The sequence below is a fragment of the Schistocerca serialis genome, chromosome 4, assembly GCF_023864345.2.
Source record: "Schistocerca serialis cubense isolate TAMUIC-IGC-003099 chromosome 4, iqSchSeri2.2, whole genome shotgun sequence".
Taxonomy (NCBI): domain Eukaryota; kingdom Metazoa; phylum Arthropoda; class Insecta; order Orthoptera; family Acrididae; genus Schistocerca; species Schistocerca serialis.
The window spans coordinates 874,671,217-874,815,395 of NC_064641.1; the positions used below are offsets into that span (position 1 = coordinate 874,671,217).

Below are 144,179 nucleotides of genomic sequence, written 5' to 3' on the forward strand. Positions count from 1 at the left end.
GTCTTCATGATCCCAATGGGAGTTATACATATGAGGCTGTGGTATACTTATAGTTCCCTCACTTAAATGCCAGTGCTTGGAACTTCATAAGAAGGCTTTTGCATGATCGTTAGAGCCCAACTTCAGCTGTCTGTCATTCAGATTTTTCAGCATTTACGTGAAACTCTCCCATTCCTCAGTAGATTGGGAGGACATTTTATAAACCAATGACTTAATGTAGCCTTATAGAAAAAAATTCCAAAGGAATGAAATCTGACAATCATGCTGCCCTTTGGACAGGACCCCATTCCGGGAAATGACTGTTCAAGACACTTACAGACGTTAGTATCGAAGTGAGATGATGCTTTGCTGTGTGGAAACCATCCCCTCTCATGGACAATGAGAGGAGGAGGAGATTGGTGTTTGATGCCCTGTCAACAGTGAGGTCATTCGAGGCGGAGCAGAAACTTGGATAAGGAAGGATGGGGAAGGAAACCGACCATGTCCTTTCATATGAACAATCCCGGCATTTGCCAGAAACGATTTAGGGAAATCACGGAAAACCTAAATTAGGATGGCTGGATGCGGGTTCGAAGCATCGTCCTCCTGAATGCAAGTCCAGTGTGCTAAGCACTGCGCTGCCTTGCTTGGTAGACAACAAGAAGTAAATAAAGTCTGTAAGATCACTTACTTGGTTGTAGAAATTTTCTTCCTTGACAGCACCTTTAAACTAGTAGTCTCTTGCCAAAAGTTGGCTTGGCTATTTAACTATTTCGAGAAATAACACTGCAGCTTTTAAGTTCATTACTTGGTATATTTAATTCAGTTTAAATTACCACTGAGTGACGATCAGTTCTTTATATAGTCCCTCATACAGTTATCAGTTTGTTGTTTTATCCCTGAGTCATGCACCTTCACTCATGATGCACGCGGTTTCAGAGATTGCGCGTCCATACAGTTCTCAGGCCTGCATATAGAGGCCAACTGGGTCAGCCACCTGGCGTGCTCTGGTGAGCCATCAAAGAAACAGTATGTTTAGCGTTAAGCACGACCTGTATCTTAACGTGTTGCTGTATAAAGTACTGTGTTCCATAAATCGTGTTTGTTCTCGCTATGGCAAACTCGGCAGCAAATGAGGGTTACATTTTCCCTGCGTGTTGCTATCAATGTCAAATTACCCAACAAACATCTTGATGGAAGAAATGTCTCGTTGCCCAGTAGCAAGCTTTCGCAGAACAACAGCACACTCTTGCCACTGCTCTCAGTCAAGTGGCGTCTACGTGTTCTTGGCAGGTTACTCACCCGTCAGTGCAACCATTGCCATTTCCGGCATACGATGAATCAGCTGCAGATTGGGGCTCCTACAAGGTGTGGTTACATCAATATTTCCAGATTTTGCATATGGATGATGCAAACCTGTGTAGGCCTTTCTTTCTTACCAGGAATTCAATGGATGTTTAACAGTTGTGCCAACTGGCACCTTTACAAGAGCCAGCCAGTTAATCATTTGATGAAATGTGCAAGCTTCTCTCACCCTATTACTTTGAATAATGCATGTCATTGTGATGCATGTAGAATTTTACCATTGGCAGAAATGCCCAAACCAATCTTACAAAACCTGGGCTGCAGAATTATATAGGTTGAGCCGTTTAAATTTGTCAATAGCAGCCATCATGAATCCTTTGCTGATCACAATGGCGCATGATGTTGTTATTTCTCTGGCCCTGGATAGGGAAATCCATGAAAAAGTGCATCAATGTGAGAATCCAATGTTTACAGATGTGTTCAATATATAATAGTGCTTTGAAGTGTCACAGACCGCAGGCAATCAGATTACTGCATTTGGGGGGGGGGGGGGGAGGGGGGGGGGAAGTACTGGAAGTTGCTCAGTCATCCCCTGTTAGGCACGCTGTAAGTGTTCACGAGAATGGGGGAGTCATTGCAGCGGTACAATTGTGATTCAGCATTGCAGCAGGCAGCATCAGTTACAGCCATAGCACTAACAGGTCGCGTCACAGCAGTATCTGTGTGTATCTGTCTGTCCTCTTTCCGTCTTGCTCATACTGCTTTGTCCAACACGGCCAGCCGCTGTGGCTTAGCAGTTCTAGGCGCTTCAGTCCGGAACTGCGCGACCGCTACAGTCGCAGGTTCGAATCCTGCCTCGGGCATGGATGTGTGTGATGTCTTTAGGTTAGTTAGATTTAAGTAGTTCTAAGTTCCAGGGGATTGATGACCTCAGATGTTAAGTCTCATAGTGCTCCGAGACATTTGAACCATTTTGTTCAACACGAGTGTGCTGCGTGCCCTAAACATTGGGCTGTTTGCAACAATTGAAAGAAGTGCCACATTGCATTGGTGTGAAACTCCTCTTCAAAATGTGGCGAACACAGTAGTACTGATGCACATAAACTGTATCTTTACAATGACTGTCCCCCAAACAAATTATTTATTACTTGCTTGTGTTTAATAAACCACTGCAGTGACTTTATTAAATACATGGACATACCTGGACTTGGACTCAACTCTTCCCATGCAGGTTTCGTGGAAGTTGGTTAGCTACAATAAACAGCAGATTACAAACTTAGGTCAGTTCTCCACTCCTGTCTCTTGCAAATCTGTTGTTCTCCCTCCCACCTTCCTTGTTGTGGATCATTCACATACTGCAAACCTGTTCACATTACATGCATTGACATTTAAGATTCCTCCATTGCCAATGAGGTAAGTTTAGTGTCAGATCAATTACCGTATCAACACTGGAGACTCTCTGCTCTGAGTTTTCGTCTCTGTTTTCCTCTGGGCACAGTTGTGCTATCAGTTTTCACGCACCCATTAACATGAAAGAGTCCGCCCACCCCCATGTTTTTTTTTTCTTTCTTTCTTTCTTTTTTTTTCTTTTTTTGGCAGGTGCCTGTCGCATTGCATGACTCTGCCATCGCTCGATGTCATTCAGCCTATTTCTTCCAGTGCCCCACCCTGATGAATTGCTCGCAAAATTATGAGGCAGCCACTAATTTTCAAGACTGATTTATCAGAAGCGTACCTCCAGCTCCCTTTGGATGAGGCTACTTGGCACCTTCTCATTGTCAATACATCTTTCAGGCTATACCAATGACAATGCTTGCCTTTTGGTGTTACCAGTGCACCCGCAATTTTTCACCATTTTTTAGAACAGCTGACAGCCTCTGTGCCTGGGTGCAACAATTATGTTGACGATATTGTTTCAGAATCTTCTATCAAAGACCACATTAGAAATCTCCGATTATTGTTTTCAGTTTTGCAGTCTGTGGATCTCAAGTGCAGTCTTGCCAGATCACAGTTTCTTCAGCTGTCAATTAATTACCTTGATTTAGAGGTTTCTCGCTTATGGGTCAAGCCACTGTAGCACCATGTTGACACAGCTGACCTTTGCCACAGCTGACCTCTGTTGACTAGGTAAAGTTGAATACTACCATAAGTTTTTAGTGGACACATCCACTATTGCCAGCTGTTTTTTGCATAAAAATATGCCTTTTTTTCTCGTCCCCAGATTGTAATCAAGCATTTGCTTTTCTAAAATCTAAGCTTCAATCTGTCCAGTGTGTGGCAACTTTTCAGCCATGTCAGCATCTCGTGTTGGCTACAGATGCCTCTCAGCACGGTCCTGGTGCAGTGTTGGTGCACAAGTGCATGGACAGGTCTGAACAACCCATTGCTTAAGCTTCTAAGACTTAAATCCCGCTCAGCATTGGTGTTCTCAGATTGAGAAGAAGCCTTTAGTGATTGTGTTCACCCTCAAGACATTTCTCATCTTCTTGTATGGTTGTAAGTTCCATTTAATCACAGATCACAAGTCAATGGTTGCTCTTTTCAACCCTTTGGCTTCCTTGCTGGACAAGGCAGCACATTGTTTACAGCTGTGGGCATTCTTTCTGTCGTGTTATCGTTATGGAACCGGCCGACAGTGCAACACGCCAATGCCAATGCCTTATCTCACTTTTCAGTCGGGCCAGAATTGGCATTTGATCAGGACAAGTTGCTTTGTTTCTATTTATGTACTGAGAACCAGAATGCGGTCGATGGTTTTCTCATCGCTAGTGCACAATAGCATTGGCCATTGCCACGGATCCTGTACTCAGTCGAGTAATAATTATTTCACCCTCCAGCACCGCCTTTCTGTGTTTGGCGAGTTTCTTTTGTTAGCTACAGAGGACACTGCTCCCTAGGTTGTGATTCCCTCTTCTTTACACCGTAATGTCCTGTGGTTTCTGCAAGTCAGTCGTTGGGAACCTCTCACAACAAAGTTTTGGCATGCCGGCATGTGTATTGGTGGGGCATAGGTGGGGACATTATGTGGCTAACCACTACTTGTATTCAGCAACAGGTGACTCTGCAGACGTCTCTTTCCCCCTGGCCAATGTCGCAGCACCTGTGAGAGGTCTACATGTCGATTTTGCGGGGCCCTTTCTAAATCATTATTGGCTCATTGTAGTGGATGTCAAGTCCAAATTTCCATAGGTGGCACATTATCCAACCACGTCCGCGGCGGCCATTATTTCAGCCCTGTCTAAGATTTTTGCAATTGAGGGACTTCCGTGTACTGTGGTTACCAATACTGGCCACCAGTTTGTTTCTTGAGAATTTGCATCTTTTCGTCAAGCTAGTTGTGTTCATCTCACAGCTCCCCTGCTTCATCCACAGTCTAATGGTGAGGCCGAATGCACTGTCCAGACATATAAACCTCAGATATGGAAGTATGTATCTGGCAGATTTCCTCAAGCGGATCAGACCATTTTTTAAATTCATACTGTTTGACTCTGGTGGAGGACAAGAGCCTCACAGAACTGCTACATGGATGCCAACCATGGACCCTCCTTCACCTGCTGCATCCGCCATCTGAGCTCATGATTTCAGCCTCCAGCTGAACTGGGTTCTTGCCGTCATTGAGCATTACCGGGGCCAGTGCCTGAGTGTAACCCACACTCTTGATGGGCGGACATCCCATCACTTCCGACTAGCTGCAGCTGCATACAGCAGAGTCTGTTCCATCCCACACCTCCCCCACCCCTGCCGCTGTTGATAACTGCCCCGTGTCTTAGACAGTCTGGTTCGCTCTGCAGCAGGGCTCACAGTCTGGCAAATCAGTCAGGGGTTCCTGCCCCTGCCCACACTTCTCGACTGCCATTGCCGGTGCAGCCCACGCCACAACTGATGCTGCAGTTGCTGCCATTTCTGTTGGTGGATCCTGTGCGGCCGTCATCTCCAACGTCCCCACTGATACCTCTGGTGCCAACCACTGACCTTGTGGTTTTCCACTCCCTCATGATGCACGCAATTTCATGGATCATGCGCCAATACAGTTCTCAGGCCCACTTATAGAGATCACCTGGGCTGGTCCTCTGGCACACTCTGATGGACCGCCAAAGAAACAGTATTATTTATGTGATCACAAACGAGTGCTTGGCCCTGTATTGATGTTGACCAGTCAATGCGTTCAGTGCCATGCTTAACCTGTGTAATACATGTTGCTTTATAAAGTGCTGTGTTCCATAATTCGTGTTCAGACAGCATCACAATAATTCATTGGTAGCTTTTGTACAAGTTCATTTCTAATGCCTCTCTTCATATCACTTTCATGTAACACGGATAGCATGTTTGTAGAGTTCACACATAACAGTATCTATGTAAATATCCAATCATTGAAGTTCATAAGCTAACAGCTGTATACACAAGTATGTTCTCAAACAACAGTCCACATGGAAGACACACTACAATAAGAAATCCTTGCACCTAGGTGTCCAATTATTCACACTGGAGATGTCAACTGTATTGCAGTTCAGACTTTTATGTAGATAAGTGCAAACACTAACTTGGAAAGGTTACTTGAGTGGATCTAGCTGTGAACTCTCATATAGTGACGTTAACAGTGTGACTGCCAAGCACAGACTGAAGTTTTGCTGGCTGGGGTGGTATATAAAAACTGACATAATGATATTTTGTAAACTGGGTGATTACATTATGATTTATACACTGGTGTGCAAAACTTAAGAATGAAAGTAGCGTTAACATCATGTTTCACTGCCAAGTAACATAGCTCAATAAGACTTGGACTCAATGTAGAAAAAACTGCTACAGTATACAGAAGGTAACTAAAAAAAATACACAATGAGACGAACAGAAATGGAACTTTTATTCAAAGACAATAATTACCCTTGAAGTTGCCATGATTTATTATGGTCCTCTAAACATTACAAAAAGCAGGACATGGTTCTTAATAGAATGTGTAATCAATGCAGATGGCATTGCATGCTTTGTGATGTGCTCCCACATTGGCCACAAGGTTGCAAGGAGTTCTTGTGATAGGGCATTCCGTCCCTCTACTAGCATGGTTGGCAACTGTTGGATCGTCTTTGGTGCATTTGGATATGCTGCAATATGTCTCCCTAATGCATCTTTTATGTACTCAATGGGATTTAAGTCATCCACCAAATATCCTCTCATACCTATGCGGTTTACTGTAGTCCCACAGTGTCGTCCATAAAAATGAAGTCAGTGCCAGTTGTACCCCTCAAAAGATGTGCATGAGGAAGGAATACAGTGTCACAATAACAATGACTGGAGTTTATACTCGTACTGTGTTCAAAGATTCGGAGTTCAGTCCCTATGCTGTTTGTACCATCACAAACACTGCTGCTGATGTGCGGGAGTCAACAGAACACAACGTACTGGACATTGGGCAAAGAGACCACCCCCGTGCAGTTGTCATGCCATTGTGGAGCATGAGATTGCATGCCTTCCTGTCATGTTAAATGGACTGCAATTGCACCCAATGTTTAATGTGTACCCCTTCTAGCCTGCTGACAATGTGGTGGTCATCTGCTGCTGCAGTTGACCTTGGTGGATCATCTCCTTTCTCTGATTTGGAATGCTACTTATGCATGTGAATCAACGTTGCGAGCAATACCAAACTCTGGGCTATGGTCATCATACTCTCTCCGTCTTCAAGTTTTCCATAGACTTCCCAGTGTGAAGTCATCCAGATGCTGTCTCTGAACCATGTTATAACAAAGAACAGCTCCACATTGCAACATAACGGCTTCCTGATTGACACACACTGTCTATTTCCATTCCTTCAATTGCCTAGTGTTGTGGGGCAAGCCTCATTTAGCACTGTAGTCATGCTGTCCTCATGCCATACGGCATCCAGCTTTCTGTGCATGATTGGGAGACATCTGGCAACATGGCCAAGATGTTAATACATAATGTTACTTTATCTGTCTCTTATTTAAGTTTAGCAGAGCATTGTAATACTGCAAGGTGAATATTTAATAGTGTTGTCAATTTCTTGGATCCAACAGTAATTTTGTTTAACTAAATGATATTTGGTTAGAAAAGTATTAGTTCAAGCTACCATTTGAATAAAGTATTGTATATCTACGTGGTGGATTCCCTATTTTCACATAAAATTTCCATGTTTAGACTGTGGCCAATCTTTCATTATGGACATCTTATTAATTAGTGAATTTTTGAAAAGACTGAAGCAATTGCTGTGAAACATGATTAGGGCTACCCATGTAGTTAAGTTTTTTGAGAAGTAACTGTTATTATCTCAAGTACATAATATTTCATCAATGATTACCTAAACAAGAATTTAGCATTTCTGTATACACTTGCTATATACATTACATGCATAATTGGAACTATTTGAAAGAAAAGGAGAAACTAATTATTTAAAGAAGTAGAATGGTAGCAGGTGAATGAAATCCACATTCTATGTTTCAAGTCGGAGACAATTATTGCAGCATGTCTCAAATGAACACCAGGTAATGTGAACCATTCAAATGAGGTTGCAGAAAATAGGGTCCTGTTAGTTGATCTTGTATATTTCAACTCACACACTAATAAGGGAATCATTATTGGTGATGGGAGATAAGTGTACCATATCTCTCCAAACAAGGCTGTCATAGCAATTGAAAACTCTATCTCAGTTGAAAGAAATGTGGTATCTCAGTTGAAAGAAACGTCGTCCTTCAAACCATAGGAATTCTGGCATTGAAGGACTGTGTTGGGGTAACCTATTGACAGACCTTAGTTCTGGATTCAAAATAATTTAATCATCGTATCTGACACGCATTGTTTATGATATGAGTGTAATTGCTGCTCCACCAGGACAATTCACACTACATTTTTTCAAGTGTGTTGTTTCCAGGAAAGTCAATAGGCATGTATTGATTAATCTTCTCCACTGTATCCAAAACCATCTCTTCGATTTCAACTGAGGGAATAATCCTGCATTGAGAACCTTGACTAGTTCTTTGCAGCTTGTATAAACTAGTTCCTTATAAGTTCCTATCCACAGAGATAAATTTCTTCCAATTATGATGATGTCTGTTGAAAAATTTTTCTCTGTACACTCGTTCATCTTTCCTGGCACTAAATCCTGCTGCTCCATAGATTAAATGCATGTCTGCAATTCCGTATAATAATACTCCACTTGTACTCCACTTATCATGAACTGTAAATAGTGGAAAACTCTACTGTGGAAACATCACAGATGGTTGTGGGTTGTGCTCAAGTTAGCTCAGCCAGTGTTGATGTGGCACTCATGTTATGTTATGAAACATAAGCAGTAGGCAATAATGTGCCTCACACATATTGCTCATTAAAGACATCATAGTGCCTGAAATATTCATTTTTGACCATTGGTTCCTTATCTCAAAAATACTTGGTTTTGAATCCTCTTACCATGTTTATAATTTTGACCCTAAAGTTTTGGGAGATCATGTATATGTACTTCCAGATATTTTATACAACTCTTTTCCACCATCCCCCTCCATGATAATCTGATGCTTCTTTGATAAATAAATATTAGATTTTGTTGTTGTTTTGGTGAAAGGTTTTCCTTAAATCGATAAAAACTATCAATACACTTTGAATCACCAGCAGTAGCAGAATTAGACTAATGAGAACTTCATCACAGCAATTTTTTGAAGCTCTCATTTGTGATACATGGAAAGCTTAGTCTGGAACACTATGGTCTAAATGGTTTGCATCTCATTGCTGACATTCTGCTTGTACTGTGCCAGGCATCTGCAGAGATCTTGTATTCTCCAGATAATTCAGTCTTATGTGTGTGAGGGGAAAGGAGCAGACCTGTTGAATGATAACCTATAATTCACTAAACTCTTTAGACACCATTGACACCAACTGCAAAAGCCTTAGCACACATATTTGTCAGTAATTACCTCCATTGTTTATACTCATGTATTAATTATACATTCAAGTAATTATGTACTGTTTATACTTGCATATTAATTTTACATTCAAGTAACTTATGTACTGTAAACAATTGCTGACTATGATCAATCAGTTTACTACATGACGTGTGTTACACCACATTTGCCATACCTGATATTTAAGTTGTACAATAGTTGCAAGAAAATTACATTAAAATTCTGAAATGTGATAGTTCGTGTAGTTCACTTATGACATGAGATATTGCCATACTATAGTGTTACATTACCCACAAACATCTTAAGTTTGTATTGTTTTTATTTGGAACCTGAAAGTACTATTATCAAGAGTTATGGATTAAACAGTAGTAGTACAAATCTGTGCTTTTCCTGGTTGACGACCTCAACAGTTTTGTATGTCACTGTGAGTGGTGCCTCCCCCCCCCCCCCCCCCCTTAGTAATAAACTGATTAATCTTTTTCTTAGTTAGAGTATCATTTATGTTCTAGTTTCAGTCCTGGCTGTGTGTCCGCGGATAGCAAATGCAGGATTCATCAGCTTGGAACTGGTCACTGCCTTTAGCCGCCTATAATCATAAATGCTGTGTGTTATTTAGCCATTAGCACTAGACCCTGTGATGGACTGTAGCACATTAAGACTCGTGGAAATCTTGTCTTAAGCAGTTGGATTGTACAAGGTGGTACAAGACTATATATATCAACATTATCTTCATTACCAAAACGGTAGATGACTGTCGAGGCAAAACAGTTCCTGGTAACCAACCTCTACATATGCTGCAAGAGTTTGTATTAGGCTTGCTCAATTGCATAGAGCTAGGTTGGGTCAACTATCTTCTCCATAGTTCCTTGTGGCATAAAAGTGTGTCATACACTACTGGCCATTAAAATTGCTACACCACAAAGATGACGTGCTACTGACACGAAATTTAACTGACAGGAAGAAGATGCTGTGATGTGCAAATGATTAGTTTTTCAGAGCATTCACACGAGGTTGACACCTACAACATGCTGACATGAGGAAAGTTTCCAACCGATTTCTCATACACAAACAGCAGTTGAGCAGCGTTGCCTGGTGAAACGTTGTTGTGATGCCTCATGTAAGGAGGAGAAATGTGTACCATCACGTTTCCGACTTTGATAAGGTCGGATTGTAGCCTATCGCGATTGCGGTTTATTGTATCGTGACACTGCCGCTCGTGTTGGTCGAGATCCAATGACTGTTAGCAAAATATGGAATCGGTGGGTTCAGGAGGGTAATATGGAATGCCGTGCTGGATCCCAACGGCCTCGTATGACTAGCAGTCGAGATGACAGCCATCATATCTGCATGGCTGTAACGGATCGTGCAGCCACGTCTTGATCCCTGAGTCAGCAGATGGGGACATTTGCAAGACAACAATCATCTGCACGAACAGTTCGATGACGTTCGCAGCATCATGGACTATCAGCTTGGAGACCATGGCTGCGGTTACCCTTGACACTGCATCACAGACAGGAGCGCCTGCGATGGTGTACTCAATGACGAACCTGGGTGCACGAATGGCAAAACGTCATTTCTTCAGATGAATCCAGGTTCTGTTTACAGCATCATGATAGTCGCATCCTTGTTTGGCGACATTGCGGTGAACGCACATCGGAAGTGTGTATTCGTCAACGCCATACTGGCGTATCACCCGGTGTGATGGTATGGGGTGCCATTGGTTACACGTCTCGGTCACCTCTTGTTCGCATTGACGGCACTTTGAACAGTGGATGTTACATTTCAAATGTGTTATGCCCTTTGGCTCTACCCTTCATTCGATCCCTGCGAAACCCTACATTTCAGCAGGGTAATGCACGACCGCATGTTGCAGGTACTGCACGGGCCTTTCTGGATACAGAAAATGTTCATCTGCTGCTCTGGCCAGCACATTCTCCAGATCTCTCACCAACTGAAAACGTGGTCAATGGTGGCCGAGCAACTAGCTCGTATACACCAGTCACTACTCTTGATGAACTGTGGTATCTTGTTAAAGGTGCATGGGCAGCTGTACCTGTACACGGCATACGAGCTCTGTTTGACTCAATGCCTAGGGGTATCAAGGCCATTATCGTATACTGATTTCTATGCACCCAAATTGCGTGAAAATGTAATCACATGTCAGTTCTAGTATAATATATTTGACCAATGAATACCCATTTATCATCTGCATCTCTTCTTGGTGTAGCAATTTTTAATGGCCAGTAGTGTACTAATTATGCCAGAAACAATCCCAGCAGTGCAGCTTTGAGCGAGTGAATAGTGACAACATCTAAATTATCAAGACATCCAAGAACGGTAGTCCTGATCATATATTTAGTAAGAGAAATTATGAAGAGGAGATGTATGAGAAGCTGTATCCATTCATAAGCCATTCTGTATTCATAGGGGCTTGGAAGTGATATAAGCAATACTTAAATCAATGAAAAAGATTCACAGCTGTACCTGTGTGTTGCATATAGCCTTGGAACGTCAGCCATCTGCCCTTATTAATAGAAAAATCCTAGAGAAGCACCCTGCCCTAATTGAAGAGTACAGTAGTCTAAATTTTAGTAAGTGTGCAAGTTCATGTACATAAATTAAATTTATCAATGGTGAAAAACTTGACAGAGAATGATAGGTAAAGTACTTAGGGTGAGTTAGTGACGTACCATATATATATCTCTGTTTTAACTGACAGGCACTGATACTTCATGAATGAATTAACTCTTTTTAACATCAGTTGTATAGCACCAAGTAGTGACCTACCATAATGTGGAATTGCTCAGAGAAGTGAGCTCTGCTGTACATGTAAATTATGTCTCAGCATGTGGACAAATGGCATGAGACTAAATATGACAAACTTAAGTATATATTTCCCATTCTTCCCGTGGATTCAGGTTGTGGATCAGCACTGAAGAGTACATTTTTCTGATGGTTGTTATTGTTTTTCACATGACATACTCAGTTAATTTTATGTAACAAAAGCGGGCACATATTACATCATTTTTGTTTTGAAAAGGAATGCCCAGTTGTGCTCAACAATAAAAAATGATTTTCCATATTGTGGTATTTGACGAGTGGTTGAACTACTACTTTTTCTGTGTTGTTGGTATTCAGTTTTATGTTTTTATATGTCATTTTGTTATTGTTTGATATATTCTAACTTCAATTTCATTTTATTATTAATTGGCAAGCTAAAAATGGAAGAAAAATTAACAGATTGACTGAAATTTATCATCCACATAAATAAAAATGTGGATGTTTGTTTGTTCAAAATTGTAATCTCCAAAAGTTCTACACCTGTTCCGAAAGGAAGAGAGGGGAAGAAAGGTGGGGCAGTGGAAGATGGAGAGGGGAGGGGGGAAGAAGATGGGCGTAGAAAAAGGGACGGACGTGACAAACAGAGAGGGGTAGAGTGATTGGGCAGGAGGAGATAGAGAATGAGAAGGGAGGAGAAGATGGACAGAGAGAGAGAGAGAGAGAGAGAGAGAGAGAGAGAGAGAGAGAGAGAGAGAGAGAGAGGGAGGAAGAGAAGGTGGACAAAGAGAGGGGGAAGAGAAGATGGCCAGTGACAGGGGAGACGAGAAGATAGGACTTATATTCAATTCCCACACATATTTGAAACACATGCTTTCTCTTTTCTTTCTTTTCCATTCAGCCGGACTGAGCCGCAGCAAAGCATTGTCAGGAATAGCAAGTTTCAAATTTATATCTTACTTTACTCAAAACATATTTCCAAAATGGAAGTAAAAGAGGGAATGAATTGAAACTGTGATTCTCTGGATAACACTGAATAGCTTTTAAAAAAAGGTTTTATGTGGTCTATTTTGAAGCAGGATTCAGTGCACAATCCCACATCATTTATGTTGAACATTATTTTGTTATTTTTGCTGTCTTTTAGCATTGTAAATTGAACTTGGAAAGTGACATTGTGTTAGCTAAAGGGGTGGTGCATCTACTGATTTTTTTTAAATGATGTAATTTTTTTTCTTTGCTACGCAACTCCAAAATTACACTTACTTCCTCAATTGATCCATTGTAACCTTTGATTCAGTGCAGTCAAGAACACATCTGCAATTTCTGGACCTTCTTGACAGTGTTGCAGTCAGATTTTTTTTCCACCCACTAACTCTGCTATGCTGAAAGTTATTATATTCCAACTTTATTGTATCTTTTGACTGTTAGTAACATATTAGACGGCATGAACTGAACTTCTCCTTTCTTCAGATATTCTTTCATTGGCAGCATATTATGCTTGTTATTGCGGACAGTGTCACACGCATTTGTAACTCTGCTGTGTGACCAAATAAATAGTGCTGGGCTGGAGCAACAATTGTACACATCAACAGCACTCCTTTTTGGATTGTCGACGAACACGTGCTATCGGTGGCCATCATATCAAGGAACTTGCAGTGAAGGCACACTTCGATTGGTCTGTCATTAGTGGTAGAAGAAGAGAAGAAGGGAGAGTGTGAAACTTGGTGCTAGCAGTAGAAGGGAGAGGGTGAGCTCGGTTCTGGCAAACAGTGTACTCCTCTCAAATCGTATCAAGAAGGCCATTGAAATATATACTATAATGCAGTGGACAGACCCACTATCAATAGTGACACAAATCCCCTTTCTATGAGATATCATGAAGACAATTGGAATTTTGTCCACGATTTTATTGTGAATCTGGTGAACAAGAAGTTTATGCCATTATCTCTCCCCACCCTGCTGTGAAATATGTGCCTCCTCATGCGACAATGTTTTAGTGGACCAGAACAAGAGAAATAAATAAAAGTGAAATCTTTGTGCTGTTGTATCTGCAGCAAATATCTTTCTTTGATTTGAATGTAATTGGCCACTATATTACTTTATTTTATCCAAATAGTGGACATTCAGTAGTTGCTCTATATGACTACCATAGCAAAAGTTCTTGTTTGTTCTGTGTTGCACTAGTAGAGAAAGTAGCTACACTTCATCTGCAAACACAGATTAAGAAAATGTTTATTTTAACACACCATTATCTACACAAATATTTGTTCCTGCAGAAGAATAAGTTTGAATAGCAACATTGAAACATGCTAGTAGTATTACTTCTTAAACATGCAACTGAGTTCTGTGGCGCAAACAATGTTTTCTTCGCAGTCCACATACACTGCTTTTTGGGAAAGTCCTGTAGGAATGGCTATATGGAGATTAAATGTTTATGTAACTCACCCGACAGCATGCAAGACCAAACTATAAGAGGTAAACATGGCAGGAACATCAGGATTTAAATTCTTGTAGTCAGAGAGGAGAAGGAGAAGAAAATCTGCAGAAGGAGAAGAAAATCTGCCCTCTCCTTTCGAAAGGAACCATCTTGGCATTTGTCTTAAATGATTCAGGGAAACAACAGAAAATGTAAATCTGGATGGCCAGATAGGGAAGTGAACCCTGTCCCAAATGAACAGGTAAGGAGTCACATTATGATTAATGAAATTGGGATACAATTAGCTTCATGAGTCTGAAACTTTTAATCTGCAGTAACCTGCGTAGCAAGTTAAAAAAATGTTGCAACAGCCATGTGGTTAACATATTTTTGCACAATCAGTGACTTTTAGTGTATCAAATGGCAATATTGCAATCTTAAAAGAACAGTGCTGTTGCTCCGATTACTGCTGTCAATCAGGTTATGATAAACATAGCTGTTGTCACTAACAAAAAACTGATCAGGGTTTATTTAATATTTTTATTACTATTTATTAAGTATTTAGAACATAGTGCATCAGACAACTTGAAGTGCTGAGACTGCATATGTTTGCAGCAGAGCATCACAAGCTTCATCACTGCTGATTTTATCATTATGGCTACAGAAACCATTTTGCGACCAACAGAGAATTTATGTTAAATGACGATCATGAAGGCTCTCTCTGCCAATCCACTCTGGTTATCGGAACATATTACTTATTACTTTTGAAGGCTCTAGCAGAACACATGTTTGGTATTTAAAAAGGAATACACAACATTATTTACCGGCCTTGTTACTAATTAATAACTTAAATGAGTTAGTAAGTTACCAGCCCCCAATAGAGTTGCTATAGTTAGGGAACTAAGTTGGCCTCTGGCACCAAGTACTAATCTTCTGATTGTTTTGTGTTTCCGATTGCCGCTACCCTAACAACCACAAAGTTTTGACATATAATTGCCTGTATTTTTGTCTTGTCTTTGTGAGTGGATGATTAATAAAAGTAATTATTGTACTTATATTTTCATGCATTATGATATACAATCACAAATTTTTATTGAATGTTTTGAATTTAATTTTTGTTCTGTTCATTGCATTCTACTGCAACAGCCTTAATTTAGTTCCTTATTCCTTGCTATGAATACTTTTACATCAAAATCACAAGCATTGCCAGATAATCCAAAAGGCAGGGCAGTCAATCAAATATACAACACTTAGCACTGATGCGAAAATATTGTTCTTGTTAAACCCAAATAACTCTTTATTCGCACAAAGTAATAAGTGCTATAGACGGGGGACCTCAAACTGATTCCATATTTCTATACTTCCAAAGGGTTTATGATACTGCTCCTCACAAGCAGCTTATAATCAAATTGCATGCCTATGGAGTATTGTTTCAGTTGTGCGACTGGATTTGTGATTTCCTGCTGGGAAGATTACAGTTTGCAGTAATTGATGGAAAGACATCGAGTAAAACAGAAGTGCTATCTGGCGTTCACCAAAAAAGCGTTATATGAACTCTGCTATTCCTAATCTATACAAACAATTTAGGAGACAATGTGAGCAGCCCTCTGAGATTGTTTGCAAATAATGCTGTCATTTACCATATAGAAAAATCATCAGAAATTAAAACCAATTGCAAAATGATTTAGACAGGATACTGCATGGTGTGAAAAATGAAAACTGACCTTAAATTTCAAGTGTGAGGTCCTCCACATGAGTACTAAATAATCTGTTAAATTTTGATTACCCAACAAATCTCACAAACCTAAAGGCTGTCAGTTCAACTAAATAGCTAGTAATTACTGTTACAGAAAACTTAAATTGGAATGATCATATAGATAATGTTGTGAGGAAGGCAAAAAAAAGACTTGTGTTTTATTGACAGAACACATCAACGGTCTACTAAAAATACTGCCTACACTATGCTTGTCTGTCCTCCACAACAGGCCTACCACAGAGATTGCCTGCACTACGCTTATCTGTCCTCTGCTAGAGTATTGCGCTTAGTATGGGATCTTTACCAGATTGGGTGGACAGAGGAAATTAAAAGTGTTCAAAGAAGGGCAGCTCATTTTGTATTATCGCAAAATTGGGGAGAGAGTGTCACAGATGCGATACGTGAGTTGGAGTGGAATCATTAAAACGAGTATTTTTCATTGCAGCAGGTCTTTTCACAAAATTTCAGTCACCAACATTCTCCTCCAAATGTAAAAAATATTTTGTTGGCGCACACCTACAAAAGGGAAAAATGATCATTGTCATAAAATAAGAGAAATCACAGCTCGCACAGAATGATTTAAGTATTTATACGAAGACAGTAACTTGTTCTCGAAAGAACAGTTACTGTTTATGACCGTGCAGCTTTTCCCTGGAATAAATGATGACTAACTGACAACCTCAGTTGCCAGCAGGTGTTGTTGATACACCTCGATGTGGACAGCTGAAAATGTGTGCCCCGACCTGGACTCGAACCCGGGATCTCCTGCTTACATGACAGACGCTCTATCCATCTGAGCCACTGAGGACACAAATGAATAGCATGACTGCAGGGACTTATCCCTTGCACGCTTCCCGTGAGACTCACATTCTCAACTGTCCACCATTCTACAAGCTGCACGGTCATCAACAGTAACTGTTCTTTCGAGAACAAGTTACTGTTTTCGTATATGTAGTTAAAGGCTACCCAGCCATTGACCTTCGTCTGTGCGAATGCGCGCAGGTTGCCCAAACTCTTACGGGAATCGCCAAAGCATGCGCAAGTAATGAGTGGATGGGCAAATGTCTATAAGGTACGATACATATGTAGAATTGTGGACAGTTGGGAATGAGAGTCTCACAGAAAGCGTGCAAGGGACAAGTCCCTGCAGACGCGCTATTCATCTGTGTCCTCGGTGGCTCAGATGGATAGAGCGTCTGCCATGTAAGCAGGAGATCCCGGGTTCGAGTCCCGGTCGGGGCACTGATTTTCAGCTTTCCACATCGAGGTGTATCAACACCACCTGTCGGCACCTGAGGTTGTCAGTTAGTCATCATTTAAGAATTTGTTTTTGTCACACACTGTTAAGAGTGTGGACCCTGTTTCTATGCATTTTGGCACTGATGACCATACTGTTTAGCACCCGAAAACCTCAGACCACACACACACACACACACACACACACACACACACACAAATAGTGTGAAAGTGGTAGAAGTGGTTCAGTGAACCCTCTGCCAGTAACATACATGTCAACTGCAGAGTAGTCAAGTAGCTATAGATGAAAGCATGTTTATTACTAACACCAGCGTACATCCAAACAGAACTGACTTCCCGGATGGAGAGTGCAACTGTTTATACAAACATTGAATATCCAGAAAATCAAACATATGATACTTCAAGAGCATTCCAGAAATGATAAATGCTAAACAACAAGCATTTGCCGGTAGTCAGATTAGAACTGGCAACTCACAGCATGCGAGCACTGACGCTAACCACTATGCCACACTGCACTCATTGCAGTTTGTCACAGTAAGTACCACATTTGAAGATGTGTCTCTCTATTGTGCAGTTTTTCTGACTCCATATTAATTCCATTTGAAATTTACACCACAGCAGTTTATCACTACAAGTAACTCGTGTCACTGAGCAGTCTGTACTTCTAATCCTGCAGTGCCCATGCTATTTATACATCAGAGGTAAGCAGCCAGTTTTATTTAGCCGACATCCAGTTGCACCAGTGTCAATTAAAATTAAGCACATATTAAAATATTACGGTCTCTAAGCATTTGTGTGTGTTATTGAGCAGAAAAATTACACTCAACCCTTTCAGACTGGAAATTTTCTCTGGAGGAAAGAAAATTTTTTTGTTATGCTTGTTCTTAGGTGATTTTTTAAAATGACTTTAGATGCAAGACTTATATGAACATCCACAAATGTGTACATGAGGTTTCCATTGAGGAAAAATATTTCTGTTGCAGCTAATTCATAGCAAACATTAATGTACACAGTTTTAGCCAGAGGGTCTGGAAAGGATTAACAAGCTCTTTTTTACATTAGTGGAAGTTTTTGCATTTGGCTGTTAGTTGCTAGATACATATTACTATGAAATTGGATTAAACCACAGTCCACAAAAATACTTGATTTGGGCTGCAGTTTGACAACCACTGATCTAGACTATGTACACACAGCTTTCATTGTGTTTGCCTTTTTCTTCTAGAGACTCAATATCAAACAGCTGGTAGTAAAGCCTAAATACAAACTTTTCACACTATTGTTGAGAAAAATCATCTTAACCATTGTCATTTTATATAATGTATTGTATGCATAAATATTGTACAAAATGTTGTCTCTGCTGGACATAAATTACATGGAAAAGGAAGAAGGTGAAGAAAGTACGAGAAAAGATTATTATAAACTAGGACTTTATTTACAACAGATACATATTTTGATAATATGTCACAAAGAATCATTATAACAATTTTTTCAGAAAATTCTGTAACAACACAAAGAGATCATTGTTTTACTACAAACCTGTTATGTACTGCTTGCAATTTTTCCCTACAGTATGACACATTAACAAGCAATTTTTGCTATGACAGATAACTGATAGTGCTATACATAGCTGATAAAAATAGACACAAGATACTTTGTAATAGGAACTATATTTCTGTCACTACGTCCTTACTCATCAAAGTTTACACAGAGTTCCTTATATGTAAATAATCAATAATAAATTTCACGACAAGACTTTTTCTGTGGCAACAAAGTCGCACTGCCAATATTGGTACAGTTATAGAATTATCACTTCCTGAATAAAATATTTTTGAAATATGAAGCACTGAAACAAGTCACTCAATTCCTGAAATACCAGACATGAAGGAGAACCACAAACACCACATACTGACTACAACTCACCACACATTGCAAAATAACATTAAGCAGTTTCTCCTGCTATCAGCCATTACAATCTGTGTAATTTCCAAAATAATTTTCTGCTGTGGCAATTTATATGTAATAAATTGATGTAACTGTGTTTCAGAAGCCCTTGATAATGGAACTAAGCCAAAATAATGAAAAAATATCACATTCAAAATACAACTGAAACATGGAATGCAGTTCTGGTCTTGATTAAATATTTGTGTCAAGACTGAAATGGAAAAATACTATTTGAAAAAGGAATTCATAGACATAAATAAAACTAACTCTTTAATCTGCACTGCAAAGAAACAAAGTTTGGAATTTTGAGAAAGAAAATTATTCCATAAAATGAGGCACTGGGGCAGAGATTTGCGTAAGGAGAAATACCATATTTTCATATCTTTTTCTTTGAAGACTGGAAAAAAATTAGGTCTGCATTTATCTAACTTCTCTCTCACATTAAGTCATAGAATGTGTGATTTTTCATGAGCTCAAATTATTTATTTTAACCAGTTTAGAATGTTTTCAATATGTAATCAGATAACAGTGAAATATTTGTGTCAGTTATCAGCTGCTAACAATCATGTTTATACTACTTTTTCTTTCTTCTTGGTCCAATATCAAAATGTCATTTCATTTGAATGGTCCTCTATTTTCACACAACATGGCTGTCATTACTCCCCAACATGAAACATACATTTTCTCAGTATCTGCATGTGAGGCAAAGAAACATCTCTCCTGTGTCTTCATAGTTTTACACAGAATATTTCAGAGGTTTCTAGATGATATCAGCAGAGCATCATAACCAGTATTAGTCCTTCTTTCACAACAGCCAAAATGATTTTAACAGTGAGACATCTAATTCATGTGTCACCATTAAGAGCACGATTGGGTGTAGTTTGGTGGAAATCTCAGAAGAAAGAACAAACAATCATGCCAGAAAAACCTAAATCAGTGATGGGATTTGCCATCTCTCAAAATATGCTTCTAAGGAATACAACTATAAACCAACTACATACAAAGAATGCTAATGGTTAGAACACCTCACCTGCAGGAGCAGCTGGGCAATAACTGGAGAGTGAATAAATGTTTCTAAAAACACAATTGAATCTTTGACATACCAAAAGAGGGAATTGAAATTATGGGTTGCAAAATGGTGAGCTGAAAGGCAGGCAAAACTTGCTGCCAAAGAAGCAGAGAAAAACTGAAGTCCCATTGCTAGTTTTGGAATATCAATACCCAATACTTCTTTTAATATCAAGAGTGTGACATTGAACAAATGCATATAATTTTTAACGTGACACATTTTGAAAATTAAGGGAAAAGAATTCTACAACTAATATGAAATAAATGAAAATCAGTTCTACCAGAAGCTGCATAAATGGGACAAAACATTCAGTGTTCCATTAATACATGACTCTGCAGAGCACTAATTTTCCAATCCCTTACTTAGTCACACTATCCTATTTTCAGTCATTGCTATTTGAGAGAAAATATCAAATATAAAAAATTATATGTAACAACACACCTTTCAAACTATTCCATCAACTTTTATTCTCAAATTACATAAATGTAAATGGCTCCCAATAGGTTGCAGAGCATACTAAATACAGCAGTCAATATATTTGCTTTCTTTTTGTTTTTCCAATGTTAATAGGCACACACTGTTTAGTATGAGTTTGGTTGAAACGTAAAAAGACTAGCCTTATGAGCACAGAGACAAAAAGGTTGTTCTAAAAAATACAAATAAGAAGAAAGATGTGGGGATATTTGCTCATGATTCTCTGGTTTATGACTTTTTCTGCTCTCTGAACACATTCAGCATTTTTTTCTTTTACTACTTGTATTTAAGAATGCAGAAGATTTTGACGAGGATGAGATAGACGCACAATAGTTTCATATGGTTTTCCATGTCAGTTACTAACAACAGTTTTTTCTTTAAGTACGTTTGCTGAATCAGATTTGCATTCAGTTGTTTCTCCCCAAATTTATGAAGGACCATGTGGCAGCAGCACATCATATAACATTTTAAACCGCTTCATTATGATTGTGTTACAGCAAGAAGAATACTCAAGAAATGTCCAAATATTTGCTTCAGTCTTCAGTTTGGCTAATTGATCTCCTTTGTGCTAACCATCCAGCTGAAAAAATGACTGAAAATTTAAATGTACTTTTTTACAGGAATCAATAAAAAATGTATATTACTGGTTTTGCTGTTGCAAATGTGGGAAAATAGTGAGGATTGTCAGATTTTAAACAGCAACATCTATAAGTAATGTCTCATAACAGAATTACAAATTTCTTGCTGGATTTGTAAGAGAATACACAAAAACATTTTAATAGTGACTACCACATACAAACGTAATAAAACAGAGGGTCTAGACAGCAAAAAATAAGACATAACAGGAAGGTTCACATGTACATGAAAATTTTAAATACTGAAAGTACATTTTAACAAAGAAAAAAGTTTTCTGTAGAGTATTAAAACCAAGCAAAATAGTTATTTATAATTACACGGTAAAAAAAATATGTAAAACTGTTTATCGGAATTACCTAAGTTCAGCATAAATTAAGTTCCACTGATACCGCCATCACACTAATTTCACGACAATGTTAACCTTAATCAATGATGCACAGAATCAAATAACCTTCGTGAAAACACAAAGGTAAATTCTGTGTTTCCAGTAATTCAGAATTTCAGGCTGAAGCCAGCTCCAACTGCAACACGTCCTTTCTCAACAACACCCATGTGAAACCCACCAGCAGGGACTTCTTCATCATCTCCCTGAAACAATTGAATTATACTTAAAGTCACTAACCCAAAATACAGTGATCTTGGAATTCAGTATTTTTAAAAAAATATGTATGTACTAGAAACAAAAATTATATAACACTGAAATAAAATTTTAGGGAAAATGTTTACAAACTGGAGGTGTTTCAAGGCAAGAGTGAAAAGAAAACTGGCACAAAGTGGGCTAAAGACAGGAAAAAGAAATAGTAAAAGAAGAAAAAAAGCAAAAAAGACTAAGAATGAAGGCACTAATGCAAGAGTAAAAAATAAAAATTAACAGTTAATAACAAACTAAAAAATGGAAACTGAGTGTCTCTAAATCTTGCTAAACTTTATTCCATATTATTAGTTTCAGCTGTTGGTATGGCTCTCTGGCAGGAACATATGCACTAACTAACTCAAATTATTAATATCTGAACAGTTTTACAGGAACAGAACAGTCACGAAGATGGATAAATGTTCACATAAATCTATGTGAGGCATGGTCTGCAATCCTGAAACTGCCAGCAAACTTTTCTGGTTATGTAGTGTGCTTTGTCTAGTGAAGAAGACAAAATAATTATTATGTTGTGTGGCATTAATAATACATGGCATTGTAAGCAGGTGAAGAAAGGTGCTATTATATGCCATCAGATGAAAATTTATGATGGAAAATGCAATAGAAGTAACTTGTGCAAGCTGCTTGCTGTAAATTATACATTTTCTTCTCATGGGGAAATGCAGCTTAAGAGCAATGAAGACATTTGTAAGACTATATTTTACACCTCAAGCTATAGCTAAGGACAATAAATATAGTACTGTTTTATGACCAATTGTGCTTTTTCTTCTGACAGTGCATTTTAAACATGTTCTTATTTTTGTTTTATTTCATTGTCTTTCAGTATTATGTTGAAAATATTTATTTGCACTGTCATCATCTTTATTTAATTAATGGAAAATGAAATGTTTACCTTAAACCTGTCAAATATAATTGACAGGCATAATAATTCTGTGACCAAAAAGTTTTACAAACTTCAAGTCCTCTTGTGAGGCATTTTGTTGCTGATCTGTCAACATTTCATTATAGTGCGAAAAGAGCCTCTTGGGGTCTAAATTTGACGATGGAAGACAAAGTCCATCCAGGATGAAAGCAGACGTTTGACAATGCCAATATTGCTACTAACTTGCCACATCATTAACAGTCAATCATCATCATCATCCTGGGGGTTGAAACAAGAACCTAGACCCTATAGCAGTTAACAGAGACTTGCATGGATCAGTGGCTGTAAGTGTTGACAGCTTCATCTGGAGGGGCATATCACTGTTTAGTTTCATCATTATATGTTCCTTTTCCCAGAGTCCATCAAGTCAAACTTGAAACAGAGATAACAACATATTTTGGGGCACTTTAAGGCAAATTCTACCAAAAGCAACACATTTTGAAAAGATTTCTACTGCAGTGCATCAACTGGACAGCATATTTTCCATAGTATGCAATTGTAAATAACACCAACTACAGCACTAAAGCTTCACAAACATGATGCCGACTTGATTGAATTCATGCAAATGCAGTAAAACAGAACACTGAGAATATTATTTTTGCTATTTTGCAAAATGAAGTTTGTTGTTCAGTTTGATCTCTAGTGTCGTCCCACTGTTTGACTGGTTAATAGAAGCAAAGCAAGCAGACAACATGTTGATTCAGGTGCATGAAAATCTGAAGTGCCATATATGATGGTACTTGTACCTATACTTCATACTACGAAAATAACGTAGTTTAATTGATGCACCATATTGAAGATCTCTCCAAAATAATTTTCTGGGGTATCTGTTTACCAAAACAGTTGGTTAGTATCCATACATCCAACAATCAGTTCAGATAATTGCAGTTTTTGAAGTAGTAGGCTTGACAAAACATTCTGCGTAACAAAAATAAATCCCTTTCTGAAATCTACATAGGACAAATAGTTCAGAAGCCCACTCATTATGGAAATAATTGGATCTAATGACAACAATGTAGAAACTGATATCAGTGACCATGAGGCAGATTTAACTCGGAACAGAAGCTTGCAGAAGAACTATGGCTCAAAATTACAAGACTAATTGACCTTCCACTATACACCTATGTGCCTAGATCAGTTCGTGATGAGAAGAACCCTCTGTAATATACAGTCACTGTCTGGTGCTAAACACATTCTCTGAAAATTATTTCGAGCAGTTTGTCCATGAGCCCTTGTGAATAGCAAATGGTTCTGAAAACACACTTTACCTCTTAGCAACAAATAATCCTGAGTTAATAGTGAGCATCAAAACAGATACAGGGATAGTGAACACAGGGTTGTCGTAGTGAGATTGAATATTGTAACCCCCAAATCCTCCAAAAATAAATGAAAAATATACTTATTCAAAAAAGCAGATAAAAATTCACTTGATGCCTTCCTGAGAGGCAATCTCTACTCCTTCCAAATTAACAATGTAAGTGTAGGCCAGATGTGGCTTGAATTCAAAGATATAGTGTTGGCAGCAATTGAGAGATTTATTCCAAATAAATTAACTAAAGATGGGGCTGATCCTCCTTGGTACACAAAATGGGTCAGAACACTTGCAGAAACAACGAAACAAACATGCCAAATTTAAACAGACACAAAATCCCCAAGATTGCTGAACTTTCACAGAAGCTCGAAAATTAGTGCAGACTTCAATGCGAGACGAGTATAATAGTTTCCACAATGAAACTTCGTCTCGAAACTTGGCAGAAAATCCAAAGAGATTCTGGTTGTATGTGAAGTATGCTAGCGGTAAGACACAATAAATGCCTTCTCTGCACGATAGCTTAGGAAATACTATCAGTGACAGTGCTGCAAAACAGAGATACTAAACACAGCCTCTGAAATGCCTTCACAAAAGAAGAAGAAGTAAATATTCAAGAAATCGAACCTAGAACAGCTGCCAGCAAGAGTAATTTAGAGGTACACACCCTCGGAGTAGTGAAGCAACTTAAATCACTTAATAAAAGCTCAAGTCTTCTGGTCCAGACTGTATACCAATTAGGTCCCTTTCAGAGTATGCTGATATAATAGCTCCTACTTAACAATCATATACAATCGTTCGCTCAAGGAAAGATCCGCACCCAAAGACTGGAAAGTTTCACAGGTCACACCAATATTCAAGAAAGGTAACAGGAGTAATCCACTAAATTACAGACCCACATCATTAACGTCGATACGCAGCAGGATTTTGGAACATATATTGTGTTCGAACCTTATGAATTACCTCGAAGAAAACAGTCAATGAACACACAGTCAACATGGATTTAGAAAACGTCGTTCCTATGAAACACAACTAGCTCTTTACTTGCACGAAGTGTTGTGCTATTGACAAGTGATTACAGATTGGGTCTGTATTTCTGGATTTCCAGAAGGCTTTTGACACTGTAACACACAAGTGACTTGTAGTGAAATTGCGTGCTTATGGAATATCATCTCAGTTATGTGACTGGATTTGTGATTTCCCGTCAGAGATCACAGTTCGTAGTAATTGATGGAAAGTTATCGTGTAAAACAGAAGTATTTCTGGCATTCCCAAAGGAGTGTTATAGGCCCTTTGCTGTTCCTCATCTATATACACGATTTGGGAGACAAACTGAGCAGCCGTCTGAGATTGTTTGCAGATGATGCTGTTGTTTATTGACTAAGAAAGTCATCAGAAGATTAAAACAAATTGCAAAACGATTTAGAAAAGATATCTGTATGGTGCGAAAATTGGCAACTGACCCTAAATAACGAAAAGTGTGAGGTCATCCACATGAGTGCTAAAAGGAATCGTTTAAACTTCAGTTACATGATAAATCAATCAAATCTAATGGCCCTAAATTCAACTAAACACCTAGGAATTACAATTATGAACAACTTAAATTGGAAGGACCACACAGAAAATGTTGTGGGGAAGGCTAACCAAAGACTGTGTTTTATGGCAGGACACTTAGAAAACGTAACAGACCTACTAAGCAGACTGCCTGCACTATGCTTCTCTGTCCCCTTCTACAATACTGCTGCGCGGTGTGGGATCCTTATCAGATAGTATTGATGGAGTACACTGAAAAAGTTCATAGAAGGGCAGCACTTTTGTATTATTGTGAAACAGGGGAGAGAATGTCTCTGAGATGATACAGGATTTGGGGTGGACATCATTAAAACAAAGGCGTTTATCGTTGTGGTGGAATCTTCTCACAAAATTCCAATCACCAACTCTCTCCTCTGAATGTGAAAATATTTTGTTGACACCAATATAGGGGAAAACAATCACCATGATAAAATAAGGGAAACCAGAGCTTGTATGGAAATATACAGGTGTTTGTTCTTTCGATGCAGTATACGAGATTGGAATAATAGAGAATTGTGAAGGTGGTTCCATGGGTGAACCCTCTGCCAGGCGCTTAAATCTGATTTGCAGAATATCCATGTCAATGTAGATGTAAACAAACTTCTGAAGAAACTAAAGATTACTACATAGTAGGAGGAGGAGATTACCCATTGACAGTGAGATCATTAGAGACTGAGCATAAGTTCAGATTAGAGAAGAATGGAGAAAGAAAGTGGCTGTGTTTCAACAGAACCATCCTGGCATTTGCCTTAAGCGATTTAGGGAAATCACGGAAAACCTAAATCAGGATGGTGGGATGCGGGTTTGCTGCCATCCTTCTGAATGTGAGTCCAGTGTGCTAACCACTGTGTCACCCGCTCGGTTACAGCATAATAGGTGTAAAACAAAAAATAGGTTACAGACAGATTTTGAATGAAATGTGTGTCTGTCATGAGGGCAATCTGTTGTGCCTTGAATGACTGCTGTAAAAGGATATGCTTGGCAGATTTCTTACAAATGCAAAGAAATTCTGGTCACATATAAGAGCTGTTGTAGCACCAGAGTTAGTGTTCAAACATTTATGGATGACTCTGGAGCTGAAATTGAGAATGGTAAAGCAAAATCAGAAATGCTGTCAAACATTTTCAAATATTCCTTTACAAAAGATTAGCCAGAGCTACTGCCCAAATTTAATGGTTCAAATGGCACTCAGCATTATGGGACTTAACATCTGAGGTAGTCCCCTAGAACTTACAAGGGAACCTCTCCATCACACCCCCCTCAGATTTAGTTATAAGTGGGCACAGTGGATAGGCCTTGAAAAAATGAACACAGATCAATCGAGAAAACAGGAAGAAGTTGTGTGGAACTATGAAGAAAATAACCAAAATATACAAACTGAGTAGTCCATGTGCAAGATAGGCAACATCAAGGATAGTGTGAGCTCAGGAGCGCCGTGGTCCCGTGGTTAGCGTGCACAGCTGCGGAACGAGAGGTCCTTGATTCAAGTCTTCCCTCGAATGGAAAGTTCAATTTTTTATTTATGTGACAAATCCTTATGTTTTCATCACTTTTTTGGGAGTGATTACCACATCCACATGAAAACCTAAATCAGGCAAGGTAGAAATATCTTTTTACCATTCGTCAATTGTACAAGTTAGGTGGGTCAACAACATATTCCTGTCATGTGATGCACATGACGTCACCAGTGTCGTATAGAAAATCAGACGTGCTTTCCTGTGGAGGAATCGGTTGACCTATGACCTTGCGATCAAATGTTTTCGGTTCCCATTGGAGAGGCACGTTCTTTCGTCTACTAATCGCACAGTTTTGCGGTGCGGTCACAAAACACAGACACTAAACTTATTACAGTGAACAGAGACGTCAATGAACGAACGGACAGATCATAACTTTGCGAAAATAAAGAAAGTAAACTTTTTACTCTAGGGAAGACTTGAACCAAAGACCTCTCATTCCGCAGCTGCTCACGCTAACCACGGGACCACGGCGCTCCTCAGCTCACACTTTCCTTGATGTTGCATATATTGCGCATGGACTACTCAGTTTGTATATTTTGCTTATTTTTTTCATAGTTCCACACAACTTTTTCCTGTTTTCCTGATTGATCTGTGTTCAGTTTTTCAAGGCCTATCCACTGTGCCAACTTATAACTAAATCTGAGGGGGGGTGCGATGGGGAGGTTCCCTTGTTAGAACTACTTAAACCTAACTAACATAAGGACATCACATACATCCATGCCCGAGGCAGGATTCGAACCTGCAACCGTAGCGGTCGCTAGGTTCCAGACTGAAGTGCCTAGAACCGCTCGGCCACAATGGCTGGCCCCAAATTTAATTTTTGCACCACATTTTATTGGCACTAGTGTCTGTAGTTTAGGTAAACAGCTGATACCATTATATAACTGAACAAAGCTCCCGTGTCTGATGTAATCCCTGCCGGATTCTACACCAAATTTGAAGCTGAGCTAGCCCCTTTTGGAACATAATGTATCATAAATATCCTGAACATAAAACTGTGCCCACAGTTTGAAGAAATCCATCTACAAGAAGAGTAGCAGAAGTGATCCACAAAACTACCATCCTGTATCACTGACATCAATTTGTTGTAGAATCTTAGAACATATTCTGAACACTCAAGACACTTTGAACAGAATGATCTCCATACCCACCAGCACATGGATTCTGAATTGTATTTTTCTTACATGACATAATGAAAGCTGTGGATGAAAGCAGTCAGGCATATGCAGTACTTCTCAACGTCCAAAAAGCATTTTACTCAGTACCAGATCCATACGTATGATCCAAAGTACACTTGTATGTGGTATCAAGTGAAATTTGTGACTGAACTGAGGATTTTTGTAGGAAGCTGCAGCACATTATCTTGGATGGTAGATTGTCAGAAGAAGTAGAAGTAACTTAGGTATAGGTGTGCCCAAGGGAAGTGTGTTGGACTCTTGCTGCTCATGCTGCATGATGTTGCAGACAATATGGATAGTAACTTGACTTTTCACTGATGTTCCAGTTATCTATAATGAAGTACTGCCTGGGGAAAAGAGATACCAGTCAAATCTTGATAAGTTTTTAAAGTGGCGCAAATGTAGTACCCTATGATTACAATATCAGTAAAGAGACTGCTTATAAAACATTGTGTTATTCATTCCAGAATATTGTTCAAGTGAGTGAGGCCTGTACCATACAGGGCTGACCAGGGGAAACGATGGTCACATGTATTTGTGATCCACAAGAGATCATCCTAGAGATGCTGAAAAAACTGAATGGCGGACACTTGAAAACAGGTGCAAACTATCCTGTGAAAGCCTGCTAACAAAATTTCAAGAACCAACTGTAAGTGAGGAACCTAGGAACATACTATAAGCCCCTATGTATCATTTCCGTAGAAATCGTTACGACAAGATTACACTAGGTCCACAGTGCACAGTGATGTTTGAAGCAGTCAGTGTTCCATGTGTAAGTGGAATGGGAAGAAGCCCCAGTAGCTGGTATAATAGGAAGTATCCTGTGCCATGCACTTCACAGTGGTTTGCAGAGTATAGACAGAGATGTGGAACTGTTACTCGAAAGGAATTTGTGGACAGTAGGGTATTTTCGTGTGATATCAATGTAGGACTTTATTTTACATGAAAACTGAATGGTCATTTGTCTGTCAGGCATGAATCTCAGCCATGACAGAAAATTCAAGATACAGTTTCAACATTACAGAACTCAGTTATCAAAATTAGTAACCGCTGCATTCAAATTTACCTTTTACCATGGGCATGGGGAAAATACCACATTTTATGACATTTCATAAAAACTGCTGACTTCATGGCCTACTTTACAGTATTATTATAAGTTATCACGATCTGAACCTACTAAGTGTATTAATACGTTAGTGTTTTACAACAGAAAGTAGGTTTGTGTGAAGAAAGGTTTGCAGCTGAGACAATGAAGTGCTAGAAAACCTTACGTAAACACTTACTGGCACTATTCCATTTCTACCTGCTGAGTATTTGAAAAGCATCACTGGTTACCAATAGAACTGCATAACAATTGAACCTATGGGAAATATGTAGGGGGGGGGGGGGGGGGGGGAACAAAAAGGAAAGGAAAGGAAGACATACTGAAACATTTGCTCATTCTCAAATTTCATTCATGCAAATACAGCAGTTTACTGTCAAGCACACTGTAAACTGATTAACATTTAAGATCAACAGACTCCCTGCAATAAGGATTTAAATATGAACAGAGCTTTTAGCTGTGTAATAGATTATAAAACGTTTGGAAAATGAAACAGTGTCTGATTGCAGAATAACCTATTTTTTATACATTACAGATGTTGACAGACAGCATTAGTTTCCCTAAAATATGTCACACCATATCTACACACCTACTCCACAAGCCACCATATGGTGCATGGTGATGAGTGCCATGTACTACTACTAGTCATTCCACTTCCTATTCCACTCACAAATAGAGCACTCTGTGCCTCCACATGATCCCATGTTTTATCTTGTCTTCACGCTCCTTATACTAAATGTACACTGATGGCAGTAGAATCGTTCTGCATACAGACACAAATGCTGGAACTCTTAATTTGAGTGTTTTATAACATCTTCCCTCCAGGGATTCCCCCTCCAGGGCTTCCCCTTTGAGTTCACAAAACCTCTCTGTAATACCTGCATGTTCGCCAGTAACGAAACTAGTAGCATGCCTCTGAATTGCTTCAAATGCTCCAAATGCAATGTTGCAAAGGATAACATACTGATTCTATTATTTAAGAAGTCTCTGAGCCATTCGGATATTGAGGAGCCTATTCCTTATGATGGGATCTTCATTTAACAGTCGGCAGTGGGGCATTGTATAAAAAGCTTTCTGGAAATCTGCAGTCTGTCTGCTGCCTTTCATCCATGGTTCACAGGATACTGTGCAGAACAGGGTAAGCTAAGTTCATAATAGTGTAGCTGTCTAAATCCATGTTAATTTATGGACAAAAGCTTTTCTATTTCAGGGAAATTTATTATATTTGGTCTTGTAATACTCTCAAGAATTCTACAAATTTTATGGGTTTGTTCTTTCACACTTATTATATACAGGACTCACCAACAATTGTTTTCAGTCACTTGGGAATTTGTGCTGCACAAGAAATTTGTGATACATGCAAGGGGCCAACTGCAAAGAGTACTCTCTGTAAAATCGAAGTGGATCCCATCCAGAATTGATGGTGGCTTATTTGTTTTCAACACTTTATCAGTTGCCTGTCACCAAGGCTTTTTTTTCTAAAAAAAAAAAAAAAAAAAAAAAAAAAAAAAAAAAAAAAAAAAAAAAAAAAAAAAAAAAAAAAATTGACGGTACTCTGACACTGGATGTAATGCAGCGAAAACTACTTATAACTGAAGCCTGGGATACCACCCGTCTGCTTTTAGCCATGACGTCATCAACATGTCGAACTTAAAAAGGGTATCGAACTCTTCAGTTGACTTCAGTTGAATGAAGCAGGTGATACCGAAAAACAACGAAACATACAAGAGAATGTGGTATCAAACACTTTAGTTTACATCACATCAAATGAAGCATGTCATTCCTATCAACCCCTGAACAATAAAAGAAAATGGTATCTTACACTTCTGTTGATCTATAATACACCTCCAATGAAACAGGTGAGTCCAATCAATCCTCCGACATACATAACAATACAAGGAAATATTACCGAGCATATATTTTAACCCATAAAACACCTCTAAAAGAACAAGTAAAATAGTTTGTTAGTTTTCTGCTCATCTCTCACCTCCAACTTAACTTACAAGTTACAACGAAAGACAGGACACACTGTAAAATTTCGCACAATCGATAAGAACAGAACATCAAATGCAAACAAAGAAAGAACAACAAAATAAAGTGGCAATGAACTGCGAAGGATCATGGTAGCAGGACTGTAGAGACATCTATCGGTAGCTCGGCGTTTGAGCGTACGCATATCCGTTTAGCACTACCATAGCCCACTATTAGCAGGCGAGGGCACTACATGCTTGTCAAACTGACTGCCAGCGATTCAGTTGTTGAGGATGGTTGCCGCAGCTTCGAAATGCTTGAAACAGTCAATTACATCGTTTTTCCCACCAGAAACTGCACTGGTCTCGTTTGTATTGCAATTACCAGCACGAAAAAATGAAATAAAAAATTTACATCCGTGAAATAATTCTTTGGCACTCTTCAAAGTCCTCAACATCGTAAAAAAATTACTTTGTTGATGAAAAAGTTTAGGGGTGCGCGTTCCCCCAGAAAAACAGCACTGCCTGTCACCATCAGGGATGTCTAATTCTATGTATTCCTGTGTGACATCTAGCAATGGTACATCTGTACAATCCTCTTAAGTGAATGATTTTTTTTTTTTTTTTTTTTTTAATGCAAAATTTAAATCTTCAGCTTTCCTATTGATCACTTCTGTTATCAGAGCGGACATGTCACTAGTGACCGGAAGAGGAGCCTTCAATCTGCTTCACGATTTGACATGGGATCATTTTCTTGGGTTCTCAGCACGATCTTTAGCTAAAGTATGTTAATGGAAGCTGTTTATGCTTCATGCATTGATATTGTTAAATTGAAATCTTAAAACTGCACGATCAGGTTGATTCCATGCAACTGAGAGTAGATGCTCTTTGAATTATTCTACAACTATTCTAGTGGAATCGGTTAGCTGGTAAAACCATGCAGTGATTAACCCGAGTTCATCTAGGCGAGTGATCAGCAAACTCATTAGTCAACAGAGCAGAATCTGGCAGCAGAATGGCTGAAATTTCTCTTGGGAGCCAAAATTTGTAAAAATAAATATACAGATAGGTACATTGTTATTAACTTAATTAGGGTACTCCTAAGCTGGTCCCTACTAAAAACATCCTCAGTCTGACTGAGATATGACCACTAATCCCTGCTTCCAACTCTCCCATCCACATTAGTTGTTTTGTCTGTCTCCTTTAGTTCATCCTCTGTTATGTCCATACCCTCTCATATACCTTTCTCAATAATTGAAATTACATGTTGTTCTCCATATCACTTTCTAAAATTAAATCAATAAACTTTATTTAAAGTCTTAAGTATTACTTAAACTATTCGTATGTTTAATAAAACTGGATAACATAATTAATAGTAAGAGGAGAATGACAGTGCAGAGGCAAAGTGCCTCAGACAAAGGCAGGTTGAATTACCAGCCAAAGGGGTGCAGATTTTAACTAAAATTCTTATCATTATGGCCCTGAATGCTACTTTCTTAAAGGATTCCATAATACGCCCAACATTGGAGCTCCCATAACTAGCAAACCTGCCCTCCCTTGTACCTGCTTGTATTCTGCTGAATGGGCAGCCACTTGTTCATTCACAGAGTGAATGGGTGACACCAGACAGCCAGTCCCTACATTGAATCTCTGCTTGCTTTGAGCAATGCAAACACTTTATAACCTGTCTGAGGTGAGTGTATAAAAAGGTGCCTAGCAATTAAGCCTCTGGACCAAACAAGTGAAACTTGAGGTATCTCATGCAACATACCAGTTTCTCCATCATACCCACACCCCAAAGAAGCCAACTGCAGGTGGCTAACAGCGGCTTCAGTTGTTTGTGAATTGCAGCCAGCTCCTGCATCCACACACCCTCCCTGTCCATCCTACTATTAAAATGCAAGTGGAAGAACAAGAAAAAAGACAAAAAGGAGCTCTGTTTTCTATCGTTACAATGTTCAAGTTACCTGACTGTGGTGCTCCTGGCAGCATAAATCTACAGTACTAAAACTATTAAAATAAACAAGAAAACAAACACTAGCACTGGTGACTTTTAGACATGGCTGAATGGCGATACTAATAATTAGTACTATAAAATGAGAAGCGCAAGCTTCTACGTGAACACTGAACTCAAGGGCATAGTACGCAAAGCTACAATGAAAGGTCTGTAACTGCCAATAAATGATTTAACTTAGGAGAGAGTAATAAATTTTTGGGTACTCTTCCTGTTTTCATGTATGTGCTTAACAAAAATTATTGCTATGGAAATTCTCTCATGCAAGGCACTTATAATTTACTTTTGCTTTACTCTTACATTTTTCAGCATTTTATGTGCTATTCTGCAGTTTTTTTGTTAACAGTCGGTTGTTAATTTATTTTTATGCCTGAAAATTTTGTCAGTGAATAACATTTTAAAAACTGTCAGGGGGAAACATTAAGATGGTCTAAATTTTAAGTATCTTGCTGAGTGAGGTATGTTCATACTTACTAAAACACTTTCCATAGCGTAAAGCATTTATGAATTATGTGGTAAAGAAGTGAAATAATTATGAAAGTTAGCAGGATGTGTGTGCACGTGCATGCAAATTTGCATGTTTATACACTGACTAATATGCCTTTCTCTGATGAAAAATAAAAACAAAACCTACAGAGTGGTTTGGAGAACAGACAAAGGTCACATGCAAAAATATTTTTTTTCTTGGAATTTTGTATTAGGTTCTCTCTCAAATCGCTGTTTCCACTCTTAATTTATATTTCACACATCAAGAAAATGTGCGGTGGCAGAAGAAATGCACGTACACTGATGTACAAAAAATGTGACTATATTAATAGTTATCAGAAGGTATATTTGTTTTGTTGCTACTCTTTGCAAAACTAAAAATTCATTTAATCCTGAATACATCATTAATGGCAATCTTGACCCATCTTTTATAGCAAAAGTTTTAAGAGCTAAATCAAGATGACAGCTACAGGAAAAAACATTTACAAAATGTATTCCGAGCTGCTTCAATGCAGATAGAGCACTTTCAATTAATTTATGTATCATCTCAATTTAACATAACGTACTAGTTGCTTATATTCATGACCACCAGGTGGTGGTTTAGGAGAAGCAGCAGCTGCTTTGCGATGTCCAAGCTCACTCTTTGCTGGCCATGTTGGAAACATAGCAGGGTCAATAGGTAAAGGTGCCTCCTTAAAGTAATCATGGTTTAAGGCTGCTTCGGCGGTGATGCGTTGTGCTGGGTCATATGTTAAAAACCTGTAACACAACCATTGTGTTATTAATATATCAGTGTTTCAAATATTTAAACTCTCAATTATAAGATAAACTGTATGGCTATAAACTCCATTCCACTCTGTGAATAAGCTGTACAGCAAGGAATTACATTATCAGTTCATTGATATTTGCATTTTAGTACTGGCTTGAAGTAGAGAAGCATATGGAAGTTGACACTAACAATAAGACAGAGAATAAATTAGCTTAAAATGGTAGCTAAAACAGAAATAATTAAAGTACAATGATACACAATCAAGTGAGAAACAAGAAACATGGCTTCTGGATGCACTGAATGAGGACAAGAGGCATCAGGTGAAAAGCTTTAACTGGAAGCATCAAGTACATTTACATAGAAAAGAAATACACTGAATGTAAAGAGCAGTGAGACAGATACATCACCAATGCATGAAGATTACAGGGAAGGAGATGTTTTTGTAATTTAATATAAATTTAAGTAGTTAACGAGTTAACCTATGGTATCAGTGTGCAGTCTGGTAACTAGAAACTATATATTTTCATTCATCTGAGGTTCTGGGCAAAATTATGGATGTTAAATAGCTGCAACACACAGTTATATGTCATCAGCGAACTGCAGGTCACAAGGATATCTTCAAACAAACTACCCAAATTCATATCAGGTTGTGCACAGCAACTTATACCCATATTACTGCACAAACTAGGCAAAGCCACAAAAATAATCAAATGACAAGAGATTAAGTGATGGATGTTATAGTTCTAATCAAAATCAATAGCAACACTTTGCCACTCAGTTCATAAGCTACCACTTCACAGTGCAGTACTCTGATAAACAGTGCCCACTCAAAACATCTAAGCATGCTATGCTGAGACTGTGTGGACAAGGAAAAAAATTTCCCTGATTTTTCTTGGTAAAAAATAAACTTTCTCCTGTGTGAAAATACACATTTTCCATGTTAAGTAACCATGTACTATTCCTCGAAACTGTAAAACTTATCAATCCTTTGAATGGTTATGGTTTTATACACCGGCATAAAATTTCCCGGCACTTTAGAAAACGAAATTCAGGGGAAAAACACATTTTGGAAATATGTCTGATGTGCAGCAACATGTACACCATATTTTCACATTACGAAAGTATCAATTCGAATTCCACCGAACACCGCATGTTACTTTCCGAAGCATTGAAATCGAGATTGCGATGCGCTTTTGTAAACCAGTCATAGCTCATGTCACGTGATCTCGCCAGCCGACGACAGCGGATATTCAGAGCACAGGACACGTGATGTAGTCAGCCAATAGGAACATCACTATTAAGTAGCGTGAACACAAATAGGAAACGTTAATGGTTTAAATTAATATACACAGTGTTGCTACAAGAAATGAAAAGCTTCCATATATTAGTCTCGAGGATTAATAAGCTGCAAGAGAAGCTGAGCTTTCACATATAATGTTGATCTTTTTAGCGCGTGCTACATTTTAAGAGACATTACACAAATGTGCCAGTAAAATTTTTAACAACATAAATGTCTGAGCTTCTGGACTCGAAATTATTTTAAATGGTCATCCTCAAAGAGTTGTTTTTTAAATGAGAGTAAAATGCTCTGTGATTTAAGAAATGCATCGTACCTTCTCGCACATAGATCATCTTGCGTAAAAAGAAATTTACTTTGAAAGTAATGCTTTTCAAACAATCATTCACAATATTTTCTCGCGACCTGTTGGAAATTGGTTCGTTTTAGCAGTTGCCAGAGAGCGACAGAAAACAGGCGTCACTGCGCTTGCGCAGCTACGATGATGCAGGAAGCCCGATTGTTCGTGTGTGTAAAACATTAAAAGATCTTACATTATGTCATAAAGGAAACAAGACTTAAGAGAATACTCCAAGAGCATCCGAATTTTGTGAACCATACTAAAATGCATAATTCGGCTTAAAGTGCACATTTGCGTGTCCAGATTTGGATGTAAATTTTTTTGGAGTACCAGTACTGTATTATCTCATATTTAGTTCTTTATTATGACATAATGCCAAACGTGCTAGAAGATGTAAACGTGCACTTGAAATTCAGCAACAATTAAAGCCAGCCAATAATGTGGAATTAAACACTTAATTTCAAATAAATTGACTGGCTCAGCGGGAAAGATTAATAAAAGCCAAATTTCTTTAGCAAACCGACAAAAATAACTTCATTTTTCTGCAATGCGATTAATGCTTGACTGTCAGAAATGCAGAAATAAAATCGTCTGAAACTAATAACAAATAGTAGCCTTCCGTAATTATGTGAATGTATTTTATTTCACTTGATAGCTACCAGTCACAGAAATACATTTTGTTTTCATTTGACGTGAGAGTAGTAAACGAAGAGAAAATGGCAAAATCACTAAACGTAAACACGGGTCACGTGGAGAATACCAACCTCCCCACAACAACTTTGACTGCTCTGCGTGTTTGCCCCACATCTACGATATTTGCGTACCCCGCCCAAAGTGTTTGAGATAGAATGCCAAAAGTTTAAAAAATCGACTTTTCAAAAAATGTTCAAATTGCAGCGCACATCTTTCTGAACAGTCCGATACATAAAACACACATGTTTGAGGAAATGTAAGACTTGATAGTTGGTCTTTAGTGTGTCAAAGTGCAGTGCCACGCCTCTTCACACAACATTTTTCTATTGCACATTACTGTATTTCGCTCTGTCGAATTCAAATGTGTAATATTTTGTAATGGATGTCATCAAACTATATTCAAGACAGTGGAAATTAAAATGTCCTGTGGTGCCTCTCCTGCTCCCAGTCGGCTGGTTTGACACCCTGTGTCGGCCGGTTTGACACCCTGTCCCTCTTTCAAACAAACTCGCAATTGATATTGGATGGGATTATTTGGAACCGGAAGAACAAGAACACTTCTAGCCAAATCTTTTCTGTCAAAATTTCATTTTCTTGTATACACCGAGAAGATAATACAAAATCTTTCTAGCCTCTTATTCCTGTTACTCGTTTATTTCCTGTCTGGTAGTCTCAACCTATGGATTTCGCGTAATTATAACAATGCAATCCCAGTCAACCATATAAACAGCGACTGGCATTCACCCGTTCGGCTTTGTTCCGCTTAGTTCATGTAGCCCCGTCCCCTTTTGTCTGCAGGAAAGTTTATTTCTAGATGCGACGGGGATTCCCCTGGCGGAGACATCATGTACACTATCCACACATTCAAAAATCAACTTATGATTCATTCAGAAATCAACTTAGAATTTGTTAAAAAATGTTCAAAATCCTATGGGGATGCTAGACCAAAGTGCGCGGGATGCTAGGTGCTTTGTGAAACAAGGTATTTTTCATCAAGAATATGAATTTGGAGCCCCCCTGCCCCCCCCCCCCCCCTCGAATGAACTGAAAGCTTTCTGCACTGTGAAGATAGATACCTATCAATCAATAAGTAGTTGTACAAATTGGAAGAAAAAGAACATTTGAGTGAATAAACAATAATACAAACAAATTACTTAAAGAAAAAAAATCTTTACTATCAGTGACAATTTAATAATAGATCTAATGACTAATAAAATGAATATAAATAGAACATTTGGAGTTAATGAACACAGATATATGACACCTGACTTGTTTGGTCCACTTGAAGGAAGGAAGATTGGTGTTAATGCCCCATTGACAATGAGGTCACTATAGATAGAACACAAACTACTGTCAAAAAAGTATGGACAAAGAAATGAGCATGTCCATTCAAAAGAACCACCTAACACTTGCCTTAAACAGGTTAGGAAAATTGCAGAAAACCAAAGTAAACTTGAAAAGTGTATCAACAGCGAAAATGACTGAAAAATCTGTAACATTTATAAGATGTATTTGCTTGGATGGGACAAAACAAAGCAATTCATTAAAAAATTTGAAATAGCATGATGAAATTAATGAAGGTTGGTACACTGGACTAATCACTGTCAAACAAAGGGCTACATAATGCTTGTATTTGTGAATGCAGTACACATTATTTCTTGCATCTTGCAGTTTAATAGAGACTGTTGCTACATGGAAAAAAAGAAAACACTGAAAATTTCTAGCATTCACTGCATAAGTTACTTGGTTTAAGTTTTATAAATGTATTGAATGATGACCCTTTGTTGTCAAATACCAAAAAATCCGATTTTAACAAACTGTTTCACATCTAACAATCACTTTAGTAGGTCCAAGTAGGAAAATAACACACCTGGCATCTAATAATGATAAATAATGTCAACACTAGTGCCATCTAGTTTAGTATTAACCAGACAATGATGACAAAAACTTGCAAATAAGAACGCACCTGTTCATAAGGTCCATACCAACATCAGTAATCATAGCACCAAACCTGTTGCGCAACTGATTTACAGGATATTCAGCAAATGTCATCTTCTGAACAGCAGGAAGCTTACTGTAACCAGGCCAAATTTTCTCATTCGGAGTGCCCAGATCCTAGAAAGGAATAATAATAATGTTACTATCAGAATATTAATTTTATTAAGAGAGTCTGACACAATCAGTTAGAGATACTTGCGATCGACAATAGTTCACTATAAATTTATTTGTCTAGATAGGATCACAACGAAGCTGTTAGGTAAGCAGTTTCAGCTGCTGAACTTTCATCTCCAAATCTCTGAAAAGAGGAGTGAAATCACATACGTGAAGACTCAAGATGTAACAAATATGATAGCTCTAATACAACTGGTACCATACACCACTTAGTGAGGTAATCAGAGTGCACAGCAATCAACTGATTGTCAAGGAACCAAAATAGAATCAATGCATTACCACCCACAATAGACAGCCACCACAAGACTGACCACTAACAGTTATGAAACTCAACAGGAGAAAATATTGTCGGTGTTAAAAATACAAGGTCTGCTCAAAAAAGACCAAGAATTTAGCCCATAAAATATTTCTGCACTTACCTTTTACTTATTGTGCATTGTCTCCTTCCAAATACTCTCCTCCATAATAGATACACTGCCCCTGATGCCATTTCCACTTCTGGATCACGCAAAGCATTATCTATGAATTTTCTTTTATTTTGTCTACAATTGCAAATCTTTGTCCTTTCAACAGAGTTTTCAACTTTGGAAATAAAAAAAAAAAAAAGGTCTGCAGGGGCCAGGTCTGGAGAATACAGAGGATGAGGCAGCACAGTGATTTCATTTTTGGTGCAATAGTCACGCACCAACAGGGATGAATGTGGGGTGCATTATCATGATGTAAGAACCATGAATTTTCTCGCAACATTTCAGGCTGTTTCCTTCTCACATTTTCTCACAGGTGTCTAAACACGCCCTGATAGTACTATCGATTAACAGTTTGGCCGTGTGGTAGTGAATTCATGACGACCTAATCCCTCATAGTCAAATAAAACTATCAGCATGGTTTTGACGTTTGACCTGGCCTGACGAGCTTCTTTTGGTCTTGGAGAACCTTTCCCAACCCACTGTGAAGGCTAAACCTTGGTCTCATAACCATAACCATAGACCCACGTCTCATCACCAGTTATTATTCTCCTAAGGAACACCTCATTCTCATTTGCGTGATCCAAGAGCGCTTCACGGATTACGAGGCAAAGGTCTTTCTGGTCTTGGCTCATGAGCCATAGGACAAATCTGGCAGCAACACGGTGCATTCCAAGATGCTTTGTACGGATTTCATGACACGATTCAACTGAAATGTTACGTTCTTCTGCGATCTCTCAGCCAGTCAGTCTTCACTTGGCATCAGCGTCGTCGGTAGATGTTGAAGGGCATCCTGAATGAGGATTATCTTCAACTTCCATTCGCCTTTTTTAAGCTGTGTGAACCATTTGTAACATCAAGTACAGCTTTAGCACTCATCACTGTAGGCTTCCTGAATCATTTGGTGTGTCTCCGTAAAGGTTTTCTTGAGTTTCGTGCGAAATTTAATGTAGACGCATTTCTCCGCTAACACTGCCACCTTGAAATTCGCAAATTGTGCAATACAATGTTCTACTCAAAATAGCACTGAACAATAACCAACAAACATAAAACATGAAACTTCCGGCAATTATACATTAAACACAGGCTTGTGCAGGGATGCCAACGGCATTTCATTCCAAAACACCATCGGCGTGAAATTACGAATGTTCCGAAATGTTTTGAACAGACCTCGTAAAACGTACAGAAAAATATTAATATCATTATAAACAATGGCAAGTCCAAAATGGAATAACAAAACACGGAAAGGACAGATTGCTACTGACTATGTAGAGGAGGCATTGAGTCACAGGCACAAGCAATGAAAAGACTCTTAGAAATATTTGAGCTTTCGGACCCTTCCTCAGAAGTAAAACACACACGCACACACACACACACACACACACACACACACACACACACACACGGCTACTGCCTCGCCTGACTGAAACTGCATCTGATGTGAGCAATGTGTTGGGCGAGTGGTGGTGGGGAGGGGGGGGGGGGAGATTTAGGAATAGAGGAGAGGAAAGAACTTATAAGTGCACTGGTGGGACAGGAATCGTGTGTTGTGTAATGGGAGCAAGGAAGCAGATAGGCAGGTGGAGGACAGGGAGCAGCAGAAGTTGAGGTTGAAGAGGTTACAGGAACACAGAAGCTGTAGGGAGAGTTCCCAGCTACGCAATTCAGAAAAGCTGGTATTGGTTGGAAGAATCCGCAGCATAGTGTTGGCAGCTAAGTTGGTAGATCACATGGCTGCTTTCATACATACCCCTGCCTTTGGTGGGGTAGGAGATGCCAGTGATAGGACTGGAGTAGGTGGTGGTAGCAAGATTTATGGGGCAAGTCTTGCATCTGGGTCCATTGCAGGGATATGAAGCAAGGGGTTGTGAGCAGAGTTGAATTAGGGACGTACAAGGATATTGTGTAGGTGGGCTCGGTGGCAGATTACCACTGTGGGAGGATAGTGGGTAGGATATTTCTATTACAGGGCAGGATAGGAGATAGTCAAAATCTCGGCACCGAATGTGACTCAATGACTCCAGTCCTGGGCGAGAAGTGCTCCATTTTGGCTGGACTGTGAGTATGTGGGCGATGATAAATGGCTGGTGAGACAAGGCATCCCTGCAATAGATGCAGACTGAAGACCTGTCACGTACATCTTACCACTACCACTTTGTCGAGAAACAGCTCCCATGCCTTGTCTTCAGCCTTTGATCACCTCTTACTTTTACTGAACACTAGGGCCCAGCACACTGGTATTTCAATAGTGTTCTCAGTCCCGTATGCTTTGGTTTTACACATCATCTGGTTTATTTTATTAGCCAATAACAGACTGATTGTCCAATAAAGTCACTTAATAAGCTTTTAGTGATCACATTTAGGGAGCTGATTGGATAACAAAGGGCAATTATATGATCCCCTCAGGCTCTGTTTTTTTCTATATAGCTGAAAATCATTTACCTATAAGAGCATGGGTGCAATACATCTTCATGCTGAACCAGTTTCTGAATGGTAAACAAGAATGCTTCTTGCTTGAAAATCAATTATATCCCAAAATACATTCGTTTTATATTCTGAAATAGATAGCAGCAATTTCCACATTTCTCACCAAGTACATTAGAGTAAAATTAAAAAAACGTAATCACCTTGAATATCCTGTTTAACTGATCTACTTCAGTCTTCCCTGGAAAAAGTGCTTCCATTGACAAGAATTCACCAAATATACAGCCCACTGACCACATATCGACAGGCGTTGAGTATTCCTATACAAATCAAAAACATAATTCTTTGTTTCAGGTGTTTTATAACAGTAAATACTGCACATCGAACAACAACAACAAGAAGTAATTTACAGACTAAAAACATCTAATTGCAATGAATTACTGTTATTGCTTTTTCAGGATAACAGAAAGTAGTGAGGATAGACTGCTACTCACCACATCAAGGAGGTGTTGAGTAACAGAGGCACATTTAAAAGTAGAAAGCCATGTGTGTGTGTGTGTGTGTGTGTGTGTGTGTGTGTGTGTGTCCCCATTTTTCTACATCTGATGAAGTTTGAACTACTTTTAAATGTGCCAGTCCACTTCTCAACATCTCCTGTGTGGGGTGAAAAGCAATCTGTTTTAAAAGATATTGTTACACTGTAACGGCAATGAAGTCAAAATCTGAAAGCAGGGCTATCAATGAAGTACAACACATAGCACTAAAAGAACATTTATTGTTAGGAACCAGAACATGTAGCATCTATTTTTGAACAAAATTTACATCTTTCATTTTTCTCTCTTCTTTTATGATTGGAATGGAAATGAAGTCTCATGCTTCTTGACAGAGTGTAGGGGAACAATGCAGGAGACCCGCGCCGCCTTACTAGGCAACGTCTTAATGGAGGTGGTTTGCCACTGCCTTCCTCCGACCGAAATGGGGATGAATGATGATGATGAAGAGGACACAACAACACCCCGCTAGGATTCGAACCGGGGACCCCATGCTTGGGAAGCAAGAACATTACCGCGAGACCACGAGCAGTGGACTCTTTTATGATTAGACACACAAATGTAAAAGGTCATCATTGTTATGTGAGTGAAGACAAATCCTTAGTGCTTTGAACTTTCTTTTTAAAAAAAGGATGCTGATTGTGAACTTTTTGAATGGAACATTTGCTACTGTGAAAACTTCGAAAGCTTTTTTTTCTGAAATGGCCTTTTGTTTTCTTCATTTGGCTGTAATTAAAAAACCTGCAGAACATTAATTTCAATCTTTTGTGGGAATTAATAGCTGTGCGGTCCATGCTTGAGAATGCTGCTGTGGATAGAACTGACAAGCCACTTAGCTTGTAAGTAGAACCAAAAGAAACGCTGTTTAATTTTTAGGGGAAGAATTCCAGCGTGATCGAAATAGGTGACAAAATTGTTTCCCAATTGCTATAGTGCACCATATACTACGTAGTGGTGGACTGCAAAAGTAGTTTTGACCACCAGAGGGGAGAGGATTAGTGCAGGGAAACAAGCCCCATTTCCTTCTCACAGGGCAGCAACCTACACTAGGGCTGTTGATACAATATCAATATACACATTTTTTCCCCAAAAGATACTGATATATATTGGTGACATTTCTTTTCCCAATATATTGATATCAAAATAGCAATATCGAATGTCAATTTTTTTTATTTTTTATTTTTTTTGAAATTGTAGTAGAACATAATTTTACTTTCACTGTGTGAAGGAGTCTTACTTTGTGAGCTTTCATCATGTCCAAGCGATTTCTTTGTCTGTGTGAAACACACAGAAGAAGTCCGCTTGCACTGGGCAGTGGCAGTGTGAATTAAATAACAAGATTTTGAATGTGTAAAAATAGCACAACTAGTGTTCTATTTCTTCACACACAACTAGTGTTCTATTTCTTCAAAACCAGTTTCCGTAAATGATGAACAAAAATATAAATAATAAGATGGGTCTTTGCAGTGGACAGTGACGTGTGAGAGGAAATGCTGACTTAATGAGCGCTACTAACAGAAACTGCAACATTTAACTTCACCACGTAATTTTGACACTACAACTAGGTCACTAAGTTTGCAAAAATGAAAAAAAAAACAGGAAGTCGACATGAAGTGTTCCAGACAAATCTGATAGTGATGAAAGCGAATGATGGACCCATCTATACCTTTTATTGTGCCACTTACATGCAGTTACACGTGTTAGCAAAGTGGTGATCACCAAGTGTGAACAAGCATTATTTTTCTTTCAATTCTTGCTCTAAGGGGGATACGCAAAGGATGCTAGCTTGTTGATGTACAGAATATCTAATAATAAATCAATACCAAAATATACAGCTCTATAACCGGCAGTTTATTTACAATGTGCAGCCAATATTTTTATAGGGCAGTACATCGATATTTTTCTGTTGATGTATTGAGACCCAATAATGATATTTTCTTAAATATTGATATACCAGATTCCCAATATTTTTAAAAATATCAACAGTCCTAGCCTACAGCTATTCTCTGTGATAACAGAACTGATACACTGACAAGGGGATCGCTGATCCCTTCTGGTGTTGGGAGGGTCATAATCGAAATCCGTGATTTACCAGGTTTAATTGCTTCACTCATTTGAAAATCAGAAAAGATAACAATGGGCAACAAAGTACTGGGAAAAGCTACCATGCAGTTGAATGTTGAGGTTGGTAGATTATTGTTAACCCTTGGGTAGTTGTGCCTCTTTTTGTTCCTTTATTGCTTGCATGGTGTACTGTGTACACCATTCTCCTGAGATGCAGTTTAGAGCCTAAAATTATGCAGTAGCAGTTGGTTTCTTTGTTCTTTTTTCTTTCTTTTTTTTTTTTTTACATGCAGATTAGTTTGATTTAAGTAAGGGTTCAGCAATTAAACATAATAAAAAGCAATAAATGTAAATCAACAATCATCAAGTAGTGGGAGGAGAAAACTCATATAAATGTATAGAAATGTCAAGCTTTTGGAGCCAGTGGCTCCTCCTGGCAGAAGGGGTGAATGGAAAGCACTGGTAAGCTTCAGGAAATCGGGACAGTTCAGGAAAGTCACCTAGAACCCCTGGCCAGGGGAAGCTTCCTGAATGGGATGAGAAGGAAAGAGTCTTACAGTATGGAGATAAGAAGTATATACTTAGAGGAGGATCACTATTCAATGGAAGAGCAGAGATAAAATTAATGTATATCTGTTCCCTAACTACTGTGGTGGTTACGTTACCTTCTATTGACTGTACATAGAATCATTGCTGAAGTGGTGTTACTCACATAATCCATGCAAGAACAAGAAAGTCTTGTTTACTTTATAAGTTGATTACTGAGATTTACACTTTTTCATTATTGAAATCATTACCTGAGGTGAAGTTCGCCTTATTATTTATGGGTTCTTAAATGGAAATACAAAAGTTTATGTTTTACATAACCTAAGAAATGTTATTAGGTGCACATTTGTTTTCATCTGCTGCAGCAGAAAATTTAGAGTTAAATGTATTTGCTGGTTCAGCAACAAAGCATAAGCTTAAAATTGAACAATTCTCTTGCAGACACTATGGGGTTGCTGCACATTAAACCCAATCTTCACTTCATTAGAATTGAACATTAAATGGAAACTGAAGATTTATTTTAGGGGTGTGTAAGTCACCCTTTACGTGGGCTTGCAGCACTTATAGGAAGAGAAATAGCAAGAGATTTACCTTGAAAGGAATAAGGTTAACGAATAACAAGATACTAATTTTATTTTGGTAAAAGTGGGCAAAATGACCTTAGATAATGAACATCTTAATTCTTATTGAATGCTACTAATACTTATTGAAAGAACTGATATAGAAATATATAATCAGACATGTTTTTATTGTACGAAACGAAAAAAGAGTTTGGTCTTACAAGACCTTAAGTTTAGTAGTAACAACAATTTAACAGAAAGTTAAAGATAATAAAATGCATGTAATTAGTTAAGTAAGTTGTATTACGCAACTTCTTTCATCTTAGCAGGGGGGATCTGTCATGTGACATGTTGTTCATGCAGAGTAACATTACATTTCTGCCTCTCAAGCCTATGAAAGATGGTTGTATAAAAACACTGTTTATATAGAATTTAAGTGGAAAACATCCCGCTGTGCACACACTGATTTGATTCATGTGCAGATTGATGGGAGAAGTGTGAGCAAAGCACGATGGCGACTGAGTGTCCCCATCTCAGTGGCAGCATCATGGCTTGGCGGTGTTTTGGAAGGCACAGCACGAGAAGCACTGCTGGCAATGATAACACCCAAAAACAGTTGAAAGAAGCTTAAGAGAATAATATCATTCCATTCGATTATGTTCTGGAGATGATGTTCTGCTCTACAAATTCACAAGAGATTTGCACACCCACTGTGTTAAATGCTAAAATACACTGAAAATTAAATGTATGTGAGTTATTGAAAGACGTTTACTTCATTCAGTAACTCAAATAGTTTGAAGCTCTCTTCCAGCCCTTGACCCTCTGCAGAAGATGACAAAGTCACATGGCAAGAATTGGTGGCTCTGCATAGCATGTCCACTACATCAAGGAATCTGAAGTGAAGCGAGTGCACAAGAAAATAATTAAGGTAATATTATCACTGATAGCAGCAAGGTGACAGATCGTTTGAAAGGTAACACATCATCTTTGTTCAGTTCAGCTACAAAACAGCGATGTTACATTCCAAAACCATAATCAGGATGATGAGTATGTGCAGCTCCCTTAGACCACTAACATAACCGCTAATACACAGCTGACTCCTAAGGTCTACATGTTTTCAATTATTTCAAAGGACTGTCTGACCTTGTGAAGGTCACAATAAATTCAGTTAATTGCATGAGCTATGCTCATGTCAGTTTGGCTTGTCTATAATGTTTGCACTCTGAACAATGATCAACATTATATAACCCTTTTTCACCAAGTCAAATAACACTTCAAATATACCAATGTTACAGTGCTGTGCGCATGTGAATACAGATGGTCAGCAATGCACAGTGGAAGGGAGATGCGTGTCACATGATGCTCTAGCCAATAGCATCACTCTTTGGTATCTGTCTGCAGCATGTGCTTTAGGTTGTGCACAGAAAATTTAGCTTTGATTTTCGTGTTAATTTAGTTATGGTGAGGGTATTTAGCAACTGTAATGTTAATTATGGGTGGCATAAAACAAACATGACATGTTTTTCATTAAAGTGAGAGTCATAGTTTTCCAAGTGAGTAAATTTTTCTAGGTATTGTAAGAAGCAGAAACAGTGGCCTGATGTGGTGCGCACCACAGCTTTGCCAGTTGGCAGTGCACACAAATGGCTGGAACATGCGGCATGAGACAGCAAGCATACTAGTCATGCCGCAAAGTTATTTCCATCCTTCTCTGTGAGGAATGCAGCTGCCTTCTTACATGTACACCACTATAAGAGCTCAAGATTTTTATGCTGAGAATGTGGTTCCTACTCAATCCACAGCAAGGAATCTGATTAGTGTTTGTACTGTCCAAAAACTAGTATGGTGTTTCTGTATCATTTGTTGAGAGATAACACTTAACATTTTCCACTTACTATGCCAGAACAGATGATTTTACTAATAAAGGAATAGGGAAATATTTTCACAACAATAATAATAATAATAATGTGATAACTGCTGTGCTATAACACCACTCCTTTTCAAACTATAAAGGAAGCTGCACAAGCAAATAAACACTTCTGATGGTGTTCCATCAAAGGAGTCATAATTTGTGCTTCACCCAATAAACTATTTAATAAAAGACCACAAACCATTCACCCGATTTGCAATTGTTAAAGGAGGAGGAGGAGGAGGAGGAGATTAGTGTTTAACGTCCAGTCCACAACGAGGTCATTAGAGATGGAGCACAAGCCTGATTAGGGAAGGAAATCGGCCATGCCCTTTCACGGGAACCATCCTGGCATTTGCCTGAAGCGGTTTAGGGAAATCAGGGAAAACCTAAATAAAGATGGCCGGACAAGGGTTTGAACCATCGTCCTCCCGAATGTGAGTCCAGTGTGCTAACCACTGCGCCACCTTGTTCAGTGAAAATGCCAAACAGCTACAATGAGGAGATGGTATTTCAGTCTTTGTGAAGAGCCTAAATCATAAGTACGTGATTGTGATTGCCTCTCAAGGAATCAATTTCTCCTCCTCCTCCCTGGCCTTATACCATATCTTGGATTTGGCTACGTTAGTGGTAGAGGATGGCTGGAGACCATTCCTACAGACAGTTTGAAGTAGATATACAAGCCATGACTGATGCAAACAATGAGATTTTGGAAAATAATTTTTTTCTCCGATGAGCTAACATTTCATGCTCCAGAAAACTGAACCATGATAACTTTTGTACATGGAAACCAAAGAATCCTCATGTTACACACAAAATAAAGAGAAATAGGAAAGGCCAATGTGTGGTGCAAACTTGTGCACAATCGGATCATTGGTCCATTCTTTTTTAGCGAGTCTCCAGGGAATGATGAGGGTTTAATAATACTGCTGTTTAGTCGCGTTTGAACAATAAGAATTGCCTTATTTGTTAATTGACATTTGCATCTCAGTATTTACAGTTCTAACAATGCTTGTTAGAAATGACTGCTTGTTGGTCTAGGTTTGTGAACATTTTTGTTTTCTGTTAATACAGAAGTCATGCCTAGTACCTTATCTGTGGGGAGTTAGTTCTGAAACTTCAACTTGATTCTCTTGTAAAGAAGCGCTAATAACTACATTTTGTGTTTGTAGTTAGGGACCAGGACAAGAAAAGTCTTTGTACATGTCAACCAATCCAAATTAAGTCATAGTCTTCTACCTAAATGATATATGGTCAATAAACATATAAATCCTATACCATGTTCAGTCTACTTTGCAAGCATTCTGTTTCCCCTCGCTACACTCGATATTTCTCTTTCAGTTCTTACATACTACTGTGTCATCCTTTCTTCTGGTGTATTGGGAATACATTTTTGTGTTTCTGTATGCCCACATGTAGTTCATAATTATGATGAGAGCAGTCTACAACATTTGTGATTCGTGTAAGTCATTACACAGCACAGATGTACTAACCTTTGTACACAGTAGTAGTTCCGGTGCTCGATACCAAAGTGTTACAACTACTGGAGTATACGGTTTCAGCGGAGAACCATATTCACGAGCCAAGCCAAAATCGCCAACCTTCAGTATCCCCTTATGGCTCAGTAGTAGATTAGATGTCTTGAGATCACGGTGCAATATCCAGTTGTCATGTAAATGGGCTACTGCACGCAAAAGTTGCTGCATAAGACACTTCACTTCACCTGAAACAGTGTTTAAAATCAACTACACATATCTTCAAAAAAATACAGTACAGTTCAAGTATTTCAGTGTGAAAAGCTAAATCATGAGTACACTGACCAGAAACAATGACTAAAATTTCTCTGGTCTAATTTGGTTGAAAGTACATTATAATGTATATGATTTAAGTGGGGTGAGAGAGAGATAATGATGAATTTTTAATGTAGTAATTTGGTTGAAAGGAAAACAGGATGTGGTAACAGGTGGTCTCAATATGCAAATGAGAAATAGAAAATATCCCAGTTCCCATAACAGTAGAACAATCAGCCTCAAACTATATTTTTTTGGAATTTGCACAGTTTATTATAAGTAATAGAGATGGCATACATTGTTATTTCTTCACAATACACGGAGTATCAAAGTATTTCTGCAGAAAGTATTAGGGTACTTATTGTATCAAAAGAATTAGCATTCCACATAAAAGAAATAAACAAAAACAACATACAGAATGAATTAGGTGAATAAATGATAGGGATAAAATAAATGAAGACCTAACAGTATCAGCCAAAGATGGTCAAAAAATTTCAAACAGCAACGCCATTAATATTTCATAGCTAATGAAAATCCGTCTTGGTCTGTCTCAGATTTCCATTAGCCACAACATACTCTTTACAAAACAAACATAACTATCATAATTGTGAACAATTACCTGGAATAAACACCTGCTTCTTTTGTTTCATGGTCTCCATTAGTGACTTCAAATCATGTTCCACGTAGTCCATAACAATAAAAATTTTATCCATGTTACTGCCCACAACTATTTCACGTACAGTCACTATGTTTGGATGCTGGGCCTAAAAACAAAACAATTAATATTAACCAGGAATATTAATGAAAATTAGCTTTTTTAAATGTCACTGCTTGAAACTAATGAAGGAAATTAGGATTTTTGTTGTACCAAGAATCTGGAATTAAATTTTTGGCACTGTGTGTTAATGTATACTGAGGGTGTTTAAAAACAGATTGAACAGGTGAATTGCAAATGAAAACCACAGGCTACAGCAAAGCTCAGTGAAACTACCATACTTGTCAAAAGATAGTACATTGACAGAATATGCCAAATTTGAGCATAAACGAGATGCACACAATTACAAAAGAAAGTGTTAAACTACACGACAGGAATTATATTTGTTTAAACAATCATCAAACCTATGTCACTGACCTGCAGTTAATGAAACTAATTTCTTTTTCTGTACTTCTTTATCCATCTCCTTTTTTTTTGCTCAATCTTTATTATCTGTGCTATCTCTGAGTAGTTATTACTTTCTTTCTGTTATTTCTTCTACTTTTCTTCCAGTTTCCCCTTTCCGAAGCCCCACTAGTAACTGACTCTGGCTTCACTGAACTCTTTTTGTCATCTTTCCTAACTTCTGTGTAACTGCAACCTCTCTCCCTTTAGCAGCACTGTTCACTAAGGCCTTGCAACTGTGACTGAATACAATGTCATGCATTCTTATCCCAAACACCAACAACAATCTAGTGTGTTGACTAACAATTCAATTTTTACAGTCTATCTTGGCTTTTCCTGTGTGTCAGCCTCACAAGTCAAGTCTTATAGTTTGCTTTGTATTTGTTTGCTTTTCACTCTTTCCCTTTAAGGACTTTGAAATAATTTCACAATTTATCTTCAACATAGTACCTTTACACTTAAAGACACAAGAATGCACAAAACACTAAGTACAATCTAAAAAGGCAAATTTATGCCAGAAAGTTCCTTGACCTTAAACAGTGTTCTTACTCTAGGACACATTTTATCAAAAGGACTGATTTAGTTCTAGTGGACAAGCAATTTACTACTGTAATTACTTGCTTTTCTTTGGAAACTATACAATTGGCTAATAATATTCACTCTTATTGTACTGAGGTAAGGTCTAAGTTATCTTAATGCACAATATTGATTGCATTAACTAACCTTCAGAAGTGTATTAATTTCTCTTAGTGACGTAATTGGAAAACCTTCTTTCTCTTTCTCCATCTTTAATCTTTTCAGTGCTACCACTTCACTGGTTCGTTTATCACGAGCACGATACACTACACCATACGTCCCTTCTTCAATCCTACAAGAAAACATTAATGTAAGATTCATTTATGCAAACAGTACAAATAAAAACAATTGAAAGTTTTCCATTCTGGGCATACTATGGACAGAACTTAAGAATTTTTGTCACCACAATTATGTCATTTGTCAATGTATTAGGTGTTTCCCACAATGACATGGCCAAATCTGCACTGCGACTACTACAGCATTTATATTCACATTTAAATCTTATGACATGTGGTGATTTATCAGGCAGTCCACATTACAGCGGTTGTCGTCCTGGATTGAAGCTTCAGAGACAGACTATCCTACATCCAGTTGTACATGAATCTGCTTATGAACACTCTATTCATGAAACATTTAGTAACTATTACTGGTAAAAATAACATTTTAAAGAAAGAGTAACTATAGACAAGTTTACTAATGTTCAATATACATACTGCTTAAGTTGAAAGGGAAACAGGTTTTCTTTTATTTACATGACGGTAACATGTAGAACTGTGCATTTATGTTTTTTTTGTCATTTACATGGAATCACTAAAGCTTGCGACTATGCAGTGGAATAAAAATTTATGGAGTTTTTGTATCATTGACAGTGACTTTTGGTGGCTATCAACTCATGATAATTTGTATTCTGTTTTCAACATGGTTACATCAATTCTGCAACAAATTAAATGTAACCTGATGAGTCATTCTGAAATAAATATAATACCATTTACAATCTAAACAAATTAATGCATGAACTTCTAATCCAATTATCTTTCTAAATTTGTGTCACAGAGATGTCAACTTAAATTTCTAAAAAAGTTAACCTTCCCTTACTGTTTCTGATATGAGGCCAAACATTTTCCATTTGAATGAATCCATTTCCCTTGCTTTCATCATCTTCCATTACAGATAACAATCTTAATTTTTCTGTTGAACCAGTAGTTTATTTCCAGCATGCCACTTTCCCCCTGCAATTGTGGTCATATTTGTCTCTGCAGATGACATAGGTCTTGAAATGTGGGATCATCATTCACATATCAGTAAGCCACTGATATCAGTAGTTTTCCATTGTGATAGGACTTACACTGGCTGGAAAGTGGGGATATTACATTTTTATTTTGTTTTTAATAATTCCAACTATTGCTGTGAGACGAAAATAGCAATCTGTTGGTGATCTGTTGGTTGCCTCCAAATCATGGAAACAGCTAAAATGTTACATGATCCTTTTACTCAACCAGTTAGTAGTGCTACGTGTCAAACAGCATATGTGAGAAGAAGATTAAACTTTCATGTAAGAGTTGAATATCCATAGCTATAAAAAGGAATTTGTGCTAATTACACAAATACAAGTGCACTGATGGATGTGTTCCTTCATCAGAGTGATTGCATAGTTCCTTAAGAAAGAGCAGTGCATCATTTTGTGAAAGAAAGAAATCCTATTTTTTTCAGAATATGGAACTTAATGTGAAAGTGTTAAGCATTGTAGTACCTTCACTATATGCCCCAACCCTCTTTCCATTAGACAAAATGATGAGAAAAATTTGTGGAAAATAAAAATAAAATTATGCAGCTGAGCACATATTTCAAAACAGTTCAATTTTTTTCTATGTTTTATCATACCAACCTATTTAAACACTGAAACTCTTCCACGTTACGACATCCTTGGATGGCAGGGAGGTATGGGGGCAATTCTTCTTTCAATGCATTCTCGGCCTTCGGCGAATCACTGATGAATGGTATGCCATTCTCATCTGTTTTTGTAGGTTTTTTCTCATTTACTCCAACAGCTGCTGCAGGAGGACTTTCTCTCTCAGGACTATCCCGCTCCCTCTTTACAGATCCAGGACTACCTTCATATTCTTCATTTTCAGTGTGATGTCCACGTGAGTCATCAGTATCAGCAGCTGCTGGTAACAAAAAGAATCCTGAATCAAATTCTGAATCAATACAATCACTGTAACAAACAGAGGGTCTGACAGTTTATCCAGTGACTTAAATTTGAACAATACAAGTTGTGGCATATGGGAAAAACCCATACAAATATGAATTTAATCCCCAAATTTAAACAACAATGACTTAAGTGTCAAATTTCAAATTAGCAATAAGTGGCACAGACGTGTACAAATTCTCCCTCCAGCTTGCCTGCTCCTATCTCCACCGCAACCATTAAAGCACCTCAACCTGTCACAACGGAGACACGAGTACATCTGTATTGAAGCATTGAAGCACAACTGGCCAACATGGGTTCCTGTAAGTCTGGTAAGCTTCACTGACCCATTCAGCCAGCTGCGACTGACAACAGGTTGTGCTATAAAGTCCAATGTGCCTAGTCGGGTATATGTTTGCGTAGGTAGTTTCACTGCAGCTCTTTTATCATAACGGCGGAAGCATCAAAATGAAGAAACTAAACTTAAGGGACATTGAGAAGAAATCAAGATTTCAGGAATATATACCAGTCATGAAACAGAATGCATGTGTTTAAGAAGTTACTTAACACGTATCCAGGAACCTCGAATATGTTATGACATGTTTGTGAATTTGTCCAGTAATTCCTCACTACATAAATACTTTGAAAGAGGAAAAAGACTTAGTGGTTGACAAGAGTGTGGAAATGTGTGCTAAGGATTTGATGTCATTTAGCAGCATATAGGCTTTCTAAATTTAGGGCAAACATTGACTGAAACAGGAAACAATATGGCACAGTGGATATTAAAAACCAAGTTCTGGTGGTGTGTAACATAGTGTGAAGAAAGCTTAGTATGAAAAAAAAGTTTCTTCTTTCAGACACATACATTCTGATTAACATAATAGGAAAAATGAGCTTCATGATATCTACAATTCATTTGGGGAATGAGACTGAACTATCGCGGGCACTTAGAATGGATTAGTGAACCCACAATACACATTATGGAAAGAGTAATTAAAATTGGTAAAACTAGGGTAATATTCGACTGAAACACACTAAGGTACGCAGAATCAAACAATGGAAAATCCAGGATGGAATGTAACAATATTAGAGAAGGAAAGTTGCTACTCACCATATTGCGGAGATGCTGAGTCGCGATAGGCATAACAAAAAGATTCACACAATTATAGCTTTCGGCTATCAAGGCCTTTGTCAGCAATACACACACGCACACACACACACGTTCGCCTGCAAACGCAACTGCAACCAGTGTGGTTTCAGTTATCTGAGACTACAGACGTATGTGCAGTTGCGTTTGCGTTTGTGTGTGTGTGTGTGTGTGTGTGTGTGTGTGTGTGTGTGTGTGTGTGAGATTGTGCACGCGGACGCGCCCTTGTGTGTTTGTGTCTATTGCTGACAAAGGCCTTAATGGCTGAAAGCTATTATTGTGTGAATCTTTTTGTTGTGCCTATCGTGACTCAGCATCTCCGCTATATGGTGAGTAGCAACTTTCCTTCTCTAATAAGATTTGTAGAAACTAGACTTCCAAAATCTTACTTTAGTTTCCATTGCAGTGTAATAGACATCTTCAGGTTCTTAGTTGTAAAGGATCTCAACTTTCAGATATGCTTCTAATGAATACAAAAACAGGTATCAGAGGCCACCTGATGATGATTCGATTTGAGAATAGTGAGTACTAGCTGAAAGAGGGTGTAGCTGCAGAGAAAACCATTCATATTGAAATAAATAAATAAGCTCAAAATACACCAAAATGGAAAAAATGACAAATAAATCCATCATTTTCCAGCCTACAATAACTCTAAATGAATATATATGTCACTGAGCCTCATCCTGTGATAGTCAGGTAAGAAAATACTTTTCATCAACTTCCGAAGCCATCTCACAACACTATAATGAAAGAGTACTGAATAAACTGCTACATGGAGCGATACATAGAGGACTGTAGTCTACTGCTGAATTCTTCACTTACTACTTGTTCTTCAAATTCTTTAAGAACACTTTTGTGAAACTGTTTCTATCTATATTCAAACATCTGCCTGTTCAGGTTTTTCAACATTTCTGAGATGCTATCCCACAAGTCAAACAAATCTGTGCTACGCTTCTTTGTATCCATTCAATGTTTCTTGTTAGACTTATTTAATATGAGTCCTACATACTAAAGGAATTTCTAGGATGGGACACGCAAATGTTTTATAAGCAATCTCTTAAGTAGACTGGCTGCATTTTCCTACTATCCTACCAAGGAGCCAAGTCTGCTACCTTGTTTACCAGCGACTGAGCATATGTGGTCAACCCATTTCATATCCTCAAAACTGTTATACCAACATATTTGCTGAGGTTGACTGATTGCAATCATAGGGTATGATGTTTGTGTGTTTTGTGAGGTGTTCAATTTTTGAACATTTTAAACAAGTTGCAATCATTGGACCACTTTGACAGCTTATCAAGATTTGACTAGATATCCACTAACTTTTCTCAGGTATTACTTAATTGTACACAACAACATGATCTGTGAAAAGTCTGAGGTTACTAATAATATTTTCTCCCATGCATTAATATACAACATGATCAGTAAGGGTCCGAACACACTTCTCTGTGCCATGCCTGAAGGAATTTCAACAGTTTTCTATGGCTCTTAATCCAACATAATGTGTTGTGTCCTCCCTGCCAAAAAAACTTTTATTAATATGTGTTGGAATGATACCAAGTGAAATGCTTTTCCGAAGTCAGGAATAACTATGTCGACCTGATTACCTTGGATCACGGCTTTCAGAACCAAAACAATGTGAATTCAATTTTGCACGATCAATGTTTTTAAATCAGTGCTGGCTGGAATGACGGAAATAATTTTGTTTGCAATACCTCATTACAGCTGAGCTCATAATATGTTCTCAGAGCCTGTAACAGATGGATGTTGATTGTATGGTACAATAGTGCGTCACTACTGCTATTCCTCCTGGGTAGGTGTGACCATTGCTTTCTTCCAACCAATGGGCACAATATTTTGTTCAAGAAGTCTATGGGATACTTTAGCTGAAAGGGAGTCTAACTCAGGTGCAAATTGCTTATGGAATCTGATATAGTTTTCATCAGACTCTGGGGTCATTTCTAGTTTAAGTGGTTTCAGTGACATAAATATCTATAAAATTAATCCTCACAGTGATGTGAGAATTAGAATGGAGCAGTACTACTGGAAGTTCCTTTGTAAAGGAACTTTTGAAACAGTTCAGTATTTCTGATTTTGCTTTCCTACCCTCAATTTCAGTTTCTGTACTACTGACAACCGTTACAACGACCAGGATTTCTGTGAATCTTACGAGAGGTCCAAATATGTCTCATTTTGAATCTATCTATAGGCCTACGCATTGTTTTACATCCATTTTTCGGTAACCACTGTTTCTTGAGATGATCCTTTATAGACTGTATTCCATGGAGGGTCTTTTCCATTGTGAATTGTTTACTACATACAAATCTATCCAGTACTTGGTAAACTACTACTATAAACTCCAGCCACAGTGTCTATGTGCTTACGGCCAGAGCTAAACATTTTGAGTTCTTCCTTGATATGACACTACCGTATCTAGTTTACTGAACTTTTAAATCTTTCTACTTGTTTTAAATGCCTTTGTAATTTTGTAATCATTGTTACTAAAACTGCATCGTAATTACAGAGGCTAATTTTAATGTAGGAATCTTCAACAAGATGATCATTTATTTGTTGCAGTTAAAACTAATATATTTCTGTCATGAGTGCACTTCCAAACTATCTGTTCTAGGTAGCTTTCAGAGAGAGTATTTAGTGATTTATTGTTCTCCCCAAGTTGTGTTACTGTTTCAAAGACAGCTTTGATGTCAACTGTGTATGCAGCTTTGTTTTCTGAAACTATCGCAAGTACATCCAAAACAATGTATGATAAATGACAATAAAGACAATGTTTTTGTACTGAGAGGTGCAATTTGCTAACAACAATTTTGAGTTTTTGATACAATAAAATTTGTAAACTATGAAAGACATAAATATTCAGTCATGCAATAAGTTTACACTGAGAAATATCCCCTTTATCTATGATCAGTTAAGAAAAAAACATAAAATAGTTTGCAAATGCAGAATATGCTATCTACATCAAACAAATAGTCATTTAACTGCATCAGGAAGTTGAATAAATTATTAAATTGTGAAACATGAAGTGATTAATAAAAAAACTATACAGAAAAAGCAAATCATTCTACCGTTCAAATTTTCACAACACAGTGGCAGCACCACAGATACAGTAATTAATTATCTATTCCCTAATTTTATAATTAGCATCATCCACGAACAGCATTAACTGTCCCTGTATTGACTGACCAAATGCAACAGGCATGAAACTCCATCCCACAAACTGACATCTGGCACCTGTACAATACGATGCATGCACATTTGTATGCTTATATTGATATTCTGGCGATTACTAATGTACCACACATTTTGCATTTGCAATGACTTATCTCACACTTACACTAACCTGTGGCCTTGCAATGTCTTTACATATACTACCTAAACAAATTTATTCCCGAAATTTCATTACTCTACATTCATTATTTTTTGATGTCGCTATTTTTTTCCATCAATATATTTACTAAGTGATACAAACCTGCTCCATCATCATCTGACCCAGAACTCGTTTCACTGTCTTCTTCCTCATCATCATCATCTTCTTCTTCTTCTACATCACTTGAAGCTTCCTCACCTCCACTCGACACTTCTTCTACTACTATATCACCTTCTCCTGCGGAAACATTTGCACCTGAGTTTGTCTCCATTCTTTCTTCTTGTGAACCATCTGAATCATCTGACAGAGTAACCACCATAAGTTCATCTTTACCAAGTACATCTGCGAAATGAGAGCTAATGAAGGACAAGATTTAAGTTATTTTAATATAATGTCACACAAAAACATTGAGAAGACAGCAATGTATTTCAACAGACATTGCACACTAAGCAATACACCTAAAAAATGCAAAAATGGTTAATTAGGTGAGCTACTTTATATCGATGCTTTTAAGCATAGTATGCATCAGATACCTGTTAAATCATTCTGCACAGCTAAAAATTTTGTTTCTGTGTGGATCCAGAGCCTCTAAATATTTTACAAATGAAAATATGGTCCACTGTAGGCTGTATATTAACCGTCTTTATTTAATCTATATAATTAATTTGTCTCAACTTTGCATCATTTTCGAGCACACAAGTTTTTCAAGCACATCACATTTTACAATGTGAAAGTAACGGACTAATCTTGCAAATATATGGCCACACACCATAATCCATAAATACATGTGGACAGGGTCCAGATCATAATACTACACTATCATGTCACATAATACTAACTGTATTATGATCTGGACTCTGCCCTCATGTATTTATGGATTATTGCATGTGACCATATATGTGCAAGATGAATGTGTTACCCATACAATGTAAAATGTGATGTATGTAAGTTGATATCATGCAAGTGCTTGAAAATGATGCAAAGTCAAAATAAGCTAATTTCACAAATTAAATAAAGAACCTGAATAGATTGCCCACAACGGACCATATTTTCATTTGTAAATTTCTCTACTTCACTGAGCAATTCCTATAGCAACTTGGTGCAACATAATGCTGTATTTGTAACCCAAGACAAAAATCACAATGTATCATGCAGTCAGATAATCAAAATGAAACATTTTATTTTCCTTCTTCTACATGAACAAGAATGCATGTTGTTGAATCATAAGAAGAATTAAAGACTGTTTTCACTGAATGAGAAGAAGAAGAAGAAGAAGAAGAAGAAGAAGAAGGACGAGGAGGAGGAGGAGGACTGGTAGTGCAAACATTTCTCCTGCAACTAGTTTCTATTTTTCATTAAACAGTACCTCTCATTTTATGCACATATGAAAGACAAGAACTTTACAATGACTGTGGTATGTATTTACAAGGACACTTCAATTTTTAGCAGTTTTGCGACAAAGTATACATCAGAACTGTTCGAAGATGTCCTACTTTTATGAAATGTCACAAATTATCTTAACCCAGGTGTCATGGAGAAGAGACAGCTTGCCACTGCTGTGAGCTTCAGAGTTGTATAACAGTCTAAACAAATATTTATTAGTTAGTAACTTTTGTAGTTAAAAGAATATTAAATTAACAATATGTTACAAATGAGACTGCATCTCTATTTTGAACTAAGGTTCCCAAATATTAAGTTTGTATGACTGACTGTTAATTCTGCAATTCTCGGCACAAGATTAGTTTTTCCTCTTGTCTTGTTTGCCAGCCTAGATTGAAATGTGGCACACTTGGTACCTTTCAAAACTTTCTTAACCAACTAGCACTGAAAAATCTCTAAATTTCAAACATGCTATTACATACAACCATTTTTCTTATATCACACCTCACAAATTTCAAAATTAAATCACAAATCAGAAATAAATTCACAACAGCAACATATTGTTGCTGGTGGTATGTATAGCTGCACCGTCACGAGAGAATGCTATGTGGCCCCTTCATACCTTTGAGTATGGGGAAAAAAAAAAAAAAATCTTCCAACCGTGTTTCACACATGAAGACTTTTTTAGAAGAGTAAATTCATGTTAAAAGTCTAAGATCTCAGAAAATTAACCAAGAACAAACAAAGTATTATAACATCAACCTGTCTATCTAAAACGAAAAAGATACAAAGAATAGAAAACAAATTTATTATTGACTATTATTTTTTAAAACTTCAATGCACTTATCCAATGGTCACTTACATTTACAGCTTCTTTGGATTTTATCTGCCGAATCTTCTGAACAGTTACATGTTGTCCCTATTAACGTGCATATCATGAGAAACATTTTTAACTTGGAAGATTTAAAATGAAACTAAACTGAGGGAAAGAAATATTTGACAGACATACAAACATTTGTGAAACTTGAGCTTCTCATTGAGTACTGAATATTGAAATAACTTACAAGAATGCAGACAAGTAACATCCTTGACAGCCATGGATATTTCGACAGGTGAATATCCCACCATTTTCAAGGCACAAATGCATGATATATTGCTGTGCATGGCAATTTATGACATTGGTGGGCAGGGTTGTTCTAATATTGAAACCAAAAGGAAGTGTAAGCAGAAAAACAACTTGCACTGCCAAACAACCAAAGACGACCAATGTCAGGCTAACTGAAAATGAAATGTTAATCAGCAACAGGCGGGTAAGTACTGCTAACTCCGCCTCAACTATAAATACGAGGGGGGGGGGGGGGGGGGACCCAAAAGTAATGGGAATTGGGCTGCGGTGAGGAGGGAGAGTGTGGGAACACAATGTTTGTCCAGGTGTCTGTTACGGTCATGCCACCTGAGACAGCGTGCGAAGTTGTGTCGCTGTGAATGCATCAATTCGCTCACGAGAGTTTTTTAGGAAAACAACTTTCCATTTCGGTGAAAACGTGATGGAAGATTGTCGAGAGCAATGCGCGGCTGTGAAATTTTGTTTCCTGTTGAGGAAATCGGCCCCAAAACTATTGTAATGCTTAAGACTGCTTTGGGAATGCTGCCCTAAGTACAACCACAGTCTACCGGTTTTCATGTTTTAAAAATGGAAATATGTCAATTGAAGACCAACCACATTCAGCATGCTCTTCAACATCAAGAAGTGATGAAAATGTCAACAAAATCAATGCCTTTGTTCATGAAGACCGTTGTCAAACCGCTGATCAACTCTGTGAGATGTCCGGAATATCATAGAGTTCAATTCAGAGAATTTTATCCAAAGATTTGCACATGGGAACAGTTGCAGTCAAATTTGTCCCTCGCCTTCTCAGAGACAGGCAAAGGGAGCTTCGACTTCAGGCATGTTTTGAGCTTCAAAATCAGCTTAAAAAAGAACCCTGAATTTTTTTCCAAGGTGGTTACTGGTGATGAATTGTGGTGCTATGGATATGATCCTGAAATAAATCAGCATTCAAAGCCAGTGGAAGACAAGTGGCTCTCCTTGTCCCAAAAAAAGCTCACTAAGTGATATGAAACATTGAGACAATTTTCATTTGTTTCTTCGATTGAAGAGGTGTTGTGCATGTGGATTTGGTTCCCCTGGGTCAGACCGTCAACCAGGAGTTCTACTTGGAGGTTTTAAAAGGACTGAGGGAGAGTATCTGGAAGAAAAGGGCAGACCTTTGGAACACACACAACTGGTTTCCCCATCATGACAACGTGATGGCCCACACCGTCCTCTCCATAAATCAGTTTCTGACACCGATTGTCCGCCCCTTTTACTCACTGTATCTAGTCCCAGTGATTTCTTTTTATTCCCCAGACTCAAAAGGGACATGAAAGGAATGCATTTTGCCACTGTGGAGGAGGTAAAACAAAAAACACTAAGGCATAAAGAGCATACTGATAAGTGAATTTAAAAACTGTTATGACAATGGAGGGATCATTTGAAGATGTGCGTTGTGGTCAATGAAGAATACTTTGAAGGTGATCAAAATTTGGTGTAAAAATATTAAGAAATAAAGAGGTTATGACAAATTTCCCACTCCCTTTTTTTTTTTTTTAAATCCCCCCTCGTATTTGTTGTCAAGGATATTGGTTGCATTACCATAAGTTATTTGAACACTGAATACATGCCATGAGAAGCTCGAGTTCACATTGCTTACCTCTGCATGAGGAAGTTTATCATCACTTGCAGAAGTTACATATGCAATGCTTTGCAGTAGAAGTGTGAGACTGCAATGAGAACTTTCATTTTTGTTATAGTGTCAAGACCATAATACTGTTTTACCAGAGTAAAATTCTTTACATTAATTCTCCTCTCCAGCTGACAATCACATCAAGGAATACGTCAGTTTGGTTCTTGCTGATGAGATGATCTGATATACTCACAGATAGGTGGATTTAATTTCTAAAGAATTATTTCAGCTTCACTTGAGGATTGCTTGAACAATATTGATATTTTCTTGGGATTGGCTAGACACTGCTTCTTGGCCCCAGCATCACTTGGAACCTTACATCTCAACTTTTATTGATGAATTTCATCAAGAAATCTTTTGTTAATGTAGCTTGATCTGTCCTAGGGACAACGGGTACTTGCCAGTAATGATTTTGTAAGGAGAGAAGCATGTCATGTGTTGATGAGGACACATTTGCCCAAAAAGTGATATTACAGCAGCAGAGAGACCTGCTATGTGTTCCCTCAGGCAAATCCTGGCATTGTTATCTTACCTGCTGGCACGGGAAATGCAACACTTGTGTTGGGATAAGTGGGGTTATGTTCAGATAATACAATGTTAAACTATCTGATCCCGCATTTAGCATTCAGTGTTGACATGACGAAAGGGCTGCAGAGGCAGACTAACATCCTCCCTGAAAAGAAGTTTCTCCTCAGAGAATATACAAAGAGTCTTAATTCTTATTATGATGTCACAACCTAAATTATACAGCCTCTCAAAGATACACAAGGAAGGGATTCCTTTTAGGCCAATAGTCAGTAACACAGAAGCTCCAAGAAATTATGTAGCAAGATACCTTGTTACGCTGTTGACAACTGGTAGGTTAGTGTCCACATCACATTAGAAATTTGGCCGATTTTGTAAGTAAATTAGGGAGACTGCCCATGTGCGTCCTTGACATTCTAATAAGTTTTGATGTGGCCTCTCCCTTCACTCACATTCCTCTGTGTTGACTTCCACTTAGGTTTTATTCAGTGACCAGTGCTAACTGCAGACAGATGGAGACCCATGTTACCTTCTGTTGCCAATATTTTTATGGAAGGTTTGAGGAACGTGTCTGGCAGTTGAATATGTTGAAACCTGCCTGTTATTTGACCTCGTGGCATTGACAATTTTCATACCTTTTTCAAAGATCTCAGTTAAAGCCACTAAAATATTCATTTCGCTATGGAATTTGGAAATGACGAATGCCTTCACATCCTTGAAGTGGTGGTCATTGGAATATGCTGTTTATAAGAAGCCAATCTGCACTGATACGTATTTTCAGGCTCATAGTTGTCACAATCCATGCCAGCAAGAAGGGGTAGTCCCTGTCTCGACTCATAGGGTGCATATTATCTAAAACCCGGAAAGTTTGTCAGTCGAATTAGGCCAAGTTTTCAATCAATACGTCTACTAAAGGAAACATGTTTTAAGGATATGTATTCTGGTTTGTCACTGGAGTGAATTGCCTGGCAGGCAGGACAAAGCATTTTATCCTGGATGAACAGCCCTTCAAAGAAGAAGAAGCAATAGTAGATGTGTCATAAGAAAATGTACAGACCCGTCACCATAACTGTAACACAAGCAGCAGTTGGAAACTCGAGACTTTTGCAGGTGAAGCAGTTACTTATGATACAATATCCTGTAGAAACACCAGTAACACCCAATTGGAGCTAGATAAAACGCTGTCTTGGAGTAAAGACAGACATTTAGCTATTGAGACAGAGAAATTTTGAGGTGGGTACTTCAGGAAAATATGTGATTAATGAAAATACACGATTAAGTGGTCACAATTAATTACACCTGAGAGTAACAAAGAGTATGGATATAAAGTTCAACAATTGCCGACACTAAAGAGTTGGGAAAGTTGGCTTTGGTTTATTGGTACAATGTGGATATTGGTCTATGAACTGCTTATAAAACACATGTATGGCTTATACAGGAATAGATTGGGCTAGCAAAAAACATACAGAGTATATGAAGAGCAATGCAGATGGTGACAGTGTTATTTGGATCACAGGAGAGTGTCATAGCAATGCTGAAAAACCTCAACTACTGTTAACTCTGAAGGAAGATGTCTAACATCTAGTAAAAAACTACGTGGAAAATATCAAAAACCAATTTTTAGGATAGAATTTGTGAACATTTTTTACCACTTGACTTATTGTCCCCCCCCCCCGCAGAGCCTATGAAGATGAAATTTGTAATAAAAACTTGTAGAGATACCTTAGCATGCTTTAATCACCCACTCCATCCATAAATGGAATGCAAAGATACATTAATGTGTCATACAGTGAAAAGTATCCTCTGCACTGCACTTAACAGTGATTCAAAGAGAATAACTCTTGATCCGTAGATTCTGAAATGTTGCACTCTGTCCCCATCCTCCACCAGCATTTATTGGTATATTATTTGCCTAAGATGTAAAAAAAGAAAAGTTCTCCGTCTTCAGGCCACGAGTGGCCTACCGGGACCATCCGACCGCCGTGTCATCCTCCGTGGAGGATGCGGATAGGAGGGGCGTGGGGTCAACACACCGCTCTCCCTGTCATAAAATGGTATTCTTGACCGAAGCCACTACTATTCAGTCGAGTAGCTCCTCAATTGGCATCACAAGGCTGAGTGCACACCGAAAAATGGCAACGGTGCATGGGGGCCTGGATGGTCACCGATCCAAGTGCCGACCATGCTCGATAGCGCTTAACTTCGGTGATCTCGCGGGAACCGGTGTAACCACTGCGGCAAGGCCGTTCCCACATTTGCCTAAGATGTACATAATATTTTTGTCTGAAGCTAATGGAGAGTTTCAGGTGCCGGTTAATATTTTTAATATGTAGATATAAGTGGTTTTAGGGGGATAGAATGAATTGCCTGTAGTTGCCTTCAAAAGATAAATTTAGGTATTGCCAATAGACAAACACAAAAGTACAAAATGCCTATCCCAGCTTTTGGTACTACTGAATCTTTAGCTCTCCTTGTCCTCACAACAGATGAGTCCATCTCACCCTGAGAAACCCGTCCTCCTTTTATAACCTTTCCCAGCCCATCCTCCTTTCCTCTCTCTGGAAGAAATTAATAGCTCTGAAAATTGGATAGTTTTTTGTACTTTTATTTGTGTGTATCAACAGTGCTGGAGGGTCATCTCCTGGCCATCCATTCTGCCTCCTTGTCACTTCTCTAGTAATTTTTCCTTTCGATGTGAATGTTATACTTGGATTACCAACACAGAAAAAAAGGACAGATTAGCAGATAGATAAATAAAGAGATCAGATTCTTACGATCAGTCTAAGAGATGTTCTACAACTGTTGCTGCTGCAAGCACCACGTGCAGCAGTTCAGAGGTAGCATTAGTCAATTGCAACTGTCAAATGGTTATTTTGGGTGGCAACAACCTTTTCCCAAACTGAAGGTGTATTATTCCATTCATTTGTAAGCAGGAGCTAGCATAGGTTACAGAAACCCAGTACCAAATGTGACATATGTTTTCCACAGTAGAAACATGAGAGAAAGACACTCAAACAACTGAACTTCACTGTTATTCGTGAAAGAAAACAATCCTCCTACTCATTAGGCTGGTGAGAATGTGACAGCGGAAAAGCCAGGCATCAGAAAGCTGTCCTTCATTTACAAGAAAGAAAAGGGTTTAATTCATGGCTAGTTAATTAGCATCAGCTAACAGAATGTTTCCAATAAATTCTGTACCTTCACCATCAGATTCACTTTGTTGTTCACCACTTTCCAGCTTTCGTCTCTTTCGCTCACGGCTCTCACTTCGCTCTCCCTTCATGCTGACCTCGTGTAAGGTACGTTCTTTTTCTTTCTCTAAGTGGCGTCGCTCTCGTCTGGCTTCTAGTTCTCTCCTGTATACCTCTTTCTGGCGAACCATTTCCCGGTCTGTAAACACATAACACAGTGCAATCTTTAACCTCACCGGAATACCATGATAATTCAATTTAAAACACCCCAGCTATCTGATTGAGGTAACAATACAGGCAAATAAAAGAGAAAAATTCACTGACAAAGAGGAAACCATATGGTCGAGCCTTTTCTATGATGAAAGAAATTATCAGGCAACAGATACTCAGAGGAAGGCAAATCATTTCAACATTTCAAACACCACTAGGAGAGAGATATGGGTACGTCAAGATAAAATATGAAATTTCTACCTTCTTTCTTTAGGAATACGTACTACCAACTCCGTTTTGGTATATTTTGAGGAATGTATTGCCCATGATCTTGATGAAAGAACCAGTTTGCCATTCCCTAAGAGTGATTAGGAAAATCCATAGAGATTATAATAAGAATTGCCAAAACCAGGATTTTACCCTGGTATTTGCTGAATGTGCGTCCAGTTTCTGACAGACACACCAAGTCACTTGACACAGTATCAAAGATCCAGAATAATGAACTTTTACAACATCCAATTGATCTGAAAGCTTAAATTTTCACAAAGCTTTAAAATAGAGACAAATCAACAAAATACACCATCATATTTTCCACCTTATCAACAAAGCCACCCAATAAGTTAATGGTACCAATGGTCTCCATCAATTTAGCATTCACTAGAGTATTTAAATTCAGTTCATTATCATTAAAGCATTACCTGCTTCCAAAAGCCGTTCTTTCCTTAACTCTTTTTCGAGTCTCTCTGCTTTTTCCCGTGCTGTCTCATGTCTAACTGGTGGTGGTGGCGGTTGTTGCTGCATCTGTTGTTGGTGTTGCTGCATCATCATATCCTGTTGTTGTTGCTGTGAGCGTCGACTTCGTTGATCCATCTTAATTCTTCTATCAGAGCTTTCCTGGGCCCTTCTTTTATCCAAAAGACGTTCTCGCAGATCCTCCAACATACGGTCTCCCCTCTCCTGCTGCTGCTGTTTACTACTGCTGCTGCTACCACCTCCTCTTCCATCAGAAGAACGCTTTGACTCACCACGACTGGTCGGCATCTGTTCTCGTCTCTCTCTGCAAAAGTGACGGAAGTAATGTTAGTTTGCTTCTCATCTGACAGTACCGGAGATTATTGTACATTACTGTACCACTTGGGCTCATATCCTCTTTTTTTAAAAATACTAACAATAAACTCAATTTAGTTACCACAGATCAAAGAAGAGCACATAACAATACTGCTCATAAACTGGCCAGGTCTGATATTTCCGTCATTTGCAATTTGTACGAACTGCACTATTTCTGCACATGCCAACTCACCACATACCAGATAATTAATCACCTCTCCAAATCTAAAAATATTATCATACAAGGCACAGTTTGTCCACCCATAAAATGATCATTCTAGCAGACTAAGTCCAGTGTCTATAAGAAAACACAACGGTTCATCATTAGCGTCACGGACCCCAATAAATTTCATTAACAAAAGCACTCAAGATTTCTTCAAATTCTTTATACGTCTCACAAAACATCTGTATTCCAAGAGAAACTTGTCCAACACCATAAAAACAATGCTCAACTGTAAACCAAACAAACGACTGCCTATGGCTGACATATGATTTATGACACCCATGTATGAAGAAGACTGTTCAACAAAACATACAGCCATGTGATCACTTCTGAAAACTGTTGTTTATATCAATTGTTGCACAATTTAATACATGTATTAAAAGTTACGTGGTTTACCTTTGCATTCATACTACATTCAACCATATCTCAATACTAGATTGAAAATGTTAGAGCAGATGTTAGGTGCTAGTGAAAATTTTAAAAATGATAATATGAAGGGCTCTATAACAAAATTTAGTTCGTCAGTAAAATTCCCGGAGTCCCACGACACACAAATAAAGTTCACTTAGATAATATTTGCCATCCTTACAGACAATTATTCTAACTGTACCCTGGCACAGAGTGGGACTGTCTTACACAAGCTCATCCCTTTATGTACTCATAGTATTTCAACATCAAAGCATGTTTAAATCACCTGTGGCTTTTCTATTAGCCAGACCCTATCTCATGTGTATCAATTTGTTACCTAAAACTTAAAATGTCTTCTCTCCTATTTCCAATCACAATTTTGCTTTCTATATCTACATATACACTCTCATGCTCATAAATTAAGGATAATTGCAGAATGTGGTGTCACAAAATGTGGCACTACACAAAACTGGTGCTAATAGCATAGGCACATAGGGAACACACATGACACAGATCTGTAAGTCCACAGTATTGGTAATAAGTTGAGAAAACTGTCCCGAAACACGTGCTACAAAACGCCACTGTTTCCTGTGCATGTACCCCAACATCAATATGTGATGCACACGTACACAGGCCACAAAACGGGTTGGCATACTCTGGATCAGGGGGTTGAGCAGCTGCTGGGGTACAGCCTCCCATTCTTGCACCAGTGCCTGTCGGAGTTTCTGAAGTGTCGTAGGGGTCTGAAAACGTGCAGCGACGCGTCGACCGAGAGCATCCCAGACATGCTCGTTGGGTTTAGGTCTGTAGAACAGGCAGGCAACTCCATTTGCCTAATATCTTCTGTTTCAAGGTACTCCTCCACGATGGCAGCTCAGTGGGGCCGTGTGTTATAATCCATCAGGAGGAAGGTGGGACCCGCGGCACCCCTGACAAAGTGGACATACTGGTGCAAAATGACATCCTGATACACCTAACCTGTTACAGTTCCTCTGTCAAAGACATTCAGGGGTGTACGTGCACCAATCATCATAATAACCTCCATACATGTCTCTTTCAAGGACATCAAGGGGTTGGAATCTGGTTCCTAGTTCACGCCAGACGAAAACCCAGCGAGAATCACTGTTCAGACTATACTTGGACCCGTCCATGAACATAACCTGGGACCACTGTCTCCAATGACCACGTACTGTGTTCTTGACACCAGGCTTTAAGGGCTCTCCTGTGACCAGGGGTCAGTGGATTGCACCTTGCAGGTCTCCAGGCAAATAAACCATGTCTGTTCAGTCGTCTGTAGACTGTGTGTCCAGGGACAACTGTTTCAGTGCCTGCAGTAAGGTCCCAAGCAAGGCTACCTGCAGTACTCCGTGGCTGTCTGCAGGCACTGATGGTGAGGTAACGGCCTTGTTCACTGTGGAGGTCCCGTACTGTAGCACCTGGACACGTTTCCTGTCTGCTGGAATCATTGCCATAATCTTGAGATCACACTTCGTGGCACATGGAGGGCCCGTGCTAAGACCTGCTGTGTTTGGCCAGCCTCCAGTCGCCCTAGTACTCTACCCCTCATAATGTCATCAATATGTGTTCTTTGAGCCATTTTCAACACACAGTCACCATTAGCACAACTGAAAATGTCTGCACACTTACTCGCTGCACCGTGCTGTGACATGCACCCATACACCTCTGCGTATGTGGACTGCTGCCAGCGCCACCATGTAACGACCGCAGGTCAAATGCACCGCATGGTCATACCCCGAGGTGATTTGAACCCCCAAACCACCCACCAGAGTGTTGTTTCACCACATATCAGCATTATCCTTAATTTATGAGCATGAGTGTACTTCACAAGCCTCTGTACATTGGAGGCTTACTGTTATTACTGTTGATCTGATTTAGGGTATGTCACATCATAGTCTTTCGTGATCCTATTAAAATATAACACACACACACACACACACACACACACACACACACACACACACACACACACACAAGTGACACCACATTGCTGTGTGGCAGTGTGGTTTCAATTGCCTGAGACTGCAGTTGCGTGTGTGAGTGTGAGTGAGTGAGTGAGTGAGAGTGTGTGTGTGTGTGTGTGTGTGTGTGTGTGTGTGTGTGTGTAGTCTATCATTGACAAATGCCGTAACAGCTGAAAGCTTTAATTGTGAGAGTGTTTTTGCTGTGCCTATCTGTGACTCAGCATCTCCGCTATATGGTGCATAGCAACTTGATAAGTTTTTCACACTTTTCTTATTCTCAGCTAAAGTAAAAGCTAGGCCCAACTTATGTTTGTTGCCATCCTCTTGTCAGAATATAAAACATACCCCTCTTGTCAAAATATAAAACATATCCTGTGAAGGTATAGCTTACTGAAACTTGAATGCCACAAACACTACAAAAGGAGGATCCTCCTATGGGAGCAGAAGTCATGTGGGGGGGAACTAAGTCCTCTAGGGAGACTGGTAAGTTTGAATCGTCCAATCTTTGTAACTGTTCGCTTTTACTGTCACCAGCTGGCTTTGACTACTAAGTGCTGCTTGCACAGATATTCTATTTTAAAGCCGCCTTTGCAGTGGCAGGTTATCAGTGTTGGAGTAACCCTCCTGGACCCACAATGATAGCGACAAAGGAGTTGCCTGGACTCTAATATCCAGACATGGCGGAAGCTGACTACCTGCTCCACAGCTTTGCCCACATGGCTGGTGAATGTAACCTTCCCAATCAAAAGGACAGGGATTAAAATAGCTTCCTTTCAGAAGTAGAAAAATGGTCCTATGTTAAATTAAAATGTTCAAGGAGTATATCCTTGGCATCCCTGTTATAGTGCTGTAAAATGCTGTAATGGATTTTGTTTTAACATAATGTCATGTCAAGTGCAACAATGTCATATCCACCAGAGATAGACAAGGAGCAAACCTATTCAATGATGGAAATGAAGTCCGAACTGCCCCTCACTACAAGCATTTGGGAAAGACAGAAAGCCATATCCTGGTCTGCAGTGGTAATGACTCTAGCAAAAGCTCCACCACAGTCTGTGAAATGTCTCCTTTGTTGGGCATGAGACTGCTCCTCTTTGTTACTGAACTAACAGTGTGCCCTCCACTTCTTACTGAAATTCTTCAAAAAGTTTCTCATACACAAGATGTTTGCTGTTGGTACAACACATCAAATACACAGGGAGAAACTGAAGAATCACTTCTGTCACTTGTTGATAACAGTTTGGTTTTCTTACTGCATAGCAAACATTCCAAGAAAACTGATAAACTGTGCACTTTGCACTACCCTTACAAGTGCCTTGTAATGCTTCATAATGCAGTTATGTACATCAGTTGCAAGTATATAAGTAAACAAAAAATGTATTATTGTAAAAACACTGTAATTTACCTTTTAACTATAAAGTAATTATTTCTGTGAATATTAGTAGATACATATTTGATAGGCTTTCGTAAACTGAGATGTGTTATTGGGTGTACTTGCTGGATGGACACCAACTAACAGGCAGTGATTACATGTAATATCACACAGAAAACTAGAAACAGCAACTTGGCTTAATAACTGAAAGCACTCCATTAATCGTACTGAGGAAATCTGGTAACTCATTTTCATTTAACTATTTTTTTTTTCTCTCTTTTTTTCCCGGGAAACTGGGATAATAGCCAAAGCTACATATGCGGCACCATCATCTATTAACATATTCATCTTTTTTCGTGACATGGTTGGTTCACCAAAGTATTGCAGCAAATTACTTTTGAATCAAAGGAGACCACTCACTGAAAAGCAGAAGAGTTGAGTTGTTGACAGGCACATACAGAAGAAAGAAAGCTTTCTAGCTTTTGGAGTTACGGTTTGACAAGCTATAGTAAAACACGCACGCGCGCGCACACACACACACACACACACACACACCTAGGCCCCTGCATGGTGCTGGCTGGACTAACAGAGCAAATGCTATTTTTAGAGGCATGTGGCCTAGTTGTGGTGAGGGTATTGTCAGTGGGGAGCATAGAGGGAAAGGGAGGTGGGAGGCAGCAAGAGGGATTGGGGGTGAGTGGCTAGTGGCTCGGAAGGAGGCAACCTATTTGATGGATAGAAATGTGGAAGGGCGGGCTGGTAGATATACAGTCATCATCAGCATCATCATCAGTTTTCTGCTACATTATCAGGACCTTTGCCTCTCCATTTTCTGTGATCCATTTCTTCCTTCTTAAGGCTGCTGTATGTTGTACCGTCCATCACATCATCCAGTATCTGAAATCTCTTCCTTCCTCGCTTCCTTTTCCCTTCTACATAACACAGATATACAGTACAACTAAACTTTTATGTTCCCTTAATTAACATTTTCTGGCTGTTTACGACATTTTTGATTGGTCCCATCAAATTTTCTATGCCCACAATGTTAATTTGCACCTGATTTTGCATCAACATATTTATAATTTTCCCATGATTTACACATTATGAAAAAATGTTTGTGGAGAAAAAATGATGCAGTCATGATGTTGGCCGTCCAGTAGTGGCTAATCTTCTCGACACCAAGGCACTCTATTCAGCAGATTTGAACTGGTAAACGTGTAGAAGTTGGAACAATTCATGCCATATCTCCCATCCTGCCAAGATCTACTTGGCATGGTGGCTGATGGGAGTAACTAGGTTCGTTTGAATGAAGATATCATGACCAATCACCACCATTTCCAAACCGTCTCTACTGCACAAACAAAGTTTTGTGATTGTTGTGATCCTCAAGACACCTTTGTCGAACAATATTTAGCGTGTTTCAGCATATGGCCACTTAGAGCACTAGGTGACATCGTCATTCACTTTGCATTGCTCAAATGTTTTTAGTTTAAACACAGTGCCTGTTACATACTTTATTCATACTGAGCAAAACATGTATTGAGAATTTATTTTCATTGTCAAGTGCAGTGTTTACGTGTATATTTTTTGTGATGTTACACAAACAAACAATGTGATTGATAGTTTGCATGTGTGTGCGTGGCTTTCTACATAACCTATGAGGCACAGTACCTGGTAACCTCAAAAAGACGACTACAGTGCAAGAGACGTAGAATAACACATATTCAAACACCACACAAAATACTTATTTACATATTTTCACTTGACAATGAGAAAAAATTCTCGAAGCACGTCCTGCTAAGCATGAAAAAATATGTAACTAGCGCAGTATTTCATTATTTAAATAATAAATGACAGCTGCAGGCTTCCAACAAAATCAATTATGACATATGAAATTGAGTTAAACGTTCCTACTTCCTAGACAGTTATCAGTTCCAGTTACATCAGCGATTTTTTTTAGATAATGAACCCTTCATTAGATAATAAATAAGTCCCTGACAAGTCTTTTGATGCTCGTTATGTACATATATCATACACAAAGTGCAAGGGGGTACCCTATATGTAACTTTTACAGTTTAAAATGTTATTTCCCACATTTTACATTTTCCCGTGTTTTACACCACTTTTGAAATCCTTTGAAAACTTTAAAAGCAGGGTCTCACTGTAGGGGCTGTCATGATTGTAGCGGCCGGTGGGAAGTTGAAGCGGCACACACTGAAGGTGATGTGGGGACGTGAATTGAGAGGAGATGACAGGACAGAGCAAGGGGAAACTTGAGTGGAGGGTGTGGGGGTTTGGGTTACCTGATATGTGTTGTAAGGTAACTCCTATCTGAGTAGTTCAGAGAAGCTGGTGAGGGAAGGATCTACATGGCTCAGACTGTGAAGCAGCCACTGAAATTGAGCACACTGTTCTCAGCTGCATGTTGTGCCACTGGGTGGCCAACTATGTTTTTGGCAATAGTTTGGCGGCGGTCGTTCATCCTGGTGAACAGCTTAGTTTGGCGGTGGTCGTTCATCCTGGTGAACAGCTGTTTGGTAGTCATACTGACATAAAAAGCTGTGCATTATCTGCTGCAGAGTGGGTATATGACATGGCTGTTTTCACAGGCAGCCTGGCTTCTGATGGGTTAGGATAAACCTGTGACAGGACTGATAGGATAATCTTGTGACAGGACTGGAGCAGGAGCTGCTGGATGGGTGGATTGGGCAGGTCTTGCATCATGGTCTGCTACAGGGATATGATCCCTGGGTTGTGAGTGGAAGTGGTATCGGGATGGACTAGGATTTTGTGTAGGTTTTGCAAGTTACAAAACGCCACTTTATTAGGGGTAAGGGGTAGAAAGGATCTTGGGTAGGACCTCCCTCATTTCAAGACAGGATGAGAAATAATTCAAGCCCTGATGAAGGATGTGGTTCAGCCGTTCAAGCCCAGGATGATGAAGTGGCTGCTCCTTTGTATGAGATTCTTAGGGATGGTGGGAGGATTGGATGTGTGTCAGGATATGGCATGGAAAATCTGTTTGTGGACTAGGTTTGCGGGTGGGGTGGGGCAAGTGAGAGGGGGGAGGCAGGGTGTGTGGGTGGGTACTGCTCATCTGTGAAGGTCTTTGTGAGGCCCTCAGACTACTGGGCAAGGAAGTTCTCGTCACTGAATTTACGACATCTGGCTAGAATGTATAGGAGGGATTCTTTGGTGTGGAAGGGATGGTAACTGTCACAATGCAGGAACTGTTCTTGGTTCATGGGTTTAATGTGGACACAAATATGGATGGGGCCATCAGAGAGGTGGAGGTCAACTTCCAGGACCACGTGAAGCAGATGGGATAGATGGTGATAAGGTTATGATGAAATCTAAATAGGGTGTTTTGGCCCTGAATCCATATCACAAAGATATTGCTAATGAGTCTGACCAGATGGGGGGTGGGGAGTGGGGGGGGGGGGGGGGGGGGAGCTAGGTAGGTTTCTTCTAGATCGGGGACTCGCAAGTTTTCCTCTGACGAAACATGAGCTGTGGCGACTGGCGCTATTTAGGCGCCACTTGTGTCGCTGATATTGACACTCGTCTGCTCTTGTATCTCTGACTATTCTGCTTTGGTTTTCCGGCTTGGTGTGTGACCAGGCTCTCTCTCCGGTCAGCGTTCAATGAGGCAACATGTTTTGAAAACAGGCCCTCATCTCTATCCACTGCGCCCGGGCCTCGCCGTCCACGCCATTTTGCCGCACGCCGGGTGTACGGAGCTGATTAGTCGCCGCGTTTACGTGTGAAATGGTGGTGGGTCCATCATCTCATACTGGACATCTCCTCATCGCGTAACTGGAAGCATTAAGTTACGTATGATTCATATGCTGTTGTTAACCTGTGAAGATTTGGGAAACTTATGGTGGCATGCTGTACCTGCCAGAGATCAGTTAAGTGTTATAATGAACTTGCAAAGTCTAGAGTTTTACTGCCTGTTTTAAAGGTTCCTTGCAGTATTAATTTGATGTAGTATGTTAATTAGTGTGATCACTCTTTGCTCAGTTTTGGTTTTAGACTTTTTTTTTTAATATGAAGGACAGAGCTTTTGTCAACTCAGTGTAATTTTAATTGTTCTTTTATTCGGTAAATGTCTCAGTTTGGTTTTCAGTTATGTTACAGATAGTCACGTAGTTTGTAAGCCTTGCATGGTCTTGAAAAGGGTGAATCACGAGTTGCATTTATCTGCCACGTGAATTATTTGCTATTAAAGAAATAGTCTGGTATGTGCGGCAGCTGGGGTTCGTCGCCTTGGAGGGCAGGCTGAGATCGTGTGTGTGTGTTCAGCATGTCTTCTGCTCTGGCTTGCAGCCTGATTATCTTCGAAATTGTTTGGCGGTTGCTTTCTACTCGTTTGTTCTGAGTACCACCGTGTATAAGCCGCACTTCCGTCCTTTAGTTAATTATCTGGCCTGTCCGCCAGGATGGATGATACCTTTTCTTAAGTAACTCAAGCTGAATCATTAGTGTTGTGTAAATTTTGGTTACGATAGCAATGAACTTGATAGTCTGCTTATGGTGGTGACTGTCTGTGATCCTTTTGCAATCAGATCTAATTATTACTTTTAAAATACAGTTTGTTATGTTAATCCATGATCCAATCACACAGTTTTTCTGGTTAAAGTCAGTTGTATATTTTCTTAAGGGACAAAGGTCTGAATTAAATTTTCATACTGTTATCTGATTTGTAACTATGTAATAATGAAATTTGTCCTGAAGTTGACATTAAAATTATGTACCAACCACGAGTTTGTGCATCAGCAAAGATCCCTACCTTCCTATCTCCTTTGAGTAGCTGTGGTTAAATTGCAATTTGGTTTTTGTAGCACGTAATTTGGACAGTAACACAGCTCAGATCAATTTGAAAATGCTGGTACTATGATGGGTCATCTTATTTATTTTGAAGGTTAATAAAATTTAAAAAAATATATTAATAATAATAATAATAAGAGAAAATCTTGTTTTATTCAATGACTACTTCAGTTTTAAATGATAATTTGTAACACAGAAACCATAATAAAATTCTAAAAAGTAAATATAAAAAAAGGCCATTTTGTTAAGAGTTTTCCATGAAGCACCTGTTCACTTCCCACAGGACACCAGTGTTCCACGGAACACAGTTTTGGAAACCCTGCACTAGGTGGCTCATAAACAGGTTGTCATAGGAAAGAGTCATGCAGGTGCTCAGGACTGTGCTGCGGATCCCTTCAAAGAAAAAGCAGTTATGGGTCAGGATTTAGTTGGTAAAGTGTACAAGGAATGAGGTGGTGGTTTGGAGTCTGAAAGATGTCAATATCGGCAAGGTCATGGCATGAGGGATGTTGGTGTGTAGGAAGGTGGCGTCAACATTGACGAGTAGGGATCCAGGTGGTAAAGGGGTGGGGATTGTGGTAAGTCAGTGAAGGAAGCGATTAGTATCTTTAATGTGGGAGGCTAGATTTTGGGCAATCGGTTGAAGGTGTCGGTCAACAACAGCATAAACTCTTTTGGCAGGAGCACAATAGCCAGCTACAATGGAGCACCCAGCATTGTTGGGTCTGTGGATTTTGGGGAGCACATAGAAAATTGGTGTGCAGCGTGTTGTTGGGGTGAGGAGGAAGACAGACTCAGCGGAGGAGTTCTGGAAGGGCCTATGGACTGAAGGTTATGCTGGACTTCCAGGATGGGATCACTCTGGCAGAGCTCGTAGGCAGAGGAATCTGTTGGCAGAGACCTTCGATTAGGCAGTCACTGCAGCTCATCATAAAAGTGATGAAGCCTTTGTCTGCAAGGAGTATGATTATGTCTGGATCTGTTTTCTGGTATGTCTTTTCTTCTGCCGAAAGGTTAATGTTCTTATGAAGGGAGTGGGGGAAGGATGGTGAGGTCAAAATGGAGGTAAGGAATTCCTGGAAGCTAATTAGGGCAAGGTTAGTTTGAAGGAGAGGAGGGTCACTGTTAGATGGTGGTATGAACTGGGAGAGGCAACATTCATTGTTGGGATTAGGTCGGCTTTGGCTGGGGGATTGATGGCAAAGAAGTGTATCTATCGTAGGGATCGGGAGAAGGAGAGTAAGTCTCTGACAAATCCAACATGGCTAAGATTGGGTGCAGGGCTGAAGGTTAGGCCTGTGGATAGGACTGAAACTTCTAGAAGACAGAGGTTTCTGGTGGAGAGTTAACAACAGCGTTTTGGATTTGCATGGGTTCTCAGTTTTGTGGAGTGTTGGGAGCAAGTTTTGGAAGCTGTGGTACGTAGAAGAGATCAGCTAGGCAAGATTGTGTGAGGGGTTGACAAGGGACATCCTGCCCATCCTTCCTAAACTGGTGTTCCATCGCCCAACCAACTTACAAAACACCCTAGTCCATCTCTATGCCACTCCCATTCCCAACCTCTTGCCACAGGAATGTGATCCCTTTGGCAGACCAACGTGCAAGATCAGCCCAATCCACCCAAGTGCCTATTCCAATCCTATTACAGGTTTATCCTACTCTATCAATGGCTGGGCCACCTCTCAAAGCAGCCGTATCAAATACCATCTTTGTATAGCTTTTTATGTCAGTATGAATGCCAACCAGCTGTCCACAAGGACGAATGGCCACTGCCAAACTGTGGCCAAGAACAAAGTTGACCACCTAGTTGCACAACATGCAGCTGAACACAACATGCCTAATTTATATGGCTGCTTCACAACCAGAGCTATCAGGACCTTCCCTCCTGCTTCTCTTTGAACTACACAGACGAGTGTTACTCTTATAACACATTCTCCGTTCCCATAATCGTCCTGGCTTCTATCTAAGGTAACCTATTGTCCTCACACCCCCCACCTAACAGTTTCCCTTCCAGAATGAGATTTTTCACTCTGCAGCGGAGTGTGCGCTGATATGAAACTTTCTGGCAGATTAAAACTGTGTGCCGGACCGAGACTCGAACTCGGGACCTTTGCCTTTCGCAGGCAAGTGCTCTACCAACTAAGCAACCAAAGCACGACTCACGATCCATCCTCACAGCTTGGTAGAGCACTTGCCTGCGAAAGACAAAGGTCCCGAGTTCAAGTCTCAGTCCGGCACACAGTTTTAATCTGTCAAAGTTTCAGTTTCCCCTTCCTTCATCCCCATGTTGCCTTCAGCTTGTGCCACTTCCCACTGGCTGCCACAAATGTGCCAGCTCTTATCCCCGCCACACCTCCCTCCTGCGTTTGTAGCCGGCGAACCGACCACCTCCCTCTGAGCTGCTAGCCGCCCATTACCGGTCTCTCTCCCTGCCTCCCTTTTCCTCTACCCACTCCACCCAAACCACAACCAGTCTACCTGCCGAAAAATAGCATTGGACAGTTAGTCCAACCATCACCATGTTGGGGCATAGATGTGATGTGTGTTTTCTGTGCGTATTTTACTCTAGATGTCTAAGGAGAACTATACAAGGTAGCAAGTTTTCTTTCTTCTGTGTGTGTGTGTGTGTGTGTGTGTGTGTGTGTGTGTGTGTGTGTGTGTATTGACAACTCAATGCTAACAGTATACACAACTCAAAAAATGCCCCTTCTGTGATCAATGAAGTGAACAAACCTTGGTGAGAAATTGTCCTGAAGTTGAAATAACCTTTTCAACCATCTGAGAGTGGTAGGGCGATTGTCTTCTCCAAACACTGATGGCATTTCCACAAGGCTCCAATCCACTGTTACTCCTCAATAAAATTGTTTGCCATTCTACTATTTTCTAACATGATTGTGACAGCTTTTGATGCTAACTAATCAGCAAAAGTATTAAAAGAAACTTTAGCATTTCACTACAGCATGTATTCAGACATATCTGAACACAAACAACTGATTGTTACTCAACTTCTCGGAGCCAAAAGTTGCAGAACATTTCTCACACATTTTAAAATCAGCTTTATGACTACATAAGCCAGCCTTCCATACTACAATTATGCGCCCACTCTTTAGTTGTTCTACTTTAAAAATATGGCGGCAAAATCATTTTATAATTTATATGGAGAAGATAATTTTCTAAATATTCAGAAAGTTGGTGGTTCCAATTTTCTGGTACTGAGAACTAACTTAGCAGCATTTATCAGGCAATATGAGGAATAGTCTTAGACATAACTACAGACTGGACACACGAAATACAATTTGATGAATCAATGACACTAAGAAACCTTCAGAAATCATAATTTTATCTTGTATATGTGAATCACCATGCATCAAAAATTTTAAAAGAAACAAATCTCAAGGATGCAACTTAAATTCATGATACAATCACTTCAAACTATTAAATTTTTTCATGTCTCTTTATGACATGCATAACACCACAGACAAACACTGGAAAATGTATATACTGCGAAGTATCAGTATAATAAAATTTTAACACGGATTGAAAACCATTTTGAAAGACCAGCACATCTGGGTACAACTAAAATGGATAAAGTAAGGTCATCAATCATTTTATTGGAGAATCAACAACTTTTATTAGAAAAACCGGTGACACTACAGACATTTTAGTCTTCCAAAAAGGTTAAACTGTACCTGTGATGATGTTTCTCTCTGATTCGCTCTTCTCTACGCTCCCTGTGCTCCCTAGATCTGTGATGGGTTTTTCTCCTCGATGACGCATCAGACTTGTTAGGATGAACCTTAAACAAATGTATATGTTAGACATTATAAGCTGGAGAGTTCTCAGAAACGTATGCAACTTTTCACATGGCTGTTAAGTTACACAGCTTTTATTTAATATTACAAAAGGTACCACTTAAAACTGTAAATTGTATAAATACGAAACTGTTGTTATGGGTGTGTTAGGTAAACTGATTTATGCAAAAACTCAAGTATAGAAGTCTTGAGTACTACGAGAGGCATGTTACTCAGTTTGGCTTTACCTAGTGGACGAGAAAGCATTCTCTCCCTCCCTCCTAACCCTCGCCCCCTCTCACTCCTTAAAAAATATCATCTTTTCTCAGACAATGCATTTGCCCACAACGGTCTTATGTCAATCAGGGGAAAAAAAAAAAAAAAAAAAAAAAAAAAAAAAAAAAAAAAAAAAAAAAAATTTTTAAAGCATGACTTGCGCCAGAGTTGTCAACCCTCTGTTTTTTCAACCATTTCTGCACCCAAAGGAGATTATGACCGGAAAAAGTTTTTAGTCCAATGAGGATATTTTATATGTGTATTTTCCAAACCTTTCATAATTATTATTTTATTTATTTATTTATTTACTGTATGACAACATCGTAAAAATGAGATTACAACTATCTAAAACCAAAAATTAATATCTAGGTCACAAACGTAATATACACCTCCAGTATGACCAGGAACTCGATTGGATCTCCAAGGAACGCTCTCAGAAGACTTTCTCAAATTACAAGGGGGGTTTGAAAAGTTACATCACTGAAACTTTTTTTTATTTTTCAGTGTAGTCTCCTTGTAGACTAATGCACTTGGTCCAATGGTGTTCCACTGCCTTGATCCCATATCGAAAATGAGCTTCCTCCAGGCCTGCAAAATAGTTATCAACTCCGGCTATCAATTATTCGTTTGAAGTGAATCTTTGTCCACCATGAATAATTTTCAGTTTTGGTAAGAGATGGAAGTCTGACAGAGTCATATCAGGTGAATAAGGCAGGTGTGGCAACAATTTGGCCTTAGTTCATGTAATTCTGCCATGGCGACAGCACATGTGTGTGGGCACGCATCAAGAGTCACAGCACCCATCTTGCAGATAATTTTTTCATTTCTAATTCTTCAGTTAAAAATGTGATATACCCTTTCAGATGACATATGGCAAGTGTTAGCAATTTCATGCACTTTCAATCGGAAATCCTCCATGATCATTTTGTGTGCTTTTGCAATGATTTCTGGAGTAGTGACACATCTTGGCAGACCACTGCATGGATCATCATCTTAAGCTCTCCTGACCAAATTTAAATTAATTTGCTCTCTTGACAACAATTGAATATGAAGGAGCAGAGTCCCCCAGTGTATTCTGGAAATCGGCATGAATGTCCTCTCCTTTCATACCTTTCTTTACGAAGTACTTAATCACTTTTTGAATCTCGATTTTTTCCATCTTCTCAAATCACTAGGCAGGAAAAACAGTAGAGCCACATCACCGAAAAAGCTTTCTTCTAAGAGCACTGATGTGGCATGTGTTTACAGGCAACAACAGTCCAATGAATATCATGTGAACAGCTCATTGCACTAGTGCTGACCTCTCGTGGTATTTTCGAGAACTTTTCAAACCACCCTCACACATGGCAAATAGTCTGATTCTCAGCCCCACAGTCAGAACTGGGAGAAGTTATTTTCTTGTACATCTGCAAAGAGTTGGCATGCCGTCCAGTGCTGGTTCTTATTTGGTTAACAACTGACCAGATCTTGTGTGGCAATTCAAAGTCTGGTGACTTGGTCAATAAGCATGGCATCTTAGGTTGTTCTGTCGCAGCATTAACCTGCCGTGCTTTACATAAGTCAAAAAAGATGGCAACCGGGTGTTGGTGGCTGGAAAAGGCTGTTCAGATGACAAGACTTGAGGGACACGAGATTATCAGTGGTAGAGCGACCCTGGCGAGAGCCGCCCTGACATGGAGCCAGTAGGCCACGTGACTCCAGAACCCAACCCAACCACCGACACCGTACATTCCAGCAGCTTACAAAGAACATTGATGAGGCTGACGGGCCGATAGCTATCAACATCAAGCAGGTTTTTACTGGGTTTGAGCACTGGAATGATGGTGCTCTCCTGCCATTGCAATGGGAAGATGCCATTGCACCAGATCCGGCTGAAGATGATGAGGATATGTCGCTTGTAGTCAGATGAGAGAAATTTAATCATCCGGCTGTTGTGGATCCGATCAGGCCCAGGAGCTGTGTCGGCGCAATGTGCAAGACGTATCTCGACCAACACTCCTGCTTCCATCGTTTGATAAGTTGGTGAACACGGGCACGTACCCGTTTAAAGGCTACGAGGTGCTCCAGGGAAGGGTGCCACTTATACCGCTGTAGAGCTTGCCAACACTCCTTAATTGCTTCAGTGACTTCCAGCGACCACCAAGGGACTGCCTTACGCCAGGGGCACCCTAAAGAGCAAGGGATCACGTTTTCTGCCGAGAAACAATTGTTTTTGTGACCTGCTTAACCATCATATCGATGTTACCGTGTGGGTACGGTGACAGCAGAGGTGGTGAAAGTTTCCCAGCCTGCCTTGTTTAAAGCCCATCTGGGCAGGTGTCCATGGGCCTGACACCACGGCAGTTACAGGAAGATGGGGAAGTGGTCACTACTACACAGGTCATCATGTTCTCTCCTATAGATATATGGGAGAAGTCTTGGGCTGCAAATTGATAAATCAATGGCCGAGTAATTACCATGAGCCACAATGAAATGTGTGGCAGCCCCAGTATTTAAGAGGCAGAGGTCGAACTGAGACAGTAAAATTTCGACATCTCTGGCTCGGCCAGTAAGCACAGTGCCACCCCACAGGGGGTTATGGGCATTAAAATCTCCCAAACGTAGGAAAGGTTTAGGGAGTTGATCGATCAGTGCAGCTAATACATCCAGAGGTACTGCACCATCTGTAGGAAGATATACATTGCAGACAGTTATTTCCTGTGTTGTCCTTATTCTGACAGCCATAGCTTCAAGAGGGGTTTGAAGGGGCACAGCGTCACTACAGACTGAGTTTAGGACATAAACACAAACTCCATCCGACACTTGCTTATTGTCACTACAGTTTCTGCAATATCCCTTAAAGCAGAGGAGGCCAGGGCTCCGCATTGCCGGCAATCAGGTTTCCTGGAGGGCAATGCAGATAGCAGATGTAAAGCTTAACAGTTGCCGTAGCTCAGCCAGGGGGTGGAAAAAACTGCCACAATTCCACTGAAGGATGACATCGTCACGAGACTGAGAAGGCATGGAACATTCAATGAGGCAGTTTACACCTCAGAGTTGCCTGCTGCCACCAACTTGTGTCTGAGGGTCTGGCGAGATCTAGGTCCTCAGCAGACACCAGAATCTCCATCCCCTCCTCAGACACAGAGCTTGTAGGTAGCAGTGGTGTGGGTGCCACCTCAATTTCCTTGGTCTTAAGGGTCTTCTTTTTGGATTTCTCTCGCTGCTCCGTGGGTTTCCTGTGTGGGAGGACTTCACTGGCTCAGTCTCCAGGGCTGAGGATAAGCGTGAAGCCCTATGACCAGCTGCTTTTGAGCTCTTCAGCCACTGGCCTAACTGAGGCTTATCACTGCCCCTTACAATAGCAATAGTCAACCAACTATTACCAGTTACAACCTCTGTAGTTGTACAAGAAAAATTAATCTTAGCTCCTACAAAAGTAATAGGTCTATTTAGCAACTCTTCCTGAGCTACATTAGTAGGAGTAAGACTAAAAGTATCCACAGTCTTGTAAACAGGCATTCTTGTTCTTCTAGCATATCTTCTCCTCCTGTACGGCATGGCTGTGTGCTCAGTACGGCTGCCTCGAGTCAAATGAGCGTGCAGCTGCCTGTACTGCGGAAGTTTCCACTGATAAGCGCCGCCACACTGGGCGCGGCAGGAAGTACCGCGCTGATAATCCAACATGGCACCCACTTCCGGTATTTTTAACTGCGGATCGCGCTTAGTTAGAACTATAGCGCGATCCTCCAAGCTCTAGCGGCGGCCGAGCGAAACTCGTTCAAGGTCAACCGCCAATATGGCGGCACACACAGCCATGTGGCAGCTGAAAACCGAAAGCCATGGATGAGAGCCCACGACTGCACCTTTCATATGGCACTCCGCAGGCAATGCTCAGCAACACTCATACCAGAGGAGCAACAATAAAAGCAAAAATTGTCGACATGTAACAAGGGTGATACCAAAGACCCGACGCTAGACCACTGATGGCCACTAGAAAGAGGGGCAGAGAGCCCTGCAGGACCCTGTTCTCTAGGATATGGGGGGGCACTGCAGGAAACACCCACTTGAACCTGCACATACAGTGTGACAGGAAGTTCTTGACAAAAATCGGGGAGTGGGCTCCAAAGACCCCAATCATGTACCTTAGTAAGGATGTGGTGACACCATGTTGTGTCATAAGCCTTCTGTGGGTTGAAAAAGACAGGGATGAGGTGCTGGCAACATGCAAAGGCTGTCCAGATGGTGGACTCCAGGTGAACCAAATTATCAGCAGTGGAGCGGCCATTGCAAAAACTGCCTTGAGATGCAGCCAAAAGATCCAGAGACTCATAGAGACAACACAGCTGCTTGCTCACGATGCGTTTGAGCAACTTACAGAGAACGTCAGCAAGGCTGTTAACTGTTCATCTCTATGGGGTACTTACCCAGTTTCCATACCAGAACTATTGTGCTCTCTCACCACTGAGAAGGGAACTCGCCCTCATTCCAGATCCGATTAAAGAGGGCAAGGATGTGACACTGACAATTCACTTAGAGATGTTGCAGCATTTGGTTGTGGATGCAATCTACCCCTGGGCCCGTATCAGGGCAATGGGCTAGGGTACTGGAGAATTCCCATTCACTGAGCGGAGCATTATATGGCTCTAGATGGCGGGTAGTAAAAGATAAGAGCATTCGCCCCACTGGCTGTTTAATGAAGTGAAAGGTGGGGGCAGTAGTTCTAAGTTGAAGATATGTGGGCATAATGTTCAGCAAAATGTTCGGCAACAGTGGATGGATCAGTGTAAATGGCGCCATATAAGGAAATACTTGGTACACCTGTGGGGGACTGGAAGCTGTAGAGATGTCTGACTTTGCCCATACCTGTCATGGAAAAGTACATGATCCAATGGCGGAAACGTACCATTCTCAGAATTCTTGCTTTCGCCGTTTTATGAGGCAGTGGACAAGGGCAAGGAGTGTTTAAATGCAATGTGGTGCGCCAATGAAGAGTACCACTTATGGCATTGGAGAGCCCGTCTATGACCTCTAATGGCCACAGCAATCTCTCGGGTCCACCAGGGTACAATCTTCTGACAGGGGGATCCCGAGGAACAGGGGATGGCTTGGTCGGCTACCAAAAGAATGGCTGCTATTGTACACTAAACAGCCTCATCAATACTGCCTTGCAATGGGGAGCTAAGGACGATAGCAGAGGGGAACCCATCCCAGTGAGCATTACGAATAACGTCCAAGGGAGCAACGCTAAAGGAGGAATAGGAAGATAGGAAAGGGGTCACTACCACACAGGTCATCATGGACCATCCAATGGAGTGATGGTGAAAGACCAGGGCTACAAAAGGAGATATCAATGGCAAAAGAAGTGCTGTGTGCCACACCTAAGTGTGTGGCGGCACCCGAGTTCAAGAGGCAAAAATTGAGCTGTGCCACTGAAGTTTTGGTGTCTTTATTGCAGCCATTGATCATTTGTACCACCCCACAAGGAGTTATGGGTGTTGGAGTCACCCAAGATTAGGAAAGGTGGGGGTGCTGAGAGACTAATGAAGACAGTACATCCTGGGACACGACATCATCGGGAGGGAGATATTATGGATAGTAAAATTCTGACTTGCCCTTACCCGAACAGCCACAACCTCTAACGGTGTATCAAGAGGCAGAAGGTCACTGTATATAGTTTCCAGCACATACAAACTAACTCCACCTAGTACTCTCCCACAGTTGGTATAATTCTTTAAATAACCCTAGTAGCCACAAAGGGCAGGATTTCGAGTTGCTGGGAACCACATTTCCTGGACGGCACTACAGAATGCAGGATAACTGCTTAAAAGCTGCAATAGCTCAGCCAGGTGGTGGAAAAATTCATTACACGCTTCCACTGGAGAATAAGACTGTCTGAATTTTGTTGGGGCTTGAAGTGACTAGAGTGTGGGGATTATGAAAGGAGCTATAGTTTTGCATACACACTGCTATGTCAACCTACTGTTTTATGTACTACAACATGCTCAGGCACCAAACGAAACACTAAATCTTCTGTAACTTTTCTGGTAAACTAAGGTTGTCTTACATATTTCAGAATAGTTTTTGCTGTTTGGTACTTCTGACAGCGAGAATTGAGTAAATGAGCAAGCTCTTCCTTCACTCGCACCAGATGTGCTCCAATACCTTGCCATATACAGTGAATTTATTTGCAACACAACTTCTGAAGAGGGAGTTGTGGAGATCGATGAGTTAATTGCTTGTTTAGGGTATTCAGTAGCAAGGTTATTAGCGTTCTTGCTGAAACTGACAGATGTGATTAGAATGTCAAACTGAAAATTGAATAACTTAAAAGCTTACTGACCCATACATACATTTGGCACTCAGAATTTAACTTCGGTGATATAAAAATGATCAAACCCCCCCCCAAAACACCAATGGCCGAAGTCCTTTAAAATGTTATGTGGCTTTTACGGACCTAAGGATTATGTTGTTCAAGTGTGGTCACAGAGGGAGCTTGTGCTCAAAAACAGAACTCAGAAACTTCAGTTTCTCTCTCATACTCAGAATGATATATCTCATTTTCAATGCAAGTGGAGGGCAAATGTGCCATGTATGCAAACTGTTTTCTTTCAATTTCTTTAGCATCAGTTGTAATAAACATGTTGATAGGTTTAAGGTGCAAAAATAAAAGCAAATATGTTTTTAACACAAAGCACTATACTGCTCTTCGACATAGCAAATACTAAAATATCAGGAAAGACTGTATGAATGTAGTAACACGCTCCTGAGATCCCCAAGCCTCCACAAGATCAAAAATCTTGCCAACTAGATGAGACTTGCATAGAAACAATGCTGTATTGCTGACTCTAGGTGGTTTATGTTATTAATGATGGGATGGTATCTCCTGAATCCTCACTGGTAGCAAGTACGAAGTTTGACTTCAAGAACCCAGAAAAGTTGGCAGTTCACAATACACTGAATTCCTAAGCAGCTGGCAAGCACAATACCACAACCACTGTGTTTCAGAGTTCATGAGTGATACTAGGATCCATGAATTGGGTTTCCAAGATGTGTTTGAACTGGGTGAGGAGGATCTCCCTGGTCATCTCTGTGAGGCGCTGAAATTGGCGTAATAGACTCAGTCACGACCATGTGTTGCATTACAAGATACAGATGGTCTTGAAACCAGTTCACATGAAGTAGTTCATAAATTTTTGTCACAAATTCCCAGTGTCTTTATCTGGAACAACTGTGGCCTCTCAACCAGAGGCAGTCAGTCTACAGATTTGTAGCACCATTATCTGTGTTACACATACAGGTTTTGTCAGATCATGAAGTGAGTCCACTAGTAACTACTGTGATGCAACATATCACTTCAGGGAAACTGATGTGTTGGACCACAGCTATCTTACCAATGAATGATGATTGTGAGATTTGGAAGTAATTTTCGTGTTAGTTAGGTAGTCCATTTCAGCTAGCATACTGTACAAGGAATTTTGTGTTTCTTATATGCATGTGCCCAAGTTGGGGCAAGAACAGCATATATGCCAGATGGGACAATGACAGCAGTCTTTCCACAAGTCACAGCACTTGGTGATTGGCAGTTTCCTCTGTGCCACTGCCATCCCACCTAGAAAGTGCACTGTGGGCAATAAAAGAGAGGACTGCAATGTCTTCATGTCAAAATAAATGACTCTTTTAGTTTAGTCTGACAGCTATGTACTGAGAAAGACAATTTGTCCCCTTTCCGTAGGTTTTACTTTCTTAGGTAGCATTTTCCTTCTTTTCCTCCTTTGTTTGAGTGTGTGCTTCAGTTTTCTTAGGTCTGTCCACATTCGTTCCTTTTAATGTGTGTCAGGGCGCTGATGACCTCAATGTTGAGCGCCCATAAGCCCCAACACACCACCACCACCACAGTTCTGTAAATGTATAATATACGGAGTGATTCCGTGATGTTTTGGAAAGCATAATATATGCATACACATCAAAGAAAAACTCTATATTATTTGGTAGAACTTAGTTTCTCAAATGGTGTTTCAGCTAGCAAACAAGAAGTTGCAGTGGGGACAAAATCTAAAGATATATGTTAAGTGACAGCCCCCGAATACTTCTGTGTTACAAAAGTGAGGAAATTTTAAGAAGAAGACTAAATCAAATACAAATTTTAAAAAATACATTTGAAAGAAGTTATCATAAAGATAAATCAGTGTTGTTCTTAACAATAAAGTCAACAGTGGACACTAAGACACAGGGTACAAATTAGATAACTGCATTGGAACTAAAGACATTTTAAGATGAATTTGGTAGTCGAGGGAAAAATATTAAATTGCTTGGCAACAACTACATTAAAGAAGATTATGTAATTCCATGAGTCGGAAGATGGTCAACTGCATCTACAAAGGTCTACAACTGGGTCATCAACATCTAGATGACACCCTGGTAAATGACTGCAGTCATGTCTGTGGCTCATCAGTCTACAGCTCTGGCAGCTGTAGTTATGCAACCATACCCAGTTATGCAGTTTGCTGTTCACATAACTTCACCTGCACATTGATATCATGATGCCGCAAATTATGCAAGACATTTTGTGAGCTGTACTCAGTGAAAACTGGATTTTTATTGTTGTTTATTGCGGTGGTGTGTTTGTTGTGGGGAATTAAGAGTGGTGCGACAACCAGTTTATGGAGGGGCGCTCTAATATACTGTGATATTTCAGAGTTGATCTGGACTGATAATAAGCTTATTTTCTGTGTCACTGTATGCCAGACATGACAAAACGTACGGGGGCAAATATACCAGGTGATTCAAAAGTTGGAGTGCACAATTCAGCACTAATTTAAGTACAGAACTAAGTACTAGAATAGATACTCCAAATACTGATCTAAGCACTAAGCTAAGTACTGAGTTAAGTACTAGATTAAGTAACTCAATCACTGAGTTAAGTACTAAAGCAGACACATTAAATACAAAGCTCGAGTAACATTACTGATACTCAAAGAGAAAAATGAGATCTATATTAAAATATTTATGCTACCCCCTGTCAACGAGGAGTTACATAATGAGAAAACTAGACAATGTTGATTTAGTAATAAAATAACTTAATAAGCAACCCATGGAAGTAAATAATTATTTGAAACATATTAAAGAAGTTGCAGGCCAGGAAGTTTTTGAAGTGCCTAGGCAGATATCAGACAATACAGTCCGGTTATATGTTTTAGAACGAGGGAAAGATAATATGATGTAATTGAAATCACATGGTTTAATCTTTCAAGTTTGGTGGAAGATAGTAATGAACTATCAGAATTATAGGTAAGATTATAGGTAAGGAGTACTACCAGAAGAGGTTGAAATCAGCTCCTGTGTCAAACAGGGAGATGGACTGTCACCAATTTTGTTCAACATACAGTTGGACGAAATGATCAGACAATAGAGAGCAAAAAACAAGGAAATGGGAATACAAAAAGATGTAAAAATTACAACACGGCTCAAGTGGACTGCACAGCCTTTGCAGAACAGTAATAGTAAGATGGAAGAAAAGGCATGGAAATAACTTGAGGACCTACACATGACAGCCTGAAGAATGGGACTGAGGATCACCAAAACAAAACAAAGGCACTGGGGGTAAAAGGTGGACAAATTTAAATACCAGGGAGAATACATATCAGGAAAAACTAGAAGCAATGAGGGAGTAATAAAGAGGGTGAGGTCAGCCTTTAGTATGACCCTAAATACAATACAGAGAATATATCTACAGATGTTAAGATTAGACACTACAGAGCAATGGTGAAGACTGAAGTAGTACATGCAGCTGAGACAGTAACACTAGGAAGACGTAGTGTCGAACAACTAGAGAAAGAGGCAGAAAAATACTGAGGAAAACACTGGGATCTAAAACAAGGCATCAGGAAGATTTCTAAAGCTGGGATTGCGACGAAAAGTGATGGTGTGAGATGGATGTGAAGACCTAGTGAAGAACTGTACAGGAGCATGAGAACAAATTTAGGAGAAATCAAACTGAAAAGGACAAGATTTGCAGGATATGTGATCAGGATGAAAATGGAGAGAATGACAAAGAATGTACAGGAAATAATGGACAGGACACAAGGAAAGGCAAGAACCAAATAGGTTGTTCAACTTAAGAACTGGTTGGAACTGGGAAACGGGATGGAAGGGAAGGAAAATAGGGGAAGCAATTAACCACCAGTGAATTCACAAGAGATCAATGACAGATAGATATAGAGCCACCAGTGGAGCAGACGTAAGGAATCAATACTGAAGATCTCAGAACAATTGGATTTAACATCCCATTGACATCAAGGTCATCAGAGATGGAGCACAAGCTTGCATTGTGTCAAGGATGAGGAAGGGAATCGGCCATGCCCTTTCAAAGGAACCATCCTAGCATCTGCCTGGAGCGATATAAGGGGGGAATTCACGGAAAACCTAAATCTGGATGGCCGACACAAGTCTGACCCGTTGTCCCCCCGAATGTTGTGAGTCCAGTGTGTTAACCACCGCACCATCTTCTTCAGTTTGAAAGAACAGGAAGGATGAAGAGGATTTCGGAGGAGGAGGAGAAGAAGAAAATGCAATCCACAAAGGAGCTATCCACGGTTGTGAAGAGGCTATAATGAAAGAAGAAGAAAGACTGTCAGTAATGTCTGCAGATGAAGGAGATGCATTTTTGACTAGCTCTGTCATCTCTGATAAAACTTGCATACAAAATTACATGGTCTAGTCAAAATAAGCCAGTAAGAAATGGTGAAGGATGGGTGAGGAAACTCTAGTATCAGTAACATTAATGCAACGTTTTTTGAGTAGAATGTCATTTTTCATTTTGATTTTTGGCATGAGCAACACACCAGCAACACAGCACATTTCTGGGACCGTTGGAGTGATGTTAGATTTGAATACTGCAGCCTGTGGTGCATCCACTCAAGCCAGTCTCCTTTATGAAAATACCCGCCCCCAATGAAAGAAATGAGAGTGATAGCATGATTGCCCTCCTTACACCCCCTCTTTGAACTACACATGCAGGCACTAGTGTGTGAATGCTTTGGGGATGATGCAACTTTAGAAAACATACATAATCGGCTGGTGATTCAACCTTACTCTTTTAATGGTCAGGGCATCAAGGAACAGCTAACACACTGGGTCAATAGGATTTCTACAGTAGGGGATTACACAGAAAAGAGAAGTGTACTTGATTTATGGTGCAACAGTAAATAAAAAAAAGCGAAAGTCCCACAGCCTGAAATAAGCATCAAAATCTCCACAAAACACAAATGGTTGTGGAAGCTGTGATGAAACTGTTGACAGTTCATTGCCAAGAGTGTAATGTAATGGGAGATAAAGGAGCAATAAGTCACATTATATGACATACAGTCAATAACCATAATTTGTTATAGAAACAGCCACACCATCTTCAACCCCTCACCACTGAGATTATCCTTCCTATGGAGTTTTACTCTCTTTTCCGCCATGTGTATCTCATATCAGAGGCAATATTCTTTTCCCCTCCTCATACTCTTTTTCTTGCTCAGATACCAACAAATGGATTGTTGCTGACTAACTGGGAGGTTCACCCACGCAAACTGTGGATTGCACATCTTCAAAGTTTAATTATCAAATGTACAATAATTTTCTTCAATTTTAGTTTTTCTGTACTCTGCCCCCTCTATTAGGTGGATGTTGGTGATACAGGCTAGTCAAAAAGCCACTGTCACTTGTGGAGCTTCTATTTCATATTCCAGTACTGATTTCCTCAATTTTTTGGCTCAGCATTTTTAGCAACATTTAATTGGTGTTACAGCAATTCATGCTGACTATGTATTCTTATTGCCACTTTGGCTACTGACATGATCACCCTAGTTTAATTTTTTTTCTTTCTTTCCAGTTATTCTGACTTGGGTTACACTTCAAACTCTCTTTTAGATGAGTCCATCCCATATTTCCTATTATTTACCCAAAGCAAGAACACTTAAATGGTACCTGTATAAAATTTTCTTCAAATACAGCTGTAGTCTATATGGCAAAAGACAGGCCCTGACAGTTACAGTAGCCTTTGCACAGGTGTTGTGTGTATCTACAACAGTCAATCATGTAACACAATTTTGTATACATCTCTATGACAAAGGCTCAGTGATGATGCAACTTTATATGCAACTGTTGTTTTCAGTCATGTAGCTTTGGTACTGCCAGCAGTCTTCTGCATTTTGCAGTTGAAAGCTGGCAACAGCACTGTCAGATGTCAGGGCTTCACTTTCGCTGTACAGAGCACAAATACTTACATGATCTCGGCGTCCGCTTTCAGAGTGCTTGTCACGCTTGGTGCTACCACCACTGCGTGAGCTCGATTTGTGATGATGATGATGCAGAATTGCAGCTTGTGGTGGTTTAATGTCTAATGAATCTGCAGTGTCATCTGCCTCCTCTTCTGACATTCTGAAATAGTATATGATGAAAAACATTTCAGCTACAATTTATTTGACATACTACTGAATGAAAGGAAAGATAAGAAGAGTTATACACTTTGAAGCACAAAGGATATTAATAAACTTTAGCCACAGCATATTTCTGAGAACGTCTCAGTGTATTAAAGATGAGCAAGATCAAGTCTAAATCAATGAGGTTACTAGGAAATCTATATTATTCACTCTTCCCAGATGAGTCACTTCGGGGAAAATATCCCTAATAGGGTGATTCCATGTAAAGTGCTCTAGGGTTAGTTTCCTTTCCTCTGTCAAAGCTCATCCAGATGTTTGATATTCTGTCACATCTCCTCACCATAGTTTTTTGATGTAATTCTTCAGGATTTCCCAGTGATTTGCCAACATTCTTGAATAGTTGTGTGTACTGCTGGATATTGCAGTCTTCCTTGCATGATATTTCAGTCACCTTACTTGTCGCCTTCATCAGATGCTATCTAACACTGAAGGATGGGTCATATTCATAATTTGTACCCTCTGCCTTCTTACTCTATCTGCAGTCTGATCCCACTCGTGCTGCTCTCAGATGACAGTGTCTGCTGGCACCGCCCTCAAGTGTTCCATTTTCAGTACAAGTCGAATGGTCACATTCTGTTTGGGTTGTACCGAGATGTTCTGTTGTCAGTCTGTTCCACCTGATAGCATGTTAGAGGTTCCTGTGGTAATGAGTTCTGCATTTGTTGTGTTTTCAACAGATCTAGAGCAGGATTCCAGCTTTACTCAGCCAACAGTCCATTACCCTAATGACTACGTTCTCCATTACATGAATCTCTATCAACTTCCTTGTTACACTGTCTCAATATCGGGTCTTTGGGCCAGGACTATATTCTCTTCACAGCTCATAGAATGATCACGGTCCAAGCAGTGCCCAGCGAAGGCTTATTGCAAACAAGTGTGGCACTGATATTCTTGGCGTCTGATGTCAACACTTCTTGTAGATTGTCCAATATGTGACATGCCGCTGCTTTGGCAAGACATATCATAAATTCCCGATCATCTGTAATGTTTCATAGTAGCCGTCCTGTAGCGATGCAAGGGGTACCAAATTTGTTATAAAAGTCAGTAAATTACTCAATGGACAGTATTTTTCAGTACAGGTATTTCATTCATTACAAGAAAGTGTCAATTCGTGACGTCATCATCCAGGCATGAGTTGACTAATCTGAATCCATTTTAGCAAACTAATAATTTCTCTCAGGTGATAAAATTTTATTGATTATGAAATACAAGTTCTTGAAGTTTATTCAAATCAGAAATGTTTAATTAGTAATTACATGCCATGATTTATTTGTTTAATATTAAGGTGTTTTGAATTTTGTATGCATAAAAATTTTACTCAGAGATGAGTTATCACTTAAGAGTGCTAAAAGTGGGCATGTACAGTTTGCTGACCTATGTGGTGAATTTTATTTTGTGATCTTGACCTGAATGGAGAGTAGATCCAGTTTCATTTAAACTTTACGTGAGATAGACATATCATGTTATTACAAAAGAGTCGTTTAGCCCATTAGGGAAAACTGAAACCAGCACGCTCGATTTGAAATACGTTACACATGTAAATCGCGTACATTAGTTGAAAATGCGTTCGGACTTAATGCACGAAGTAGTAAATTAATTTTGAGACAAGTGCTGATTTTGACAAAAAAAATTAACCAAAAGTTTATTCAAAATATCGAGGTCCAGTTTTAATTGAGAGACATATCACCTTGTTGATTACGTTGCCTATCAACTTTGCAAAATAGCTAAATAAATTCATTAGAATGATTTGTGATGTAGTGAGGCCCTTTACACACAAAATGTTACACGAAGTTTGCTGACCGCATGAGAGTATGAAAGCATTTTTCTTTCCGTAAATGCCAATAAACTGGCAATTTCAAAAGTTAATAATTTATCTGCTGCGTAACTTCATTGATTGTCCTACACCACTACAGAACTTGTATCGTGTGTCTTCACAAGAGATCTCAGGAAGCCGGGATAAACAGGAAGAAGAAAAAGACTAAAGAAGAGGCATTGTTATATTTGGCGCTGCAACTTGGGGCTTGAAGAGGATATACTAACAACTTCAGACCCAAGGCACGAACTTTAACCCATCGGAAAGGATAAGTACTCACAGCTAATGTGAGATACTCGCAGGTATAAGTAGGATACACACAGCACAAAAGAACTGTTCTACGGTTGGTGAAAGTATATTTTGAGTTGATATTGATATTTTAACTTTGTATAAAGCTTTACTGTATGGTTAAGTGATGATGGCGTCCTCTTGGGTAAAATATTCCAGAGGTAAAATAGTCCCCCATTCGGATCTCCGGGCAGGGACTACTCAAGAGGACGTAGTTATCATGAGAAAGAATACTGGCATTCTACGGATCGGAGCATGGAATGTCAGATCCCTTAATCGGGCAGGTAGGTTAGAAAATTTAAAAAGGGAAATGGATAGGTTAAATTTAGATATAGTGGGAATTAGTGAAGTTCAGTGGCAAGAGGAACAAGACTTTTGGTCAGGTGAATACAGGGTTATAAATACAAAATCAAATAGGGGTAATGCAGGAGTAGGTTTAACAATGAATAAAAAAATGAGAGTATGGGTAAGCTACTACAAACAGCATAGTGAACGCATTATTGTGGCCAAGATAGACACAAAGCCCATGCCTACTACAGTAGTATAAGTTTATATGCCAACTAGCTCTGCAGATGATGAAGAAATTGATGAAATGTATGATGAGATAAAAGAAATTATTCAGGTAGTGAAGGGAGACGAAAATTCAATAGTCATGGGTGACTGGAATTCGAGAGTAGGAAAAGGGAGAGAAGGAAACATAGTAAGTGAATATGGATTGAGGGTAAGAAATGAAAGAGGAAGCCGACTGGTAGAATTTTGCACAGAGCATAACTTAATCATAGCTAACACTTGGTTCAAGAACCATAAAAGAAGGTTGTATACATAGGAGAATCCTGGAGATACTAGAAGGTATCAGATAGATTATATAACGGTAAGACATAGATTTAGGACCAGGTTTTAAATTGTAAGGCATTTCCAGGGGCAGATGTGGACTCTGACCACAATCTATTGGTTATGAACCGTAGATTAAAACTGAAGAAACTGCAAAAAGGTGGGAATTGAAGGAGATGGGACCTGGATAAACTGACTAAACCAGAGGTTGTACAGAGTTTCAGGGAGAGCATACGGGAACAATTGACAGGAATGGGAGAAAGAAATACAGTAGAAGAAGAATGGGTAGCTTTGAGGGATGAAGTAGTGAAGGCAGCAGAGGATCAAGTAGGTAAAAAGACGAGGGCTAGTAGAAATCCTTGAGTAACAGAAGAAATATTGAATTATTTGATGAAAGGAGAAAATATAAAAATGCAGTAAATGAAGCAGGCAAAAAGGAATACAAATGTCTCAAAAATGAGATAGACAGGAAGTGCAAAATGGCTAAGCAGGGATGGCTAGAGGACAAATGTAAGGATGTAGAGGCTAATCTAACTAGGGGCAAGATAGATACTACCTACAGGAAAATTAAAGAGACCTTTGGAGATAAGAGAACCACTTGTATGAATATCAAGAGCTCAGATGGAAATTCAGCTCTAAGCAAAGAAGGGAAAGCAGAAGGGTCGAAGGAGTATATAGAGGGTCTATACAAGGGCGATGTGCTTGAGGACAATATTATGGAAATGGAAGAGGATGTAGATGAAGATGAAATTGGAGATATGATCCTGCGTGAAGAGTTTGACAGAGCACTGAAAGACCCGAGTCAATACAAGGGCCAAGGAGTAGACAACATGCCATTGGAACTGCTGACGGCCTTGGGAGAGCCAGTCCTGACAAAACTCTACCATGTGGTGAGCAAGATGTATGAGACAGGCGAAATACCCTCAGACTTCAAAAAGAATATAATAATTCAAATCCCAAAGAAAGCAGGTGTTGACAGATGTGAAAATTACCAAACTATCAGTTTGATAAGTCACAGCTACAAAATACTAATGCGAATTCTTTACAGACGAATGGAAAAACTGGTAGAAGTCGACCTCGGGGAAGATCAGTTTGGATTCCATAGAAATGTTGGAACACATGAGGCAATACTGACCCTATGACTTAGCTTAGAAAATAGATTAAGGAAGGGCAAACCTACATTTCTAGCATTTGTAGAATTGAGAAAGCTTTTGACAATGTTGACTGGAATACTCTTTTTCAAATTCTGAAGGTGGCAGGGGTAAAATACAGGGAGCGAAAGGCTATTTACAATTTTTACAGAAACCAGATGGCAGTTATAAGAGTCGAGGGGCATGAAAGGGAAGCAGTGGTCGGAAAAGGAGTGAGACAGGGTTGTAGCCTGTCCCCGATGTTATTCAATCTGTATATTGAGCAAGCAGTAAAGGAAACAAAAAGAAAAATTCGGAGTAGGTATTAAAATCCATGGAGAACAAATAAAAACTTTGAGGTTCGCCGATGACATTGTAATTCTGTCAGAGACAGCGAAGGACTTGGAAGAGCAGTTGAATGGAATGGACAGTGTCTTGAAAGGAGGATATAAGATGAACATCAACAAACACAAAACGAGGATAATGGAATGTAGTCAAATTAAGTCGGGTGATGCTGAGGGAATTAGATTAGGAAATAAGACACTTAAAGTAGTAAGAGTTTTGCTATTTGGGGAGCCAAATAACTGATGATGGTCGAAGTAGAGAGGATATAAAATGTAGACTGGCAATGGAAAGGAAAGCGTTTCTGAAGAAGAGAAATTTGTTAACATCGAGTATAGACTCAGGAAGTCTTTTCTGAAAGTATTTATATGGAGTGTAGCCATGTATGGAAGTGAAACATGGACGATAAATAGTCTGGACAAGAAGAGAATAGAAGCTTTTGAAATGTGGTGCTACAGAAGAATGCTGAAGATTAGATGGGTAGATCACATAACTAATAAGGAGGTATTGAACAGAATTGGGGAGAAGAGAAGTTTGTGGCACAACTTGACAAGAAGAAGGGACCGGTTGGTAGGACAAGTTCTGAGGCATCAAGGGATCACAAATTTAGCATTGGAGGGCAGCGTGGAGGGTAAAAATCATAGAGGGAGGCCAAGAGATGAATACACGAAGCAGATTCAGAAGGATGTAGGTTGCAGTAAGTACTGGGAGATGAAGAAGCTTGCACAGGATAGAGTAGCATGGAGAGCTGCATAAAACCAGTCTCAGGACTGAAGACCACAACAACAACAACAACAAAGGTATTAGGAAAAATGTACACCCGAACAAGGAGAGCGTGAGATAATGCAACTCAGAGTTTGGAAGTGACAGGTGAGAGGAGTGAAACTGGATATAATCCTCATGAGGAGGTAACTAGGGAACCAATTATGGACCAGTGATTACATAATTTGAATGAGGAAAATCTTGGTGAAAGAGTCCCAAATGCAATAAACATTGGACAGCAATCACATAATTTAAGTGATAGTAATATCATTGATGTGAAGGCGACAGTAGGAGCAGACCCGAGTACAAGTAGAAATAGTAATATACAGGAGTCTATAAATACCAAAGTTACATAGGAAAGAGTGAATCTTACGTCAAATGTTACAGAGCTTGAAGATGATGATATTATTAAATTCACGGCGAGTTGCAACATCAGTTAACTGAGAATATGTGACGTTTAAATGATAAGTTTGATACTAAATTTGATTCACAAACTGAAAAATTCAACACCCGAATGGGTTTACTCAATGAAAAATTTGACAACAAGTTCGAGTCACTTAAAGATGATAATACACAATTAAATGAGAAATTCAATAACTTAAAAGTCGAGTGGGGAGAACGATTAAATACTAAATTTGGTGAATTAGAAATAAAAGTTTCCATGGATATGACTAACCTACACACCGAATTTATGGGTAAAATTAATGAAAATCTGTAACTGTGAAAGTAGTTACTTGAAGGCTAGTGTGCAATTTGAGGATCCGTCTAAAAAGATGTCAGAATTCGAAATAAACACTTGCAAGGGCATAGATAAATATTTAAAGGACCAAACTAAAAAATTAGATGATTATCTTTTTGAGTGGATAGAAGTTAAAAATAAGGAAATCGAAGAGGAAGTCAATACCACTCTCGAGTTGAAACAAGCTGAGGTAGTTAAGGAAAAACATATGGCAAATGATGAACTTATCAAGTTATTTACTAGTGAGTTTCAGGCTATTAAAGATAAAGTAATTGAAGAATTACTTAAGTGGCAAAGTGAAACAAACTGTAAATTGTCGGAATTAGAACAAAAATCTTCACGAAATGTATCGACTACAGACAACTATTCCGAAGGCATGCTTAAGAATAATAAATCCTGTAGTGAAGTAAAATGTAACCGTTGTGGGACACACCCTATAAATTTTGTGACTGTTATGGAAATGAAAATGATACTTCTCTCCAAAGAGGATACTCGTCATCTTTAAAGGTTGAGACAAGCATATTCAAAAGCAGACACTTTTCCTACCCTTTTGACTGAAAAAGATGACACCCACCCAAAAATTTTCATCAACGATTTTAAGCGTATTTTTCCTCGCAGTTGGTCTGAACATGATAGACTTCAGTTTATTGTGTCCAAGATCACAGGTGAAGCAGCACTGTGGGCTGCATAAGCGAGTGAGATTTGTAATACATGCATGGAGTTTGAACAACTTTTCTTAGCGAAACACTGATCGAGTAGCAAACAAGAGAAGCTACGAAAGGAGGTGTACCAACTGGAATTTTATTATCGTAAACGAGGTTCATTAAGACAGTATTTCGAGAAATACATTAATAAAACAAGGTACTTGAGTGATCCTATTTCCCATAGAGAAGTGACACATATTTTGAAAGGAAGATTACCTATTCATATACGTGAGAAACTTATAAATGTCCCTGACTATGACATGGAACAGTTCCTGTCTGTGGTCTGTGGTACTAGAAGATGCCTGAGTATGGAATAGTAATCAAATGTCTACCTCACAACATAATAATAATAATAATAATAATAATAATAATAATAATAATAATAATAATAGTACTAACAATAAAGACAACCAAGATAGAAATACTAAACCTATACTACACAAAGGAGGGCAAGCAACATCTTATGGCTATAGTAAAGGCAATAATAATAATAATCAATATAAATATAACACCTATTATACTAAAGAAACCTATGGGAATAATAATAAACAGGTGAATCAGATTGGTACAGGAAAACCAAATCGCAAATGCAGACAGAATGATTCAAATAATCAGTAAGGTAATTCACGCAGACGAGATATGTACCCAGAAGATAATCCTGATAGTGACTCAGAACTAAAGCTGAATTCAAATGTTAAAGCAACCTTGGCAAACATTCCAAAAAATGTAAATTGTCATAAAAAAGTTACGTTTGATTTGCCAAAGCCTAAACTTCCAGCGTTGAGAAGAGAAATTTCTGCTGTGAATAAAACAACAAAGCCGAAATGGTAAAAAACAGTTGTGGCGAAGTTTGTGGAATCGTGAAACCTGGTGCAAAAATTCAGGAAGTCATAGCAAGCTGCTATCCTGAAAGAGTAAAAAACAATTATGTGATTATAATAGGTGGTTCGAACAATGTAGCCTGAAATGAAGGTTTTGATGTTACATGATCACTTAAGGAGAAATTAATGGTGCTTCAGCATTCTAACGTATTTATATTGTGAACATTCAAAAGAGAGACGACTTAATCCCACAGTTCTCTGTAAATGAAGCAGTCTCTCAAATGAACTCTAAATAAGCAAAGACTTGTAAACAGTTTAGCAATACTTGTGTTGCAGATACGAGTAATTTTCAAAGAGAGTTGTTTACCAGACACAGCATGCACCTTAACAGGTCAGGTAAACAAGCTTTAGGTACTCTTAAATGCGGCAATTATGAAAGAAATCAACAAAATATCTCATCACTCAGAACCTATTCCCCTTAAATGGCCCCAGCAATCCCATCAGAGTAGTTTTCAAGCTCAGAATTTCCGCGAAACAGTTAACAATGAGCCTATTGTTTCTGAGACCACAAATACTTCTTTAGGCAAAAGCAGCTGCTTTCAGCAAATACCAAAGCTATGACAATTTTTCACCATAATGTAGGAGGACTTATAAACAAAGTTAACGTAATTTCTGTTCTTTTAGATGACCCACAAGGGATAAAGGATGCCGATGTTTTATGCTTCAGTGAACACCACATGAGAAATGTTGAAATGTTACAGCTCAGTTGTTACTGTCTAGCAACACATTACTGTAGATCCACCATGAAGAATGGTGGAGTAGTAATTTACTTAAAAAATAACATATCATATAGCACATTGAATTTAAAGAGTCACTGTATCGACCAAGATATTGAAATATGTGGCGTAGAAATTACTGTAAGTGACCGTACAGTTATAGTGTTAGCACTATACAGAGCTCCCTCAGGGAACATAAAGGTGTTCCTGAGGCAGTTAAGATTCTGTCTTATCACAAGTGTACTCAGAATACAAGGATCTAATAATTACAGGTGATTTCAATGTAGATTTCCTAAATGAAAGCAATGGTAAAGCAGATCTAGAACATCTAGTTGATTATCATCATCTGATGACAGCAGTAAATTTTCCAATTAGAGTGACCGAGAACTGTCAAAAGCCTGATTGACAACACCTTTATAGATAAGTCAAGAGTCAAAAATATCAGTGTATGTCCAATTCTTGGCCTTTCTGACCATAGTGGTCAATTGCTTACTCTCACCGACATCAATCTGAGCAACAGTTCTGAAAATTCTTGGAAATCTTTTAGGATAATAAATGATGAAATCCTCCAAAATTTCAACACCAGCCTGCAAGAGATATACTGGTGGCCAGTTTTCAATGAAACAGATGTGAACAAAAAGTATAATACATTTCTGAATGAATTTATGTCGATCTCTGAAGACACATCTCCCAAAAAGATAATTAGAAACAGTCATGTAAGCACTGTCAATAAAGTCATGGATCACTGCAGAAATAAAAACATCCTGCAGAAAAAAGAGGACACTATATTATTCCCTCAGAAGTTGTAATGATCCAAAGAAATGTCAGCATTACAAACTTTACAGTAGCATCCTAAAGAAAGTAATAAATAAGTCAAAAAATACGTGCATTAAGTCTGAAATTGATAATTCTGACAATAAAATAAAAACAATTTGGAACATAATAAAGTGGGAAACTGGCAAAAAATGGGGAACAGGGCACCCATTGAAATTCAACAAGGTACCAATATTGTAAAGAAACCTGAAATGGTTGCAACAATTTCAACAGGCACTTTTTGTCAGCAGCAGTGAAGACAGGCTGTAAAGGTTCTGTCAACGAGTCATTGGCTCTTCTACAGAAAGCTATCAGTAATAGACCCCCACAATTATCACTACCTCATGTTACAGTAAAAGAGATTTAAAGAATTATTACCTCATTAAAAAATAAAAGTCTGTTAGTGTGGACACTATTTCCTGTAAAATAGTGTAATAAAATATATACCGGTAAGTCCAGTCTTATGCAACATATTCAATACATCTCTGCAAGAAGGAATAGTCCCCACCATACACCTTGAAATTGCGAGTTTTTACCAACCTTGCAATCTGGCAGTCGGGCCAATTTTCCTACTCCCTGTGACACACAACATGCCACCATTGCGCTGCACAGTGGTCGCTGTAGTGTGCGAAGAGCTTACAGTGACACAGGACTTTTGGCACATACCAGTCCCCAGCTCAGGAACCCCGGGGTTGCCAAGACAGTACCCAGAAAATGAATGTTGAGCCCCTGAGGGCTGTAGGGATATGGCACAGGAAATTGTCTGTGAACTAGTTCTGGAGGATAGTGCCTGTCTGTGAAGGCCTTTGTGAGACCTCCAGCATGTTGGGCGCGGGAGTTCTTACCACTGCAGATATGCCATCCCCAGGTGGCCGGACTGTATGGGAGAGATGTTTTTGGTGTGGAAGGGACAGCAGCTGTTGAAATGCACATAGTGTTGGTGGCTAGTGGGTTTAATGTGGGGAGAGGTGTGGAGGGGCCATCAGAGAGTAGGAGGTCAACATCCAGGAATGTGACATGCTGGGTTGAGGAGCACCAGGTGAAGCAGACAGAAGTGAAGATGTTGGAGGTTGTACTCCCACTGAAAAAAATGGCCCATATTAACTAACATCTCCAACCAATTGCCTAAAATCTAGCCTCCCGCATCAAAGATACCAATTACTTCCCTCACCAACTCTCCACCATACCCACCTCTTTACATCCTACATACTTACTCTTCACTGTTAATGTCTCTTCCCAACATGCAAACAAGCCAATGATCTTGCCACTATTGGACACTACTTTTCCCAATATCCTTCAGACTCCAAACCCACTACTTCATTCCTCTTACACCTTACTACCTTTATCTTAACTCTCAACTACTTCTTTGAAGGGAAGGTAAACAAACAAATATGTAGCACAGCCATGGGCACCCGCATGGTACCATCCTATGCTAACCTGATTATGGACCATCTAGAGGAGACCTTCCTAGCCCCCCAAAATGTCAAACCCCTGGTGTTGTTCAGGTTCATTGACGATATCTTCATTCCTTCACAACCTCAACACCTTCTCTCCCATCTGCTTCATCTGGTCCTCCATAAGCCAGTGTGCTACCTTCATGGAGGTTGACCACCTCCTTCCTAACGGCTCCATCCACAAAGAGGCTCCATCCACACCTCTGTTAATTTTAAACCCACCAACTTTATCTACATTTTGACTGCTGCCATCCCTTCCGCACAAAAAAGTCCCTCCCATACAGCATGTCCACCAGGAGATAGTGTATCTGCAGTGATAAGAACTCCGTATGCTGAAGGGATCACACAGACCTTCACAGATGGGCACTATCCCACAGACCTAATCTGCAAACAAAGTTCCCGTGCCATATTCAAACAACTTCAATCCTCCCACCACCCCCAAGGAGCACCTCCTTTGTTACCCAGTACCACCCCGGACTTCATCAGGGCTTTGATTCTCTATGATTGATATCCTATCCAAGATTCTTCCCACCCCTCCGTTAGTGGTGTTCCATCACCCACCCATCCTCCACATCCTATTTCATCCATTTGTGACAGGATCTGCCTGTGGACGATCCAGGTGCAAGACATGTCCATTCCACCCATCCAGCACCATTCCAGACCCGTCACAGGCACAGGCTCATCCCACCTCATCAGACACTTGGCCACCTGTGAATCAGCCATGTCATATACCAGCTCTTCTGCAATTTTAACACAACTTTTTATATTGGCATGATTATCAGCCAGTTGTCTACCAGGATGAATGGATGCTGCCAAACTGCCAAGAGCAAAGCAGACCAGGGACACAACATGCAGCTGTACATAACATGCTTGATTTCAATGACTGCTTCGCAACACGGGCCACCTAGATCCTCCTGTCCCCCACCAACTTCTCAAAACTGCAGAGATGGAAGTAATCCCTTTTAACACATTCTCAGCTCCCAAATCCATTGCAGCCTCAACTTAAGGTAACCTACTTTCCCCACACCCTCAACTCAACAGTTTCTGCCCCCTCTGTCTTATCACCTCCTCCAATTCACATCCCCCGACCCTCACAGTGCTCCGATCTCTGCCAACGCCTCTCTCTGCTGCTCTTCTTTTTCACTCCCATTCTTCCCCCTTCCCCCCACCCCCACCCCAACAGCTACCCAATATCAGGCCAGGCAACCCTGTCTGTCCAGCATATAATCCATGCACACTACATCAGGCAGCACTGACCCCTCTACCCCCCTGGCTGCAGTATCCAGAAGAGTGGTCACGTAGAGAGGTGTGCTTGCTTGTGTTTGTTTTTTCTTTTCTTTTCTGAAGAAGGCTTTGGCCAAAAGCTAAGTGTGTAACAGTCTTCTAATCGTCCCTGTCTGCAACTCAATGTGTCATCTTTATGGCGAGTGCCATCATTTTCTCAATATTGTTGACTGGATACATGAGCTAGCCTACAGTGAACAAATGCAAACCAAATCCTCAGCTTTGTACCTGAGCAATACTGAACTGATTTTCATTTGCAAGTTCTAAATTTAATCAGCCTGAGCTTCCAAGAAAGAAGATTTTCTTTGACTTTGAAAGTTGCTGGAATAAGAGAAAATCAGTAGTTTATTACAACTGGCTGGAAAATAATTCAAGTGACAAGGTTGTCAAGGAGATTCTTATCATTTGTTGGCCTTGAGTACAGTGCATTGCTTCCCTCTTTCAGTGAGAATCTTTGCACTTTTCAGCAGACGACACATAGCTGGGGCCCAAGTGTGTGCGTTTGTGCAGTGTGCTTAGGTTATGCAGTGAAGCGATGTACGTGCAATGATGTCTGTCGACTCGAAACGAAGCACGCTTAAATTTATAGGTGATTACAGACAAAGAAAAGTCTTGTGGAATGGCACTTGTAAAGATTATTTGAATAAAAGCTTGAGCTGTGATGCCCTGACTGTCAAGAATTAGATAAAAGGTTTCCCATCATACTGCTGTAAACAATCAAGACTGTACGTTTCAAAGTAAGAAAATACAGAAGAATAAGCCACAAATTTATGAAAACTGTATATCTACTTTTAATCCTTAATGATTAAAATTGTGTAAACAACTTTTTTTATAAAATAAAATGCAAATAACACATTGAAACTTAATTAACCTTTTCATAATGACTAAGAACCTCCCTTAAGTATTTCTCAGTGTCAGGGAAAAAATCACAAAAATGCTCATTTCGAAATGTGTTTACTAGCTATCAAAATGTTATTGCCAGCCTTATTGCTACAGTTTCCCAAGCGGAAAATTTATAATCTTGCTATGACCTCCTGAAATTTGCAAATAAAATATCGTCGTCAATTTGTATTTCTTCCCCCTACATCTGTTATTAGATACTTCTTTATCTATAGCCGCTTTTGTGTTTTCTTTTTCTGTGTCTTTTCATTAGAGAGCTTTTCAGCACAAGCTCCCAAGCAAAGATGGGGATTCCCAGCAGACCGGTTGCGCACACACCAACATTCTTTCCACAAATTTTTGTGCACGCATTTTTGTTAAGTTCCCCAAATGCTTGGGAACCGGTTTAAGAAACACAATGATTGGAAACCTTTATTAAGCAACCCTCCAGCAGGACCAGGAATCTGGAAGAGTACTCAATCGATGGCTCGACTTGCTCGGGTATTGGGTGTGGCCCCTTGACAATGGGCATGCCCATATATTTTACTAAAAGCCACAATGGACCAAAGCAAGCTTTTTTAATTGTGTTTCAAGTGAAGTCTACTTTAAAAATCCTATGTTTTCTGATACTCTAATACATTAATTTGCATGAGAAACTTCTAGTGACTAATTGCAGACCCTTCTGTGAAAAAACATTCACAGAAATCTGATATTGTGTAGAGAAAAAGATGCTATTTTAAATGGTGACTGGTGAAAGTATGTACCAAGCATCCCTTCTGATATAAAAGGGTTCAAAATTCACATTCATTGGCAGAAAATTTGTTTCCAGGCAAACTCATTCCTGTCTATCTAAAAACTACGAACCTAAAAATGAAAAACCAGGATTAACACCAGTTTCCCAAAGTGAAATTCCCTGATTTCCATACAAGTTTTAGCATTTTTCCTTGACAAATTTTGAGATCTCAAGGTTAAGTCGTAAGTTGACAATCTATCTTCGCACCTACAGTACAACAAACAATAGCGTGGAGGAGGAAATATCTAAAAAAAACCTTGCAAGTAGATAACATTTCCTGATGGGAACAAAAATCTGATGTACTAACATCAACATCTTCAGTAATGAACTGTTTTTAAATGGAGAAAGCAAACCAAATGGTGTATGTGTTTCATTAAGACCACTGATGTTACTTTATTTCAATAAAATTTGATGACAAAAATATGCATTTCCTTGGAGTCGCCAGACGGATTTAAGATAGCTTCACTGATTTCAGAAATAACCTCAGAAAAGAGTAGGCCTGTTGAAAGAAGTGTATAAGATGGGGAAGAATTGTGTAAACCAACACTGTAAGTGACCGCCAATAAAATGTGGTTCAACTATGTTCATTATTGTCACTTATTATCCACTATGTTATATCTACTATTTTACAGGTATTGGGTGATTTTTATTTTAAGAAATATATGAGTACATGGCATACAAACCACCAGTGAATGACACAATTCTCTTCTTCTTATCATCCATACTTTCTAACATTTAAACTCCTTTTGAAGTGTCAAAATGTACTAGAACAAATAAAATGTCTTTAAAACGCCACACTGTACAATGGCTTGTGGTGAGACAGTTGCAATTACTGAGATCCATCGCACATGGTCTCTGGCCCACTGAGGAGCATAGTAGTCCTGGGTCCATGGATAAACCATGAAAATCTGCTGCATTATGCCACACACAAACAGAACCACCTTGCAGGAAAGCGAGACTAGATCCAAAGGGCAGGGCCTGCACATTAGTGGGTACTGAAATGCTTCAGATTGGCAGGCTCGATCCATTTCAGATTCCTGCAGAAACAGCCTGCGGTTTTGGCCTTCTTGGAAATCCACTCATGTGGCCAGCTATTCACGAGCCACACACAGCATGATGATGAAATATGCCCACGGTGATCACTTCATGCAACAGATAACTTGCATGAATACTCTGAGAATCAAAACTAATGAGGATAGGTAGCAGCTCACTGTATAGATCACTGAGTCGCAGGCAAGCATGTAGAAGAGACAATCACACTCTCACAACTAAATTTTCAGCCATAGCTTTTGTCAGAAAAAGAGAGCGCACACACATTCATACAATCACTCAACCACAACTCATGCACACATGAATGCCATCTCTGGCTGCTGCATCTACAGTCTCTGAGAATCAGATCCAAACAAACCACTCCTCACGCCTCCCTGCCTCTCATCTGAGCTGCTAAGCAAGCGGAAATAAGTGGTGGCAGCACCGCGTGGTAGGAAGGGGAGAAGCAGTAGGAATGGGGGAGTACGGAAGTGACACACATATTTAGCTGCACCCAGCCGGCGATGATACGTGACACCTCAGTAACAAACCCTTTCATCTACTGAGACAAAAATGAGATTTTTCTATTTTTTTTTTTTTTTTTCAAATTTCCCTGGTGTGTTTGAAATTCCCTGATATTCTCTGATTTCCAGAACCTGTGGTAACTCTGAAAACTTATAGTCTTTATAAAAAGCTACCAGACAATAAGTTCACAACAGGAGAGACTTCTAAACCATCTACATACTGCGATCGCTACTCCAACTTGGAAGAAATTTAGTTGCAGTAAAATTAACTGGCAGCTCTGAGTGCCACTTGGAGCAAAAGTAATGGGAGAAATGACGTGACAGGATGTGCAAAATGAAAACTTTGCACCTTCCTGGTGACATTTTGTAGCTTTACCACAATTATTCACTGAATTATAGCACTTCAAAAATGACTAAAATATTTTGAAATGTTGCCGCACCATATGAGTATCCTTTACTTAAGAGGCCCCTACTCTCAAATTTAAATTTTGGGAGCTGGAAATTTGTGGTCATTTAGCAAATGTGCATTTAGTACTGACCAAGTTTCTTGAAGAATATAAGTGCTATTAAATCCAATGTAGCAGCAGTTGTACTAATGCTAATTACAGCGTCCACGGAAACTTATTACCTTAATCTCTCAGTCATCTCACTACAAGTTTTCAGAAGCGTAATGTGGAGAGGGGGGGGAGGGTGGAGGACACACATCTGCAATAGCAGTTCAGTTCATACTGGATGCAGTGAAGTTAAGATCAATATTTTGGGCTTTACTCACAAATGACACAATGGTGCCTTGCTTAAAAAGAATGGAAGCCACAACAAAACAAGAATTAGGGCATTAGGGAAATGTCCAATTCCAACCATCTGCTCTGACCTGTGACGTCATCAATATGGCAGAAACACCTAGGTCCAGTGTATACAAAATGGTGACAATGTCGTCACTATATTCACATGCCAACAAATGTGAACAAAAATAAAAACAACAGAAGAATGTCTCACTCCACCAAGAAAATAACACTAGTGGAAAAACCATGTGACGAACTAAATATATAACAATACAACACACTGCATCAACCTAAAACAAACATTACAAAATAAAAAATTCTCAACTTTCAATATAACGCTACAGCCACAAAACCAAAACCAAAACTTCACTCTATCTATATAGCTCAAACGAAGACCTAGAAAAAAAAAATCAATGCACACAACTCCAAAAAATGGAAACAGATATTTTCCTTGACCTGTATAGCTCAAACGCAGCTCTCAATACCGACTTTAAAAATAAAAAATAATAATAATAATAAAAAAAACCTTCACACACCTACATCACTCACAAAACCCCAACAACTAAAAAACCCAAAAACCGCCATGTTCACTACGCCAATTAAAACACAACCAAAATACCATAGATATAAAACAGACAAAACATCACAATAACTACAGAATAAAACCAAAACAAAGTTTACTTATCAACAAAAGTCTCTGACAAAATTACCTAGGTTCCACCCCCCCGCCCCCCACGCACACACATAAAAGAACATGACACAAGACACCAAACCAATCACGACTAACAGAAATGTCAAACACATAAACAAAAGAGAAAAAACCTCTGAAAACAAAGCAAACATTCAAAATCCATGTTACAGAGTAAAATAGGCCCACATTACCAGTGTAATAACCAAGACTCAAATGAACCGAATACCACACTTCAAATTCAACACATCAAAATCCACCATTGCAGGGTGCTATCCAATACAGCAACACATCTACAAATACGAGTCAACTCAAAAACATTGCGCGATAGTGATGTCACACATCATAACACCATTACGTCATGGGTCAAAGTAGATGAGTGGAATCTGACACTTCTAATGATCCAGGAGTAGTAGGGTACGAAACAACAACAGCCTACATCAGAAAGAGAAATCACACCACTCCAATGGAAAAAAACTTGAAATTGGGTCCGTTCATGAAGGAACAGTTATTTAGAAAAATAAGTAAGTAAATGAACATGGATATGGCAGAACAGAGGTACGAAAATAACCTATGAAGACTGCACTGATACTAAAATTATGTTTTGGTGTGAATTACAGTATAAACAAAGTTTGAACAGTCTTACAGTGCTTGAAAGGAAACAGTAATCACAATGGTATGGGTTCTTGCTAAAATAATTATACTGAAGAGGAAGACTACATGTAGTTCACAGCCCCAAAACTATGGTCACTATGGACAGAACACTAGCTCAGTTAGACATAGTTGGACGAGTGTGTCATAAATGAGCAAGTCCTGTAATCACTTGAAGTGACATCAAGAACCTTAAACTCAATGACCAGCCAAAGATCAGCTTTGCTTCTGCTGAGAGGGAATCCAGTAATGTAACAACTGTGACAACTCAAATATTTAACTGCAGTTGAAACAATTCCAATATAGGTGGTGTGTGTACAGAGAGAAACATAATTCGACGAATACAAGGACTGAAGTACTCCTTCCAAAGACTGTGAATAATCAAGCCTAATTTTTATTTCATAACAAGGAACTCTGTAGTGTAGCAGACTTGCAATTTAGTTAAAGTAAGGTAACAGTTCCTTTTGCAATCTATATCAAATGTGCTATACTTAAAATAAAGGCATGCTGGGATAAGTATTATAAGCCAAAAGTATTATGATTTTAAAGTGAAGGGCTAATTATCAGATCTGTGGTAATTGCATTTCCAATAGTAAAAGTATACCATTCTCAACAATATTATGAGAAGGAAAGTTGCTATTCACCATACAGCGGAGATGCTGAGTCGCAGATAGGTGAGTAGCAACTTTCCTTCTCATAATATTGTTACATTCCATGCTGCTGTTTCCACTGTTTCAGTGTACCATTATCAGTAACATATTTTTTGCACAAAGTTACTATCTGATAGTAGCTATGAAAAAATATCTGAGAGTAGTTATTGGTAACATTTACACTATTCGCAGTTTTCAAGCTAAAAGCTCACTCATGACAAATAATGGCAGTACATGGTGCGACATCCATTTTTTGCTGACAGCAATCAGAGAGGTGGCAAATTTCTCTCCATGAAGAGGGTGTTTCCTTACTGCAAAAGGCTCTGCTCACAATTATCAGAGAGCAGATATCAGTTGTAAAATATTGCTGGAGAGCTAACATTTGGTGCTGCTAACAGTGATTAACACACAAAAATTCTCACATATATTCAGCCCTAACAGGACACATTTTCAAGTCAACGGGGAAATAATCTGTTCCATTCATTGCCTGCATGCAACATTAAAAAAAAAAAAAACATTGGCTCTGAGCACTATGGGACTTAACATCTATGGTCATCAGTCCCCTAGAACTTAGAACTACTTAAACCTAACTAACCTAAGGACATCACACAACACCCAGTCATCACGAGGCAGAGAAAATCCCTGACCCCGCCAGGAATCGAACCCGGGAACCCGGGCGTGGGAAGCGAGAACACTACCGCACGACCACGAGCTGCGGGCATGCAAATTATACTTTGAGAAATGTATTAATTATATTCCACCGTTCTTATTGTAAAACAACACAGAAGTTCGAAATTTATAAACAGAGAGAACAAACATAAAAAAAGAAAAAAAATGATACCCTATTTACATCAGGGTCATTCCATGTCAAGAGGACCGGGGGTCCCCACTTGAACATCTCCAAAATCTAATGAAATCTGGTGTGAAGGTTCTGTATGGTCAGTTCAGCACCTTCAGTGGTTGAATTTTTAGAGGCTTTTAAAGACAGGCTACTCATATTCGCATCACAAATGAGACTGACAATGTGCCAAGTTTGCTAGGCTTTCTTAAAAGTTCGTGCAAATGTTTCATTTGCTTTAATATATGTAGACAACTTTTTATGCTGAATCACACCATGGCAAAAATTAGGGATTTAGCCACACCTAAATGTAGATACATGGCTCTAAAGTGGCTAAAAAATTCGCCACGTTATTCGAGAGCCAAGGTTTGACTGACCACTGCTACTTTTCGTATGCACTAACCACACATCAGAGGGTTATTCCTATTTATGATCCCTATATATGGATCAAGTTTAATTAAACTGGATGCCTAGATGAAAGTTATGCATCTGCAAAGTTAGCCAAAATTCTCTATGTGCAAATTTTAAAGTATTTTTGGGGAGCAATATCTCAACTGTGTCTTGTTCAATCCTTTTTTTCTTGCCACAGCTGGAAAGAGCATGCTTTAAACTTTCAAAGCTAAATTATTTAATTTCTGGATCTTGCCTACTGATAACCAAGAATATCTATCAAAAGTAGGGAAAATGGATTATCAATAAATACAAACAATTAATACAATTTGAAGTTGTAAATCAAAAAATGTGTAATTGTGGTGTCTTGTAATACAATAAGTTTAGGGAATGTAACTATACTAGTAACACTTGTTTTTACATTATTGTATGGTACAGAATACACATATAATAAAACCTCAGGAAATGTTCCCAAGACTATAAAATCAAGATGATAATGGAATGTTATGTTGCTTTTGAATGTTTTAACCCTACAATGCATGATGGTGCACACATGCATTGTCACTCAGTTTCCATCGGCATTATAAAGCAGCAATAGTTTTTTAACACACTATCCTCACAGTGGTGACAGATTGCTGAATCACCATTTTCAATTGCTGCTTTCATTATTGGCAATTTTCACAGTGTCAGTCTTCTGTGCTGTGTAATCTTTGGTGTTGACATTGTACAATCTTAATGTTAAGTATTGAGTGTTTGAATAATCAATTATCATTGTTGTAGCTGAAGGAAAGCACTGGAACAATATGTTTTGATAGCCTAATTTGTATATTTTATACATGAACAAGACTGAATCTGCTATGCTTCAAAGTAGGATATTCATGAGCTTTCAAAACTGCTTGTTATAGGTTAATAAACTATTGCATAAAACGAACCAAGAGCCCCTTACATCCTCCTACTTTGGTGTATCAGATGGAGCTGATTGTCATAAATCACTACCATTCTATTACGGCAAATTCAACAACAATCAGTTAAGAAAATGTCATCAATAGACAAGGAGCTTCTATGACCAAGATCTGGGCTTGATTTTACTGAAGATGCCCAAACTTGTTCATATCATAATGCCTTGTTGATCATAAAATTTCAATCCCTGCAGAAGACTAACAAGGCTTTAACACCAGTGACCACTGCAATGTCCGATAGATCAAAGGTACTGACTAATGAAGTTTTTAAACCTGGTCAGGAAATTTGTACCAAATGTAGACACAAAATAGCCCAAAAAGAATCATCCCACCAGAATAAGCAAGAATCACCATCCACTGAAGACATGGATGTTGCTGATGCTTGTTTTACTGCTAATACTTCATCACATAACTTGAAGAGTCACCATTAAATCTTCACCAGATCAGAAAAAGGGATTCAATGGGATACATAAAGCGCTAAGTTCTGAAAGCCCATGGCAGCAATACTAAGGTAATTGCCACATCTGCTGGTGTGACCCAAGTAGATTTTGCTCAGATATAAACGGACTAGTGCCAAAAATGAAAAGATACGGACTTCTTAAGTGAAGAACTTAATGTTAAGCTTCACACTTCAAGTAATTGCAGTAAAGTTCAAAATTGACGTATCCAAATATCTGGACTATTTGGAAAAAAAAGGGCTAAAGAATTTGCTGTATCAAAAAACGGTGAAGCTAAAGATGGAAGATGGGATTTTGGCAACACCTGCAAACTGAAACGGGAAAATCTTAATGCTGAATTAAAACAAAATGTCCTCACTTTTTTGGAAGTTAATGAGTTTTCTCGTCAATGCCCAGGCAAAAAGGATTGTATTGCAGTAAGAATAAATAGGGATAAGACTCACGAGCAGAAATGCCTGCTCCTTTGTAACCTGAAAGAAATGTTCACTGCTTATTGTAAGCAATAAGGAAATCAACTGCGCTTCCAAAATTTTGTGAGCTCAGGCTGAAATGGTGTATTGCAGTTGGTGCTTCTGGATCACATTCAGTATGTGTATGTGAAATGCATCAAAATGTCAAATTAATGTTGGCATCTGCAACATCTATCCAAGATGACTACAAGGATCTAATGGAAAAAAACCATATGCAGTTTGGATCAAAAGATTATATGCTGCATTGTTGTGAGGAATGTCCAAGGAAAATGCAACTAGCGGCTTTTCTTGAAGACGCTTTCAAAAACTGCGACCCCAAAGAAACTGCGGAATACAAGCAATGGGTCCACAGGGACAGACACACATTGGAGACATGTCAGAGAACTGTTGAAGATTTCATGGAAGCACTGATTTTTGAAAATTACTAGTTTAAGGAAAACACCAAACTTTATACCTTAAGCAGCTAAAAAGAAATCTTGCAGGAAACAAATTAATTATATTGAATTTTGCTGAGAATTATTCATTTGTTGTTCAATATGCTGTGCAAGGATTTCATTGGGATAATAGTCAGGCCATATTAAGTGCATTTCTGGCCTATTTTGGTGGCATAGAGTATCAGAGTATTAGCATTTAAAATACCAGCGACCGTCTCCGCCATGATGCCATTGCTGTCCACGCATTTCAGATAAAGTTAATAGCATATTTAAAGACACATACTGAAAACATAAAGAACATTTATTATTTTAGTAATATATTCAGCTACCCAATACAAGACTTTCGAAAATTTCATCAATATATCTCTGGACAAAAAGCACTGCCAAATGGAATTTTTTTGGAACAAGCCACTTGACTTGTGATGCCATTTGGGGAATAGAAAAACGACTAGCAGCTCATGATAATCTACAGAGGCCCTCAGATAACCAAATATTGATTCCGTACGATTTGTTCAAATTCTGTCATGATAGTATTCCAGGCATAAAGTTTTAGGATCAATGGAAGTGTCCGATTCCATGCATCTGCTTTGAGCTGTGGCATAATAGTTTTATGGTGTGTGATGTCACTACAGAACAGAGTTTTTGAGTTGTTGTGTTTGCAGATGTTGTGTTGTCATATGCTGGTGGATGTGGAAATGCTGAGATTAACATGTAGTATTGGATTCATTTGAGTTTTCGTTGTCATCGTGCTAACTTTGTTTGTGCGATAACATGGGTTGTGAAAGTGTTTTCGGTGAGTTATTAAGGTCTTTTTTTGTTTGTTTACATGTTTGGCATTTTTTTTAGGTCTGATTATTAGGGTGTTTGTTGTGCAAAAAGAAGTCTTAATTTATTTCTCTTTTTCTTACGTATGGATATGACAGTGAAGTTTATGAGTGTATCACTACATTTTGAGATGGATGATGATACAATGTCTGCATTACAGTTTCTGCATATTTTCAGTCTTATTGCAGAATATATTAGGTGTCACGTTTGTGGCAACAACAAGAGATTGATGAGAGTTCTGGTGTCTCAGACCATGGACATGTGTATGTGGCATTGTCGATGCGTATGTGTTCACGCGTGCACGCAAGCGTTCGTGTGGTAGCCAACCTATGTGGTACTGCCGAAGGCTTTTGTTGGTTTTGATTTTGTTCTATAGTAATTATGATTTTTGTGTGTTGTAGATTTATGGTAGGTTGGTTGTGTTTTAATTGATGTAGTGATTATGGGGTACTTGGGTTGTTGGTTTTGGATTCACTTTTTCCCTTCAAGTTGTGGCTGTTGGTTTTTTAGATACTGATAGCTGAGGCTGAGTTGTATGTGTCGAGGGAAATGTCCGATCCCCTTTTTTGAGGTTGTAAGTGTTGCCTTTTTGATATCGGTATCTGTGGTTGAGCTGTGTAGGTTAGGGGAATCCCATCTCCTGTAGTTTTGTTGGTGTAGAGGATTTCTGTAATTTAAATTATTTTGGGTACCATTTATTTTGGAAAGACTTGGTGATTTTATATTTTGTATAGTTAGCTTGTCCCCACCCTGAACACACCCTCCCTCCTCCCCCTATTTTCCACGTTTGTCTAATTACTTTCATTTTATTTTTGAAGCCAGACATTATTGTGTCATTTTTATTTTTGTTCACATTTGTTGGCGTGTGTACGTAGTGACATCATTTTGTATATGCTGTAAGTTGTCATTTCTGCCATTCTGATGAGAGGACTTGGATGCTTCTGTAATGCCAAGGTTTTTTATGCAACAAAAGAAGAAATTCAAAAAATTAAGCTTGGTCAAGAAAGAAGGTTTGCCATGGGCCATACGATATCAAGAACAAGAGAAAATGATGAATTTAAGCCAATTAACTGTAATCAGCTCGTAGTAAGCAGAGTTTCCAATGATGCTACAGCATTCATAGTTAATGACCTTGAAGCAGATGAAGAAATTCCAGCAGTTTCAACTGCATGTTTACAACCAGGGACATATGTTCCAGGTATGTACGGCAGTTCTTGGTGGGTTGGAAGCATGTGTGAAGTTTCACATGAACAACACGATGTCCTCATCAGCTTTAAGCACCCACATGGTTCTGCTTGTTCCTTCCACTGGCCAACTGCTAATGCTGAAGTTCTGAGCAACATATTTTCATGACTTTGGAAGAAAGACAATGACTTTAGAAGGAAGACAATACAGGTATCCACAATCTGTCCTTGACAAAATTGTAGAACTGTTTAACCAAAAAATGGATCTGACCCTTCAGTATTTTAGTTTTGCAGATTTGCTGTGTTGTGTATTACACTTGTTTTTATGGCATATGTTAAATTAATGTCTGAAACTGATGTAAATACTCAAATAAAAAATGATTAATTATGGGACTTAATCAGCAAAGTATTTCAATTTTCAATCTTCTTGAAGTGCTAAAATAATAACTTTTGAACTGTATTCTTACTCAGCAAATTGCAAGATCCAGGAATTAAACAATATAGCTTTGAAAGTTTAAAGCATGCCCTTTTCAGCTGTGGCAAGAAAAAAGGGATTGAACAAGATATGGTTGAGACATTGCCCACCAAAAATACCCTAAAATTTACACACTGAAAATTTGGCCAACTTTACAGATTATCTTTTCACCTAGGCATCCAATTTTAATTAAATTTGATTCATATATAGGGATCATAGGTAGGAATAACCCTCTGAAGTTTCGGTGTGATTGGTTTGTATGAAAAGTAGCAGTGGTCGGTCTAATCTTGGCTCCTGGAATAGTGGGAAGAACTTTTCAGCCACTTTGAGCCTTGCATCTAAATTTGGTGTGGCTAAATCCCTAATTTTTGTCATTGTGTGATTCGGCATAAAAAGTTGTCTATGTTTATAAAATTAAATGACCAAATGTTTGATAAAACTTCTGAAAAAGCCTAGCTAACTTGGCAAATTGTCATCCTTGTAAGTGACGTGAAGATGAGTAGCCTCCCTTTAAAAGCCCCTAAAAATTCAACCACTGAAGATACTGGACTGAAATTTGTGACAGCATTCAAAGACCATATAGAACCTTCATACCAAATTTTATTTAATTTGGAGACGGTCGAGCGGAAACACTTTTTAATACTGATCCCATTGACGTGGAAGGGCGCATCACACATTTCATTTGTTACTGTCATTTTGAATATTGAACTAACAAACACAAATGTAACAAAGGGGGCATTAAAAAGAATTTGTTCTCGTATCTTAAAAAAAGCATGTAGTATTAGTAATTTATTCGTCCCAGGATAGTTTCGCAATAATATGGGATTAGAATGAGATTTTCACTCTGCAGCGGAGTGTGTGCTGATATGAAACTTCCTGGCAGATTAAAACTGTGTGCCCGACCGAGACTCGAACTCAGGACCTTTGCCTTTCGCGGGCAAGTGCTCTACTTGCCTGCGAAAGGCAAAGGTCCCGAGTTCGAGTCTTGGTCGGGCACACAGTTTTAATCTGCCAGGAAGTTTAATATAGGATTAGTCAACTTAATACAAGGATCGCTGTATGATTAAAAATAAAGTGTTACAAACTGGGAAGAACAATATTCTTTGTTTTTATATAAATACCAGATGCTCATTTGAATTCAAGAGCATTAATATCGACTGAGTTCGTCTTTTAAAAGTACTAAAGATAGCCGTCTCTTACAATTAGTTCTTATTATCTGTCGTTCACGTTTGCCACAAAACCTATAATCGTGTTTCGCATCTTTTCATTATAAAGCTACAACACAACGAAAAAAACTTATGGAAGGCTGCGTATAAAATGTCCTAAGCTTCTCGTTTCACTGCTACACCACGACCAATTCATGACAGTTACAAAAATCTACAAGCCACCTAAAATCTTCCTAACATTGATGGGCAAAGACGTGGTACAACTGTGGCAGAGAATGAATCTGGAACCGGAATCATTTTGAATACACTATCTGCAATAGATTGTACCTTAAATTGCGCAACTGAAATAACGTTTAGAACAGATACTGCTTTCAACATGAGTCAGAGCGGGTATCTAGTTCAGAAGACAATATCAATAATTTAAAAAAAATACCTTTTTATTTGTGCATAATGATATAGCCCCGCGCGTGTAATGTTTCTCGATACCTTCTCCTAACGAAGAAAACAAAACTTACGTGAAAACCGTGTCATCCATTTCCTTCGACAACTGTATTGGAGACTGTTTCAGTGGACTTCTCAGTAACTCCCCATCCTCTATCTGATCCTCAGATTCCATATCCAATGCATTGTCAGACATCTGTTGATGTCAACCAACTTTGTATAAAACTTTTTGCCTTCGTATGTACACAATCAACTCTATGCTCACACAATACACAAGTCAAAGATCATCAATGAAAGGTAGCAACTAGCAACGATTGTCGCCCAACAAAGAAACACCAGTATGTTTCATGCGAGGTTTCATGTGTGCCATGGTGCCTTTCGGACAAAGACTTTCGCGTGCAGTGGTTCTGAAGCCAGAAAAACATTAATTCAACAAAATATTTTCACCGAAATAAGTCAGTTACCATGAGCGTAAGTGAGCTAATACTTCAAATTTAAAATGAAGCAATGACTTAACGTCAAAAGATTGATGTCAGTCAAGTTGCACCACGAAATAACATAACTACACTGACAATTACCTGGTAGTTCCAGGGCTTAGACACCGGAATAAAATTTTGCAGTCATTTAATTTTTAGCACAAATAAAAATTACTGTAACATTGTCCTACAGCTTCTGCTAGGCGCTTACCCACACGTGATGAATCTAAATTCGGGCTTCTCCATGTTGGCTAGTCGAGGCAAAAAATAGATGAATGTTTGCTATAGATCGGTGAAATATGTGACATTCTCAAGCAGGCACGGCTGTATAACGTGTTTCATCTGGCAAGGTTAGGGAAGTGAAGTGAGACAATCGAATATGTGGTACTACGAGCAGGTAACAAACAAACTCAGTTACAATATTGACAGTAATCTTGCAGCTTATATAGTGATGGAAGTCGTGGGCGCGTCACGTGCTAACGATTTTACGATGGACAATAAATACTTTAAATTTCCTTTTCATTTCTATATCTGCACCTGTATTTATTGTTTTCCACATTTCATTACAATTGACTTCGAAGTCAATTTTCAAGCGTAAAATGAGGCAATCGATATACGGTACAACTAGATCATTAAATTTATGTAAACCTACATTCTGTACAGCGATTTCCACAGTTTGTGTCTGAAGAAAAATCGTTGTGGTTTCGAAATAAACTGCCACCAAATTTAGAAAACAGTAAATACAATTGCTGGTATAAAAAAAGGAAGAAGGAATAAAGATTTTCGATTTTATTCTGTGAACCTGTTGATGATGAAATGGTAAACATTGCTGAGAAACCACATCGCTCTACTAACTCTTCATCAACCATCCATGAAATATTCTTTCGAACATGTTACTACAGAGTGTAGCATATCATGATTGCTGCTGGAATAAGAACCTGACATCACCATCACCGTAAGTATCACAATTTGTAACTGTCTGTAGCAGAAAGATAGCTGCACTGGTTATCCTTAAAACCACAGAAAGGAAATTGAATGTAACTGCCAAATTCCTTTAGGTCCCCTACATTTACAGTACTATATCTTTTGTTAGTCTATAGTAATTGTAAAACTCGTAAAGCAAACCATTACGACATGTACCTGAATATAACAAACCCTCAGGGTATCTTTAGTTGTGGTAACTACTATAACTCTAAGATGTGCCATTAAATATAACAATCTTACTCAAAAAGGAAAGAAATTATGACATACTATTTTTCATACATGAAATAATGAAACTTCGAGTGTCATTCAATACTTAAAGAGACAAATTGGTCTGGGGAAAAAACTGTTAGTAGGGCAAGTTTGGTACTTTTATGGCTTTAATTCGGCGTCACTGGGATGAGCCCTGATCAGCTGATATATCAACATTGTTTTGTTTATAACCTAAAAATACATTTCAAGATGGCGAGTCAGCTTGAAACGTCCACATTAGTTGAACGAAGTTCTGTTATTCGTTTTCTACTTGCTGAAGGCGAGAAACTAGTGAATATTAGAATGCTAATGTTATTGCATGAATCGTGCAAATGTTTACAACTGGATAAAGCAGTTCAAAAATTGTCGCAACTCAGTGACTGATGCATACCTTGCTGGCCGACCAGTTGCAGTTTCAACTCCCTCACTTGAAAGTCGAATTGATGACAGTATTCGTGCCGACCGCCGCATGACTGTGGAAATGATAGTTGATAAGGTTCAAGTTAGTACTGGTACAGTTCAAAACATTATCTGAAACAAGGTGAACTATCGCAAAACATGTGCTAGATGGGCCCCAAAGGAGTTGATGTGGCTACACAAGGAAACAAGGTTGAGAGTGTGCACAGAGCTAAAGGAACATTATGAAAGAGAAAGTGAGTGCTTCTTCAATAAAATGTTAACTTGTGATGAAACTTGGGTTCAATGTTATGAGCCAGAATCAAAAAGACAAAACATGGAGTGGAGGTGCATCAACACTCTTGTCAAGAAAAAATTCAAAACCCAAGCATCAGCAGGAAACGTCCTGTTGACAGTGTTTTGGGATGCTGAAGGTCCAGTTTTTTTGTGATTATCTCGAAGAGCAGCATACTATGAACAGCCAATGCTACTTGGATTTGCTTTTAAACAAGGTGAAGCCAGCCATGAGAGAGAGAGAGACGTCATGGATCTCAGGGGAGAGATGTGATTTTACAGGAAGACAACACACGTCCTCATATTGCTCAACTAGCCCAAGAAACCATCGACAAAATTGGCTGGGAAGTAGTGCCTCATCCCCATTACTGTCCTGATTTAGCACCTAGTGATTTCCATTTGTTTGGTGCACTGAAGGAGGCAGTACATAGGAAGAGGTTCCAGGACAATGAGGACGTGAAAAAGTTTGTGGGAAATTGGTTCAAACATCAACATAAAAGGTTCTTTGCAGCCATAATAAAAAAGCTTGTAGCTCGTTGGAACAAGTCCATAAATGTTCAAGGGGATTATGTTGAAAAGCAGAAAAAGTATTGTTTTGTAAAAATAAACGCTTTTTTCTCCAGACCAATTTGTCTCTTTAATTATTGCATGAACCTCGTACATGCCATATTAACCGATGTGCTCTGACTTCCAGAATATCACACATAAGTTATAAACATTTTACAAATACTTGCTGGACGCCTCCAGTGCTTCCGTTCAGATCTGTAACTTCTTCCACTGTCAGAGAGACACCACATCTGCCCCTATGGCTTGTGCACTGACTCCAGATTAGGCTTGAATTCCGTTTACCATGCGATTTTACACCATGTGTTCTTGGCTGTCTTTGATATGTATCCTGGCTCAGAGGCGGTCTTCACTGATCGCTCAACAGTCGACAGATGAATAGGCTTTTTATGTGCACATGCATGGTGCAGTGAACTCCATGGTGCAGTGAACTCCACTGTCTGCCAAATGACTGCAGCGTCTTCACTGCTGAATTGATGACCATTAAACATGCCCTTAGCAGTGTTTGTTTTTGCACTGGCAAGAGTGTTCTAATCTGTAGTGACTGCTTGGCAGCATTCAGGCTATATATCAGTCTTACTCTCCTCACCCACTGGTTATGGCTATCCAGGATCTGGTCTCTGACCTCCATCAAGCTGCATGGCAGTCGTTTTCATTTGGACCCCGATCACATTGGGATTTAGGGAAATGAATGAACTGACCATTTGTCCAAGCTGGAACCAAGGAAGTTACTATTCATCTCTTTAAGGTAGAGCTTTTTGACTTCAATGCCCACCTGAGGTGTTGGTGGAGCACACCTCTCCTAGTCTTGTCAGTGCGTTCATTACAATTAGGCTTTCCAGGATTTGCCATTCGCCTCCTTCCTTTGATGACCACTCTTGGTTTAACACTTGACAGGTGAAGGGACTGATGACCTTGCAGTTTAATTCATTTCACTTCATACAAATAACCAATTTTGAACACCAGATGGCATTACAAGAGTGGGTGTGGTGCTGCACAGTTATTGTATGGATTTTTGACCTACAAACAGTAATAAACAAAGAGAATTAAATTGTAATGTACAATAACAGCAATAAAAGTTCACAGAGGGTAAGTGTAATGTAAAGAAAATTATGTAGTAAAATACACAGCACTTTCATTGTGACCACTGACGAGGATACAAGTGTTCGACGCCAGATAATGTTGCACATGTGAGTATGACTCTATATTTCAATTGAAGCAATCATTTGTTTCACACTTGACACCCACAACCAAGCTTATTTTATTGCTATCATTGCCAGTTATCTTTAAGCTATATTAATATGCACCACCATTTACAACTACGCCAATTCTTCATCATTGACTCAATCCGCCATTTGCAGGCTACATATATTTTTCAACGTGGTCACTTGCCACCTCCTTGATTTTGTCACAGCTTCCGTCTTTTATATCTGTCACTAATTAATATTATTTCTTCTTCTTAGGTAACAATGATGTAAAGAGGGTCTGTGTGTGTGTGAAACCCTGCTCCGATACAAGTGGAGGCCTGAAGGTCCTAATCAGACCAGGTTAAATGAATAAATAAATAAACAAACACTTAAATAAATATAATCAAAAATAATTAAACTTTAAACCCAAATAAGAAATAGCCTTTATAACACGAAAAATACCATAACCACCTAACTTCAATAAAACACCAGCAAGAATTATTCTACCTGAAATAGGGGCCTCTACATGAGCCTTAGGAAGTCATAAATGAACCAAAAATATTGGCATCTTAACTAAGAAAGCTAAAATTATAAATACATAAAATAATAAGAACCAAAATCAACCAATAAAGGGAAATATAAAGTGTTAATAGTCAAAAGTCGTTAGTAGATGTGGAATTATTGAGTCTAGAGATGTATGTTTCTATGCTGCTATATTCTAATGTTTCTTTACATCTTGGCGTTTCTGTGACTTTCATATTAACTGTATTGTCGCTACTAAGTTTTAAGTAAAACCTGTGGGAATTTGTAAGGGTGGTGGTGGAGTTGGTGGTGGTGGTGATGGTGGTAAGTTCCTATGGGACTAACTACTGACGTCATTGATCCGTAGGCTTACACACTACTTAATGTAACTTAAACTAACTTACGATAAGGACAGTACATACACGTGCCCGAGAGAGGACTCGAAACTCCGACAGAGGAGCGCGGGAACTGTGGCAAGGCGCCTAAGACCGCGTGGCTACCCCATGCGGCTACTGGCCAGAGAGTGCATTATGGCGACATATTGGCTACAGCAACTTGCATGCGATATTATTGTGACATGGACTATCCGCACTGGGCAAAATCTAGTCCATAATAGAGTGGACAAGATTGCGTCACCACACCAGGGCAAGAACTACATTAAGTACTGTGTGACCTGGGTAGTAACGCAATAAATGCACCCCAGAGCTACGTAAATAACTGTTCAATTTGAGGCAGATTCATTCGGAGTCCAGCAGCACTACCACAGAGCCAGGGCTACGCCAGACAAGGGGGAGACTAGGAACTGAGAGCTGCAGCACTGGGTTTGGGACTGGGATGGGGCAGCCGCCTCCTGCCTCTTGTCCTCTTTGTGGGACATAGTGCCACAGCACTGCAGACCAGGCATCCACAATAACTGCCACCAGATTCGCGCCAGGGATCAGCAGGTCGTTCTCGTGGAAGGCAGTCTTCCCTCCATAACGTAGTGGACATGGCCCAAGTTACCTGCACTTATGCGTTCTGCACCAGAATGCAGGTGGAGGTTTTACTGGCATTATGGGATCTTGAGTTAAGGCTCATAATAACTGCAAAGTTATTTTTGTGAGGCGAGAACCAGTGAATGTCTCACAGGTGAGGGGAAATTGCAAGCATCAGTGATTGGAGCTCATGCTATGTGCACATTGTAATTTGCTTGGGCATTCTGCCCGTTGCACCAAATTTTTGTGCCATCGTTTTGGCTACATGGTAAAGCAATGCTGGGAGTGCAGTAGAGAAATGTGGTAGTTTTAGTAACTAAGGAGTGTTCTGTTCTTTTTATGGTTGAGTTTTTATTGCGGAATTCGTATATGAACTATGTGATCAAAAGTATCTGGATACCTGGCTGAAAATGATTTACAGGTTCATGCCGCCCTCCATCGGTAATGCCGGAATTCAGTATGGTGTTGGCCCACCCTTAGCCTTGATGACAGCTTCCACTCTCGCAGGCATACGTTCCATCAGGTGCTGGAAGGTTTCTTGGGAAATGGCGGCCCATTCTTCACGGAATGCTGCACTGAGGTATCGATGTCGGTCAGTGAGGCCTGGCACGAAGTCAGGGTTCCAAAACATCCCAGTGGTGTTCTATAGGACTCAGGTCAGGAATCCGTGCAGGGCAATCCACTACAGGGCTGTTATTGTCGTGTAACCACTCTGCCACAGGCCGTACAATGAATAGGTGTACGATCGTATTGAAAGATGCAATCGCAATCTCCGAATTGTTCTTCAACAGTGGGAAGCAAGAAGGTGTTTAAAACATCAATGTAGGCCTGTGCTGTGATAGTGCCACGCAAAACAATCAGGGTGCAAGCCCCATCCATGAAAAACACGACCACACCATAACACCACCGCCTCCGAGTTTTACTGTTGGCACTACACGCGCTGGCAGATGACGTTCGCCGGGAATTCACCATACCGACACCCTGCCATCGGATCGCCACATTGTGTACCGTAATTCGTCACTCCACACAACGTTTTTCCACTGTTCAATCGTCCAATGTTTACGCGAGGCGTCGTTTGGCATTTACAAGCGTGATGTGTGGCTTATGAGCAGCCGTTCGACCATGAAATCCAAGTTTTCCCACCTCCCGCCTAACTGTTATAGTACTTGCAGTGGATCCTGATGCAGTTTGGAATTCTTGTGTGATGGTCTCGATAGATGTCTGCCTATTACACATTACGACCCTCTTCAACTGTCGGCGGTCTCTGTCAGTCAACAGACGAGGTCGGTCTGTACGCTTTTGTGCTGTACATGTCCCTTCACGTTTCCACTTCACTATCACATCGGAAACAGTGGACTTAGGGAGGTTTAGTAGCGTGGAAATCTCGCATACAGACGTATGACACAAGTGAAACCCAATCCTAGGACCACGTTCGAAGTCCGTGAGTTCCGCGGAGCGCCCCATTCTGCTCTCTCACGATGTCTAATGACTAGGGCCCGGAGTTTAATGACAAGTCATATTTTTTCTGAACTATAGTGTGAATTTTAGAACAATCTATACACAAATCTAGGCATTTTAGTGTCGAAAAATGTATTTTGATTGTGTATATAAAGTCATATTTAAAAAAAATTTTGTAATAGGTCAAATTGCGGCTAATTATTAATATAATAGGTCACATTTCCGTCATCTTTTGCCAAAAACGCATATACTGTTTTTCTCGTATCTTACGGGACACTCGAACAAGAAAATGAATATGTTGCTCACGAGACAATATTTAACGTGCTATTATGAAAGATAAACAGATAAATTAGTACACAGCTTTATTTCTCAGGACTTTAGCAGAAAATCGGTGTACCACAACAGTCGTTTCGCGAACATAAAACATTGTTGCACAGAGTCGACAATACGCTATCAGAGTCAACAAAGGCGGCTTCTGCCGTAATAATCATCGCAGTCGCACAGGTATTCCCAGTAACCAGTTTGAATACAGCCTTTGCCTTGTTCAACATGCCTAAAGCAAAGTGCTCCGACAGCGTGAAGTTGCGAGGATATGTTCGAGAATTTGGAGAGAAGCTCTTTAGTACTGATGGGAAAACATTATTTTGTAAACTGCGTGAAGTTAGTGCAGAAAAGCGCTGTAATACCGCTAAACACAGCAGCTGTGTGAAACGAAGTACTGAAAATAACAGCAGGCAAACGCTGTTATTTGAACAGATAGGTCATCTGCAAGGATTTGTGTGAGATGATGGTGTCCTGCAACATCCCACTGGAAAAGCTGAAGAATCCACGCTTCAGACGGTTCTTGGAGAAGTACACAACACATCCAGTTCCAGATGAATCTACACTGAGAAAGAACTATTTATCCGTATGCTACAATGATGTGCTCAACAAAATACGAATTACTATTGCTGAACAAAAGATCTGGCTGTCGATAGATGAAACTACGAATATTAGTGGACGATATATTGCAAATGTTGTTGGTGTACTAAAAGTTGATGGCCCTGGAGATATGTTCCTACTAACGTGTGAAGCTCTCGATAGAGTAAACAATTCTCTGAAGCTACTGTAGCCAGATGGTGTGAAAAGAGACAACGTTTTGCTGCTTGCAACAGATGGTGCTTCATATATGGCTAAAGCAGCCAAAGGGCTTAAGATTCTCTACCCCAGTATGGTGTATGCCACTTGCCTTGCACATGCGTTGCACAGAGTTGCCGAAGAAGTGCGATCAAATTACCCTGACATGGACAAATTAATTTCCTGTGGCAACAAAATCTATATGAAGGCTCCGCTACGGATGCAGAAATTCAAGGAACAAGCACCTTCAACGCCCCTCCCACCTAAAGCTGTTCTTACACGATGGGATTCTTGGCTTAATGGTGCTGAGTATTACTGCACCAACTACATCCAAATAAAGACAATCTTCTGTGAGTTTGATAGCGATGAATCAAGTGCTATCAAAATTGTGAAAGAAATTTTTACAGATATATTATCTCGAAACTTGGTATACCTCAAAGCCAATTTTTCAGTGATATCAAAAGCCATCAAACGACTGGAAGCTGTTAGCACTCAGTATTGTGCAACATGTGCAGAGTGAGTTGGGTCGAGCTCGTGGTCATGTGGCTGACAAAGTGAAAACCAAATTGCAAAGTGTTCTCCGACGGAATCCTGGATATTCTACGCTATTTAAAATTAGTGACAGTCTTTCAGGGAATGCAGCAACTAAGATACTAAAACAAAGCTGAAGTCCAGTGACCTGGCTGCCTTCAAATACGCTCCAGTGACGTCTTGTGAAGTGGAGGGGAGCTTTTCCAAGTACAAAACTATCCTCAGTGACAACCGTAGATCTTTGACAATGGAAAACCTGAAAATGCACCTTGTGATCCAGTGCAACTTTGCAGATACTGAAGATTGACATACGGTACTATAAAGTGTGAAACGCTTTAAATAGTGTGTAGAAATAAAAAAGTTGTTTTACTGTTACGATAGATGATCTTTTCACTGTCTTTGGAAAATAAAACATTCAGACATTCAAAAAATAGGTGCGAATTAGCCACAAACCCTACAGAAAGAAAGAACTATACTCACAATATTTTGAGAAGTGAATTTTGTATTACTTTATGGTGAATAAAAAATTAAATAAACAAATAAGAATGCTTTAAATAAACTTCTATTAAGTCATATTTTATTTTTTAAGGTCGTATTTATGTAAGTTTTAGGTCTTAAATGCTTGCATATTTTATTGTTTTTTAGGTAATTAAAATCCAGGCCCTACTAATGATTACTGAGGTCGCTGATATGGAGCACCTGGCAGTAGGTGGCAGCACAATGCACCTAATATGAAAAACGTATGTTTTTGGTGATTTCCAGATACTTTTGACCACATTGTGTACGAGTAAGTGTCAGGCAACGGCGAAATAGCGCACGCACGCACGCACGCACGCACGCACGCAAACACACACACACACACACCAGCGAGGAACCTATGCAATCATTAGTTGATCAGGTAGTGTGGTAAAAATGTCGTGTGTCTAGGGCCTCTTGTCGGGTAGACCGTTCGCCAGGTGCAAGTCTTTCGATTTGACGCCACTTCGGCGACTTGCGCTTCGATGGGAATGAAATGATGATGATTAGGACAACGCAACACCCAGCTCCTGAGCGGAGAAAATCTCCGATCCAGCCGGGAATCGAACCTGGGCCCTTAGGATTGACATTCTGTCGCACTGACCACTCAGCTACCGGGAGCAGACAGATGGTGTGGTGAGTAGGAGAGAACACAATTGTGAATAGTAAGCTATCATGGAAGGATGAGTTGAGTTTGTTGAAATCAGTCTCCGGGTAGATCCATCTGTTGTGAAGGTAGTTACTCCCTTTTCCGTTAGGTCATCTAAACACGTTTGATCATTTATGGAGGATCTCTTGTCGTTGGCTGACACAAGGGGTCCGCTGGACAAGCAGTAGTTGCAGATAGCAAGAGTCCGCCTTTCAGGTGAAGCAAAGTCCTTTGTATAGCACACGCGCACTGGACAAAAACTTTGAGCAGCTCGGGCAACGATTGGTGCAAAGATATAAGAAGTGCTGCAGGGCGCAGTTTTTTCCATGAGCAGTTAAGTGTAATTTCTAAGAGGCCATATGAGGGCAAAAAGGATTTTGCGGTCAGGATCAGAAAAATTATTGTGCATACATACAAACTGATGTAGAGTGATGAGGTAGTGTTACAGGAAGCTGAATAGAGACATTTGATGCTTCGATGAGGGTTTTAGCACTGGAAACATCTAGAAGGGTAATCATTGGTGCGCCTAATGATCTCTATGCAGCAAATAGACTAGCAATGAAATTTGAAGAGCTTGGTGTTGTGACAGCGGTAGCAGGTTGACGAAATATGTTTTCAGCGAATATAGGATTCTTTAACTGTGGGTGTATGGCGCATGTGCAGAGGCTGCGCCGCCAGCCACGAAATAATAGGGGTGGTATGAACTGTCAGCTGTATCATGGGAATAACAGTAGGGACGGCATGAGCCAGCAGCGATATAATAGGAATAATGATGGGAGTTGACTTGGTGGTAATAAGAACCCTTTGAAGCCAAAAGACTACCCCAGAACCGCCAAAAGGCATTCCCTGTAAAAGCAAATTCAGTAAATACGAATGGAGAGGCGAAATGTGCCATAATGGGTGTTGTAAGAAGTAAACGTAAAGTAAAGTAAGAAGTAAACGTGTAGATGTTTTTGTTGTGCGCCTGGACACATGTGTTGGTGTTATCAAGAGATTTAACGAGCAGGAGACAATGGGACCCACCATGTTATTTAAGGGTGGTGGGTGATAACTATGTACAGGACGACCACTGGGGTCAATAATAGCGATTTTTCAATTGGAAGCTACTAAGTTTAGTCAGTACAGAGAAGTGGCATCTCATGTGAGCCAGGGCTACAACGTGATCCTAGGGTTAGACTTTCTGCATCAGCGTTATGCCATAACTGACATTTGGCAACATGTTGTGGAACTTAGTGTAAAGACATTCCAGTTGGGAAGGTGTCATCAATGTTGATCTTTTGCAGAGAATGCCTGTCGTACAAGAAAATCCATCTGAACTGCGACAAATGACAGTAAGGCTTAATCTGCATATTTGTGTGTGAACTGGCTTCAGAAAGTCTCTATGGGTAAGTATGGATCCTGACTTCCCAGCTGGCATGTTGTATATAACGGAACTACTGGAGTATAGCGATGTATTAGATGCAGAATCTTGTTTAGTAAGACAGAGTATTGTACATGTACAGGAAAGAAACGGAGGCGAGGTAATATCTATCAATGTGGATAATTTTGGCGCTATGAGCGTTAAGTTGTTAAAGGTAAAGATGGTGACAAGGTTAGAAATTATGGAAGAGGAAGATTGCTGTAAAGTATGTCTAAACTACGGAAAGGCATAGGATGACGCCAAGACTGCACTATATGAAACGGTTATGCATTTGAGGGAAACAGACAGGGCGCAGATATAATTGTTGTTGGAATTTAAAGACTTTTTTCTTTCGTTGAGTACCATCGCCTGTAACACAACACAGAAGTCCTACAGAGAACGAAACGGCAGTGTACCAGAGGCCATAAAAATACCACGTCTCTGCAGCAGATCTTAGAATAATTAATAAGTCAAAGTTTAGTTTACATAACAGAAGGGAGTTGGAGCCGTGGGGGGGGGGGGGGGGGTTCAGGAATTTTAATTGTACTGAAAAAGTCTACAGATAGTTCAAGGAAGTATAGATTCTGTTGCAGCTACCTCTATTTGAACAGTGAGGCAACGGATGCTTACCCCATTCCAAACATCATGGAAACTGTTGATAACCTTCGACAGTGCCGGTATTTTCGACGATGGAATTGAGAAGTGGGTACAATCAGTCGGAGATGGCTTCAGAGAATAGATCGAGGACTGTGTTCTGAGTACCTTGGCGTCATTGTAAGTATAACAGAGTGCTTTTGGTTTGAAAAATGCAACATTCCAGCATTTTTTGGATGGAGTATTGAAGGGCTTAATTCTCCACAATGTTTAGTACATTTGGACGACATTCTTTCTTTAAGGGGTATGAATGAACATTGGCAGCAAATGATGGAAATGTTAAAGAGGCAATGGGCTGTACATACAACACTGAGTACTGAGAAGGGTCTTTTGCTCTGGAAGAAGTAAGTTGTGTGCGTCATGTAATTAGTAAGGATCATTTGAAGACTTATCTGAGATTTATACAGGCAGTGTGAGATTTTCCAGTACGAGGGACAAGCAAAGTGTTTCTCTCCTGAGCCACACAAATTATTATTGAGAATTCGGGAGAGGCTTTACGAGTAAGGCGTGACTAGTCACACAATTACTAAGAAAAGATATAGAAATATGTATGGTCTGAGGAGTGCTAGAAAGCATTTGACTAGTTAGAGGAAGTACTGACTTTAAGTCCTGTGTTCATATTCCAGGATTTTCGGAAGGAATTAGTTGTCAAGCAATGCACCAAACCATGCTCTTGAGTGGAAAAAGGCACCCTGTTGCTTTGCACTGAGACAATTAAAAGGAGCTGAGAGGAATTTTTCTACCACACACACAGAGAGCGAGAGAGGGAGAGAGAGAGAGAGAGAGAGAGAGAGAGAGAGAGAGAGAGAGATGGATGCCTGGCCAGGTATAGGGAGTAACATACTTCTGGCGTTACCTAAATGGAGGAAGTTTGAAGTAGTGACTGAATTAATACCTTCAGCTGCTGACGGGCGTTTATATATACATCAACGGGAACATGTGAAAATGTGTTCCCTGACCGAGACTCGAACCCGGGATCTCCTGCTTGCATAGCAGACGCTCTATCCATCTGAGCCACCGAGGGCACAGAGGATAGTGCGACTGCAGGGACTATCTCGCGCACGCCTCCCACGAAACCCACATTCTCACCTTGTATGTTCACACACCACATTCATAGTGTCCCACCCCAACACACTCATTACTCGTGGAAGACATTCTTACCAAGTCCCGTTAGAATTCGGGGAATATGTGTGCATCCGCAAGGAAGAAGAAGGTCATGGCCGGTATTGCCAGAACTATATACTTTTTATGGATGTGGTGTCATATATCCATATCCATATAAAGTATGCTGCTTTGAAGTGGTTACTAGGTTTGAAGAATCCATCCAGCAAACAGATGAAATGGGTATCAAAACTCTGTGTATTTGAGCACAAAGTTATCTGCAGACCAGGGAAGAGAGGCAGAAATGTAGATGCATTGACCCAGAAACACTATTTCAGGCCCTTGCTGAGTGGCAAGCAGTAGAGTCCTGACGCAGAGTGTAAGCAGCAAAGTAAGAGGAGCAGTTCAGAGTGTGATGCTTTGTTGTGTAGGAAGATGAGATTAGGGTGACAAGGGATTGTACCAGTGAAATGAAGGGAAGACGTGCTGAGAGTAATGCATGATCACGTTTTATTTGGCCATAGGAGATGCACAGCGACTAATCTGAGGGTAGCAGAGGAGTACTGGTGGAGAGGAGTGAAAAGCTAGGTCGACCAGTACATCAGAAATTGTATATAGTGTGTGCGATGTGCGGATTTATGTTGGAAACAAGTCCTATTAGAGAGGTTACAAGAAGCAACGGAACCGCTTAGTTTTATTTTGGTAGATGTGTTAGCTCTGATCATTGGGAGTGCCAGCAGGGAATCGTTTTTTGGTGACTGTAACAGACCATTTTTCTCATTGTATCAAGATGGTGCTGATGCTGGACCAGCAGGCAGTCACAGTTGCAGGTGTTGGTGAACAGATGAGTGTAGAAGTGTGGGGTGCCAGAGACTATAACTATGGTTAGAGGAACAAACTTCTCTGAGACCTGATGAAGAAGTTTTATCTGTTGTTGAAAGAAAAAAGTTCAGAACTATTTCACTTCAACCTCAGTCAAACAGAAGGCTTTGTCAGACGATTGGGAGGATGCTTAGTTATTACGTAGATCGGCACAAGCATTTATCTTTTGTAGTGAGTGTGCATGATTCAAAGGTACATGCCAGCACTAGATTGTCGCCATTCAAGGTGATGCATGGTAAGATGATGACATCACTATTCGATATGATTAACCAGAATAGGGAGTCAGTCAGAGAATTTGCAAGAATAATGAGAGAGGTGTGGAAGAAGGTCCAATAAGCAAACCCCAAGGCATTAGAGGGGTAAGGTATGGCAGTGAAGTGTGTGGGAACTTCACCTCACTACAAGATCGGCCAGTCGGTGATGCTGTCGAGGCTTTATATTTAAAAAAGGAAGAGGAGCTAGTTTGTGACACAGTTCAAGGGCCCTTACCAAATAACTGAAACCACGTCACCTGTGAATATGAAGCTACAGTTGCCAGGGGGATCACTGATTGTACATGTCGGATATTTACGACTGTTCAAAAATGCACCAGAACCAATCTCAGAAAGAACATAATGGGAACCAAGAGGAAAAGAGGAAAGAAAGAAATTGGAACTCAATGTACCTTGTACACCTTATGTGTTACGGCTGAGGGGGTGGTCATTGTTTTGTGTTTTATTATGACTCTTGTGATTATGGTTATGTATGTACCTCTTCGCCTAGTGTGGAGTAGGGTTACAGTAAGATTATCAACTGGGCGGAGTAGTTTTTTTTTGTGACATTAAGTTTGATATTTAATGTATGGAAGCTATGAAACGAAACAGAGGTTGGAAGAGGTATCTTCGGATTTACAACAATTGTCGCACAATAATGAAGCAGTCACGAAGGTGGCAGAGGAATGCAAGAAGTAGCTTTTAGCGTACGTGTGGTTAAAGGAGCAGATGCAAGAAGTAGTAGGTGTACTGCCACGTGAATTCCATGGAAGGAAAGGGGATGGGTAGGTGTGGGAGGAAGAATGCCCAAGGCAATATTTGGGACAACGGATACAAACGACGTAAGTGAACAAAATAGGACAGCAGAAGACGCAAGATAATTGGCACAAGGGAATAGTGCGACTGTAGGGTGACATTCTACATGGAGTATAGTCTGGAGAGCGGCATACTAAACTACACACACATGCTTCCACAACTAGGGATAATGGATTACGCCAGAACTTCAGCTAGTACTCTAAACAGTTACAGGCAGTTAAAGATGAAATGAAAGTACTTGGATGCAAGAATGGAATTAACGAGTCTGCGAGAAGCCGTTCACCAAGCACTACATGGACGCCCGAGTCTGGTCCTGTTGCCACCTGAGCAGTATTTGGAGTGACCTGAGGAAGGTGCAGAAGGAATTACCACAGGAACTATAGTTTGTAGTAGAGCCTATCAGTCAGAAACTGCATTCCTACCGCCATGAGGCAACTGCAGAAGTAAAAACGGATAGCGCACGGTTCTACATGGCAGTGAAGGTACGAGTGACACAAAAGCATCCATTGTGTAGGTTTCATACGGTGCACACCTGTCCAGTGACGTTACAGGCAGTGGGGAAGACAGTACAGATAATCGGATGGTGTGTTGCTGATAGCTCAAAGCGGAGCTTGGCATGCAGTTAGGACCGAGGGAGAGCCACAGAAATACCAAAGTGGGCTGTTCATCATGTGCCCTGCTCGCTAGGTCCAGACAGGAGTTTTTTTAGGGGCGAGGGTCCACCATACCGAAATGAGGTGATGGAACTGAAGCAATACTTCAGGCGAGTTGATCTGCATTGAGTATTCTCGGTGATATGACGACTCCATAGTGGTGGCAAGTGGGCTATGAGCAAAGGAAGCTCATGGGAGCAAGAAGCTTGGAGTTAGGGGCAGTGGGTTGTTAGTAAGTGTGACCCAGTGTGGTATGGATCCAACGTTCCGTTTACCAGCTTTTAGGTATAACACAATCACAGCAGTGTTGACCAGATGAACGCTTTGTAAGAGCAAACTGACACCTTGCGGATTTATTGGTTATTTTTCTTTGAATGCTGTGAAACGTAGCACAGATACGGTAATCTGAAATATACGGCACTACATCTACAGCGCTATGCCTACTCCTATAGATTCTGTGAAACTTGGCATCAGGCCTTGAGCACAGCTTCAGTTGTACACGTCTGAAGGAGGTTTTGTGCATGCTCAGCTGGGGCGACGTAACTGCCTTACGGATCACATACATACGAATTTGATGAACAATGTGTACAGTTCACTGAGTGCGCAGCTAGCCCCTACCACTCAACTATAAGTTTACACCAATGCCACCAGGTGGTAGCACATTGTAGCAGACATTCCCGTTCGCTGGCTATAAATCCCACTAGGCGGTAGTACGTACCTCAGATGCCAGTTCACTCACTGTATAGTAAAATTAGATCGGATGTCAGAATATGTTATACTTATATTGATAGCAAAACCTAACTTGTGGGTTTCTGAGTGCGTTATAATATATTAAGTTTTGGATTTTATCGTACGGTAATGCATTTGAGGCCCTGAGAACCACAAGAGTCTAAAGCATCACAGTTAACTGTAAGTTATGTCATTTATTCACGCTTCTGATACCTGTTGATCTTAGGATTAGTCAGATTTATTTGTGCCGTAGGCCCACATTGTATTTACGAGGATGAACATTTACGAAAAGCTGTCTCAGTTTGTCTGACATCTTAAATGTGGGATCGATGACGGTTGTCTTTAGGTCCTTATGGTTATCGGAGCCTAATTTGCATTCTAGTCATGTGACTCATGTTGGTAGACATTACTATTTGAATTTAATCGTTATGGCAAACGGCAGTTTGTGTTTGGACTTAGTTGTTTACTGTGCGGGAATGGACTTTCATGTGTAGTGTCAGCATGAACTCTGTTGGATCTATTTTAAATGCTAATAGAAAGTAGGTTACCAAGCAAAGTTAGCCGCAAAGAGCTAAGAACTCCCAGATCAGATACTTTGATTTACAAAGTGGCGAAATCAAATAAGCGTGACTACAAGCGAACATTTAACGCAGAAGTGTATATAAGCGTAGTTGTTGTCTGGGTGCAAATAAGAATGTCCAATTTTCAACCTGGAGGTTAATTCGTGGGTTAATACAGGTGTTATGGATCTTGTACATTTTTACGAAAAAAGTACGAAAACTCCCACTTACACAAAAACTCGACACGGAGGGTCGCGAAAGGTTACACATTTCGTTGTTGCTCTAAGGTGTAGTTAATTAAGTACAAAACAAAATCCCACAGAAACAATTCTTTCTCTTGTCAGACAAGTAACGCGTGTTATTATTATTATTATTATTATTGACAGTGTCTGTAGATGCTTAAATTTTTTCATAATCGTAGCTGTTATAGAGAAGATGCTGTTAATTTCACATTCTCACATTTATCTGAATCTAACTTTTAAGTTTGGCTGGAGTGGCAAACATAAGTTGGAATTGGTAGCAGGACGTGACCGGGGTGTGACGCAAGATCTGATGGCCGAGAAAAGATTAGTCTCAAAGTAAGGCGTCAGCGATCAGGAAGATTACTTATCTTTATTCTCCACACTGAAGCAGGCACCGTCTATTGCTCTCATAGTAAGTAGCTACGTAATGAAGTTCACACTACAATTCAGAAATTCACAGCGCAGTCCAAATCGTAACGAAGCTGTAAGCCCAAGGTTGTCATATAAGATCTATACAATAACACTTCGATATTAACACAGCTAGCGAGCAAGAGCGAGTGGCCGTCGCATCAGGTCTGTGCTCCCGTTATATCTTGTGGCCATAGAGGGAGCTGCAGGCAAGAACTATTGAATGGCGCGACGTCTTCAGCCGGAGATGACGCCATGAACCTCCGGCGGCCGCGACGTGAAGCTTAAGGCCGACCACCGCGCATGTGCGACCGGGCTGAGCGACGGCAGGGCGCGCGTGATTCGGTTAGGTCCGCGGACATAGCACTAACAGTTTGTGATTGCCAGAATATTTGTTCACCGAAACAAAACCTTACCTTCTTGACTGAGTCAGACGATAGCCACTCAGGAGGGGGTGTAACACTGTGGAGCAAGTAATGTAGCACGATGAACAGTACCTGGAACCCCTGTTCCTCCAGCAGGGTCAGCAGGTACACGTGGGCAGTAATCTGCTAGTTACTGGGAGCTCCATTATTAGGTGTATTATGGATCCCCCTAGGAAGACAGCGGCCAGGGATGGAAAGAAAGCCAATGCTCACTCGGTATGTTGGTATGTTAGCCGGGTGACCACATTAGAGATGTTGAGAGGGCCCTGCCTGTGGCTATCGAGCGCGCAGGGTGCGATCTTGTCCAGGTTGTGGCTCACGTCGGCACCAAAGATGTCTGCCGCATGCAATCTCAGGTCACCCTGAATTGATACAGGCGGCTGACGGAGATAGTTAAGGCTACTGGCCTCGTGCGTTGGGAGCAAGCGGAGTTTGTAATTTGTAGCATTGTTCCCAGAGTTGCCTGGGGTCTTTTGGTTTGCAGCCAAGTGGAGGGTCTCGGTACGTTATTTCTTTTTGAACTGCAAATTCCATAACCTTTAATATAGAGGGAGTGAAAGGACGTGACCCATACAGTGACCATTTCATTTCAACATATTTGTTTGCAGCCGGCCTGAGTGGCCGAGCGGTTAAAGGCGCTTCAGTCTGGAACCACACGACCGCTAAGGTCGCAGGTTCGAATCCTGCCTCGGGCATGGATGTGTGTGATGTCCTTAGGTTAGTTAGGTTTAAGTAGTTCTAAGTTCTAGGGGACTGATGACCACAGATGTAATTTCGAAAGTATGTCCGCCTGAAAATGTACTGTTGTCCCAAGCATATTGCAACAAACGGTGTATTTCTATCGCTGCTCGTTTAGTTTTTATTGCCGTTTCAAATATACCGGTCATTTTTTAAACACCCTGTATATACATGTTATCCGGCGACTTAATTCAGGTAAGAATTTTCACTTTATTCAGAATGACTTTTCAGGGCCATGACGCAGCAATGCTGACGTCCAGATTTACCAGTTTATATTCACAGCCAGTTAATTATTGAAAGGTTATATACGAGTCACAATTTTATTGAGACGTTAGTCACATTTTTATTGGAAGGTTACGGAAGTAAATGGTTCAAATGGCTCTGAGCACTATAGGACTTAACTGCTGAGATCATCAATCCCCTAGAACTTAGAGCTACTTAAACCTAACGAACCTAAGGACATCACACACATCCATGCCCGATGCAGGAATCGAACCTGCGACCGTAGCGGTCGCGCGGTTCCAGACTGTAGCGCCTAAAACCGCTCGGCCACCCTGGCCGGCGTTACGGAATTATAAACTGCTGGGAGTTTACTGTGTTTCGTGATTAGTTTCCACGTATGGCTGGCACGTAGTTTCCCCAGGTTCGCGATGAAGGGATTGTTGGTGTCCCGAGTTCCTGTCTAGTCGAGTTCTTTTGATTACCTCCATGAGAGTTGAAGGCGGTATTCTCTGTGAAGGTCGGCGGTGGGTGTGTCTCGTGGAGCACTGCTTATGATACATAGCACCTTGTGTATGACCTGCAAGCAGGGAAAGCGTGTTGCAGCTGCGTAACCCGAGACTGGAGCTGCGTACATCAGAGGTCCAATCAGTGTCATGTACATGGACCTCGATACCCCCCTGTCAGTGGGCTTTGCCTCTCGAGCTTTGGGTAAAGCCATTTGAGATGCCGCATTTGCTCAGCTGATTACATATTCTATGTGGGTCATGTCCCACGCACAGCAGTCTCCCTCGTCACCTCTGTGGACTCCAACCGCACCTGAGTCGCCTGGACGTGGGCGTTCTGTAGCGGAACAAAGTTGCGGTACAAGGTGAGTGCCCCTGAGCTTGGGGCCTTGGCCAACTGGCGGACCACTGGATTGCCGCCGGCCTGACGTCCTCATCACAGGGTATGGAAGCCGGCCGTCCGCGGACATGCTGCACCAGAATGGGGCGTGTCTGCCTCGCATTGTCAGCGACGCGATGTTTATCTGAAGTCCGATAAAATACTTCTCTCGACTAACAGTCTGTCGCTGGACCCCAATGGCCCGTCATTCCACTTCTCACCCTATGAAGTAGCGCCTGAAATTGGCGTCTCCCCTACACGATGTAATAGAGGTATGATCTACAATATTAAACGTCATTCACATATAACGCACTCTTTAAGGATTTGGCTTGATTTTTTTAAAATTCAGTCTGATTAAAAAACGAAAGATTAAATTACCGAAACGAGCAGCCGTGACTGAGCCGTGTACGGCTCGCGTTTATCTCATTTATTGTTTGTCGTCTTCTATTACGGTATTGCCGCCTCGTTTTCTTATTCCATTTACTGACATCACTAACATCCTGTCTTATTTGCCCATGAGCAGCAGCAGCAGCAGCAGCATGTATCGATAAGTGCACTGTCGTACCATCTCTGTACCGATTGATAGTATTTCCGGGTCGTCGTGTGGCTGGCAGTCAGTCGTATACGGACCAGCAGTGTAGTTGGGACTCAGCAGCAGTAAAGTCGGGGACGGAGCGCCGATCAGGCGCCAACAGCCAGTGCTCACCGTCCGCTGGCGACACACATGAACTGTCCGACGGAGGGAGATTGAAGTGGGACGACAATTGGTTGGTCGTCTCATCAACCAACGTATATTTGGTCCATTCACCGTTTCCGGGCCTGGGCAGGCGGTCTGTTGGCGTGGAGCAGCGAGGAATTCTTCACAGGATGTAGTATGGGCAGGATCGCTGGCGGTCTCTAAGTGGTGTCGGAGTGTGTGGGGCTGTTCCCATTGCTATGAGGTCTGTGGCTCACCGACCCTGGACACGAAAGTTGAGTTTTGATTTAATCTACCAGCAAGTCAAGACTGTTCGCATTGTGTCGTTAGGAGTTCGTTGTCGGCTGTTGGGATATTCTCGCGAGCAACAACAAGGTTTTCAAGTTGGAAAATTCTAGCCACCCACGGTAGAGTTTCACTGTATTTGGTTATTTGAATTGAAGTGCACCAGCGGAATCTTCTGACTTGTGGCCGTTAATGTTCTGGTTACCTGCCCTGGATGTTGACGTAAATTTCAGGCAGTGCAGCTTCCTCATTGTGTTGTTGCTGTCCAACATTATGTATAGTTTGACAGCTCCATGCATAATTGGTTGTGGGAAGTGGAGGTTACGGTACCCTGTCGGTGGATCCGTTGATTGTCGGTCGGTTGGGCTGCCGGATCGTGAATGGTTGGCCTGACTGCCTGTCTCACCTAAGCTAGCGTTAGTGTTTGGATTCCAGGCCGACCCTCGAACATCAGAGCGCCTTTGGGTATACTGCCTGTTTTTTTATTGGTTGGTTGGTTTGGGGGATTAAAGGGACCAGACTGCTACGGTCATCGGTCCCTTGTTCCAAACACACACACAGAACAGAAAGGAACAATGACAAAGGTGACAGACGACATAGGACAAGAAGATAGAGACCAGACAAAAGGAAGTAAAAATCACACAGAGTGTGACAGTGGTTGGCCGACCATAGAGACAAAAAAGCAAAAGCCAACCCCCGAGAAAAACATTAAAAACTCAGTCTAAAACCGTAGGGTAAATGCCAGACTCAACACAAAAAAGGACAAACACTTAGATTAAGTGACAAAAGCCTCCTGCCCGAATAAAACGCAAAACTAAGCCTGTCATGGCAGTGTCATCTGTTAAGAGGGCAGGGAGCGTATCAGGCAGCGCAAATGTCTGCCTGACCACAGCTAAAAGGGGGCAGGCCAGCAAAATGTGGGCCACAATCAAAGCCGCCCCGCAGCGACATAGAGGAGGGTCCTCCCGATGCAGTAAATAACTGTGCGTCAGCCGGGTGTGGCCAATGCAGAGCCGGCAAAGGACTACTGAGTCTCTGCCATTGGCTTGCATGGATGACCGCCACACAGTCGTCGTCTCCTTGATAGCATGGAGTTTATTGGGTGTGGTCAGATTGCGCCATTCAGCGTCCCATAGGGGAAAAACTTTGCGGTGTAAGAAGGCTCGCAAATCAGTCTCCGGGAGGCCAACGTCCAGAGATGGTTTACTGGCGGCCTCTTTCGCCAGGCGGTCAACATTTTCATTGCCGGGTATCCCAACATGGCCTGGGGTCCACACAAAGACCACAGAGCGGCCGCAATGGGCAAGAGCATGGAGGGACGCCTGGACAGCCATCACCAGACGAGAGCGAGGGAAACACTGGTCGATAGCTCGTTAACTGCTCAGGGAGTCGCTACAGATAACGAACGACTCACCTGAGCAGGAGCGGATATACTCTAGGGCACGAGAGATGGCGACCAGCTCAGCAGTGAAAACGCTGCAGCCAGCCGGCAAGGTTCGTTGTTCGTAATGGTCCCCTAGAGTTAGAGCATAACCGACATGACCAGCAACCATCGAACCGTCAGTGTAAATCACGCCAGAGCTCTGATACGTGGCTAGGATGGAATAAAAGCGGCGGCGGAAGGCTTCTGGAGGGACTGTCCTTCGGGCCCCGTTTCAACTCGAGCCGAAGGCGAGGCACACACCACGGGGGTGTACTCAGAGGGGCCCGGAAAGGAGGTGGAAGAGGGAAAACCTCAAGCCCAGAGAGAAGCTCTCTGACGCGGATGGCGATCGTACAACCTGACTGGGTCCGACGTTCTGGGAGATGGAAGAGTGACTGCGGGAACAGGAGACGATAATTAGGATGCCCGGGCAAGCTACAAACATGCGTAGCATAAGCGGCCAGTAATCGTTGGCACCGTAACTGCAGTGGAGGGACACCTGCCTCCACAAGTATGCTGTCGACAGGGCTGGTCTGGAAAGCACCAATGACAAGTCGGATCCCACTGTGAAGGATTGGGTCCAGCACCCGCAACGCAGATGGGGATGCTGAACCATAAGCCTGGCTCCCATAATCCAGACGGGACTGGATTAACGCCTGGTAGAGCCGTAAAAGGGTAGATCGGTCGGCGCCCCAGCTGGTTTGGCTTAAGCATCGCAGAGCATTGAGATGCCGCCAACACATCTGCTTAAGCTGCCGAATATGTGGGAGCCAAGTCAACCAGGCATCAAAAACCACACCTAAAAACCGATGTGCCTCCACCACAGCAAGACGTTCGCCTGCAAGATAAAGCTGCGGCTCAGGGTGAACTGTGCGTCGCCGGCAGAAATGCATAACGCAGGTCTTGGCAGCGGAAAACTGGAAGCCATGCGCTACAGCCCAAGACTGCGCCTTGCGGATAGCGCCCTGCAGCTGACGTTCAGCAGTTGCAATGCCAACGGAGCTGTAGTAGAGGAAGAAGTCGTCAGCATACAAGGATGCTAAGACAGACGTTCCCACCGCCGCAGCGAGCCCGTTAATCGCAATTAAAAACAGGCGGACACTTAAAACAGACCCCTGTGCTACCCGGTTCTCCTGAACTCGGAAGGAACTATGGGAGATCGGAAGGTACGATGCGCCAGAAAATTTCGTAGGAAAATCGGCAGCGGACCCCGAAGACCCCAATCATGAAGCGTAGAGAGGATGTGATGGCGCCATGTCGTATCGTACGCCTTCCGCATGTCAAAAAAGACAGAAACGAGGTGCTGACAGCGAGCAAAGGCTGTACGGATGGCTGACTCCAGGCTCACCAGATTGTCGGCGGCAGAGCGGCCTTTACGGAACCCACGCTGAGACGGAGCTAGAAGGGCCCGAGACTCGAGTACCCATCTCAACCGCCGGCTCAACATGCGTTCGAGCAACTTGCACAGAACGTTGGTGAGGCTAATGGGGCGGTAGCTGTCCACCTCCAATGGGTTCTTGCAAGGTTTTAAAACGGGGATAACAATACTTTCCCGCCATTGCGACAGAAAGTCCCCCTCGACCCAAATACGGTTATAAAGGTCGAGGAGGCGTCGCTGGCAGTCCACTGAGAGGTGTTTCAGCATCTGACAGTGGATGCGATCTGGCCCGGGAGCTGTATCAGGGCAAGCGGCTAGGCCACTGTGAAATTTCCACTCAGTGAATGGGACATTGTAGGATTCAGGATGGTGCGCGTGAAATGAAAGGCTGCGATGTTCCAACTGCTCTTTAATGGAGCGGAAAGCCAGTGGGTAATTCACAGACGCGGAACTGAGAGCAAAATGGTCTGCTAATCTGTTGGCAATTATGTTGGAGTCAGTACAAATTGCCCCATTCAGTGAGAGCGCAGGCAGGGACGCTGACAGGGGTCCGATAGCCATAGAGGCGTCTAATCTTGTTTTTTTTATTTGTTCTTGTTGTTTGGACTTGTATCGCTTCTAGCCGATTTTGTTTTTTAAATTAGAGTTGTTTGGCTCTTAAGGCCTTCAGCCGATTTGAATTTAACTTGTTTGCTCTTGAAGTGTCTGATTCTTTGGGGCTTCAGCCTAACTAAAGAACTGTTGTAAAGTAAGGCTTACCTTTTAAATGTCTGATTATGGTTGCAATTTAAGTTATTGGCCTTCAGCCGTTTTTATATTAAAGTGGCTTTCAGCTGGTAATTAAGTCCCAAAGATTAAAGCTGTGTGTAAAAAAAAAAAAATTGGGCTCTTGTAATGTTTGATAAAAAAAAAAAAAATGTTGTATGTTCGAGTGCAACTGACAGCCCATCATTCTGGCCACTTTCCACAATTTAAACTACCTGTCCTGTCCTGCGGGTTAAGCTGTGTGTCTCAGTGACATTTGTATTCTAGCTCATCACAAATATTTAGCTGCTATTTTCCGAATATGTCGCAATTTTAGAGGTGTGGTTAAGCAGGAACCCAGGACCACAATATGAATTGCTGCGAGTGAAGCGAGCCGCAATGACATTTTATGTTCTTAGTCGTAGTGTATGGAGTCGACTGCTATATTTCCGCGGTCGCATCGATCGACATGTCACTTTGATGCTGCTTTCTGGTAAGCTTAAAGTAAAACTAACTTATTCCCAAAGGAAACAATGACGTTCTGCAGTTTAAAGTTAATGTAAGGCGATCTGGGCGCTACGTTTGTTACAGGACGAGCCGAGAAATGTGTCTGCACATGTAAGTACACCATTCTCCTCAAATCAGTGTTAGTACTAGCAATATTCCACAGCTACCGCAGTAGTGCTGCCATTATCAGATACGCAATGCGCTGCAGCTGGCTGTGAGCAATTTTTTCACATCCAATGAAACAAGGTGCTACTGCCGGATATTCCCATATGTTTTACCCTCTGTAAAATGACAGTAGCTTTAATTGTAATACTAACAGTTCATCTCCTATCATCGGTGCTGCCTGTTATAAAGTGAACAGAGAAAGCTCAGAGGCTCCGTGCAAAAGACGAACATTGGACATAGCATTCGGTGATTCCAGTAAGTAGCTCAAGTGTAAGAAGTAAAATATTGTTATGCTCGTTTTTATTTATCCATACTGACAAACTGTACACTCACCCAAGCGTACGATAAATAAGAATGGACGATCGAATAATAGTAAAAAGGTAAGGTGTAGATGTATGAGAAACCGTCAGTTGTTAAACAGTGGAAGGCTGTTGAGTTCCATCGTTTGTCCGACCTCAAAAAGCAGACGATCGTATGAGTAACAGGCAAGCATTGTACTCTCTATCGTTCTGAATAACAACGGGATATATTTATTAAAAGTGTCTACTGTTAATGCAGTCACTTATAGATTTGCCATTTTGCTGTGCGTTTTCTGTTTAGAGACGGTGTGTCGGGATGAGTAACGTACATTGTCCGAAACCAATCAGACCAATCGCGGATCGTGTCTTCCTGTTTGCGCATTGTGTTCCGAACGGATCCTGCATCTTTAAACACAAAGTCCGATTCAGTTTTTCTACCACCATTTAAGGTGGAAGTTAAAGTAACATTTTTCACGATCAGTCTGCTTATCGAATAACCAGCACCCACGGCCTGATACACTCAGCAGTCAGTAAGCGATAATGCTTTCATTTTTCTTGCCGGAACTCAATATTCAACAAGGTAATTTATAT

General features: G+C 40.1%; 1 protein-coding gene and 2 non-coding genes across 9 annotated transcripts; 2 read left to right on the top strand and 1 right to left on the bottom strand.

Moving 5' to 3' along the window:
• Nucleotides 1–17,306: 17,306 nt before the first annotated feature.
• Nucleotides 17,307–17,380, top strand: Trnat-ugu (transfer RNA threonine (anticodon UGU)). Its single transcript has one exon. It is a non-coding gene; the product is annotated as a tRNA-Thr (tRNA).
• Nucleotides 17,381–18,805: 1,425 nt separating this feature from the next.
• On the bottom strand, nucleotides 18,806–118,488 carry LOC126473527 (cyclin-dependent kinase 11B). Of its 7 annotated transcripts, XR_007586479.1 has the most exons (15): nucleotides 118,287–118,488; nucleotides 92,604–92,757; nucleotides 79,975–80,081; nucleotides 67,062–67,420; nucleotides 66,161–66,352; nucleotides 58,374–58,613; nucleotides 53,437–53,719; nucleotides 51,699–51,843; nucleotides 50,436–50,580; nucleotides 49,520–49,749; nucleotides 42,600–42,716; nucleotides 39,303–39,451; nucleotides 34,804–34,996; nucleotides 21,872–22,103; nucleotides 18,806–21,459 (listed from the first exon to the last, which is right to left on the bottom strand). XR_007586479.1 is itself a non-coding variant. In XM_050100636.1 (14 exons), the coding sequence occupies exons 1-14, from the start codon at nucleotides 118,406–118,408 to the stop codon at nucleotides 22,008–22,010; spliced, it is 2,427 nt and encodes an 808-aa protein (XP_049956593.1). In that variant the 5' UTR covers nucleotides 118,409–118,488; the 3' UTR covers nucleotides 18,806–22,007. The 7 variants fall into 7 exon arrangements, 6 of the variants coding, with proteins under 6 accessions (XP_049956593.1, XP_049956592.1, XP_049956591.1 ...); XM_050100636.1 differs by having other exon boundaries at nucleotides 18,806–22,103; nucleotides 58,374–58,508; XM_050100635.1 differs by having other exon boundaries at nucleotides 18,806–22,103; nucleotides 58,374–58,571.
• Nucleotides 118,489–136,859: 18,371 nt separating this feature from the next.
• Nucleotides 136,860–136,943, top strand: Trnas-gga (transfer RNA serine (anticodon GGA)). The gene is given in 2 exon segments: nucleotides 136,860–136,899; nucleotides 136,909–136,943. It is a non-coding gene; the product is annotated as a tRNA-Ser (tRNA).
• Nucleotides 136,944–144,179: the final 7,236 nt, after the last annotated feature.

Excerpts from the sequence above, each read along its gene's own strand:
- LOC126473527 (XM_050100632.1), bottom strand. The coding sequence starts at position 118,408 with ATGTCTGACAATGCATTGGATATGGAATCTGAGGATCAGATAGAGGAT. Across the intron at positions 67,421-79,974 it reads AGAGAGAAACATCATCACAG|AGAGAGACGAGAACAGATGC; the intron begins GTACAGTTTAAC and ends TCACTTTTGCAG. Across the intron at positions 49,750-50,435 it reads GAAGCAGGTGTTTATTCCAG|GTGAAGTGAAGTGTCTTATG; the intron begins GTAATTGTTCAC and ends ACACTGTTTCAG.